General features: G+C 40.3%; 8 protein-coding genes across 11 annotated transcripts; 3 read left to right on the plus strand and 5 right to left on the minus strand.

Annotated features, from left to right (window-relative positions):
• Positions 1-3,391: 3,391 nt before the first annotated feature.
• On the minus strand, positions 3,392-16,673 carry mtmr7a (myotubularin related protein 7a). The gene is made up of 14 exons (XM_061725735.1): positions 16,641-16,673; positions 16,279-16,401; positions 16,005-16,167; positions 14,519-14,676; positions 14,306-14,434; positions 10,636-10,770; positions 9,794-9,926; positions 7,912-8,021; positions 6,437-6,562; positions 6,152-6,201; positions 5,869-6,069; positions 5,525-5,659; positions 5,308-5,434; positions 3,392-4,450 (listed from the first exon to the last, which is right to left on the minus strand). The coding sequence occupies exons 1-14, from the start codon at positions 16,662-16,664 to the stop codon at positions 4,112-4,114; spliced, it is 1,953 nt and encodes a 650-aa protein (XP_061581719.1). The 5' UTR covers positions 16,665-16,673; the 3' UTR covers positions 3,392-4,111.
• A 7,625-nt stretch (positions 16,674-24,298) lies between these two features.
• slc7a2 (solute carrier family 7 member 2) lies at positions 24,299-38,019 on the plus strand. Of its 3 annotated transcripts, none has more exons than XM_061725737.1 (12): positions 24,299-24,659; positions 25,826-26,203; positions 26,289-26,444; positions 28,365-28,530; positions 28,613-28,749; positions 28,839-29,061; positions 31,848-31,984; positions 34,448-34,550; positions 35,045-35,256; positions 35,344-35,510; positions 35,598-35,706; positions 36,272-38,019. In XM_061725737.1, the coding sequence occupies exons 2-12, from the start codon at positions 25,834-25,836 to the stop codon at positions 36,460-36,462; spliced, it is 1,971 nt and encodes a 656-aa protein (XP_061581721.1). In that variant the 5' UTR covers positions 24,299-24,659; positions 25,826-25,833; the 3' UTR covers positions 36,463-38,019. The 3 variants fall into 3 exon arrangements, with proteins under 3 accessions (XP_061581721.1, XP_061581720.1, XP_061581722.1); XM_061725736.1 differs by lacking the exon at positions 31,848-31,984 and adding an exon at positions 31,443-31,582 and having other exon boundaries at positions 24,301-24,659; positions 36,272-38,018; XM_061725738.1 differs by lacking the exons at positions 24,299-24,659; positions 31,848-31,984 and adding an exon at positions 31,443-31,582.
• Positions 38,020-38,541: 522 nt separating this feature from the next.
• pdgfrl (platelet-derived growth factor receptor-like) lies at positions 38,542-46,254 on the plus strand. The gene is made up of 6 exons (XM_061725742.1): positions 38,542-38,809; positions 39,445-39,721; positions 39,804-39,955; positions 42,237-42,530; positions 43,054-43,190; positions 45,896-46,254. The coding sequence occupies exons 1-6, from the start codon at positions 38,755-38,757 to the stop codon at positions 46,082-46,084; spliced, it is 1,104 nt and encodes a 367-aa protein (XP_061581726.1). The 5' UTR covers positions 38,542-38,754; the 3' UTR covers positions 46,085-46,254.
• A 780-nt stretch (positions 46,255-47,034) lies between these two features.
• mtus1a (microtubule associated tumor suppressor 1a) lies at positions 47,035-65,792 on the minus strand. 2 transcript variants are annotated; one of them, XM_061725739.1, is made up of 14 exons: positions 65,247-65,792; positions 64,855-65,068; positions 63,806-64,024; positions 62,489-62,581; positions 62,198-62,305; positions 57,523-57,713; positions 53,748-53,814; positions 51,961-52,175; positions 51,560-51,665; positions 51,282-51,355; positions 51,087-51,182; positions 49,127-49,243; positions 48,937-49,034; positions 47,035-48,121 (listed from the first exon to the last, which is right to left on the minus strand). In XM_061725739.1, the coding sequence occupies exons 1-14, from the start codon at positions 65,658-65,660 to the stop codon at positions 47,899-47,901; spliced, it is 2,235 nt and encodes a 744-aa protein (XP_061581723.1). In that variant the 5' UTR covers positions 65,661-65,792; the 3' UTR covers positions 47,035-47,898. The 2 variants fall into 2 exon arrangements, with proteins under 2 accessions (XP_061581723.1, XP_061581725.1); XM_061725741.1 differs by lacking the exons at positions 62,198-62,305; positions 62,489-62,581; positions 63,806-64,024; positions 64,855-65,068; positions 65,247-65,792 and adding an exon at positions 60,614-60,902.
• On the minus strand, positions 65,665-67,232 carry LOC133447390 (uncharacterized). Its single transcript, XM_061726062.1, has 2 exons — positions 65,812-67,232; positions 65,665-65,689 (listed from the first exon to the last, which is right to left on the minus strand). The coding sequence occupies exons 1-2, from the start codon at positions 67,206-67,208 to the stop codon at positions 65,665-65,667; spliced, it is 1,422 nt and encodes a 473-aa protein (XP_061582046.1). The 5' UTR covers positions 67,209-67,232.
• Positions 67,233-74,193: 6,961 nt separating this feature from the next.
• On the minus strand, positions 74,194-82,324 carry sybl1 (synaptobrevin-like 1). Its single transcript, XM_061725743.1, has 8 exons — positions 82,191-82,324; positions 81,667-81,840; positions 79,460-79,517; positions 78,960-79,097; positions 78,319-78,409; positions 75,830-75,897; positions 75,608-75,700; positions 74,194-75,445 (listed from the first exon to the last, which is right to left on the minus strand). The coding sequence occupies exons 2-8, from the start codon at positions 81,810-81,812 to the stop codon at positions 75,377-75,379; spliced, it is 663 nt and encodes a 220-aa protein (XP_061581727.1). The 5' UTR covers positions 81,813-81,840; positions 82,191-82,324; the 3' UTR covers positions 74,194-75,376.
• A 2,409-nt stretch (positions 82,325-84,733) lies between these two features.
• Positions 84,734-95,196, plus strand: polr1d (RNA polymerase I and III subunit D). The gene is made up of 5 exons (XM_061726365.1): positions 84,734-84,806; positions 88,692-88,789; positions 90,284-90,360; positions 92,121-92,203; positions 94,923-95,196. Exons 1-5 carry the CDS (start codon positions 84,768-84,770, stop codon positions 94,968-94,970), a joined length of 345 nt encoding a protein of 114 aa, XP_061582349.1. The 5' UTR covers positions 84,734-84,767; the 3' UTR covers positions 94,971-95,196.
• A 5,034-nt stretch (positions 95,197-100,230) lies between these two features.
• LOC133447203 (endothelin receptor type B-like) lies at positions 100,231-115,949 on the minus strand. The gene is made up of 8 exons (XM_061725744.1): positions 115,798-115,949; positions 109,757-110,257; positions 108,125-108,237; positions 107,824-108,028; positions 104,476-104,625; positions 103,519-103,652; positions 103,297-103,405; positions 100,231-102,281 (listed from the first exon to the last, which is right to left on the minus strand). Exons 2-8 carry the CDS (start codon positions 110,141-110,143, stop codon positions 102,141-102,143), a joined length of 1,239 nt encoding a protein of 412 aa, XP_061581728.1. The 5' UTR covers positions 110,144-110,257; positions 115,798-115,949; the 3' UTR covers positions 100,231-102,140.
• Positions 115,950-143,680: the final 27,731 nt, after the last annotated feature.

A 143,680-nucleotide genomic window follows, 5' to 3' on the forward strand; every position in this document is an offset into this window, starting at 1 on the left:
GTACTGGAGTTGTAAAAAGAATTCAGGGGCTATGGTGGATTTTATCATATGGGGATTGATAATTTGTGCTGATTACAAATAATATATTATATTACAAATAATAGCAGTGACCAAAACACCTGCAGAAATACTGCAGGAATGACATAGCAGCAGTTAAATGCAGCCTTCTGTAAGCTTTAAATATCCACTGGGTTTACATCAAATACATCAAAACACAACAATAAAAAACAGTTTTCTGAACTTATCAATATGACTCTGTCCTTCACAGGATAAGTAAAATGGATCACTGCAAAAACCTAAAATCTTAACAAGAATATTTGTTTTCTAGTTAAAATGTCTCATTTTAGTAAAAAAAAAAATCTTATTACACTTAAAACAAGACTCATCACTGGAAAAAACAACAATTTTCACCTGTTTCAAGTAGATTTTCCCTTGAAATAAGTAGAAAAATCTGCCATTGGAACAAGATTTTTTTGCCTGTAATAAGAAGATAAATATTGTCCCACTGGCAGATTTTCCTATTTATTTAAAGTGAAAATTTACTTGAAACAGGTGAAAATTGTCAAATAAGTTATTTTTCTGGTGATGAATCTAAATGTTGAAATAGCAGTAAAACCACATTCATTGATGAAATTACATAAGGGATGGAAAGGGGGGATGGCAGTTTGACAGGGGGGATCATTTTGACCGTTTTTATTTCAGGGGGGATGCCATCCCCCCTCATCCCCCCTCAACTCCAGTACTGACTATACCCATACAACTAAGGAACATCACATCTCTTCATTCATTCTCTAAAAACACAAAACAGTGGTTACTGGATAATCAAACATGCTGTCATAATCTGGTATTGGGGTCAGGTTATTGTTTTTACTACCTGTTTGTGCTTTTGTGTGAGCTAATGTGTTTGTGTGCTATAGTTCTTAATTTATGTTGTTTGTCATTATTCAGAGTTATGTCATGGTTTTACTAATTGTTTGTACTCTGTGCCCTAGTGTTTTAGTGTGTTCTCTTTCAATGTTTTTTATACCATCAACCTGCCAGGGACTGCAGATGTAAATTAGCCTGTATGGCTAAATCTGGCACATTTACATGATGGACCCAAGTGCCCATGTTAATTAATATGCGTTGTCCCTTTTAAATAAATAAATATATACATAAATAAATAAATAAATAAATAAATAGATAAATAAGATGTGCCAGAATTTTTTCCAGCTAAATGCAGAAAATACAGAGGTGATCATTTTTGGCCCTAAAAATGAAAGGGAAAAGATCAGCGCTCACCTTGGCTCCATGTCATTGACAGCTACAAATCAAGCCAGAAATCTTGGTATAATTATTGACTCGGACCTGAATTTCAACAGCCATCTAAAGTTTATCACTAAATCTGCCTATTACCACCTAAAAAACATTGCTAGGATTAAGGGGATTCTGTCTAAACAAGACATGGAAAAACTTATTCATGCATTCATTTTCACTAGGTTGGATTATTGCAATGGCATCTTTACAGGCCTTAACAAGAAATCTATCAGGCAGCTGCAGCTGATCCAGAACGCTGCCGCCAGAGTCCTTACAAACACCAGAAAACTGGACCACATTACACCGGTCATGAAATCACTACACTGGCTTCCAGTGAGTCAAAGGATAGAGTTTAAAATCTTACTGCTGATCTACAAAGACCTGAATGGTCTTGGACCAAAATACATGGTTGATCTGTTAGTTCCTATGAAGCTCCCAGACCCCTGAGGTTCATCTGGATCTGTTAGTTCCTATGAAGCTCCCAGACCCCTGAGGTTCATCTGGATCTGGTTTGTTGTGGTTCCCAAGAACCAGAACCAAGCAAGGTGAGGCAGCGTTCAGTTATTCTGCTCCTCACCGGTGGAACAAACTTCCTGTAGACCTGAGGTCTGCTCCAACTGTAGATCCTTTAAATCAGGATAAAAACATTACTGTTTACTGAAGTGTACTCTTAAATTAAATACTTACCTGCTGTACTCTACTGCCCTTATTTTTAACAACTTGTGCTTTTTATTATTTTAACTCTTTTCTTATCATTTCATTTCATTTATTTGCTATTTAAGTGTACTCTTAAATTAAATCATTTCGGAAAACCGCGAATGAGATGTACCTGTGGTACTCTACTGCCCTTAGTTTTCAGCAACTTGTGCTTTTTGTTATTTTACCTTCTTTTCTCATAATTTTATTTCATTTTATGTGTTATTTACTGTTTAATTGTGTGTTGCCGCTTTTAATGTTGATGTAAAACACTTTGAATTACCTTGTGTTGAATTGTGCTATATAAATAAACTTGCCTTGCCTCTCCACAGCTCATCTCTGGTGTAGTCACAGTAAATATGAAAAACAAACTCCAGGTGGCCTTTAATGATGCATTCAGAGTTGTGCTTGAGTTACTGAGATGAACGAGTGCTAGTGACATATCTGTATCTCTTAATGTCTCCACATTTCATGCTCTGCTGAGGACTGACGTGTGGATATTATCTCTGCTTCTGGAAGCCTTGGAAAAGATCTCCCTGTATATCTTCAATTCTTGTGGATTTATGACCTGTAATGTTGTCTTTTTGTTATTTGATATGGGCTGAACAGAATTACAGCTTTTCCATCCATCCATCCATCGACATAACATTTTCCAGACATTTTCAGCCGATGTGACTTAAGAAACACAATCAAATCACTGTATCATCAAACTTGTAGCTTAGTCCTGCAGTTTACTTTTTTTTTTTTTTAAAGCTCCCAGACACATTTCGTAGCAACAGCAATGTTCTTGGACTCAATGTTGTTCATCCTCCAAGTAAAGTCTCTTACAAATAATAGATGTAACCAGCACAAAATAGACCTGATTGCTAACAATCAGGTCTCCTAACAAGACATTTAGGAGAATAAGCAGGACTGACTCATAACCAAATCCAAATGCATACAGATATTTGTGGTTCTACAAAGAATGAGAAATGTTTCATTTTATCTCAAATCACCAGCAAGTGTAGGTTTCTGGCAACAGTACAAGAACAGAGTATGAACAGCTTTGATTTTACATTTGACAAGGAAATGAAACAACACAGTTATATTTGAAGAAGGATCATTTTAATGTGTTTTTATTGTGCAGAATTTCATGCATGAACACAAATGCATGTTGCAAATCTGTATTCACGAAGATGTCGACATCCCAATCTGTTACACTGAGATGATGCGTAAACACAACCAACGATCCTTTGAATAATAATGCAGACAATAATATATTTACGTCACAATAAACAGGCATATTTTTCCATATATATATATATATATATATATATATATATATATATATATATATATATATATATATATATATATATATATATATATATGTTTGATAGATTTGGCTTTTCTTCCATGTGAGGAAAGTTGAAATAATTATAAAGCTCTTTAAAAAAAAAAAAAAAACTAAAGAAAAAATCCTTACCGTCAGAAATAAAAAAAAACAACCAGAAACCACAGATCTGTAGAGAGAACCCGCCAGAAGGGTGAAGTAGGTACAGAGGACGGATGGATGGATGGATGGATGGATTAATTTGGAGCTGAACGTGGCATCTATTATTCATATGGCTGAAACGAAATCTCTAACTTAAACTTCATCTGCAGCATGACTCTACCATCTATATACACACATAGACATCATGTCTTTTCTGTCATTGTCCGAAGTGTTTGGTTTCGTTCTGGTCCCTTTTGATTTTAACCGCTTCACTCCTAATGTTCTGTAGTACACAAATGTTCAAGTTGAGATTAAAACAGCTTTGATCCACTATGTACCTGCAATAGCAGCTAAGAAAGGATTATGTGTAATCGTATAATATATAATAGTATAGTCCAAGTGCCTAATGCACTGGTCAACTGTGTGGAGAACAGACATAAACCGTGGTTTGCTCCAGTAAACAACCGTGTGCTTGTGACGACAAGAAGACTCCACCAAACGACATGCAAACAGAAGTACAAGTCAAATGTATAATGTGTAACAGGACTTAGCTGAAGCCGACATCTAACAAGTTACCCAGTGAGCACGAAAGCAGTTTTGTTAAGTGGGTTGCCGGGCAATGTTTCCAGCCAATGCTACATCTGCTCAGGCTGCAGAGTAGGCAGCCTCGTCTGAGTCGGGATCCCTGACGCTGTCCTCGCTGAGAGGGGAGCGGCAGCTCAGGTCTGCAATCCCCGACTCCTGGTCACTGCCGTTGGACAGGATGGAGGCAGCTTTTAGACCCGGGTCCTGCGACAGGAAGATCAGGCTGGTGTCTGCTGCTTTGGGCGTGTGGGGGCTGTTGGCGATGAAGCCGCCGGTGTAGTCCTGAGGAGTGTTGGCTGAGTCCAGGTCGGGGTGGGGAGCCCACAGGGTGGGGGTCTGGTCAAAGGGGGTGGCCTTCCAGGTCACACTGCACTGCTCCTGCTCCAGCTCACTAATTTTCTGTTGATAACGTAAAACACAGTAATCCTCTACAGTCAGAAAACAGATCAGTGTACATACAGTACATATATGTATATATATATATATATATATATATATTAGGGCTGGGCAAGTTAACGCGTTATTATCGCGTTAACTCATTCATTTATTAACGCCGACATTTATTTTATCGCGCATTAACGCATGTTGCTCACATGCTTTTGTTTTGAAAAGTCTTTTGCCGGCTGCTGCAGAACCGGAAGAGAGTTGGCGGAAAAACATGCGGAAAAGCTAAAACAGACATGGAGAGCGGTAAAATTACGGAACAGTTACATGGACATTTTCATTTTAAAGTTCTCCCAGAGGGCGGATTCGACCCCTGTTAAGGAAATTTCAATAGTGATTTTTTTTTTTGTGCTTCACACTTTCTAACATGGACATTTGGTACTGAATATGGACTGGTAATGCTGCTCCCCGTTAAAAGTTTCTGCTGTTACCTCAGAAATTGCCTGTTTTAATGTCATGATTGTGGATCAGGATTTTGTTGGTAGACTTTTTTTATTTTTCATAAAAAAACAGGATGACATTAATTCCCTGGCAGTGGCAATACACTAAATATGTGTTACTGACAAGTGCTGATGTTTGCTGAGATGTTTGCACAACAAATGTTATGGCACTTTCGTTCATACTTTTATAAATAAAAGTGCACTTTACACTACTTTTGAATTTATTATTTGATTTTGCATATACAATGTGATTAATCGTGATTAATCAGGGAAATCATTAATCGCAATAAAACATTTTAATCGTTACCCAGCACTAATATATATATATATATATATATATATATATATATATATATATAAGCGGCGTTATACCTGCTTGTGTGAAGCCAGCAGCTCCTCCAGCTGCTGAGTCTCCTCTTGGATGGCCCTCAGGTAATCGTCCACAGATTGTCGAGGATGCATCCCGTGGTCGAACCGATTGTAAAGGCCTCTCCAAAATCTATGCAACAAAACAAAATGACAGCAAGTGATTCAGTTGAATTTTGTGCAGCAAGTTTCCTCCAGGTGCTGCAGCTGCGGTGAGACCTACTTGAAGCAGTAGGGGGCGGTAGACGGCCGGAGCAGCCCTTGAGTCTGGCTGTGGTCCGGTCTGTACAGGGGGTTGATGTAATCTGCACGGTTCATCCACAGATAACTCCACAGAGAGTGAGTCCTCTCACGCAGGCTGCATAAAAGGAAGTTCATTAAAAGCAAAAGTAGGAAGACAATATCAGTTGTATTTTTTATTTAAAAAAAAAAAACAATTTGTTGAACAAGCCCCAGAGCTTTTAGATGCTGCTGACTTTCGCCTCTGCAACTTCTCTCAGACCAGATGTTGCAGGATGTGCATGAAAGGAAAACAAACTGACGGTGGCTGCAGGTTTTTAATCTCACCCCAGTTCTGTCCTCTCACACTGGTTGTTGCCAATAAAGTTTCCGTACTGGCAGGAGTAGATGTGGCTGTGAATGGTGATGAGGAACCTCTCATTGTATTCAAAGGCACAGGGGAACTGCTCCATCAGCTGCCAGACACACTCCAGGAACTGATCGATGACGGGAGACACCTCTTTAGGGTCTCCCACCAAGTGGTTGCATCTAGACAAGAGATGCATGCAATCAAATAAAACCACTGCATCTGGCAGAAGGAGGCTGAGAAAGTAATTGTTCAGCGTCAAACCTGTGGGAGAACTTGTGTCCAAATGAGACCCAGTCTTTCTCAATGAGGACCTAAATGCAGAGGAAAATGTCCATTTAAACACAAAGACGCTTCTAAGTTGTCGTAATTTAGGGGCTGCGGACACTTACAATTAGAGAAACAAATAGCGCAAGTAAAGTTTGGCACCAACCCAAGCCAGAATAACTCAGCATGCAGCACTGGCTCATATAACATTTATAGTTAACCTCAGAGATTTAATCCTTCAGTATGAATGAAATAGAAAAGGAAATGGTTCAGTATATCTACCATGAGCCCTTTGAGCGTCCTGTAGTACGGATCCAGCACCACACAGGCCACTGAACACACCTGGGCAGTCCGGTCCCAACCGTCTGAGCAGTGAACCAGGACACTGGCCCCCTCTTCTGCTACAGCCTACACACACACACACACACACACACACACACGCACGCACGCACGCACACACACACACACGCACACACACACACACACACACACACATGAGCTGCGAGTGCACACTGCGCACACTGCACACGTGCACACTAAGATGTGCTGGTTTTAGTTTTCATTTCTGTCCTTGCAGAGAAGGAACAGTTTAACAATGTTTCTGAGTTATCAAACTGACACACTTCAATTTCCTATTTTTCCCCCCTTGTTTGCATATATATATTAATGGTTATTACCAAGTTTGGTCAAACCCAAAAGCCACATATAGATGCATTTTAATCATTTTGTATGTGTGAATGGGTGCGCGTGTGAGTGTTTCCTTCACCACAACTCTTGACAGTCTACAATATTTTATTGGTCCATCGAGAAAAAGAAAAAAATAGAAAAATAATGAAATAATTTCTGTGTGTGGGGTGGGGTGGGGTGGGGGGGGGGGGTGATATATATATATATATATATATATAAATTAATTATACATAATATACATACACATATCTTTAACTGCTCGTAAATGTGTAAATATACCAATATGAAGTCATATACATGCAGTCAGCTAGTACATAAACATATTAATTAAACACACTTCAATTTCCAATGAAGTCCCCGTCCCCTTTTTAAAAGATTTGACAGTATAAAACAATCTGACAATAAATTTAAATACATTTTTTTAGTTCTCTAACTTTTCACTGTTTCAATTTTGGACTTATAAAGTATTTATCATCACCACAATTTTAATAATTGTATTATTTTTACCCGGGGGAGTTCGATAGCACTTGAGTATGACCAGTGACTGACACTAGTTAGAAAAACTCCCTGGCTGCGTTCGGTTGCTTTTAGATAGAAGAGCATATGATGTAAACTATCACAGCTGGTAGAGATGAACCTGCACCCTGCAACAACTGCAACACCAATACACAATCCTCCTGATGCTAATCCAGATAGTAAGTTCATGTAAATTAGTATTTACTGTAGCATCTTGTGAATCCTTTTTATTGAAGCGGTGTGAATTCTTGCAAAGTGTTGTAGATGGTTGGTAAAATTAAGTCTTGAAGAACTTCACCTCGGAGAAAGTTGAATTCAGTCATGCCATCTAATGTGCACTAATGCTGCAAATACTGTCCCCTACCCCAATTATAATCATGACTGGCAGACATGAACTTTGATTGCAGAACTGTATTTTCCCAGACATTCCCTTCCCAGACTAACAACATCTGCATCACACATACAGTACACACACAGTGTGCCGCACACAAACATCTAAACTAATATCCAATCCCAAGCAAAGGCAGACAGTGGGGATTAGCCTCCAGACTGACCTTGGCGATGAAAATGCCTGCATCCAAAACGGCTTTGATGTGCTTCAGCCATCCTGAATTCTCCAGACCCTCCAGGAAGTCCGACATGGAGGGGGACCGCAGCTCACACACTGTAAGCACAACACAGCTGGCTCACTGGCAGGAAACATGCAGCATACCTGATCACTGGACTTCATTAAACATCGAGTCGCTCTCGCAGCGCTGACAGAATCAGCGCATGGTGTCGTGTTTTAGCTTTTCTAATGTAAAACACACATCGGCATAAAAAACCAGAGACAGGAACGTGATCATTGATGGACATTTGATGATGAAATCTTACTAGATGTTCTGATCTATTGGTGCCACAAGTAAGTTGGGTTCAGCTTAGGGCTGGGCGATATATCGAGATTTTAATATATATCGATATATTTTCAAACACGATATGGTACGAGACAATATCGTTTATATCGATTAAAAAAAAAAAAAAATTACATTTTTTTTTTTTAATGATTTTGATATGGCTTATTTTGTGACAAATTGACTTGAATGTTTTATTTGAGATTTGCACAAATGTTTTGTTATTTGCACAACTGTCAACCTCAGTGGAAAAGTCTGCCTGTTACTGTCTACATTGTATTAATTGCACAGTGTATTTTCATTTAATTGTTATGCAGGAAAGGGATATTTGTTTTATTTTATTCAAGAAGCATTTTTATTCTATATATGCAGGCAGTTTATTTTTATTTCATTTGTTTTATACATTTTGATATTGTGCAGATCTCTGTTAATAAAGGTACCTGTGTGATATTTGGCACGAGGCTTTGTATTGTAAAACTGACAGTTTTTTTAAGGGTTTGCCTCAGAAAAAAATGAAGCTAACAGAGATGCTATGCTATAATGCTTTGGGGGAAACCCCAATTAAGGCACAGAAAAAATATCGAGATATATCGAGTATCGCCATTCAGCTAGAAAATATCGAGATATGACTTTTGGTCCATATCGCCCAGCCCTAGTTCAGCTCCTGCGACACTGACCTTACTGTCCAGTTCAGTTTTGATAAATATTTGCCAGTCCTTTCACAGACACGAGCGACATCAGCATTTCCTCGTGACAGTTTATCACGCAAGCACCTCACAATCCACTTAAAGATAACTGAAGACGTTCGCTCCCTCTTGTCTGAGACACAGTCTTTTTGCTGACTCAGCCTCCCGTACGAGCGCTCTGCGGTCTCCAATAGGGGGGGCAGCAGGTGAACGGGTTCATTCGGGCCCTGGTTTTATAACATCTAGGTGAGCGGACCTCCATTAAGAAAAAAATGTTTGAGTTAATGCTCCCAGGCAGGGGGTCCTCCAAATCTTATTGAAGTGTGTAATTGGGTAGAAGGAGGCCAGCAGACTCTGCAGGGCCGGCGCTGTCTCCTAGCATTTAAAGACTTCCCCTGTGCTGCCAGGGGGCAAAGAGTTATCACAACTAAGAGCAGTTATAACTTTTTAGACTGGACATCGCATCATTCTCACGCCCTTTGTTTCTCTTTGGGGGATAATGTCAGGGACCGTCCACTCCAGGAAACCAAAATAGCTCTGAAATCAAATCCAGATGGATTCAAAGTCTTCCTAGGAGCACCCCTGCCCAATACTTAGAAATTCTCCTGTGGGCTCATTTGAGGTCTGATTGCAGCACGGTTCAGTCTGCATGACTGCGTATGAAAAACCACGGGGTAACGAGGGGTCCCGCTCTGCTTTAGTACAGTGCTGTAAAAAATAAAAGGCAGATTTAGAAAGGTGCTGCCAGAAACTGAACATCTTTTTCCACTAACACTGTTGGAGGGAAGCCATCCTGACGGTAATGAAAACGCTCCTGTAGATCGGGGACATGAATCATCTCAGAATGACAAAATAATCACCTTCCAGCATTTTTTGTTGGCTGTTTCTCATGACGTGGATGTTCTCAATGCCCATGAACTGGAATTTGATGTTGGAGTAGTTGTCTTCTTTTTCATAGCCTTTCCCAGCAGCTCGGTTTGCAATGGCATTCAACTAGAGAGATAGAAGCTCGGTTAATCCCTTTATTCTCAGACTTGGTTTGACATGAATGTCTTTGTACGGAAGAGTATTAGGGCCACTTAAAAAAAAATAAAAATAATTCTGAGAAAAAAGTCAGAATTCTGACTTTAATCTCAGAATTCTGAGAAAAAAGTCAGAATTCTGAGAAAAAAGTCAAAATTCTGAGAAAAAAGTCAGAATTCTGACTTTAATCTCAGAATTCTGAGAAAAAAGTCAGAATTCTGAGAAAAAAGTCAGAATTCTGATAAAAAAAGTCAGAATTCTGACTTTAATCTCAGAATTCTGAGAAAAAAGTCAGAATTCTGAGAAAAAAGTCAGAATTCTGAGATTAAAGTCAGAATTCTGACTTTTTTCTCAGAATTCTGAGAAAAAAGTCAGAATTCTGAGAAAAAAGTCAGAATTCTGACTTTAATCTCAGAATTCTGAGAAAAAAGTCAGAATTCTGAGAAAAAAGTCAGAATTCTGACTTTAATCTCAGAATTCTGACTTTAATCTCAGAATGCTGGGAAAAAAGTCAGAATTCTGACTTTTTTTTAAGTGGCCCTAATACTCTTCCGTATCTTTGGACACGGTGCAGCGTGCAGAGTTGTTTTTATAGTTTCTGCAGTGGGAACATGCAGCTGGAAAAACGCAGGCCAGCTGAACATACAGCACACAGCACCGTCCACCGTACAGGGCTCACCTTAGGCCTGGTGTCCACCACATACATGAAGTCACTACGGGGATTGGACCTCAAGATGGCCTCCAGCATCTGCTCGTCCTCCAGGCAGCGAGCGCTGAACCCTGACAGCGGCTGGCTGCTGCGGCAGATGGCAGCCTGGGAGGAGGACACAGGGACCCGAGCTTTAAACAGGATGTTTAATTTACGATGAAGAAAAAAGAAAATTCAATATGTGAGAATCAGGATAAACACAAATTCACAGCATTTTTCTTCTCCCTGCATGCTGAATTTAAACGAATCAACCACACAGCTCTCTCATCTCCATTTATGATCCACAGGGGAAAGAGGCCAGAGGACTTTTTACGATTCTCTCTTTTGGCACATGAACCAGAGTGGAGGTCTTTGAATTGGTGAATCTTGAAATGCAGGAGGATCCTCAACCCTGGGAAGATGACCTCATGCTCATCCAAACTCTCAAATTAAGACTGAAGATGCATTGTGCTCTAGCTGATTCTTGCTTCAGATACACGTCTTTCCTGAATTTGAAGAACTGAAGTCCAGACTGAGACAGGAATCGTTAATATTGTCATTTGATGATAAACTGACATCTGTGTTGCTTTATCTCTTCGCAAACAGTATTGTATGACTCAGCTGTGTCATAACAACGTAAACAAATAGTGTAGCAACAGTTAACCTATATTACTGATGGACATCTGCTTAACAAGCACTGAAGTGCAGCCTGTCTACTATATTAACCCTGTACGACCCAGAAGTGCTGACACCCCTGACAAATGCCACTCAAACAGGATGGAAAGAATGAAAAAAACTGCTTTTTCTTAACTTGAAAACATGTATTTGGACATCTGATGGATCTACCAACAATAATAATATAATTATATATGAGCTCTGTGACTTTACAAGGGGTGACATGGGTCTGAAAGCAGAGCACTGAGCAATCACAGAGCCAAATCAGAGAGGCATCTCCATCTTTATCTCCACCCAACTTCACATCCTGCTCCCTTGGATGTACTTTAGAAGTGGGCGATACTACACTGCAAAAAATCAAAATCTTTTTGTCTTATTTCTAGTTAAAATCACTGACTCTACACTCATCACTGGAAAAAACAACAATTTTCACCTGTTTCAAGTAGATTTTCAATTAAAATAAGTAGAAAAATCTGCCAGTGGAACAAGATTTTTTTGCTTGTAATAAGAAGATAAATCTTGTCCCACTTGCAGATTTTTCTACTTATTTCAAGTGAAAATTTACTTTAAACAGGTGAAAATTGTCAAATAACAAGTTCTTTTTCTGGTTATGACTCTTGTTTTAAGTGTAATGAGATTTTTTGACTAAAAATGAGACATTTTAACTAGAAATAAGACAAATATTCCTGGTAAGATTTTGAGTTTTTGCAGTGTATCGTTTAATGGGAGGTGAGGTGACTGACTCTGACTCCTAGAATCACCCTGTGAGCAGAGCAGTAAAGACATGGTTGAAGAGGAAGCTGTTGTACTATATCTCTGTGGTATTATTACCAAAGTATGTCGCAAACATGAGGACTTAAATTACATTTCTTGCTATTTTAGAAATATAAACCCAACAGCAAAAACTATGCAAAACAAGGGTAGGTCATTACTGAGATTGACATCTTTTATTTTTCAGATAATTCCACCATTATTTTTAATAATTCAATACTTCTAAGGATTTTTCTATCAAAGCATCGTGCAAATCTTGGAAAGTTGTTCTATTATTCTACAGAGACTGTTTTTAGACACTTTTTGCATTTAACATTTTTGCAAAAGAAAATAGATTTAAATTGTTCTTTTTTAGAAACTCCAAACCAATGTGGAGGTTGTGATGAGTGGCAGAGCCAGGTCACCTCCAACCAGAAGGTTGCTGGGTCGATGCTGAGTCCTGTCGTACGCCAAAGCGCCCCTGAACCCCACACTGCCACCGTTACTCCAGCTACTAACTGGTCACGAGCAACTGATCTCATAAAGACCTCAGAACCAGTTCTTTGTGACCACTGACCGTAAAAAAAAAACAGTTCACGGCCAGGAAATCTGGTGCGATGCCGGCACCAAAACCTTGCTGGGCTAGATGCCAGAAACAGCAACATCAGGGATGAGAGACCGCCATTGTTAAATTGTGTTGGTGTTGAGATGGCAAAGTAGTAAGAAAGGTTTATTTAAATATCACTTTTCACAAGTTAAAAACCACAAAGTGCTTCAGGAGCCACACATAAAAAGATAAGATAAACATAAAACAAGAAAAACATAAACACATGGAAAAACATTCAACACATAGTACTAAGGCTAATAAAGATCCTGTCTGAATAAGAGGGTCAACGTGGGTCTGTAGCTGATTTTTAAAAGACTCCATAGAGTGAAGGCAACGTAAAGAAGCAGGTAACACATTTCACAAACTGTGGGCCGCTGCTCTAAAAACAGTCACCTCTCGTCTTGAAATGAGCGGGTGGCACCACCAGCACCATAGTGTATAAAATAATTCATAATACTGCTCCTCCCCCATTGAAAAACTTTGTTAAACTCTGAACACACTGTCAGAGCCTCAAGGTCTGTCTCAAGTGAAGACTGTAACATCCCGAAGCAGCTCTACCATTGCACAATCTGCTTTCTCCTTTAAAGCCATCAAATCATGGAACAATCTTTCAACCTACCTGAAACTCTGCACAGATTTCAACGCTTTTTCTTCTGCAGTCAAAAAGTGGATTTTAAGGAATCAGACATGTCAACATTAATTTTATATCTAAGCTGTTTTACAATTGTTTTATTTCCCCCTGTTATGTAATATGTTTTGTACATGAGTGTGTGAGTGATGTGTTGATGTGTGGATGCGTGTATGTACATGTGTATATATGATTGATTTGTTTTGTATTTGACGCTCTTACCTTTTATTATTCATAAACCTGCCCATGGACTACGGATGGAAAGTAGCTAGTAAGCTAAATCCGATACAAAGCATCTTTTCTCATCTGAGACTAATGTCATTTTGTACATTGTCCCTGACACAAATAAACTTAATAAATAAAAATAAATAAGCAGCCTTTGACCAGATGAGGTCAGCCTGGGAGAAGTGCTCTGAGATGTCTGCAGGTGTCATTGTAGGAGATTTTTGCTGTGGTTCTGATCAGTGAGATCGTGCTCACCTTCTGATTGCTATTCCACCTGTGTGTGCTTTTTAAGTTATTTTAGTCACTGATTTTTTTTCCGTCTTTGTGAGGACCTCCATATCCGATGTTTTCAGTTCCTCTGACAACTTTTCCATGTGGATCCAGATTTACAAAGCTTAATGGCAAAGGCAAAGGCAAAGGCAAAGGCAGAAGTCCCTGCATTTTCACATTGCACTTTTAGTCAAACATAAATATGTGACTGCTTGTGGAGGACGTTTGTCACCAACCAAAAGGTCTCATAAGTCACTTCTGCTGCAGAAAAATGTCCAAGCAAAGCACAAAAAATATTTATCCATCCATACATAATCTCTTATCTCAATTATGTGTGATAAAAAAATTGTGGTATTCCTGTTCTGGGAAACTGAGAGATTTATTGTCTGATTGTCACAACTTGTGCTGACAGACTGAGGCCCCACAGAAGAGACTAATATGGGTTGGTGGAGCCCAGGAAATAGAAAGAAACTATTACAAAGAAAAAAGTATGCAGTTTGACTCACATGGTTTTCTTTGGAGTAGTATGACAGAGCAGGAAACCGGCCTCTGCTTCTGAACTTGGAGCTGCCCGCCACCACGGGAGGGGTTGCAGACTCGGGTACAAACAGGTCGGCCGGGTAGGTGTTGCTCACCTTTCAGATTGACACAGCAAGACTCTGAGCAACTTTGATGTCTATATTAGTTAAAAACTGCTCTGACGAAGTCAGCTCACTGACCTTGTAGTGCCGGTTGACCAGGGAGAGTTTCCACTGAGCGTTCGGGAGTCCCATGCGGCTGTAATCAGCCCTGACGTCCAAGAAGGCCCACTCCTGCTGCCTCTCCTCCTCATCCACATTAGGCTTGAAGGAGAAGCAGTAAAGCTCCTCGTAACTCTCTGCAATGCACAACACTCACTTCAGTTTGACCAGAAAACCTTTAATTCATGTCTCTTTGAGGGGCCAATGGCAAGATAGAGGCAAGATTTGTATTACTGCTACTGCCATCAGGACGCAGGTTTAAAGTCCCCCAGAATTAGGACCACACGCTACAGAAACAGCTCCGTCCTTGATGCTGTCTCTCTTTTAAACAAATCTTAACATTTTTTATTTATTACTGAGGTCTATCCTGCTTGTAACTTACATGTATTTATTTCTATTTATTAGAAACCCTGACCCTTTCTTTATTCATTCATTGTTCTTTGCCTTGTGGGCGACATCTACTTTTATCCTGTCAGTGAGCATTGTGAATACCTGCCAGGTCTGTCTTGTGCTGTTGCAAACCTGTTCATTGTTTTTACTGTTTTTGTCTGGTGTCAAATTAAGGACAGTAGAGGTTGTGTGTGAGATGCCTTTTACTGCAAAACAAATCTACCTACAGGTATTAAATAAAGTTAACTTGAACTTGTACTGTGAAGATCTAAGAATAGGCCACTAGGCCTGTGTTGAAAAAATTGATTTTCCAATTCTAAATCGATTCTCATATTAATTTCTAAAAATCGATTTGTGTGTCTAAAGATCGATTTTTTTTTTTTTCAATCATTAAAACTTTTGGTGTTTTTTTGTTTTTGCCCTAAAAAGGAATTTCTTGTTGGACACAAGAATAACTAGTGCCATGTTTTTGCTTTTAAATATGTTTAACGGTATGAAAACATTAAAGTTCTCAGTTATAATTGCATAAATTGTCTATATTTCATTAGTTTATATACTGTTTTGGGGTTACATTTGCATAAAATGCTCAAAACCAAATTCTCAAAAATTAAAAACCAAAAAAGAACGAAAATGGAAAAAATAAAAACGGAATGTGGGGAAAAAATAAAACCAATTTCATAGGTCCACTGCTGCCCTGGATCTCTTTGGTAATTCTGACCCACACGATGTTTCTGAAAGCAGTTATATCAGCATTCTGGGAGCTGATTGGTCCTTACAGCATCATCAGCTGCCAATACTTGCTATTTAATCCCAATATAATACTAGTATTAATATGTTTCATAACTACACAGTCATATAATTCATGCAACAGCTCAAAAAACAGTTTTAATAACACTAACCCAAATCAATATCGGAATTGAATCCAATCTTGATAATCGATTCTGAATCTTAAGAATCGGAATCGAATCGATTCTTGACATTTGAATCGATCCCCAGCCCTATAGGTTACATAGATTATTCTTTTGTGCAACAAAGTGACAAGCCCAGCCATTGCAGACTCCGTGCCACGGCTCACCTGGCTGTGAGAGACGCTGCAGAGACAGGTGAACATCGTGGCAGTCCGACTCTCTGGGAACACTGAAATGCAGAACCTGGAAGTTTTTACAGCGGATGAGAAGAGGGCATCCCGTGGCTGTGGCTGTCTGTTTCTCCACACTGCACACCAAGCTGTGAAGCACCTGAGGGAAGAAGCAGCTCTCACACACCTTGCAGCTCTATGCACTGATCTCATTATTGGTGCAAAATTCAATTTGAATTTTGTCCCCTTGGTTCAATGGACTGATGCCTACCCATGTTTCCTTGCGCTCCTGAGCCTCGTTTTCCACAAAGATGCTGTGTGTGGCTGTCAGGTACAGGGTGCCCACCCTGGTCCTCTTGGGGGAGACTCTGTCCAGCAGCCTGACATTCTCCACCTGGATGGGGAGAGGGAGAGCTGCATGAACCGGCCTCTCCGTCACATGCACAAACACACCGGTACACCTGCACACTGCACTGGCACCAACACCCAGCGGGGTTTCAACTACGTGGCAGATATAAATGGATCACATCCCTCGATCATGTCTGTTTTTGTACGTGGGCACCAGGTTTTTCCTGTTAAGTTTCCCTGAAGGCGGAAATAAAAGCTATTCACTGCAGTCAGATCCTCAGTTACCTTTGGTAGAAGGATATGCTCCATCAGCAGCTGATTTACCCGCAGTACGACATGTGTACAACAGTATTATGATGTATTGTGGCCTAAAGCTGTTCGTCAATCGCCCCCATAGACTGTAAATATTATTATTATAATAAAAGTCGCTCTCACACAAAAACAAAACCAGCCATCGCTTTTTTACTGAGCTGTCCTCAGCCGTGCTGCTCCGCGCGGTCCTAAAGCCCGACAAGTACCACGACACATGCACTTCACTTGGATTTCAATTTAAAGGGGACCTATTATGGCATCTAATACCTATTTTAAACAGGCATTGAATGTGTTAAAAACAAACTTTTGATTGTTTTTGCCAAATAAATGAGAAATTCAGCCTCTGAGCCATGTCTTTATCTTCCCAGTCTCTAACCTCATTATCTATGTGGGATTCTGAGTGGGCTGGCGGCTATTATAATGAACCACTGTGCTGATTGGCTGCCTGAATGACGCGATACACCGCTACCAAAAAATGGCGGAAGCTCCGGCCGGCGGAGTTAGTTTTGGGCGTGGTTTCATGCATCGGAGGCCAACCGATGTAAATCTCATTTTGGTTACGTAACAAAAGGGAGCAGAATCTGAACGGCTCGTAGAAGCCACATGACACTGGATGGGTCATCCAGGCGGCTGTACAGACACTGCAGAATTTGGTTGCTTTCCTCCTTCTCTGAGTTGGCAGGCTGAGGGGAGACCACTTTATATATGTTAAAGCAAGAGAAAACGTGTTTTTCATAATAGGGTTATTTCCTTGTTCTTCTTTATTTTATTTTATTTGAAGTGGGGTTGAGTGGCACACATGTGAATATTTAATGTCAAATTGTTCTGATTTGGAAAATAAGGAGGGAATTGTGGAGGAGACTTCGACAAACAGCTACTTAAGGGTCTTGATGATGAATAGATGAGTGAACTTTCGCCGCCTAAAATAACTCAAAGCTCAGAAACGTAATAGTGGATTGAAGGAATTGACGCATTTATACCACACAATTATTTACTTTGTTATTACTGTACATTGTCTTCCGTGTAGGGTTTCATCAAAACAGTCCTGTACCTTTCTGATGGCAAAGTTCAGCAGGGTAAAAACTCACAATATATTTTTCATTCAAATTGCTATGAAATTATGTGGTCTGAGGGTTCTTTCCTTTTTAGATGTTGAGAATTTGCTGCTGTATGATCCTTGTTTAATAGCTGTTAGTTTACTTTCCAATTTGAATTTGACCCTGATTCTCCAAACTGAGACAGCAGTAATAACTGCTAATAACTAACTACTCTTAAGAAATACAACCCCGCAATATTTATCCATCAATCTATTCATCCATCCATCTTCCATCATACACATTTGTGTGACGGGGCCTGCTGGAGCATATCTTAGTTATTTTGGGGTAAAAGGTGCAGGTACCTGCTGGACAGGTTGCCAATCAGTCACAGGGCCACACATGAGCAAACCGCCACACGCGCTCTCAGTTCCCCAAACATGCATGTTTTTGGACTGTGAGAGGAAGCTGCAGTATCGAGAGAAAACCCACATGGAGAACATGCAGGGTTTGCAACCGTCTAGCTGTGAGGCAACACTGCTAACCACAAAACCACAGCAGTGCCCTGAGAGCATTTCAGGAAAGCCTGCTACAGTTCATATTGCTCTCTCTTAATGCCCCGCCCCTTCTTAAGATAATATGAGCATAATGACGGAGAACTTTAAATGTGATGAACAGAACGTGGTTAAAAAAATGCCTTTATTCTGGACAACTCCCCCATTTGCTCGGCTATCACTGGAGGATAAATAAACCAACATGTTAACAGTATTTCATGGGAAATATTCCATAGACTGAAGCCACATTTTTGTGAAGACTTTGTTTTGATCATTGTTGAAAAAACAGAAAGTATTTTTCTCAGTAACAGAAAAATAAACTGCAGATTCTTCATCCTGCAAATTTATATCAGTAATTACATTATCACTCAGTGAACTCCAGCTATATAGTCTAGTTATAGCTTAAAGTAAACAAAACAACACAAACAAACCCAGAAATGGTTCCCTGTTGCAGTGGCACGGTTGAATTTACAAACATTTATCTAAACGCTGCTGCAAGTTTTGTCAGCTCTGTTGAGAAGTAAATTAATGTTCAGTTTCTTTTTCAGTTTAGTGAAATGCAGCGATTAAAGATACTTACACTGAAATTGTGAACTAATATATATTTGATTTAAAGATAAAAGCAGTACATTTGTACAGACAGAACAATGGATTTTTTCCACAGCAGCCATTCTGTCATATACAATGTATTTATGACCTTCAGCCGTGCATGCTGTGTCGTAATGATAGTTTGCAGACACACTAAAGGGAACTGGGGCATCATTAATGCGTGCAAAATGTTACGTATGAAAGAAATCTATATGATCCTGAGTGCACAAAGGGATTCTAGCCATCAAATTAAAGAGTGACTGATGCTCAAGATATCATGTGGGTCCAGAAAGCACACCTGACTGTGGATCCTGACCCAGTAAACCTGTTCCTGGAGTTTCATGAGGAATTTGATTCACTGCATTCTGGCTGCTGTTTCCTGCAGCAAACATTGTGACATGTCAGAGCAGCAAAAACGTCAGCAAAAAGGTGGCGTCATTAAGGGTTAAAAACAAATGCATTCCACTAAACTGGCCCGGCGTGGGGCGGCACATTTTCAAACTCATTATAGGCCATCCCTCAAGTAAACCAGGAAAAAAGGGCAATACTTTTTCACTTTGGCTAAATTCCTGGAGGCTCGTAGGATCATTATAATCTGGTTTAATCACATACAGATTTAGCAATTGATTCAAGATAACCACAAATTACTAAATGTGGTTGGCTTTTATATACTTCATGTATGCTTAAATGGTCTGTTCTATTTATTTGTTTCTGACTTAAAGAAATCAAGTTTCTTTATAACTAATGTATACTAGCTCTTAAGCCACATCACAATGAAACAGATGCAAGTGTAGGAGTAGCAGTGCTTTAATATTTAATTGTTGTAGTTTCTTTAGGATTTTTTGGTTAACTTATTATTTGTAGTAATAAAAAAAACCCTGCAGGACAGCACCGTTTAATCCTGCAGATTTTTGACACTTGATGGGTCTCCTGTGGTTTAAAAACTGATGCATATGCATTTAGTTTACGTGCATTTAGTTTATGCGCATTTAGTTTACTATGCAAACTTTTTTAGTTGAGCAACTTCACAGTCATCAGACACAGACATCTTCACAGTTTTGGCAAGCAACATCAGCTTTTCTATTTATCTGTACTATACAAGTTTCTCATCTGCACGACCTTGGAGACTGCTGCGTGGGAAGCCATATGGTGCAGGACGGTAGCCAAAAAAAAGAAAAGAAAAGAAAAAAAATTAAAGTAGTTAGTTAAACTAAGCAGAAGTGAATTGCAACCCACTGACTCCAGGCAATGCTTCGGCACATCCTCTCTCACTGCAGCGCATTCATGCCTGCTGAACGCAAGAAACCTCTATTGCGCAATGATGTTAAAAAAATAAAGGTCCTGTTGTATCATGTGGAGCACATAGCTCACCCTTACATCAACAATCGCAGTATGTACATGTAATTACACAATCCAGTTTTGATAAGTAACCTCGTTTGTTTATGATCTGTTTTATCACGTCTAGTAAAGGTTATTGCTAAGAATATGCAAAGGTTGGAGAGCAAATGTTTATTTTTGGGTTGTAAACCAGTGAAATCCCCAGTGAATATCATCCGCTTTTACAGTAACGCTTGTTAGTGTGGAATTAATTTTCAGAGGTCAGCTTGTCCTGAGGGACTCGGGAATGAGTCAACCCGAGGCCAGAAGATACTTGAAAATGACAAGTTTTAAAGGAATCAGTTGCTGTTCCCAAACGTGTTTGAAGGGATAATTCATCTCATTCTATGTACTTTAAATTGTCTGGAGATTTAAGTTGTTGAACCACAACCCTTACCCTAAATGTCCAAGGGACAAAAAGTGGTTGCACTTTATTTAAATGTGACTACAAACTGCTGTTATTTAACTTTTTTTTTTTTTTTACTCAGAGCTCAACCCACTACACAAACATGTTCTGGTCGTGCACTGAATGGCCCGTTTATAGAAACAAAATCACTTAAAACAAAGCCTGTAGTGATTGTCATAGGTCTGCAAAGTTAACAAAAAAATCCAGACTGTTATTGAGATGCAATATGAAGAGGCTTTGAGCCTGTACGCTAGATTAAGCATCTAAACCAGGAGTAAGTCTGGTTTCCTAAACAAACTTCCATCATGCAGCCAAATGAGAAAGCAAATGCACCCCTTTTCATTTTTAAGGTTTTACAAATGAGGACATAATAACAAATCATCATGTCTTTACTAATTATGAATATTAACTAGTCATTCATGTGATGACTAGACATTACACACTCATTATTCATTAAAGAAAAAAAACAACAGACCAAAATACAGAAACTAAGTACACTCCAGGATTCAGAACTTTAGCAGTTTGTTGCAGGGCCACATATATAGATGGACAACAATATAAGATTCAGAAGTACTACTAGGAGACAACCGAACATACATATTTTTGGATTGTGGGAGGAAGTCGGAGAAAACCCAGGAAAACAAGCACACGCCACACTGCGCGGCCCGGGAGTCGAGGCAGGAGCCTTGTTGCTGTGAGGCAACAGTGATAACCACTAAGACACCACCCTATGTCCAACTTTACAGCAGAAATAGACATATTTACAGCCTGGTTCAAGGGAACATTTCTGTCTCTATTGTTTCATTTGACATCAATGACAAAGCTGAAGAGGGGGTGCATTTTTCTGTACCATGTTAGGTGAATTTATAAAAAGCAATACATTTATTTCTAAAATGAGGTCTAGCCTGTTGAGTAACGGTTAGAGAAACGAGATATGCCACCTCAAACGTCTGCAGGCAGTTCTGCAGCTCCAGCGTGGATCAGCTGAAGGAGCTGGTAGCCAGAGCTAACTTTGATTGACATACTCAGTGGTGGACAGTAACGGAGTAAATTTACTTGAGTACTGTACTTAAGTACATATCCAGAGGATTTGTACTTTACTTGAGTATTAGATTTCTTTGGTACTTATTACTCTTACTTGAATACATTTCCAAGACAAATATTTTTACTTTTACTCGAGTAAATTTCTAGGAAGGCTGAAAAGTACTCGTTACTTTCAGGTCTGCTCTTTTTTCTTCTTCCCTAAAATCCTATTGGACACAAGCTGTTTTTGTCAAAGGAGGAGACCTATCACAGTGCACGCTCTCCACTGGGATGTACGTAAAGCGGAAATACGTCAAGCCTGCTCAAAACGATACCGCCAAAGTAGCCTGCGTTTGTCAAGACAGAGCCGCAACAAGTCAAGACAGAGCTGCAACAACGGCTACGCCTGCGTCAGGAGAAGAAAGACAATCCGCTGAGTCGTCTGAGTCTGATAATGAGCCGGACTCGGAGCAGGGACTTTCACAAAATCCTTGGCCGTATCTTCACTCAATGTTTGAGTTCGACAGAGTAAAAAACGACTACACAGAAAAACCACAGACATTTATTTTCAAATGTTTATTGTGTCTGCAGAAGCAGAACTACCTCTCTGCTTTCAACAACTCAACATCAAATTCTCAGAAACAAGAGTTAAAAGATCCTTAAATTAATTTAGAAAAAATATAGTAATTTACTCATGTGGAAAATAAGAAATTTACTCTTACTCTTACTTTTACTTAAAGTAAATTTAAAAGCATTTACTTTTGGATACTTAAGTACCTTTAAAAGCAAGTACTTTTCTACTCTTACGCGAGTAATATTTTGACTGAGCTACTTTTACTTGTAACGGAGTAAATTTTGACCAGTAGTATTTGTACTCTTTCTCAAATACTGGGGTCGAGTACTCTGTCCACCTCTGGACATACTGTAGTTATGTTCTCGTTGGTTTCCGGGGCAACGTGGCATCCTGCAGTACTCGGAGACAGAGGCTTCAAGACTGCTCTTCAGATAACCTATAGATCACTTACCATTCTTGTCTACACTCTCTGCTCCAAACCAGCAATGTGCTAAAACATCCCAGTAAAATATGTTATATAACGTTGTTTCTCAGGTATTGTTTTTGTTAATTGCTAGGACCCACTATGATCAGATGACTTTTATTATGTTTACACACACACACACACAAGGATTAAAAAGGAGCATTAAACTGTTTCATTTCTCTCATGGGTCAAAAGGTTTTCCCTTCCACTGTACAGTATGTCACCGTTTCCAGTTAACTTTTGCTTGTATTTTATTCAACTTAGGACTTCAGCGTTTTCTTGGTTCTGACACTGCACAGGTTTGAAATCTGGACGCCACTCTCGCTGTTCTTCATCTTATCAGTTATTGTTCACTCTAACATTTCCTGGTGACAACAGTGTTAACTGGAGCAAGCAGGCTCGCTGTCTGCAAGGCAAACACCACTCAATCTGTTGACCATGTCCACGTTTTCGAGGCTAGGTCACTCAGCCATTGGAGGCCAAATGCATTCAATTGGCTTCACACTATTAGCGCATGTCAACAATGAAATACTGTGAGCTAGTTGACTCCTGTCCATCCTTTCCATGGTTACAGTGTGGACTGTAACCGGTGCAGGCTGTGGAGAATGCCCATTCAAATAAGTAGGCAATTCACTCCCAGTATTACGCCAGACTGAAGTTTAATCTCAAAAAAGTACCAGTAACAGAGATTCAATCGTGAAAATGCTTTTAATTACAATGAATACAACTGGAAAGGGACAACGTAAAACATGGCTTGATCCTTGAAGTAACTTAGCTGGAGGGATCATTTAGGTGCGTTGCCTGTGTGTCCTCCAGCGAGGGGAAGCTTCTGGGTTCCCATCAGCATGCAGGTCAGATAATCGGCAGCCAAGGGTTGGTGGGCAATCATCCATGATATTTGGCTGCTTGGCTGGATGGACAGACTCAGAGAGAGCTGGCTGTCGTCACGCTGGTGAGTCTCTGGTCAGTCGGGTGGATGGCGTTTCCAGAGGACAGCTGCCACATTCCCACTGAGGTCTTGGGCTGGTTTGAGCGGGTCTTGGCAAAAGTAATCTCCCCTGCAAACCTCAGGCTCAAACTGTGTTTGATAGGAGAAAAAAAAGAAAGATATTTCCCCCGCTTTGAAGGGTTCAGGCTAAACCGAAGTTGCTGTAGAGATGGCAGTCTTTTTTTTACAGTTCAGAGTGCTGTGGCATTGATTTTATTATGTTCATGGGTCCAACAGCTTAGGGTACATTGGGCAATACCTGTTTTCCATTAGGAGGACTTATCCCGCAACCCCTCCACTCCAGCACTATCCACCCTTCATTGACCAATCAGCAGTCATGCTTTTAGCAGCACTCCTGCGGCCTGCGCTGGGTAAACACTGTCTGTCTCACTGTTTGTCAGTGAAAGTTGCCTAACAATTTATCAGCCGTCAGTAAGCATCTGGACAGCTGGGAGCTGGCTAAGCATTACACGTCAAAAAAAAAAAAATCCCTGCCCTTTTTTTCCCTCTCTTTCTTGCTATGTGTTCACAGGAGGAGTGGTTATGATTTAATATTAGCTCCACAGATTTTCACTCCCCCAAAAGGACCAGCAAGGAGTTAAAACGCACCCCCTGCCCGGTTTCTTTGGGTCCCTGCCTCCTTTCTTGCCTCTCTTTTTTTTTCCAAGGATGTCACTCCCCTGGCTGAGGCGCACTGTAGACTGATTCTAGAGGCTGATCCCATGAAGAAATACTGGGGACAGAGGGGAGGAGTAACACTACTGCTGCACACAGTTAACATGCTTGCACATTGAGTTCAGCACACTGGAGAGACCTGAAGCTGCAGTTCATCACAGCAGTACATGCTGACTGACCTGTACCTGCGCTGTATCTGCTGCTGATCCACCGGAGGAACTTCCTGAGGAAGAGGCGTGCTGAGATTTCTCAAAGACTTTTATTTGTTTGTCTGAACTTGGATCTGTTATTTCCATCCAGCTGATTCCAGGTAGGTGGATGTCTTTAAATAATATTAGATGATAATTGAATGTGCATATATCTAGAATGACTTAGGCATTAAACTCCCACTTAATTAGTATTCGTAAGTTGATATTTTTTGAAGCTGAAATAAAAAATAATGGCTTAGTAACATTTTTGCAAAAATAAAAAGATAGAGGTGCAGGACAGAATAAAGTTCTGCCTTTTTTACATACCCTTTGCAAAGTGTATTTCTTATTTTCCCAGACTTGACGACCCCCCCCCCACTGTTAACTGTAGTTTCAATGCTTTATATCTATGGACAAGCTGTAATGCAGCCCACATTATGATGTTAATGAGGTGTCACATCCAAGACTCATTTCTCTGAGTGTAAAATGGGGATCAGTGCATATTTAGCCGGTAGTCAGTGCTGATTTGAGGTCAAGATAGTTCGAGTCGAGGTTCAAAGTAAACGGCTTAACTTCAAAGCTTATTACTAACTATTCAACAGAGAACTGGAATATTTTATCCTCTTTTATTATATTGTATAAATGCAAGTATTTTGCAGCTTTCACATCAATTATATCAATACAAATATACTTTTTTGTTATAATACACTGACAACCAAGAAGGTTTGCAGTTTTACATGTAATTAGTCCAGACAGCTACTTGAATGTTTTACTCTGCACTTTGTCCATTTTCTTCATGAATGCAGCTCTTTGAGTTCTTAGAACTGGACCATAACCCCAAACAATAGTTTTACTGGGACCCACAGTGCATGGACTTGGCAGCACTCCTGAAATGCACGTCACCGTTTGTAAGGGTTAACATCCCTTTCATTTCACATGTTACATAACTGAGTTTTTTTTTTCTTTTTCCCCCCCAGTCGAACAAGCTGCACAAGCTTAAAATGCAAAGTAGCAGGAGTTAAACCCGACAGCACTGACTGAGCTGATCTTTGGTTTCACAATTCTACACCTTATAATACATTGTTTTTGGCTGCAAAGACTGAGAATGATCTGCAGGCTTATTTTGTTTTCTCTAGTTCACACTGGGACCCCAGTGATCCAAAATGCATGAATATTTCCTCATGCATTCTCCAAATACTGCGTGCCGCATACTACTTTTTCTTGCTCTGGAGCATTAGATCAGGTATTGGTAATCTTTCCTCCTCTCTCTCTCTCCCATTGCCAACAGTTGAGAACATGATGGAGCAGGTTCTGTCATTCAGCCGCTCTTTGGTGCGCAGAAAAGTGGTCAACATGAACGATCTGGAGGACTCCAAACTCTGCCGCTGCCTGGGAACCGTGGACCTGATCGCCCTGGGCGTGGGCAGCACCCTGGGTGCTGGCGTCTACGTCCTGGCTGGAGAGGTGGCCAAAGGAAACTCCGGCCCAAGTATTGTCATCTCCTTTCTGATCGCTGCCCTAGCCTCGGTCATGGCCGGGCTGTGCTACGCTGAGTTTGGTGCTCGCGTCCCCAAGACTGGCTCGGCCTACCTGTACAGTTACGTGACGGTAGGAGAGATCTGGGCCTTCATCACTGGCTGGAATCTCATCCTCTCCTACGTGATTGGTGAGTCAATCATAACGGTTGCATTGCATTCATTTACTGATGTACTATTTATTTTTCATGAAGTATGCATCTTGTTTTGTGACAGGTACGTCTTCAGTTGCCAGGGCGTGGAGCGGCACGTTCGATGAAATGATCGGAGGACACATAGAGGTGTTCTGTAAAGCCCACTTCAGCATGAACGCCCCCGGTTTGGCTCAGTACCCCGACTTCTTTGCCGTATGCCTGATTCTGCTGCTTTCTGGTAAGGCGGCAAACGAAGGCTGACAATTATTAAAAACTCCAGTGAATATGACAGTTAATGGTTGAGCAACAGTTAATGAATGGAAATTAGAATCGGCACAACTCAACTCATGATCCACAGCTGGTATAATCCAATAATAAACTGGCAGGACATTGTGTGAGATGTAGCCAGACGGTGGAGCCGTGTGCACACTGGAGGTTAGTGTGAGTCTTCTGGGTGTACTGGCCACATAGACCCCCTCTGTTTTTCTCAAGTGCCCATGGGCTTTATGACAACTAAAGGTGATACTCTCCAGTTCAGCTTCACTAGAGCATTAAGTAACAAGTAGAATATCAATCTATTGATCTCTTGTGGACATATTCATGATAGTGCAGCAATCAAAACCAGAGATATTTCTTATTACCTTCTCCCTTAGGAAAAATTCAATATTTCATCATGGGTTTTAGCTGCTAATGAAATGATTACATTAGTCCAGTTTAGTTGTTTTTGGGTGGATGGCAGATGCAGCTCTGCAAAGTAAATACATTTAAAAAACTTTGGAATAAACTTTAGTTCCTGTTTTTCTGTGCAGAAATGTAGAAGTTTGTAAATGCCCCATATCAATTGTCTGTAAAGATACATTTGACATTTTCTTTCATGAATATCTTAATTGCACTCATTTCTATTTATTTATTGGTGGTCTGTTATTTCTTATGTTTTTATAATACGTTTAAATACAGTTAACTATTGAGGGGAGGACAGTAAATGCATTAGTGTTCAAAGAAACTGGATGATCAAGATAGTTCCAGGTTTCTGCGTCTCATTCTGTTGGATTGATGATGAGCGTCACAAAAGAAAAACCATCGTAATATTTCGAACATTCGCCTTTGCAGCTTTTATTTATTATTTAATTTATTGTATATGCTACTGCTGGTTTGAAATGGTTTTGAAAGCCCTTAAGTTACTTTAGTCTTTGTTTAAACAAAAGTAAGAGTAGGTCAGCTGGCTGATGTAGCTAAAACTAATAGTTGATGCAATACTGCATCATTACAGCAAAGGGAAGGACATTTGTTCACGTTAAAAGTTCACATCTATGGACTATTTGCTTACATTTTCAAAGGTTTATCTAAGTGCAGTAACCTGTGCCTTCTATCAGCAAAAAACCCAGCCAAAGTAAGCAGGACAACTGTGTATGGCTTATGGAATGATGTCACACATCAATAATGACGAAACTGGTTCACTGTGCTACAGCAGACATCAGATAACTAAGGCGTTCAAGAAAAAGATTCAATGAGAGCGTGACCCAGGAAGAAACTATAAATGAATATCTGAAGAGTGCTTGTTAAGAGTCTCTTCCTGTAGTTTTTCAGCCTGGAAGCTGCTGTAACACGCTCAGCTACTGCACATGAGCTGTTTCAGCTTGCTGGTGTAGATGATGATAAACGTATGAAAGGTTGCAAGGTTACGCTGGTCTCAGCTCTCGCAACACTCTGAACTAACTGGAGTACTAAACAGAAAGGTCCTCAAATGATCCACTGAAAAAGTGAATAGTTAAATAGTTAAACCCACATAAGAATTCACAGTCTGTACAGTTTGTCCTGGACGTCAAATTTAACTTTTTTTTTTAACCAGGCTGTAAGATTCTGTGTATGCTATGTATATCTAAATGACAGATGAGAGTTTAAAGATGCCAGATTCTGGCTCTCAGCCGGGTTCAGGTTCACTAACTGGCACATCAAGGAACACTTAGTCCGCAGTAAAACCTTTCATTTGGAGAGGATGAAGGCCTAATACCAGATTTAGTGTGTGAGATGATAAATGTTTTACCTGGTTCAGGTTATTATAAAACATTGTGTAACGCAGTTTGAAACACGTTAACTTGTATTTTAGTCGAACTACAGTGGTTTTGTGTTGAACTCTGCTGTGTTTGCCTCAATCCAGGACTCCTGTCATTCGGAGTGAAAGAATCAGCTTGGATCAATAAGGTCTTCACTTCAGTCAACGTCCTCGTGCTCTTGTTCGTCATCGTCTCCGGCTTCGTCAAGGGTGATGCGGATAACTGGAGGATAAGCGAAGAATCCCTTATAAACGTCACCATAGTTAAAAGGTAAGGTATCTGTTTGGATAACGGTTTCTCAGTCCAGACCGACACACGTGGATCAGTGCTTCTGCATAAATACGTGTTTCAGGAACTTGTCAGTGGCAGCCAACGTTAGCAGCGATTACGGTGCTGGAGGTTTCATGCCATTTGGCTTCAGCGGGACCTTAGCTGGAGCGGCCACCTGCTTCTACGCCTTTGTTGGATTTGACTGCATTGCAACCACAGGTGAGTCCTTGCTCACGTAGCTTCTGATCTGGTGTGGCGAATGTTTACCAGCAAAGCGCTAATGATGCATATGTTTCTGTGCGTAACAGGTGAGGAGGTGAAAAACCCTCAGAGGGCCATCCCCATCGGCATCGTGGTGTCGCTCACCGTGTGTTTCCTGGCGTACTTTGGCGTGTCGGCCGCACTCACCCTGATGATGCCGTACTACCTGCTGGACGAGAAGAGCCCGCTGCCCATGGCCTTTCAGTATGTGGGCTGGAGTCCTGCTAAATATGTGGTCGCTGTGGGGTCGCTGTGTGCCCTGTCCACCAGGTAACCCTGGATCTGTTCTTCAGCGGAGAACATCCTCATATTATTATTATTATTATTATTATTATTATTATTATTATTATTATTATTATTATTATTATTATTATTATTATCATTATCATTATCATTATTATTTATTATTATTATTATCATTATTATTATTATTATGATTATTATTATGATTATTATCATTTATTATTATTATCATTATTATTATTATTATTATGATTATTATTATGATTATTATTATGATTATTATGATTATTATTATCATTATTATTATCATTATTATTATCATTATTATTATTATTATTGTTATTATTATTATTATTATTATTATTATTGTTATTATTATTATTATTATTATTATTATTATTATCATTATTATTATCATTATTATTATCATTATTATTATTATTATTATTATTATTATTATTATTATTATTATTATTATTATTATTAAGCATTTAGAAAAGGATTCATGAGACTTTGATCAGAATGACGTCCTTGTCTTGTAATTGGATTGATTCCTGTTGCTTCGTGGGCTCAGTGCTTAATCGTCTGTTTCAGAGCATCATCTCACGTCTGTGCTGTAATGTTTGTGATTGAAATTTGTCAGAGAAGTGCGGATGTGTCTCTGAGCAACATGTTGGTGTCAATCAATTCTGTCTTTCTTTCCTCTTGGTGTTATTTACTCTCCGGTCTTCTGGCAGCAGATCAGTAACGATGGCTTTAATCTACTCATCTCATGATCTGCATTGACAAAGCTGTCAGAGCTGCCTTGAATCAATTACATTTGGCCCAAGTCAATGGCTGTACTTGGAACCAATGCCGTCACCGTGGACTATCTGCCCTGTTTTGCAAGATAATCCTCTGTGAAACTGCTTTAACGTACATTTTTTTTTAACTTGAAGTCATTATTTAAACATTTGAGACGGAACTCAAGCTTTTACAGCCATTTGATAACACGCTAAAGATATCGGTTATCTTTTGTTTTCCAGAAACAACTCGAGTCCATGTTCCACGTCAAATATTTAGAAACCTTGTGAGGTGTTATGAAATGCAACAAAAACTCAGTTCTGTCATTTCTCACTTTGTTTGAAGGTTTATTTAACTGACACAAGCGAACGAGACATTATTTTCTTTTTCTCCCCTGACCCATCTTATTTTACTAAGCTGAGGAAAAACAACAACAACAAAAAAAAAAAGGTTTCTGGAAAAGCTATATAATATTTCTTTTTGGAAAATCTTACAATAAGCAGATTGATGTGCAGCAGGTGAGAGTGACAGGATCACATATAACAGCAGCATCCACAAAAGTCTTTCCAAGCCGGTGCACTGCAGCTCTGACCGCCAAATGCTGCACTGCATAAGATATCACCATCATTACAATATAACCCTACGAGCTCAGGAGTATTTTGAATATCTATTATCACCCAACACAATCTGCCGCTTCCAGAAACGTGACATTTTGATAAGTCCCCTTCATCAAGAAGTAGGTAGGAATATTATTTAACTATTTAATTATTATTTCAGTCATTGATAGAACAGATAGGGTAGTACTATCTGGTATTCTCAATTAGTGCATTGAGTAGAATTTTTGGTTAGTATATTTGGCATGATTATAGCACTATGAAATATGTTTTGGTATGTATGGACTTTGACTTTTTTTTTTAAATTTTTTTTAATTATTGGAAATTGAGTTGTGGGGGTTTGTTCTATGTATCTAAGGTATACCCCTCTTTTTGTGTCTGAAAATATAAAAATACAATAAAAAAAAAAAAAAAAAAGAAACGTGACGTGTAATTGTATAAAACAAGGAGTAAGCCATACTTGACATGTGCACAGAAGGTTTCCCACACCAAAGATGTTCCATCTACTTTATGTATGTTACATCAGAAGAGGAGATTCAGAGCTACTAAAATCCTACATTTAATATAAGCTGCAAAACTGCAGTTAGTGAGCTCATCTCCCAAATGATAGGACATTGAATCAAAGTGAAGGGTAATGTGAGGTGACGGTACACATGGTTCTTCCAACTTTTTAAAAGCATGTTTTCCTTTTTATAAAATATTTTCTAAATCCCGTGGATGTGGTCAGAGTAGACAAAGAAAATAATCCTTTTATTCTTCTGACTGAGAGATTCTAACATATTAAGTCATAGATTCAACATTTTGTTGCATTTGATAACATTTCCCAACTTTTCTAGTAAATAAAAGACTAGCATGATGAGGATGATGTCATCAACTGGAAAGAAAGACACTTGCTGTCTTTAATTATTCAACAAAGCTTTGACAATGCTGCTCTCTTTCTGTGATTGTGGATCTGGGTTTGGGGCTCATGACTAACGTGTTGGTCTTGCATGTCTCTGCTGTCTCATGCAGTCTGCTGGGCTCCATTTTCCCCATGCCTCGTGTAATCTATGCTATGGCAGACGATGGGGTGCTTTTCAAAGTCTTAGCGCGAATCAATCCTAAGACGAAGACCCCAGTTATTGCCACTATGAGCTCCGGTGTAGTTGCAGGTGAGCGCCAGGGAGCATCCAAGTGATATTGCATAGCTGATGTTTCTCCACCAGTCAATTGTGAAAGACACAAAAGAGTCAATGAAAATGAATCAACCTCCTTGTTTTAATTGAAAATGGCCCATTGCACTTCCAGCCTCCAGCTATGCAGGCTGCAGGAGTTTTCATCTGTGTATAAACCTCGCTGTTCTTTCACAGTTGTGCAGGTGTGACCTTTTCTTTTCCAGAATGCCCTCAACTTAACCCTGAACCCTCTTCTCCCTAGCCTGTTGGGCGCCATGTTCCCTCTGCCACGCATTCTCTTTGCCATGGCACGAGATGGCGTTCTGTTCAAATTTATGTCCAAAGTGAGTAAGCGGCAGTCGCCTGTGGCTGCCACCATGGCAGCGGGTACCACTGCGGGTAAGCTCCTGGACCAGGACTCCTATCACTGCCTTGTATTGTGGTGTTTATGGGCTCTTTTTGTTGTGAACGTGATCATCTGGTGGTGGTGACTGCATGAACCTGGAAATGTGTTTTATTTCCCCCAAAAGCATGTGGAAAACTCCATAATGAGGAATGATCAAAGTTGCTGCTTTATTTTAAAGATTTATGTGTTGCCTACAGGAATCCATGAGTCCAATTGACACCTTTAATAAAAATATTTCAATCAAAACTTTCCCCCAGAATTCTGCATGTAGTAACTTTTACTTGGCGTCATATCATAAAAAAAACAAAATTTTTATTAATCTTATTTCCTTTTTAGATAAGACAAAACATGCATGAGAAATGTACAGTTTTGCAAAACTTAAAACAAACAAAAACATAAAATGAATGAAACTGTCATAAACCTACAGGACCAGATGGTATAAAGTTATTGATCTAGGATCAGAAGAGCCTGGAGCAGACTGCTAAACCAGGGGAAAACTAAAATTCAAGGTTTAACCGCTTGAAATGTAACAAAACACGATGAAATTATGAGATGTAACAAGTTTGGACGCGTCGCTGAACTGAATTGTTGGTTCTGGGAGCGCTGCCTCCATCCACGCTGGGGGATTTTCAGCTTTCAGGCCGGTATGAGCGAATCCTTGACCTCAAATGGGAAATCACCTTTGTGATGAAATACACACTTCTAAAAGCCACTGGCTCTTTTCTGTGAAGGATTTTGCCTTTTACCTGTCTTGTGTTTCATCTGCACATCCACACAACACATGCGGGCTACAACAGGCCACTCTTTGGTCAAATCGGTGCGTAGTTTGTACAGTAAATCATTTCAAATGCATCTTTAATCTTGTTTTCATTCCAATTTTATTTTGGAGTTGTAAAAATTACAATGTAGGCTTTCACGCACCCATTTGTTGTACTCTTTATACTCTTAAAGGAGCTTGAGGCTCCTTTTAAGAAATGAGACTCTCTAGCGCCACCCTTCACCACGACGGCCGTTGGGGGTACTGCAGCCAACAGTGAAGCCGGTGTGCCAAAAAGTGATTGCCTGCCAGAATCTGATTTATCCCCTGAAAATGGGTCTTTTTTACCTGCCAAAAATTGATTGAAGGCTAAATACAATTAATTAAAGGTAATTTCTACCTAAATATGATTTTATCTCATTCTTGAGCTTCATAATATAAACACTAGAGCTCACATGATTGCTTTTAACTCTTTTAAAGGACCATTACAACACAAAATAGGCATTTTCACCTGCCAAAAATTGATTGAAGGCCAAATACAGTTAATGAAAAGTTGTTTCTGCCTAAATATGACTTGATCTCATTCTTGAGCTTCATAATCTGAAAATCTGACGTTTTAGCGCTGTCGTTCAACGGGCTGCTGTGCGCGCTCCCACGGTCAGAAATCAGAAGAAATCAGATTCTGGCAGGCAATCACTTTTTGGTACAACACCGGCACGGGAGAACGGGGAGAACGCACATGCAGCGTCATGTGACGTCACATCCGCAGCCCAGCGCGGGAAATTCGGGACCGAATTGCAGCACATTTTGCAGCACACAGCCTGTTCAAGGCAAAGGAGAGATACACTAGAGGGCTCATTCTTTTGGGTTTGGAACGCTTCATCTGACATTATTACTAGAAAACTTAAAATGTATACGGATTTTTTTCATAAATCTTGCCACAATCCGGCCTCAAGCTCCTTTAAATACATAAAACACACACATACTAGTACTCCCCATCTTATGTAATACTTGAGTAAAGTTCAGTGTAAGCAGCCTGGCCTTAGTGGGTAGGTGGGGTGCTCGTACGGTGCCGAGCAGAACTGCTCCTAAGGTCTTCAGCTCACCAGACTACAGGTGTTGCACCATTTGTTCAAACGTCAAGGCAAAGGTTTGCAGGGTGACTGACCCGCTGGAGTGGCTGGCAGATGTGAACCCCGGGAGGCTCCCAGCACACCACCACCACAGGCCATGTCGCTACCGAGGGGAGCCTCTTTTCTGTTGTTTTTGTTTAACACAATGTTGTGAGGAGTGTCGGACGTACCACTGCTCTGTGTTTGAACTGGTGCTGAGATACAGGACGGAGAACGGAGCGCAACACCGCGGCGTATCTCACATCAAATGACTCCTGCTATGGAGATTATTGCAGCTGTCATGTCAGAGCAGGGAAATATTTCACTCCTCTGCTTCATTATGAAAACATGTTTGCATGAAACTTAATTTGCATCTGTTTGTTTTTCCTGTGCATGTATTGGTTGGTGCATTTGAAGCAGACAGCTTTTCTATTTATGACTGCGAGAATATTATAGCAGATGTGTTTGTAATGTGTTAATGTGGGTGTAAACTAACATGTTTTGTAATTGCTCCTAATCGTTAAGCACGCTCTCTTCAGTGTGGAAGCATCTGAATTGATCTTTATGTATTTATCTGCTTTCCTCAGCGATCATGGCTTTCCTGTTTGACCTGAAAGCCCTCGTTGACATGATGTCCATCGGAACCCTGCTGGCCTACTCGCTGGTTGCAGTTTGTGTACTGATTCTAAGGTGGTCACATTTATATTTAAAATACGTATCACCAAGAATATAACTTCAGGAAAATATTATTTGGGCAGCATTATGAAAGAGTTCCCTTGATAGGTTTCCACAAATGTGCACAGGCATGATTACACCGGTTGTTATTGCATCATGGTGGTGATGTAAGAGCTGTGAATACCTCCATTGTATGAGCGTTAAGTAGCTATTTGAGTTTCTTTACTTACTGAACTCTGGACCTGAACCACTTCTGTTGCTAACACAGCACAGACCCGTCTCAACAGCTGCAGAAACACACAACACTGTGCTCATTCTCTGCTCTCAATTGGATTCAGACCTAACTCGTTTTGACCTGTAAAAACCAGATGATTTCAGCTATTTTCCCAATTCGAGTGGCTTTTTGTGTCTACTTTAATACAACAGTGTCTAGAATATGGTTTCAGAGCACAACACGTGGGTTTTGATGGTTTAACTTGCAATAAACTAGATTTTTTTACGTCCTAAAGGTACCAACCAGATGGAGTTTTGCAGCGGCCGGCTGTTAAAGGGGAAAGAGACTACCTATCCTCTGAAGAAGGCGAGTCAGAGTTGACAGAGTCTGAGTCCCACCTCAATATGCTGAAGGGGGGCGGCTCCGCCCTGCAGACCGTCTTGCACCCTCCTGTCAGCCCCTCTGAGCAATCGTCCGGGGTGGTGAACATGTCTGTAGGCGTGCTAGGTATGCAGCACACGTCTCACAATTTAGCTCTCGTCCTTCTTTCGGCTGATATTTGCTCACCTGTGCACGTGTGTTCCCAAACCACAGTGATGGCAGTGTGTGTCATCAGCTACCTGACCACGTACCACTTTGAGTCCATCGTATGTCTGGAGGTGTGGATCCTGGCAGTGCTGTCGGTGTGTCTCCTCATCTTCGGCAGCTGCATCCTCATGATCTGCAGGCAGCCCCAGACCACCAAGAAGGTCTCCTTCATGGTACGGAGCAGTGGATTTAACACCTGAGTCCTGCATAGAGGAGAGAGCCAGTGCATCAACACCTCTGTGTGATTTGTATCATTGCAGGTACCCCTTCTGCCTTTTCTGCCTGTTCTCAGCATATTTGTCAATATTTACCTCATGGTTCAGCTGAGTGGAGACACCTGGATACGCTTCTCAGTGTGGATGGCTGTAGGTGAGTGCACGTCAGGGCCTGATCCAAGATTAACGACCAATGAGGGCCCAAGGCAAGTTTTCAAACACTGCTGTCAATATATATGTACTGCATATATATCAAGATATGCATATATATATGTCAGACCAGAAGATTGATGATTTTCTGCATGCACCTGAGGCTGAAGGCAGAGGAATGCAGTTTGTTACTTCTTACATAATTTTACCATTAAAATTAAGATTTTCTTGATTGGAAACATTTAAAGGTAATGGAAGATTAATTTTCCTACCTTGAAGGGTCAAACTATTGTTTGTCTTTATGCTGAAGTAATTTAATAAACTAATTGGAGAAATGGAAACAAAAGCAAGTCTTTTTTTTAAGGAACTACACAATATTTCCAGTCCCAGCATTTAATGAGAAAAATGTATCTTTAAATTAAAAAAAAAAATAGAAATGTCAGCTTTGTTCTCTTTGATTTTCAAACCATTTTACTTTTTTTCTTTTCATTTACATGTTGAGATTTAAGTCTATTGGAGATGGTGTTAGGATTGAAACCTGCAGTAACTCCCCCCTCAACGCTTTGCAGGCTTCCTGATCTACTTCGGTTACGGCGTGTGGCACAGCGCAGAGCGGCAGCGCCAACGTCAGGGTGCACAGAGCAACGGCACCGGCCCCCAGGAAAACACCAAGACCAGCCGGGAGAAGGGGACTGACGCCAACGCCGAGGGAAAGGAGCAGGAGCGTTTCATCTGCCCGGAGAAGACCAGCCAGTGTTAAAGTTTACCAGCTAATTCACAGACTCCGAGAGGCGACAGATGCATAAAAAGCACAGTCAAGCCTGGATGCACCTGCACTCACAGCTTCATCACGGGTGCATCCTCAACGTTCATCCTGCAAAAGCAGCATCAGTATTCAACTACAAGATAAAGAGTCGCTCCATCTCTGAGATTGGACCAAATCCTGTTGGTCCCATTGTTGCTCATGGGCAGCATGGAGGAGCAATGAAGCAGTCTGGAAACAGACTGGAAAATGAGGTCTATTTCACTTAACACTGAAGCAGCTGCAAAGCTAAAGCAGCTCTTTCTGGTTCCCTTAGAAACCAGAGTTTATACTTCATGGTGCACATTTTGTCATATCTGTTCACATTTGAACTTTAGGCCAGTTTATGCAGGCGAGGCCTTGAATTTAAAGTCTTTTAAATCAAGTTTCAGATACACCAATGAATGTCTAGGAAAGAGCAACATTAGGATAAATTTCTCTTGCCAATAATCCAAGTGTAAGGACATCGTTGAAACTATTTTGTGCATTATAGTTAACGATCAGCTCTGTATAAACAATCAGAAGGACATCTTGACCATCATATGATGAGTTACATCATTTCGAAGGCAAACGTCCAGACCGAAGCTGAAGTTTGAAATGTCCCACTTTGTGAAGCATTACTTAACAAACCTTTACGGTAGCGAGTTAAATATCTGTAGCTGTGGTATTTTAGTTTGTTTTCAACACAGGTTTGTTTTTTTTTGTTTTTTTTTTACCATTCCTTGAGCTTGTGTAACTATAAACTGTTACAGTCAGAATATGAAGATTGTTTTTGGTACAGATCTCCTCTCAGAAGAAGGATTTGAGGTTTCTGTTGTTCACATTCACTTGATGACAAGTTTTTCACCCTGCCTGTCTGATATTTTTGTTTTTTGATACAGTTGCTGTTAATGTCACATTCATAAACTTCTCTTTACATCACGAGACTCAACGGTTGCAAGTTGAAGTTTTGGTCTGTGCATATATGTAAACATACATAAATATGTTTTGTAGGTTTGAGGGCCATCGGGTGTTTGATGAAACCTTTCAGATACCTGATGGCTCGTCATCAGTGTTTTACACCATGGTGTCTGATGTGGAGAGGTTTTCCAAAGGGTGGGACATGCTGATGCTGTAGGAGTATGAGTTACTGGTAGATCGGGTTGAACAATGTGATTAGTGAACTTCTACATCAAAGGTGAGGAGTCTTCCAGGAAGGTTACAGGATGAAGTGCATTTCATGAAAGCAACCATGTTGTACTGATGTGTCACTTGTTACCAGCTGCACAAATGAAATAAAGTCAAATGTATTTTCCTGCATTAGATTTTGATCTTTTCATTTCCTCAGAGATCAAATGTGAGGTTATTTATATTTGCTAATTGGAGGGATATCTCAAAACCGATGCAGATGTTCCAGTAACCAAATATTGACCTGAACCCTGCACGGTAGATAAAAGTGCCCTTTTTTCTTTAAATGCTGGCGTTGTCACCATGTGGCTACTCAGAAATCATCATATACTTTTTTCACCATTTATTTTTTTAACAAAAGTGAAGCCAGAAAAAAAAAAGCACTCTCATCGTTCAAGAAGTTAAGCAGCAATTACTTCTAGTAGTTATTTCTTGGATGACTTCAGTCTTTCATACCATTTTGGAGGGGATTTCTGACCCTCTTCCCGTATCACAACCTTCATTTTGCTGCTGTCAGTCACCCAGGTCATGATGATCATCTTGAAACAAAACAACTGGACTTCCTGGAAGACGTTGAAGACGTTCCACCTACAGTTCAAATTGACAGGCCGGACCCTCATATGGAGATCAATGGCCCTTCATCACACGTGTATCATTTGTCTTTTGTCTCCACTCACTTGTTACCTGTCTAGTCTCAGAGGTCAGTGTGGGTGTGCTGAATGGAAGGACACAAACCAGGAAACGATGTCACAGTGGCTGCATTCATCTCTCACTGAGAGCACGCTTTTGAAATGTGAAAAAGATCCTTCAAATGAGATATAATTCATCCTCAGGTCCAGCAGAGGGCTTCTGACTCCACATTTCCACTCCCCAGGCCTGAGGAGAGGGAGGAAACACAAGAGCTCTGAAGTTATTTTCCCTCTTCACTCCAGTTTGTGAGGAGGATGGAGCTGGAAATCTAAACAGGGCAGCTGGAGCTGGAGCCTGCGCCGGTCCAGCGAAGCTCCAAGCCTGATCTCCTTTTCCTCTGAGCCCCTCACCGACAGTCGTCTTCCATCTCGGTAGCCCTGCTCCTCTCTGACCATGAAACTCTGGGTTGCGCTCTGCCTGGCATTGCTCTGCATAGAGCTCCAAAATGGTGAGTAGAGTCGTCATTTCCACATCTGCCTGGTAGATTTGTTGAGTGGAGCAACGCTCCTGTTAAAATGATCATGACAGCTTGAGCTGCTACTCTGAAGCAAGGGTTGGATTCGTAAATGTGAGGCTGTATATATACTGGCTGGAGGAGCCATGCGGAGTGAATGGGAGGTGCAAACTGCAAATACGATGCATTTATTTGAATACTGCATTATTTCATCCCGCTGTTAAGTTATACTGCTTTTGTCATTTGCATCTTATGCATCTAAGATGTCAAAAACAGCTATAAAAGTTTACTTGTCCCAGTGTTTTCAGAGCTTTTCTGCAGCCCTGCTCAAAGCAGCTGAATCTGAAGGAATGCAACAGACGTTTCTAATTATCTGGCCTTTACTGCTGACCTTTTCTTTGAGTTCTGATTTATTGTGCACTGCAGGATAAAACATCAAACTCTGCAAGTTGACTCTACGGACTGATTATTTTAATATTCTGTGCCCGCCAAAGGAAAAGCCGAGCAGAAGGAGAAGCTGGATTAGGGACATTTTGTGCCAGTAGGGAAGGATTTTGCACTTCCTGTTCAACTGTTGTCACAGCTGGGGGACTTGCTCCCCTCCCTCCTCTGTGCCTCTGTGAATGCAGGTGCCTGCCAAGCAGTCAAGCGGAGGAAAGAAAGAGGAGAGATCCCCACCCGGCCAGGTGGGAACAAACGGGTGAAGGTTCGGCACCCTAATGTCATTGACAAGAAGGGCAAAGGCCAGTCCCTGCTGACGCAGGTGCTGGACAAAGGCCGCTTCCTGCGCCTGAGCCAGACCACCACTCTGACCCCTGGGAAGGACTTGGAGCTGCGGTGCAAAGGAAGCAACATCGGCTGGTCCTACCCGGCCTACCTGGACACCTTCAACGACTCGCGCCTCAGGTGCTGCAAGGAAGCATCCGCTGTTTCCCTCAGAGAGTAGATGGGTGTGTGAGTGTCTTATCGTTTGGTTTCCTGCCTGCAGCATCAAGCAGAGCGACAAGTACAGCCAGCTGATGGTGACGTCGCCCTCTGCTGCAGATACGGGGCCCTACAGCTGCTGGGTGATCGTGTGTGACGGGGCAGAGTGTCAGAAGGACTACGATCGAATTTACTCCTCGTACATCTACTTCACAGGTGACCTTTATGAAAAGTACATTTTCAATTCAAAAACAATTAAACTATCTGTTGATGAAGCTTTGTAACAAGAGTTAAGACACATCTATGCAAGTGGATTTGGAGCTGCCAGATAGTGAGACTGTAGTTAAATCTGAATCATGTATCTTTACATCAACAATGCTAGCCACAAAACTCAGGTCTACAGGACTGCACCTCCTAGTTGTGGTGCCGGCTCAGAGCTGCCGTTCAGTCTCCCCCAGGATGAAACAAGCAAGGACTTCCAGCATGGATCAGATATTTAGTTGTTGGTACAAAAGAGGTGTCAAAAGTATTGACATTCATTACTCAGGTAGAAGTATAGATACTAGAGTTTAAAAATACTCCTGTAGAAGTTGAAGTATCAACTCAAGTTTTTTACTCAAGTATAAAAGTACTGGTTTCAAAACTACTTAAAGTATAAAAGTAAAAGTAATGTAAGGGGGAAAAAAGCCATTAAGGACAAAAGCCATTGAAAATGAATGCATCTTAGTATAATGCAAATATATGAAAGAACCATATATGTGTACTATTGAGCATTAACATGTGTTTCAGAGAGCAGAAGATATGATGACTAGTTGCCTATAAGTATTGTAATGGTGCAAAAAGTCAAACTTCAGAGGCATGTTATCATTTATCCTAACCTTTATTGGAATGTACATCCAAGTTTAGTTGCAGGAATCTGAGGGAACGGATGTAAGAACAAAACTGGACAAGAACATCTGAAACAACCACAACCAAATTCACTCTATCCGGATGGAGCAATTTAACTGGATAGTTTTTTTTAAAGGCCGAAATGAAATAGAGTAACGAGGCTGTTTTTAAAATGTAAGGAGTAAAAAGTACAGATAATTGCGTGAAAATGTAAGGAGTAAAAGTAAAAAGTCATATGAAAAATAATTACTCCAGTGAAGTATAGATAACCAAAATTTCTACTTAAGTAAGGTAACGAAGTATTTGTACTTCGTTACTTGACACCTCTGGGTACAAACCAGACAAAGCACAGCTAAAACAGAGAATGGGTGTCTGCTAAATTCAGATATACCATGATATGACATGAGATAACAGCACTACGCGTCTAGGAAATGTTTACAGTGTTGTTTTACAGCTCAGGTAACGTTGCTTAAGTAGATAAGAACAGGGCAGTTGTCATAACTAAATAAAAAAACATCATACAAATATTAACACTGACTCTGTCCACAGTAACAAGAAGATTTAATGAGATGATGAATGAACTGCAATTATTTCTTATTGAGCCATCAAAGTATATTTGCACTAAAAGTCACTTTCACACAACCTTCTGAGTGGTAAATGACTGCACAGGTGGAACTAGACTGAGTACACAGGTGTCCTCTGCTTGAAACACCGTTTACAGTCCAGTCTTGGCATTTAAAACTCCTGCGTTTGGAGCCGAGGCTGGAATGAGTCATAAAATGAAAACGGCCAGTCCTGCTCCATGTGGAGCTGGTTCAGTAATGACTAACAGCAGGTAAACAGAATAGCAGCTCCCAACAAGAGTCATCTCAGGGCTCCTCAGAGGGAAAGAAAACAGTCCAAGTCAATCCGCTTATTTTCCAATGAAACACTATTAATAATAATATCTATTCAAATTCAGCCAGTTTATTGTAATTATTCTCACATCATACAAGTTCTTGAAAGTAACCTTGTTTAGGAAAGGTTATTGCATAACATTTTCACTTCAGTTGTCAGGCATCTGCAGGCAGCAGAGCCAGAGCCAGAAGGAGCCGCTGCCCTGAACGGTTTCAGGGTGAGAGGACAGGACAGGAAACACCCGTAAATCCACATAAGACCAGGGGAAGGCCACGAGAAATGAAAAATAGAGAGAAACACAAATTTAAAGGCAGCATTAGTGGCATATACAGGGTAAAGACATCTGAGCCGGGAAAAGTGCCCAGTGCATCATGGGGGATCTCTCTCAGCCTGCCAGTTTGCGTCATAGCATATCAGATATTAGAAAACTAGCAGGGTATCTCCCTCCTGAACCCAAACGTGGAGCCGGTTCTCCAGGAGAGCCGATCGCTGAAGGCTCCCTCTGCAATCAGGAATGAAAATGATAAAATGCCAACTTCAAGGTGAATGTTATAAAAGCAGCAGCTTAAAAGCATTACTGAGTCATGTTGGGCTGCCAGGTGGTGCAGTGATTTATAACGCACCGCAGAGGCAGGAGGGAGTGTTTACCCGAATACTGATACTGATGATTATGTAAGACGCATTAACTCTTTGATGCCACGTCTCTACACAGATAAAGAGAACCTCTTCGTGCCATCCGCCATCCACTTTGAGATCGTGTTCCTGCGGCCGGACAGGCCCGCCGTCGTGCCCTGCCGGGTCACCGAGCCACAGGCCGAGGCGTCCCTGCACAGAGAGGTGCCGGCGGAGGAAATCGCAGCCAACGAGACCCTGGTGACGTACGACCCCACCAGGGGGTTTGTGCTGAAACAGCCCAGTCCAGAGCTCCAGGGAGTCTTCTACTGTAAGGCTGTGTCCAGGGGCGTCCCGCAGATCTCCACTAAATACCACCTGCTCTATGTAGAAGGTGAGCACACAGGCCAGGCTCCTATGCCTAGAACAATGAATACAAAAATAAGAAACCATCAATCAACTTACTGGCTCAGAGAGCCAAGAGCCGCCACAAGAGGCTTTTAACAGAGTCATGAATCAAGAGGCTGTCATTTCGCCTCGTCAGCTTCCAGGAGAGGGCTGTATTTCACACATGTTAAAGGTCTTTCCACTCCTCACTGCTGAGCGGCGCTCACGTGGACGCCTGCCAGGTGGGATGGAATCACTACTTGGGTTTTACAAATGAAAGGAGGCAAATTATTGCTGGATTTAAGTTATGGAAACTGTGTGTTTTAGGCAACGTTAAGCTGCAGCGGCATGTTGAACTGGGAGGTGGAGGTGATAAGGTTGCTCAACTGTTGAAATAATTTATACACGCTGTCCTTATATTCACTGGAAATATGAGTCTGAATTATGTGAACATGATGAGTTGGGCTTCAGTATTTGAAGGGGAGGCTTTTGGAAGGTGATTTTGAGAGTTCTCTCTCACTTGTTGACAGTTCCCAGCGGACCCCCGTTTGTGAGTCTTGAAACGTCTCCAGAGCGTGTGAGGGGAGGCGATGATGTCAACGTAAGCTGCAGCGTGCTAGGAGAACCAGAGATGGATGTGGATTTCACCTGGACGTATCCTGGCCAGGTAAGATGAATAATGGAGGCAGGGCCGCCACAAGGGGTGTGCGAACCGTGCCACCGCACAGGGCCTCGCGCTATGGACCGTTTTTTTTTTTTGTTTTTGTTTTTTCCCTTAAATATCAACAGTCACGTTCCATTACAGACCTAAATGTGTACTAGTCTGTGCAATAACAATAAATATGTGCAATGATGCGCGTGTCTGTTGTTCAATACAACTGCGTCAGACCAAGCGCAGACACAAGCTGCTCTGATCCAGACGGGTGGAGTTGGAACAAACTGTCACACAATGTCGAGAGAACGAGACAGAATCCGGAAATTTCCATCAGGGGATGAAAAAAGAAAAAAAACTAAAGAAAATGGAAGAGTTTAATGCCTCTCTGAAAGGCTCGTTTGATAAATTTGTTACAAAAATCACCGATCCGACCGGGTCTCAAGCAGCCGCGGGGCCCCGCGTCGAGGCAAGAGATGATGATGAGGCAGGGGAAGGTATCCAGTATTTTGCTAATTGGAGAGTTAAAATTGCGCATATAGACACCCGACCCGACCCCCCGGCCATTTCGCACAGGTCCTCGCAAATCTCCCAGGCGGCTCTGACGGGAGGTATATACATATATATCTTGATAAGGGAGGATCGTCAGAAGGGTGTGATGTTGTCTGCCTCCCATCAGCCATCACAGCGACCGTGGTCACGTGGCACACGGGTCCACGCATGAGCAAGGCCCGAAAGGGAATTGTAAGTAACACCAGAGCAGCCTAGCAGCAGCTACTGGTAGACAGGACAGATGAATCTGTACACTGACTGGATCAAGGCCAAGAATGCCTAAGACACGATGTCTCGCACAAGTGTACTTGACTGTTTGGAGCTGAATGACATCAGCGCGGCATTAAAAGCCTTCTCAGAGAACTCAGTATGACTGTTGAAGACAACTGTCGAGGCCACTTCAAAACCAACTGCACAAGTTGTCCGGTGTGATATATTTACTGAGGACAAGCTCTGTGGCTGCTGTTAGATCTGAGGGACAACACAGCAGATGTTCAGGAGAGCTTTTAACTTGAGATCCCACAAGTAAACCGACCTGGAGGAGTGAGGTCGATCCTAAAGAGATGGCTGAATGGAACGAACAAAGGTGGAACCGACAACGTTTATACGTTTATACACCAAGCTGAGAGGAAGCACGGAGCCACCGTTCAGGATGAAACAACAGAGATCCAGCATCCCGAAGGCCCCCTGAGATGAACTTCTGCAACAAACACTGCAGTCAACAATGACAGCGCCTGAAGCGGCTGGAATAGATGCCTGAAGCATCAGCTATGCAGGACCGGGAGAGAGGGAACACACAGCCCGGTCCATGTGCACGCACTGGAATTACTGAATTCCTAGTCAGAGGTTTCACCTGGACCCGTTCCTGAGGTCAGAATTATCAATAATAAAAGTTGGAGAAACCTTACCTGCCTCCATTCTATTGATTGTCGATTGGTGACGCTCAAATGGAAACCGTTGCAGTTGCTCCGTAAAAATTTGTCTATTTTCAATCTTTTGAGGTTTTCTATTTTGGGGACTTTTTCTCACCTTTAAAACCCCCGTTTGTTTTTGTCTTTAAAATACAACTTATTCCATGCTGCTTTGGATGCTGTTCTTCCTGGAGGATTTCTATTGAGCGATTTCCCTGCGAGGTGGGATGGGTGAGCTGGTAGAGCTGACAAAAAGATAGGAGTATTGTGTTTTGTGAGATATGGCTGCAGGAGCGTGTTCTGAACTTCAGCAGCTCGCTAGATGGATTTCAGATGATACACGTGGACAAAGGACTTCAAACAGGCCGGCAGAAGTCTGGCGGGAGTACCTACAGCACTTGTTATCAATAGGTAGCGTAATCTGGGCACGTGACTGAAGGAGCAGCTCTGCACCCCAGCTGCTCCACTGTAGACTGTTCATACCTGCTGAGACTGCATGTGCGCACCAGACGGCCAATAACACACCAGTGCATTCCTGATGACGTCTGGAGATCTCAATCCCACCTACTATCCAAGTTTCTGATGTTTATTTACTTTTAGTTATGCCCAAGTATTTTTACTCTGCAACTATCATTTTTTTGTCTTGTTAAGTTGCTGTTACAGCCCTGCGGTACTCACCTCAGCTGTTAAAGCCAGACATTGATAGAGGATGAAAAACAGATGGCCCATTTTATCATCCAGTTCAGTTCACTTTCATTTGAATGGGTTTCACATCCCAAAGCTCTTTACGCAGAAAACAATACAGTCCTATCAGAGTTCACAAAATGAGTCCCATGCAACTGATGATTCCCCAGAAATTGCAACTTTGACTTTCTTTTAATTAAGCTCAGCACAGCGCTGAGAGGTGGGGATGCCTCGGCTTGTGTCGCAGTTGTCAGTTCAGCTTTAGGGGCGTGCAGACAGTGACATTTTTCTGTTGGCGAGGCTCCATATGACATTGACAAAAAGGAAATTACTCAGAGCTGGAGCGTCTGCCGTCAGCAGCCAACTGAACAACCAATCACGGCACAGCAAACCGTCCACTGTTCCTATGGAGCTTCGACACTTGCAAGTGCAGGGTGGGGAGGAGTAAGAGTTAGTTGCAATGACCTCACCATAAAAATACAGCTGCAAATTATAAAGCATTTCCTCTTCCTTTGGTTCTGATTACCAGCAAAAAGTTTCACAAAAATCATACATGCTGTGTTGTATTTACAGGATCGCCGGCCTGTCCACATCCAAACCTCCTGGAGGTTGGTGAACAGGGGTGTGGGCCACACCACGCGGCTCTCACAGAGCATCATGACAGTGGTGGACATGGAGACCATCGACTTTGGAAAGTACGGCTGTAAAGCCAAGAACCAGCACGGAGAGACGACGGTGACGACCACCGTCAACTCCTCGTAGCCCAAACAATAACGGCCTCCAATACTGTTATTTGTTACGTGTTGTTGAGCTTTAACAGTGATACTCCCACACCCACAAAACCAGATAAAAACAAAACAATCTACATGTAAACATATCAAATGGATTATTTCTAAACTGCAGTTTGTCAACATTAAAGAAATTCACTTCTTTGTTGGGAGTTTCATTTTATCATTGAAACAAATCAATTTGAAGCCATGTTTGCAGGGATCTCCACCAACATCAAGAGCAAAGCAATAGTTATCTTAGATATTCCAGCAGTGAAAACCCTGAAAGGCTCATTCGATAAAAGACCCAGTTTACAGCAAAATTCAAAATACTTCAAATAGGAACTAAAGCTACTGATCAGCCAGAGCTCCAGCCAGGAGACTAGTCTACTCAACATCTCTGGGGGTACCTTTATTTTGAAAGTCTAATTTAAAATAATTACATTTTAGATACTGGATCAGTGATTTGGGCCAGTTGCTTCAGCAGCAACAGTAAATCCCTGAACCTGGAGCTCCATCGCGCCGCTACCTCGTCCACGCGAGCAGCAGTCAGTCTTTCCAGCCGTACGTCTGAATCGGGTTTGAAGCGGCGCTGCATGCCAAGCCCATGTCCTAATGCAGTCCGTATGTGGAATGTGTTCTGCAGGCCGAGAGCTTATTTTGATCCAAAGCAGCACTTGTTAAGTTTCAGCTTTACTGATGGTTGCTGGTTGTTATTTTTGAGATATTCCCCCTAAATTAGATTTGAGAACAAAAGCAAAACAAAAAAAAACATTCCTTTGTGAAATACCTGTTCCACTTGTGGCAATAACTCTACTAAAGTAAAGCCTGATGAGTGGACATTTTATTTCATGCAACCTTTTAGGAGCCATCCATCCAGCTTCTTCTACAAAAAGAAACCAGAGTAAATGCATCAGTTACACATTTTTACAGAACGCCCCAGTGTGAGGTTTTATACAAGACTTTATTATTGCATATTTAAAAACAGGGTCAACCCATCAGAAATATCAGTTCCACACAAAAACACTTAATTTCAAAGATGCAGTGTCTGACGTGTACAAGCAAAGCTGCTTCTTGTAAACTCTGAAAAGACCCTGACTTTAAAGCTGCATCTGGAGCCTTTGGTAAGTGGTGACTGACAAGATTCAAACAAAGACTCGGATTGGTCCTTTGGTCAAACAAACAAGAGAACAGAAATATTAAGGGCCCTAAATTATCCCCATGTTGGCTAAAAAAAAACCCCTATAAATACAATAACAGTCAGGAAATTCAACATATCCAAGGGTGCTGCGAGGAGGCCTGCATATCAAAGCAAAGTCCATCACTTACTCGTGTGAGAAATGGGGCAGAAACTCAAATTGTGAAATTCCAGGTATTTATATTTAAACAAATAAAACTAAAACCAACCACCCTGCTTATTACTGAAGCCAGACATCCAGAGCTGTGGTCTCCAGAGACAAAACCCTTCAACACACCGCAAAGCTAAATCTGCACGCGAGTCCATGTGCCAAGTTCCAGGAAAGACAACAGTTGACATCTACAAACAAAATACATACAAGTCCTGAGATTCCCCCCTTCCCCTTGTATCATATGGTGATGGCAAAAAAAACAAGGTAGCCTTCTCCAATAAGTGCTTCTGTGCAATTTGTTTTTTTAAAACGGTACATAGATCTTTGTATACAAAGCGCCAGGTTTATTAGATCCTCAAGATCAGGCCGTGTTGCTGAATGAACGGGGAACGGTCACGGCTCTTCTTCCAGAGGGACAAATGAACATGAAGCTCTGCTTGCTAGAAGCAAAGTCCCTTCGTTATCTGGGGGAGAGAGGAGGGCTGGAGAAGAGGCCAGAGCTGGGAGGGGACTGGAAGTTAAAAGAGTTGGAGGTGGAGGAGGGGGACAGCCTACGAGGGCTAGTCAAGTCTCCGTTATGAAGCTTCCAGAGCAGCTCCTCGTTCTCCATGGACAAGCGTTTGTTCACCGTAGACTCCTTGTGAAGGGACTCCTGCAGCATGGCCTGCTCCGTGGACAGCCGTCTGTGGACCAGCAACAACACAATTGTTAGAAACCACCTGCAGGTCAAAGCGTTACCAACGTGGAGAGATCCTTCATCCAGAAGTTATATTATACATTAGATGGCTTATAGAAAACCAGTCAAAATAACCTGCCAGCAAGAAAATACAATTTTTTTTTATGTTTAGGTAAAAAAAAAAACATCCCAAACACATTCCCCATACGACTAAAATTAAACAACTGAAAAGGGAGTGCACCTCCCCTTCTCCCTGTCCTCTTCCGTTTGTAAATACCAGGTTGTCCCACATCTCCTTTTATTCCTACACCACATCACACACTCATTCACGTGCATTACAACAGTCACCAAACTGCACCAATCAACACCTTGTCTTTTACATCTCACCGTTTGTGATCTTAGTCCTCTTTAGCTGAAATATTTGTTTAATTATTTTTCTAAGGGATCAATAAAATATGGCTAGACTATCAAGAAGGCTGGTGAAGGAAACACACCCACCCTCTGTTGCAAGATTAAAATGGATATACATGTGGCTTTTATGTTTTGCCAAACTTGGTATTAACTATTGACATTTATACAGACGGGGTGTGTGTTTCAAATCAAGAATCAGCTGTAAATTAAAGATTCACACCTCTAGTGTTTAAAACGCAAACACTGCAAAATAAAACGATAACTCAATTTTTGTCCCTTTTATGTTTCATGTTTTCAGTATGTAAAGAACCTTGAATTGCTGAAATGTGCTGTACAAATAAACTTGCTTTGCCTAAAAATCTTACCACACACTTAAAGACAAAAGAAATCGAGTTCATGGTGGACTCTTACCTCGACAAAGCCGCATGTCTTTCCATACGAGCTTTCAGGTCTTCATTTTCCTGCTGGACCTTTTTAAGACTCTCATCTAGCTTCACGTTTTTCTCTGTCTGCCAAAAATAAATAAAGTGATTTAATGACATGTTTTTCCCCTCTTCTTTTCTTTTGTCGACATTCTTTTTCCATCTATCCCAGTTCTCACCAGTTTGCGGATCTCCATCAGCTTTTTCTCCTGTTGGTGGAGCTGTTCGTTTTTCATATCCAGCACTACTTTGAGACTGTCTAGCTCCTGCTCCAGATACAGTGTATGAGAATCCTTCTGCGGGACAAATATGTAGCAGCAAGGAGTTCAGGGTCTCTTAAGCATTGCACAAAGGACTGCTCTTATGCAGCAAACATCTGTATTTTCTATCATCAATAGGAATTAGGACCAACCAACAGAGGGCATCATTGATCTCTGACAAAAAGAATTAGGCTTTGGGCTCTCATGCAGCAGCAGATTCTTTTAGGGAGAAAATAAAAGTTAGAAGAAAAAAAAAAGCACTAGTTGCAGAGTTGTTGGCATGACTGCTCTTTTAAAAACATTGATTTACTGCATAAATCAATCATGCTGCTCTTAAAATGAAAGATAGATGGCCTGCAAACTGAGTACATTACAGTTTGGGTCAATTTTGAACCTTTGAAAGTCATTAAAAGCATAATATGGGACTTTTGAGACTCATGTTCAGCTCCTGCGTGATGTCAGTGATGGGATATATTGAACCCCACTGCACCATTTGTGGCTGTGCTTTAAGCTGCAGATGAGGTTTAACTGGAACTCTATTGTAGCGTCCTCAAGTGTCACAACAATCACAGGTATTTTTTCCTACACATTTGCTTTAAGCCCATACAGCTAAGTTTTAATACAACTAAGCCATTTTTTTTTTTAAACAAACAGATCTGTATCTCACTATAGAGTAATTTGTTAATATTCAATTCATAGACCTTGCGCTATATTTATCTTCATTTAATCCAACGCAGCCTACCGTGTCTATACGAATGACCAACAGAAACGTGCACATTTGTAGTGGATCAGTGTGGAAACTCCCACATTTGCACAGAATAATACTATTAGCAATGATGACACCTGCATGGATTTGACCTGCTGAAGGAAGATGGCCACCGTCTTTAGCATCTTCTGTCTCAGAAGCTTCAGCAGAGGCAGTGACATTTCCTGGCTGACCGTTTCAAGGTTCAGCACAGTGAACATTTAGTAACAGGGCACTTTTGGCACATCAACCTTCATGCGGTTCTTCTTGCTCCAGTTCAGCAGCTCATACAACTGCAGACTTTAATTACAGACAACCACTTTGTAGACTGATATTTGATCTTGTGCAGGTTTTGCTGATCTAAATATATGCCTATAAATTACAGTCTAATGACTTTTTATTGTAATATCATGCAACAGAGTTTAGTGTCTGAGACGACTAGGATGTCCTTTCCCGTCTGTCAGTCTATGCAAGTCAAAGTACTCGCTAAAGTCTCAGTTCACATCAGCAATGATGATCCAAGCACAATCCAGATGTGCTTGAGATGACAGAGATAAAAATCAGCTGACAGTTGCCTTACAAACTAATGACAGGATTTAATAGATTTTTTTTCCCCCCCAATTCTTTTTTGAATACATTTTTATGTGGTAATGTAATTTAATATCAGCTTTTTACATAAATCTATTTCATGTAGGCTGTGTGTTTTAGTTTCAAAGTGGCTGACCCTGTCTTTGTTCGAACACTGTAATCAGGTAACTGAGTTTAGCTCCAGATTGAAACTGAATTGTTGTGGTTTAGGTGGTACCATGTTAAATCAGAGCTAACTTAACCACACGTTAACCGACGGTGCAAATGTCCCCACATGTTTTTGGCTGTTGTAGCAAACCCACACAGAATAGTTGGATCATATCCAGCTCATTCCCTGTTATACTATAAAGGAATTTATAATTCAACTACCAAAAAAGAGGTTTGGTAAAGTATTTCAGCAAAACGTGTATGCTTCTGTTACTATTCATCTTCCAAGCCATCTTAGTTTTTTTTTCCTGTTTTTTCCACCCTTCATGCTCAGGGGCAAACACTGCAAGTCATAAGGCCTTCCTAAAGTGGAGCATGCACATCACACACAAAGGGCACCTGAGTATTTTCAGCCAGTTCTTTCCTCCTCTTCTCCTTTGCAGCCAGCTTCTCCATTAGGACATCATTCTCTGCCGTTAGCTTTTGAATTTGTTCCTGTGAATAAACAGCAACAAAAGCCACTTTATAAAAACTGTAGCCTACGGTCTCCTGTCCTAAGATGTTATTTTTATTTATAAATGAGCATAAACTTACAGACAGAACAGCTTCCGCATCCTTTAAGGTTTTGTCCCAAGACTCCAGCTCCTGGTTGTGGACTTTCCTGAGCTCTGAAATGTGTACAGGTTTCTGAAAATCCAACTGTGTATCAAAGATCGAAGCTGATCAAGTTTTTACTATCTCCTCCCCCCCACTATGATGCATTGCTAAAATAAGCAATTAAAAAAAATAAATGAATCCAATGGAAGTGATCAAAAAGGTAAATATCTCTAAAGTGAAGCTCTGAACATTTCTGTCCAGTACCGTTTACTCACCTTCAAGTGACGTTTCATACTGCTGTTTCGTACACTGCAGCTGTTCTGTGTGGCTGTCCTCTAGCTCCAGCTTCATGGCTTTATGATTGGCTTGCAGTTCTTCCATCTAAAGAAAAGAAGAAGAAAGACAGGAAAGATGTGACTATTCATTTTCAAAAACCACTGGTGTCGATCACATCTGGAGGCGTTAGAAGATATTTCATTCAAATTAATCATTAACACAGAATTCCAACAAAAACACAAGCTCTAAAATAAAAAAATGCACTCTTATTTATTAAAACACAACATTTGAAAATACACATTATTGAAAAAAGGGATTATACACATTGTAATGTTTTTGACTTCAGACTTTGTCTTCAATAATAAGATAATTTACAGATAAAAGTGCTATAGGGAGCGACCTGCTGCTGCATGATAGTCTTGCACTTGTCGGTCTCGGTCTGGTAGGTGAGATGAACATTGTCCCACTCAGCCTGGTAGAAGGCCTGCAGCCTCTGCTCCAGCTCCATCAGGTCCTTCCGGTGCTGCTCCTGCATTTTGTGCAGTGCATCCTCCAGAGCAGCACGCAACGCGTCCTTCTCCTTCTCCAAGCGGTCGGACGAGTGGATGGAGCAAACTGCATTGAAAAACACAAGGCAGTATTTTATCGGTGGTGAAAGAATAACCATTTGCATCTTGTTGAGTTATTGTATGCAGCTGTGCGCATTGGTGATAAATATGAAAAAAGTTACAGGAAAAACTAAAATTAAGAACCAATTGTGTAAGAAACCCAATATGTCCACAAGGGAATCTTGTTTTAATAATATCCTCCTTTCATGTCGTAGCGCGATGCCAAATGGTCTCGAATAATGGAAAAGCTGGCTTTCAATGCAGAGGTTCCCCTTGCACCTGCCTGTGTAGGCCAACTATATAGAAGTTATTTATAGGTAGATTACAACACTGAAGCAAGTCTCAGTTATTCCACTGTATCCTGACATTGGCAACAGGTAAACGCTGTCAATGTGCCTTTTTTTTTTTTTTTTTTAGATACAGTATTTACAGTTTGTGGTTTTTGTTCCGTAAACCGTATCACACCATATCCTAACCAACATGCGTTTCAAGACAGATTACTTTCAGTCTGGTGTAGGTAACATTGATCATCTCCTCACATAATCCATCACCAGTTAAAGTAGTTGCCAACATTGCTGATATGATATCCACTGGTGCTAAATTCAGATGTCGTACATCTATTGTATGACAGGTGTAGCAGCTACATTCTCATTCGGTGCTCACAGAAACATTGAAGGCACATGGGGGGCATATCTTAACCCGTACAAGTTTTATCACAATAACCACAAAAGAGTGAAAGGCAAGAGAAGGAATTGCACTGCAGTGCCTGGTTTTGAGAATTCACCTTATCCAGAGTGGAATAATGGCAGCAAATCCAGGAACAGATGCCAAGTTAACATGGGGAGGATCTATCAGGTTCTGGCTTGTGCAACCCAACAACAGGAGCCAAGCATTCTGCATTCAGGTACCTTGCTAGTCCACAAAAAGACCAAATGGCTCACAGGGTACATCAAAATAAAACCCAATGAAGCTAAAATTATCTGCATTTCGGCCCACAGCCAAAGAGAGAATTTTTAAAAGCGTCACAGATGATGAAGCAGTTAATATTTTTTACGAGTCTGAAGAATTCTAGAGAGGTTTAATTTTAAATACTTTAAGCTATGACTGTTTGTGGTAGAGAAAATAAAATGGACAGAGCAGTTGGGGACACTTAAGGATAAAATAAATGTGTGTGATTAAAGTGAAAAAACAAACAGCAACACCTCCAGATGTCCGTCTGAGGTCACAGTTCATCTCTCAGCCTCACTGAAGTGGAGACTGTGTTAGGGTGCAAATACAACAGAGAGAATATAAGAGCAGTCATGTGGGAGTCGCGAGGCTGTGGTAAAGAGGAGGAGCCATGTCACTACAGCTGCCTCCAGCCAGAGAGATGAAAGCTGGTGTGTGAACATGAGTTAAAGAATACAAGTGTGTTCAAGGCTAATCAGTACGACGGCATCTTTACAACAGACAAAAGGGAAACAATGTGATACCCCTTTGATAAATAAGCAGTAACAATACACACACACTATAGATTATGGGCAGGTCTTTGGTGATACCCAGTAAGCACTCAGTGTGAGACCAAGGTGACCTGACTCACCCAGCTCTTCTCGAAGTCTGACCAGCTCCTGGGACAGCTCCCTGCACTGCCTTGTGGTTTCATCACGCTGCAGAGAAACATATTTTTGTTTATTAATGAGAAAGAAAAAAAACTTCACATAAAATTACCAGTGAGCAATACCAGGAAAACTCCACTGATGTACAGGCTTCTGATGAACCCACATTATTTCAGTTTTCCCAGTTTAAACTATCGTTACAATGCCAACTTAAAACATTAAGACAGTGGCCGCAGGCACAAGAAAATGTCCTTAACAATGACAGCAGGAAGAGAAATGGAAAACTTAACATTTTACCCTTCCTTTCAGTTTCACTCATGTCACCCTAATTTCCTCAGTCTCTGAGTCGGTGTTTAAGCTGAAGTCTGTGCTGCAGTGTTAATGATCCACCCCAAACTGATGTATAAATCATCCCAAAACACCTCATCTCCCAAATATTCACTTTTCTCCAACTATGCTGAATCACAGCCACAGCCTGACACTACACAATGCATTACATAGCACATTTGCAAGAAAAAAAGAAAAAGCACAATAAGAAAATTAAAAAAAGAACAAACATTTTCCCAGTTATTAGTTTAGATTAGCAAATCTGTTTCCACCCTTTTCTGCGGTTCTCCAGATCTGCATCTGTTTCTCACTGCAGAGTAGCACAATGTCGGAGCCAGTTACCCTCTCTGCAGCGCAGGGATCACTAAAGCATGTTTTGCTGCCAGAACAGCCCATGGTCCAGCCTCAGCCCGAGGCTTGGTTGCTGAAGTCCCCTCCAGTAGCTATGGAGACCCCAGTACTTCAGGACAAACAGGGGTCCATGTGGCCACACCACCTCCACACACTTCTCTCTAGACTGCTCTGACTGCATCTGAGACAGGACTGAAAAAGCCGCTACACAGGCTGTGGTGAGTGACCGCAGAGTGCATTACCGTATTCTACCTAAAACAAGAGGGGCTGGATACAGCATGCCTGAAAAACAGACGCAACATCACTGAGGAGAGGCCACTTTAAGACGGCACTAAAGGCAGGCGGAGTGAAGCAAGCAGATAAATTGCACAGAGCTGCCTGACATCAGGCTGATGAAGACAGGCGTCTGCTGTGCAGTGACCCACCCAAGGGATATATGGAGAGTTTCCAGTATCACTAACCCACATGAAATCATCCCCTTTCCCCTTCATACCATTGCCCTAGACTCTGCTTAAGCTCAGCCTCTCCATTAGAGGATGATACAATGTTATGCTCACAGAGAATTGTGAAATTTGAGCTGTCACAAGTATTACCCTTAATAGAGAGACAATTTAAGAAAAATTGCTTAAGTTGTTTCAATTAGCACCTGCCCCTTAACAGGTTAACTGAGCTACTTGTTTCCTCAGCGATGTTTGACTGTGTTTCACTCATTCAAGCTTTTATTCTTACATTTTCAGTTTTTATTAACAACAACAATTCAGTTTTTTTTTTAAGTACTTCTTTTAGGTAAATTCTGTGCAAACACATTTTCACAGCATGGTAATTACTTGCCATTAAAATAAAACCAGAGATAATCAACCCATTTACAGCTCAGAAAAGCAAACTTTTGAACTGATCTGTCTGGATATTTGCATATTTCAGTGACGGTCGAAATAGGAAAATGTCCCCAGTGTGCAAGAAGATGGTAGTCTGGATATACAGTAACAGTGTAATTACTGCAGATCAAGGTCAAATTTCCAAGCACTATTCTAAACAACGCTAGGCAAGCTGGGCCAGTTAACATCAGCCTGGAGTGTGACTGCATTCATGCAGTAAAATCAAACTAATGCAACATCGTCTTGGTTTTAAGAAAGCATGGTAAACCAGGGCCTGCACTTACACACTACATGAAAAAGATAAGAAACTGTGCACATTCCTGTCTTAGTGTTTGCTGGTGCTCATAACCATATCAAGTCAACAGCTGGTACATTCTCACACCATGATGGCAAGGTCCAGAGTTTTAATCTCACAGTCCTGAGTGGTCACCACATTCCAGTCTGCACTTTAGGAACACAGATGTGCCCATTAAAACACAATACTTTACAATGGTAAACTTGTATATTACGTAAATCTTATGAGATCCCATGCAGCTTACGGGACAGTGTCTCATATTTGGCACGTTTTTATATTTACGAGAGCCTAGATTGACAGTTGAAGGGTTAAAAATAAAGCAGGACATGCAATAGTTAATGTTTAGTGAGTGGGAGGAGGCTGTAACAGCTGCTTTTCTGCCAGAGGAACAAGTATGTTTTTAGTATTTGGTGATGCATTCAGTTTCACAACCCAGTTGCCCAAACAGAAGAGTATGAGTCAAGCGTCTGACTGAAGATCACACCCTGCGGCTTGTGTGCTGTAACACTTGTATTACATATGCTGGAATGGCTATTCTTTAATCCGATTCTGCTCCAAATGTGAGTCCATACCTCTGCATACAATAAGGTCCAAAGGTCTGACAACACAAATGGGAGGGGGGTCATTTTACCACACACAAGCCTGGACATAAAGTTTTAAATCAAATGTAAAAAGTATAATTTAAAAAAAGGCTTGAAAATGTAAAATTATAAAGATTCTGTTCTTCTACATCAGCAATTATGAAATAAATACAGGGGATGGATCATAGCAAATCTTTTTTTTTTTTTTTTAAACAAAGTTTTAAACAAATTTCCTCGTACACCTCCACTGAAGGACATATTCAGTCAGGTGGATCTGATCTACTCAGACTTGCTGAGGTTTCCAACAAAACAGCAGAGTTAAGTAATAGTATTTACAGCAAAAAATGTATACGCATAATTAAAGGCATCGTCACTTTTCTAACTTTCTTTTCGGAGGGGGGGGGGGGGTTACTAAAAAAATCAAAACAGTAATCAACATGACAGCGTATGCAAGTGCAGCGTCTATTGGCTCTGCAGTCTGGCTTTTTTTCTGGCTGCTCTTCCATTTGATAAAAGCATTGCTGGAGGGGCTCTTGGAATGTCATAATCCTTATTTACTTGCGTCTAAAGTACAACTAATGTACTAATAACTGCAGCTATACAAGACGGTGCTGCAAGAGCTAACGTTTACAACAACATGTGGGCCAAAGGACTTACAACACAAAGGTGACTCTTACAGCTGACTCGAGTAGTGTTTTTATTTTCCTTCTGCTTTTTCCCCTGGCAGAGGGCTCAATCGCATATCAGCTGGTTAAACTATGCCATGGTATTTACGTCATGAAACACTAGCCACACTTGGCAGCAAAATGCTCAACAGCACATCAATCAACTGTCTGTACAGGTGCATTTAACAGCAAGCAGTTATTAACCGAAGCTGCTATAGGGATGAAAGGCAGCATGAAACTTCTTTGTTTTTAAATCTGTACAACTCTGGCCATATAAAGACGACAACTTCAATTCATACATATTTTCCTAGATTCTCCTTCACAAACTGATTATAAAACTCAAAACAGAACAAGTAGGTGCTTTCTTTATCTTGATAAAATAAATGTCTCATGTATAGTCTCCAAGCTGTTGCTGGAAATGGAAACACTTTTTGGTACCAACTGTGTCAGTATACAGGTTTTGATGTTGCAACACTTCCAGTTGTAATCCATCAAAACAAAAATGCAACTACTTTGATGTTGAAGAGCTGCCTACATTTACAAGCAGTAACATACTTAATTATTCTCCATTTTTGGATCTTTGGTCAAGAAAAGTCTAGCCCGTTTACAGATAAAATATTTGTAAATTAAATTAAAACTGCCAAAGTTAAGAAAATTCTTCTTACCTCAGCCAAAGTATGCTGCAAGACGATGGCAACTGCCTGAAATCTACAGTTGCTGGCTGTCAGGAGTTGTTTAAGCTGCTGGATGTTCTGTCCTTTCGTCTCGTCCGTCACAACGCTTGCTTGTGTTTCATTCTGAGGTCCAGCAGCTGGGTTCGGCTGCCTGGAGCTGGCCTTTGATTTGTTCCTGTCCACTGCAAGAGCACATGAGTTGAGTGTTGTGACAACATTGATCATTAGCATACTTCCTTCCATGTCCACTGCAGAAGACCTGAAAATCAGATCCTCCAACCCATAAACGTCTGCTTGGTTTACATACAGTGTACAATAAATGCCACGGTTCCGGGATTTCTGCACTCCAAGTGTACTGCCCAGTCAACTACTATGACAATTCACGGTGCTGCTCTTCAAAACACAATTAGTTTTCCATATCCTAATTAAATCTAGTACTCCAAAGTCACCGGTCAGCAAGGACAACTTATTTTAGCGAGGCCATGCAACTTCAGTTTTGATTTACATCAGCTTTATAAATACATCAGTGACACATGATAGGTACTATAAATCCTTCCAATACAGAGCATATTGTTTACTCCACTACAATGATGAGACATCAGTACAGAGAAACCTTTACTAGACCGATTTCTTTTGTCTTCCTTTACTTAGTCTTTGGAAAAGTCACTGATAATGTTCAAATATCTCTCAGATGAGAAATTTTTACTTCAGCATGTGAAATGTATGCAACTCAGCAGTAAGATTGATGAGAGACAATATTGCACTGAGAAGACTGCGGGGACACATTAAGACTTGACTGCTATTTCACATTATTCAATTCAAAAACAGCTTTAAAAAAAAAACAAAAAAAAAACTTTAAGTTACAAATGCCAGGTCAGTTCCATCTTTTTTTTTTTTTTTATATATATATATATATATATATATATATAAAAAAGTAGGTGAATTGCTAAAACCTATTTATTTAAACTACATATATCCACAACTCATGGAGCATTTATCATCATGTCCTTCATGAAGCACTAAACTTGGGCCACGGTCGAGTTAAATTTAGATGCACTAAGCAGTGTATCGTCTGACAACGTCACACCATCCAAGGATAGCAACAGCATGTTTACAGTAGACCATAACCATCTCTCAGCAGAGACTCCTATTGGCTGTCAAGTTGAGATTTTTCAATCTAACATAATTAAGTGTTTTCCCTGACTTCTCTTAATAGTGAGATGTCTCTGAACACAGGCCTGAGTGAGGGGGTGGGAGCAGAGAAGATAGTCCTGGCTAGGTGACTCAACAATGTAAACGCTGCTAAATATACATCATGAGCAGTTTTGCACCTGGATGTTAAGTTCATTATATGATTTACAATTTCTTTCCTAGACTCACTGTGTTCAGCATAAAGACAGTTTAAAGGCAAAGAGACCATTGATACTGTCACTCAACTGTGTGATGTCATCTCTCAGAGTACACCTTTGACATTCAAGAAATGTACAGAATTTTAGGACTTCAAAACAGAACAGTTTTGGATATTGTGTAGTATGATTATTTTTAATCATTTATCTTTTTTTGTTCAGATTAGAAAAATTAAAAGGAGGAGTGTTTACCAGCATACAGAACACTGGTAGTGACTAAATGAATGACCAGCAGCTGTGAGTTTGACTGGCAGTGTAATTCATATATATTTATATTTTAAATATGTACTACGATAGTTTAGAGGGAAAAAAAAAACAAAAAAAAAAAAACAACCCAACAACATAATACAAACAGCTGACCTGTACAGCACTGTTCTTACATCACTTGAATGATGATGAGGTTCATTAAATCTAGAAGGGTTAGTTTTCAGTTTTACAATCTAATTTACAACGCCCTCTTCTGGTTATTCAAAGTGCAGCAACATGCTTTACAAACGCGCCCGCATACAGAATAACCTGCAGCTCGTTTGCAGGACACTCAGTGAGCTGAAGGAGAAAATGGTCGGACAAGTATCTAGTAAAAGCGGTGGACATTATAGAACAATGCTGAAAACTGAACACTGCCTTTTTTAAAAATAATTTATAAGATTATCTAGAGGGAACAGAGTTGAAAAAAAATTAAAATAAATAGACAAACACACACATACAGCATTTCAAAGCAGATTTCTTCTGATCAATGTGGTTTAAAAAAAAAACAAAAACAACCCCCACACAGTTATATAACTAAACAAGCCTTCGTCTGACTACTGCTTCATGGCAACAGAAGACCCCCAGCTATTTTTGTCAAAATGTCCATATGATGACACATGGTGTCTTTGGAAATGCTCCCACACTCAAAATCATTTTCTACAACTGACTTTTACACATAATATCCAATACTGAGTGAGCTAGAGACTCAAGCATTGTGCTCTGTGGCTCTGGGGAGATATCACATCATAGCACAAAGCATGGTGGGTAATGAGACCCTTCACAATCAGATGCTTGTTATAGTGCCTGGTTGCCACAATTGCAGGCAGTAACTTTCAGTGTAGACTGAAAATGTAAGATATCCATCTAAAATAATTGTATAAAAACAACACTGTTTAACTGAGGCATGGAAATAGATCATGAAAACTGGTCAGAATGCGCAGCTGAGTACCATGTTTTACACATTTTTGAAAGAAAAATGTACATTTACATACAAGATTTACTTGGTATTGTATTCCAACAATACTACCACACACACACTTAGAGAGCAGGAAACAAAATAACCCTGTTGCATTTGAGAGAAACCGTAGCAATTGGAGCGGTCCCGTTTCTCTGGATTATGAAATAGATGCTTTAAAAATATAGGCATCCAATAATGTCAACTGTCAGTCTGTTTGCCTAAATTTGTAATCATAACCTGAAAATACTTCAGAGTTACAAGTTAATGTGACGGAGAGAAGTAAATGAAAGCTGAAACTCCTGCTTTCCCATCTCTTAAAAGCTGCACTAAAAATAACTTTCAGAAACAGATCTGCTTCAAGAGGGACAGTAATGGTTTGGCTCCATCACTGTAGTATAGTAGCCCAGTAATATACTAATTTAGAACAACATGAATGTCACCAACAACACTTCACACTGAACTGACCAACCTGCTTGGAAAACCACAGTGTTCTTCCTGCATCCCGACAGCAGCTGAATGTTTCGGAGTAAACCTTTGGCTGTGAGACGCACATGGATATTTGACAAGGAGAGCTTTGGAGCCCATAACATCTCAAAAACAATGTGAAAAGACCCCTGTTTACTTTAGAAAAAACAAACAAAAAACCTGATGTCCTAGAGGAGGGTGAAACTCTGTGCTACAGTTAAAATACTAGTCTAATAGAAAGAAATTCTAAACTGAAAAAAAAAAAAGATATATTACACAACAGTATTAACAGTGATTCCGATGAGACGTCCTTAAAATAAATTGATTAAAAAAAAATAAAAATAAAATAAAAGTACCCAGTTCAGAATGACAGGTCTCCCATCTTAAATCTAATTCCCAGCTTTGGAAACCAGAATATGCAAAGAAGGTCAAAGGCTGGCCAGTGTCTTATGGCACAGTCAGAGCAATCGGCAAAGACACACGGATAAAGAGAGAGAGAAAAATAAATAAATAAAAAATATAAAATCTGTTAATCCTCTCAGTAAAGCCAGAATTCAGTAACTTGCCAAACACGAGTCTTTCCTAGCAGACTAAAGCAGCATCTCTGAGTTTGATGATGGCGGTGTTGTAGCAGAGCCAGGATGCAAACGGAGAAAACAGAGTTGGTGGGGGCAGAAGAGCAGGAGTAAACAGCATCACTGCAGCCAATGGGAATTTAATGTAGTCTCCTGACTCCTCCTCTCATTTATCCTGTGTCCTTGTGTCACCAGCAGAGGGATGGCAGAATGCTCAGTGCAACATTTGGTCCAGAAATTAAAATGAAAAACAGCATGGCAAGCAAATGTGTCTATAGAAATGTGCTCCAAACTATAAACTTGAAAATCCTACTTAATTAAACAAAAAAAAAAAAAAAAAAAACACAGCCCCTTAAATACCCATTCAGAGATGATCTTATTAAACTACAAACGGTAAAGTTGACAAGACTAATGAAATAATGCAAGAATGACAGAGCAGAAACCTACAACACTTCTTAAAGAGCCTATGGGAGGTGGCTCATGGAGAGTACACGTTATAGCTTTAGTGTAATCATGGTAGCAATTGTATAAGAGAGGGATGTCTGACATGAAGAGTATATTATGAATAGGCCCAAATTACAAATGGTTTACTGAAATATGAAACAGTAATGAAAAATAAATTGTGAATCACTATGGGCTAAAAATAAATAAATACAAATGCATCATAAAGCATGAGGTCTCCATTCAAAATAAATGCAAACCATTTATACAAATGTAATAATGCTTTTTTGTCTCCTATAAATCAAGCCTCACCCATAAGATGATATTTAAACTTAGCTGAAACTCAGATATGAAATATAATACTGGGAAAAACATATGTTGCCTTTTTTTTTTTTTTTCCTTTACACCTTTGTCTGCACACATATTAATGGTTAATACCATGCTGGTAAAAACCTAAGGCATATGTGCATTGTGCGTGTATGTATATAAACAGTGTTTTTTTTTTTTTTGGGGGGGGGGGGGGGGGTGAATATATGTTGGCTTAATAGGCAAAAGAATGAGAAAACTCTTACCTGGTCCAATTGAAGCTGCTCGAGGAAATCGCGAAACTGGAGCATAAAGTGCAGAATTTGATGCTCCTTTACTTGTGGGACCAGCAGGCTTGCTCGCTGTGATTGAAGCTGTAGACGGCAAAAAATTACCAGGTGAAAGACAGGCTGAAGATAACCTGACTGAGCTCCTTCATCAAGTTTAAAAATGTGGTTAAAAAAAAAAAAAAAAAAAAAAAAGCAATCACGATGTAACAGCATCATTTCCTGCAGAGAGAACTGGAGGGTTTGCATCTGTTAAGAGGCGTTTCTTACTTGGTCCATTGTTTTTTGCATGTGTTGGGGTGAGTCTTGTTTTCAGTGCAACAGATTTAAGAGGGGTTGTTTTATGGGTAGTCCCTCCTGAAACTGTAGGACAGAGATGTGCAGGTTGAATTCTCTAAAGTACACAATGAAGTTATGGATAAAAGCATTTGAAATTCAGTACACCGAGCACTGAATGCAATACAGCACTCCTGTAATCTACACAGGCTTCTCTCACATACTAAATGAAATAATGAAAACGTGTTTTTACCATGATGAAAGTGTAACAGGGAAAGACAAAGCAAATCTATAGAAATGAAATAAAAATGATATACCTTGAAAAGCTTACAGCTTATTTTTCTACCAACTTGAAATATTTAATTACCAAAAATTAATAATTCACTGTAGATTAGTCATTTTCCAGTCCCACTTACTTCTCCAAAGCTTTCTACTGTTCCTTTTAAATGCAGTTACCAAAGGCAGTATACAAAAGCGATAGGATCCGATAAGCAGGCATGTGAACAGTGTGAGGTCACAGTGGGATGCCTCACTGTCTTCTACACGCAAAAAAAAGTAATTGAAAATTTGAGCTGGTAGCTCAGTCCAAGTGCAGCTTCGAAGTCCACAGTAGCCAGCCATTGATTTTCATTTACAGTAACTATACACACACACTCTCAGGTAAAGACTGCTCCAATTAAATGTACCTAAGCTCACATCGTTTGTAGTGCTTTCTTCTCTTACTCCTTCAGGCAATATGTGTTAAGTAGAGTGGAACAGAACCCATTGCCATGACAACAAGAGATGGGGGGGGGGGGCGGGGGGAGGAGTTCCCAGTTTGGAAAAACGGTCCTCTCCACCAATCACAGGCATCTGTGCTGTTGATTGTGGGAGGAGATGCTACTGTACAACAGAACTCCTCCTTTTCATTAAACACACCAGTAAGTACCAAAGTCTTATCAGAGCCATTTAAAGCTCACCTGCAATACAGATGAGTGCTAGCACAGCGCTGGAGTTGAGCTCACTCATTCAGATTAACAAATACGAAAAAAATATATTTGAAAATGCAAGACTCCTATGTTGATAAATATGAAGGTTTTAAATTCAACAAAGATTTGCCCATGAAAGATTTCTATCTGAGCCCAGGTCTGAAGTGGGTCAACCGTTAAAAAGCTACACCTCCAATACTAAATTAGATGAGCCTTTAAAAAGCCAGTATGAAAATCCTGACCTTCAATACAGTTAGCACATAGATTAGTCTACACACGTATGCAACAGCAAACAGACTAAATGTGATTTTTTTTAAACTATGCAAATTCCTTTGAGGCTCACCTGATGTGCTCCGATTAGCAGCTCGAGCAAACTCATTGTAAACAGTATGTTCATTAGAGCCCTTGAACAATCCTGTAGTTCTGCGTGGTAGTCTACTGGCAGGAGTAAGGGGGGGTCCCATTACAGAGGGCAGTTTGGGAGTGTGAGGGGTCTGGGATCCACTTGGCTGGGACCTGCTGCCATGGGATGGCTCCTCCGTTCCTTGTGCTCTCTGACCGCCTGGGATGCAGAACAATACATTCAGCAGCATAAATCTCCATAATTTTCTGGACAAGTTCACTGACAGGATTAAAATGGATCAGTTAAAATGTATATTTTTGACATGAAAGATAAAAACCAAGTTAAAAAATCAATGAAGAAGCTGCATATGTTTAATAACACAGAAAAATGTATAAAGCTTAATTACATCTCAGATTTTATTCCAGTCATGACTGGAATATAAAATGTACAACATCTCAATGATTATCACCGTCAAACAAAAATGTTAGATATCTAGGACACCATATTGTGCAATATGACAGCATAATAGCACATCTAATGATCAAACTAATAAACCGTCACCGAGCTCAAACAATCTTTTTTACTCTTCTCTCCTCATTTGCACAGTGATCAATATTCACCAGTATTATTGTGAAACCTTGCTGATTTCATCAAGAAGAACAGAGCGGATGAATTGACCAACTGCTCACTGCCACCCTCTGATGGGAATGTTGCACATTACAGCAACATATTTAATTAACCAGTTAGAGCAGCACATCCACAGATAAGACAGCTATTACAAATCATAAGATTGTCTTCATAGATTTCAAGTGACCAAAAACAGTTCTAATACTGAATAAGTGAAAGCCCTTTGCCATTCAAAATGAATTGCGTCAACACACTAAGGTGATACAGGAATCTAAAATAGATCTCAAATGGTTAGATGACATTGGACCTCTGTTGCATCTAGAATGTCAGAACTAATGCCGACTATGACCTCATTACTACAAAACACATTGCTGTGCAACATTTCTCTGAAAACTATGCATCTAGTCAAAGATGCGTCCTACCTGTGTTCTTCTGTTGGATACTGGAGATCCTGGCCTCGACCATCCCTTGTGTTCCCTGTCTCTGCCTGGCTGGCAGAGGGCTTTGTCGTGGAGCGTAAGGTGAAGGTTGAGCTAGTAATGGTCCTCTTTTACATTTGGGTGATTGTTGAACCTGAGACCTAGTCTTACTTTTATCCAGCTGTGTTCCTGCTGTTGTTGATTTGCTGGTCTCTGCCTGAAAATAGAGCAATTTGTGACTGATTTATTTGGGGCCTGACAACTCAGAACACAACATGTTCTCCTCTTGTAAATGTATCATTGTGGCTCTGCATCAACATATACAGGATTTTTTTTGTATGAACAGTGATTAAAACAATTTTTTTTTCCAGATTCAAGCTCATGGATATACTCACCACAAGGCTGATCTTTTTAAACTCTCTTGGGGAGTCGGTAGGACTTTTGGTTTCCTCGGCCCTCTTGTTTTGAGAGAGACTGTTCAGTTTCACGGGCTTGGTTGGGCTCTGCTCTGTGCCAGTTTGAGGAACAGTGAAACTAGTAGCAACCCTTGGAGTCGCTCCTTTTTCCTTGAGTGGCCTAGATGTCAAACTCTCAGACAAGCACCGAGGCCGTGTCTTACTGAGAGGAGTCCTCTCATGACTTAAATCTGAGCCTGACCTGACCTCAATTTTGTGCAACATATCCTTCTGTGCTGCTGGCTGTGGATTTGTTTTGCCACTTGCAGCTGGGGATTTGTTAAAACATGAACCAGAGGCCTGGCAGCCACCATGTGTTGAAACATCTAATACTTGGTTTGAGTTCACCTGCATCTTTTCAGAGCTGGGCTTCCTGCACAGTACTGGTGAGGCATGGAGATCTCCAGCTGGTTTGCAGTCAGATGGAAGTCCTCTGGTCTTGCCATGTCCATCTTTGACAGTATGCCCACATGTCTGTCGAGTTGTTCCTCCCAAATGCAGTGACCTTGTATTAGTTTGTCTGTCATTTAACATTTTAGAAGTTACAGACACATGTGCAGAGCTACTCATTACTTTGGAAGGAGTCATCTTGGCAGTTTTTCTACTTGATTCATAAAGTTTGGATGCACCATCTCGCACTTGTTTGTGCACTAAAGCAGGGGCTGGCACTGCCACCTGGCGTGGAGCTTTAGTTGCAACTTTACATTTTACATTACTAAAGTCTGTTTTGGGGAACTTATGAAGTTCCATTTTCCTGCTTTTGGTGATTAAAGGTGAGAGTCCTGGGACTGGAAGCTGTTTAGGAGTGTCGAAAATGTTCTTCCTTTCTAACTGCTGGATTCCTGGACTGCATGCATTTTCAGTACAGGGGGATAAGGAGGGGGGGCTTGGCATCTTGTTCCCAATGTTTTGTACTGGAGTGGAAGTATGAATGTCATCGTTGTCTTGCATAGCTGGCTTAGTGGACACACAGGTCATGAATTGTTCTGGTGTATATGCTGCAAAAAAATGTGGCAACTGTTCTGCATCAACACTAGCAGACTTTATCAGATCTGAAGGGGTTTCACAGATAAAAGTTGTGAAAAGACCTTCATTTTCATTTGGTAGAGCCACAGAAGTGCTGGGTGTTGCTGGATCATTTTCTTCAGTGAGATGTTCCATTTTGTCAGCCTGAGTGAAAGTGATACCAAGCAAAGGATGGCCCACTTTCTCCCCAGTCACGCTTTCTGTGGATACATCACAAACTTCTTTAATGATGGTTGTCGTCAGAAAGTTGGATTCAGCAGGCAATGATAGGTGACTTGGAGATGAAGCGATGGATGATTCCTCTAGCGAAGACATAACTATGACCGACTTTTCTTCCAGACAGAAACTGTTACTCCTCATTACCATTTCCTCAGAGCTCAGGGAAGAGCTGTCGCTCTCAATGGATTCTCTACTGGAAGCCCCAGATGCACTCAATTGGCCATCCTTCTCAGCTAACTCTGGAGACGTCGTTTCACTTTTATATTTAGAAACCGTTTGGCTATTATATGTCTGATACATATTTGATTTAGTCTTTTCATCACTGATGCTAGTCTTGCCTTCATTCCAGAGATCATTGCTGCCATTTATAGGTGTGGAAATGAAAGCTTGGTTCATGTTTGAGGTTACAGCATGAAACAGATCACTCTTAGCTAAAGAGGTATTGTTGGTGTTAAACGTAGAGGAACATTGATCAAGGCACCGCTTCTTGTCATCGTGTGAGCTGCTGGCTCCTCTGTCCATCAGGTTTGCATTTCTTCTGTAGGAGTCAGGTGATACTGACGCATAACTCTCGGGGGAAAGCACAAAATTCCTGCAGAGCGAAGGAATTGAATTCTCAAAATTTTCAGTGGACAAGTTAAATGTCTTGTTAGACATTTTAGAGAGCTGGGGGGATTTTCACTGAATGATCCGGCTCCTGCGAAATGTGTTGGTCAGGCCAGGACATCTGTGAAGAGGAGGAAAGGTAATTTTATGCAGTGAACAATGCAAGCATCTATAATTTACAGAATATAACAAGAAAAAAAAAAAAAAAAAACTTGAGTTAAAGGTTAATTTTTGACAGTGTAGGAGGGTAATAATACCACCTCTGCTCAATTCCACAAGTCCATGAAAACAAAGTGCAAGTAGGAATCAACAGTTATAAGCAGGTTATGAATCACCCCTCAAATGAAAACGGTAGCTATTCAGCTTGTCCTTCTCTTTGCTGTGGTATTGTTGCGTTTGTTCAAACAACCTTGACTGTGAAGCTTGTAAACCACCTGACAAAAAAAGTCACCACTGGGGTACGACAAACAAAAGACTACGGTATTAACTCGCTGTCTGTTTGAAAGTGTTCCAGCATACATACCCAAAACATCTCCTGCACTGAGGAAAATTAAAAACAGTCCTAAAAGCTAATACCTATGGAAAAAAAAGTGCAGTGACCACGTACAATTCTGTAGTTTAGACTTACAGACGGACATAAACACACACTTGTCAAACTGCAGTGTACTCTCAGGAACTCAGCCCCTGCAATATAATCATCCCATCCTTGCTTATTTGTATTAAAACAAAAAGTCAAGGGCTTTGCATTATATTTCAATGTAAAATACAGATAAAGACAGTGATTCTCCTAGTTAGAAATGCAAGCATGTTGTGCTACATAAAATAGGCACAAATGCACCTGAATCACACTATAACCAGACTATGTTTATGGAAAAATAAAACCATGGAAACTCTAGTTGAAACATGAAACACTGAAGCAAAAAAAACAAAAAACATCTCACTTAAAGTCCAAGAAAAGTGTTTAACTATGGCATCAACTAACCTTGAGAACTGTCCTTTCCCTTTTGTCCAATGAATTACATTGATGAGAATACCTCCACAGTCAGATGAATTGTATGTCATTTCAGTCCTCCACACATTTTATTCCAGAGCACTAAATCCAGCCAACTGGAACGACAGCGGCGAGTTGGCGGTCATCCCACTACTCCTCCCTTCTCGTGTTCAGAATCAGCCGTGCATCAGTAACAACACAGACTGAATGAACGCGCCCCCCGTGTCGTTGCCTGCTTCGTTTTTTCCCCCTCCCCTTTCTGAAGTAACGTGAATTTGTCCATACAGGACTTTAGTAGCAGCAGGTCCATCTCTGCAGCTGGCCTCGTTCAAGCAACAGTAACAACTTTTCTGCTCAGTTATCAGACAAGCGTGTCGAGCTCCAGCTAGGAACTCTGCTCACTGTGAAGTTACATTTTCAAGTTTACAAAATGATAAATCCAAGAAAAAAGCAATGTGTGATCTTATCTGACCAAAGAAAAGGAGGAGTGGCCATGGACAGATAGACAGTCAGCATTCACCGTTGCTAAGCAGCCCCAATGCCTCCCGTTTGAGGGAATGAATTGACCAGTAAAAGGATGCATTAAAACAGGATCAGAATAACAGAAGCCCTATGTACAGGAGTAAGATTGGCAAGGGGTCCCATATTGAATTGTTAATGCCAAGTCATTTGTATTTAGAACACACACAGAGTTGTGTTTTGAAACACATAAGCAACCTGCTTAACAAACCTGTCCACTGAAAACAATATTCTGACAGGGCTTCATGTTGTGCAAAGAGCTCAACATTTGACACCCCTAAGACCAAAGCTATTTCTGTTTAATCTATACAAGGCCAGGGACCCTGAGGACTACAGTCCAATCTTGACTCAAGAAGTGACGTAAATCATTGTACAGTAGTATCCCCTGTGAGCAATAAGTGTGAGTCTTAATCTTCTGAAATAATATCAAATACAAATACCTTGTTGTGCAATTGAACCAGCAGTATATAATTTCAGCAGTATATATTTCAGCAGTATTTATCCCCTACCATCTGGTGTGTGCTTATTGAGATTGGTGTTCAGAGTTACAGTTCAATTTAAACATGGGGAACAGACATACCCTTAATCAATACTAATCAATGTGTGACTACTGACAAAGATGCAGATGTGTGTATTGTGAGGTGCTTTTTTAAAACCTAGATATGGTTTAAAAAAAAAGTGCAAAGCATTCCTTTTTTGAGTTCAATAAACCTTTAAAACATGTTATGTTGCCTTCAGAGAGCATGTACCTTGCCCAAGAGCTCAGACTATCACACATGAACAACTTTACTCAAGTATTAACAAAATCCCAAAATCCCTCAACTTCAGCCACAGACGATCCCTCCTGCAAGCATAATCTCGTCACGTCTCTCACACTGAAATGGCCCCTCACTGCAGGAACGCTCATGTGGTCAGCTGGTAGTCAAGTACAAATCATAACTTGATTCCTCAGTTGTACATATATGCTCAATATAACCTGAGTTTCACCATAGGCCTACATCCATTATTCAATGTTTTAATACCAAATTAAAGAAATGGTACTATGAGCAATATTTTAAAAGATTATCAGTGTCAGAAAAAACAAAAAAAATTTGACGACAAAGTATTTGACAAAATATTGTTAAAATAGTCAATTTCTTCCTTAAATTGAGTAAACACAACTGATGACAATTTGATCTTAACAGCAAAAGGTAAGAAGAGTTTTGTCCGAGGGTGCGACATGACAGTTTCCTGTAAATGTGTCTCAGTGAATGAGACATTTTTAGGCCGAGGCATCACCAAACAGAGTTGTAGTTTATACATTAAAGCCAAAAACGTTATTTATGAACAAAAACAATATTAAAAAAAAAAAAACATACAACTTTTAAAAACATCATGAGAGCATGCAGTCATGTAAATCTGCGCTATACATTTAAATTATTTAGGATGCGTGGCAAAAATACCTCTGATGTGTGACATCAAACCCTGGCGGCTAGTGTTTGATTAACTTGCAGTTTAACATGGTGTAAAATGAAATACTTTGTGTTGAAAGTGCTTGGAAAACAGAACTTTAAAAAAAGAGCCTAAATAAAAGAATTCCGTTAGTTTCTTTCATTTAAAATTTGATATATTGTAAAAAAAAACAAAAAAAAAAAACAACCGTACACAACAAAAACAAGCACCTACCATAAAAAATATGCATTCACTGTAACAAAAGGACGTCTATTGAATCCTGTCGTCATGAATTTACCAGGAAGGTCATGATTATTACATGTCAAGCATCTGGAATCAGTTAAACATGAATTGACACTGAAGGCCACAGCAAGTTACAAAGTGAGAAGACATGGGAGGATATTACAATTTATTAATACATTTTTTTAAGCCAGGAAACAGCACAACATAATAGGCTACAATTAAAGCTACATATTGTGTCATGTCCACGCCATATATTGAAAATAAATAATAATTGCACCTGATATGCCAGGAAGTCACTTCTCTGGGCAAATCTTCTGACGGATAAAGAAAACAGTAAAGCTAGTGACAGTCATACATGTGTACTTCAATCTCAGCAAGTTATTACTGTTACTGCTATCTTTTTTGTGCAAACATTGTCGCAGTGTGGAATTTTTATAAATTGCGCGCTATAAATATGAATTTTTCTTTTGGCTTTTAATTTAGAGCTGTGCATGAGTGGCCGGATAGATCAGACACACATCTAAAAAGATGTAGCCTCTGAAAAATGGTACACAGGGTCCGCTGGGGCAAGATGGTTGGCATGCAGTTGGTTAGCGCGTTGACCAATCAGGGCAAGCGACTAACAGAAGAAAAAAAAAAAAAAAAAAGTTATAATTCCTGTTCTTCAGCTACTGCCATCTACACAAATGAAAGTTAGTGTCTTAAATGAATTACTTGCAAGTAATGAGGGCCACGACAGAAGATCTATTAAGCCCCTAGGCAAATCAGAAAGCCTTGAATGGCCTTTCCCTGGCTCTTCATGGATGAGTGGATACATCAGTATCACAGAGTGAGCAGTTATGAGTAGCTGGACCAGCCATCAAAGAGTCCAGACACAGTGTTAGCCGACATTACAAAGGGGCAGCGGGTCAAACTGAAGGATTCCAGGCAGCATAGTGCAGGACAAAGCCACCCTTATGGATAGTCACACCAATAAACCCATTTTCAAAAATCAGTAGGCTACATTGTGTTGAGAATCGTTTTGTTTTTCCTCAAGTTACCAACAGACTGGAAAGAGCACAGAGCAGGCTAAACAACGGCCTTTCAATGGATGGAGCCCTTTGTCTTGTCTTAGAAACCGTCTCATCTGCCAGAATTACATGCAAAAGGGACTATTTAAAATAAAAAACACAAACCACAGATAGAAATGCAAACACAATAAGATTAAATCAAAGTCTGTATAAATTTACAGCCAATGCTCACAGAAATACCAAAACCTAAAAGCAACAGAAGAACCAAATTTAAAAAGTTAAAATGTGCCAGTGGATGGAGGCGGCTAATATACACAACGTCTCTACATGTTTAAGATTATTTTACAGGTATTATTATAATCCTGAGGGTCTAATTGCACTACAGTAACACTTCTGTTGTTAACTGAAGATAACAGGATATTTACTTCATCTAAACAGAACCTCTCAACTGTCATCGGTGTATACAAACCTGCACTAAAAAACAAACTCTACAATCTTTTATTATGTTTATTTTAACATAAGCAGGCTGCACTGGAGTAGATGGCACAGAAGAGGTCAGTGAAAAGTACTGACATGATGATTTGAAGCTTCAAGGGCAGTTCAAACCCTTACATGAGTTTTGTCTCCTTATCTGGTTCAGATACCCAGGAAAATTTGACTAACACGTTATTTACAACAGATCATTTATGATCCGTTAGAGCTCCTAATTTGCTTTAGAGGTTGCATCTCTATACAACCTCTAAACACTAATACGAGCATCCAAGAGTGGGCTCAGTATAGATTCTCTTCCTCCACATAGCTTCTGCGCATGAACACAAACCTGTAATCTGCCATTTTTCCCAATACATCTGATCAGATATAGGGTTTTATTGGGCTATGACATCATTGGTTTGGTTGTCTACACAAAAGACGCAAAGGTGGAGTTTTGGGATCTTAAAAAAAAAAAAAAAATTAAACATTTCAGCTCTAAAAGTCCTTATAAAAAGCTGGGGACAAAAAAGTTCTTATTTTGATGTAGATTAAGTGTCTCGATGCATTTTCATCATGTTTTGATTGTGCCTCACATCCACACTCCTCCACCCCATAAACCAGATAGTGAGATTACAAAGTTTCCCCAGGAGGTGGTGTAGTCTTACAGAAACCTGATGGTTAGCATTAATTATTCTTTCTAAATTAAGGTTAATAAAGTTTATCTGGCATCCCAGCGTGTACTGAGACCAGCTCCAGCAGAGCCCCAGATGGCTGAAAGTACAGTTTCTGTGTTGTAAACATAACCCTAAACATGTAACTTCCAGGATGATGGCATCTTGCTAGTACAGTAATATGGCCTGTGACTTGTGATCTGTTCTCTTCTTTAAATCAAAATAGTGTGTTTTTATTTCTATCCTCAGAAGAAAAAAACACAAAAAAACAATTTATATTCAACAACATTTTTGCAAAGTTGGAAAATAAGGAACAGACTCATGAGCTGTACATTGAAAATGCAGCAATGAAAAGTGCAACATGTCATGCAAATGTCAGTGGGATATTTATTTTACTTGAGATGATATTCAAAATAGTTTTGTTTATATAGTAATGATACATATGCCTGCGGTTATCTTTCTTGTTCTATCTGTGTCACAGCAATGACAAAACAAACACTGCAGACAAATTTTCTGCAATATTAAAGTTCATTCAACTGATGAAGTCACCATGCAAGTCTCTACAGAGCAACCTTGGACCAGTGGACTAGATAGCAGATGGTGGGTGGGGGGGCTCCAACACTGCTCCAGTCACACCAAGTAAAAGTCATTCAGACATGGCATTTGATGTGCTTAGTTGCAAATTAAACAATGCAAAGCCAAGCATATCTGAAAGGGGCTTTGATCACATCTAGATGGGGGCTTTTATGCAACTGTGCCAAGGGCCCCGTTGCTCCTGCAACAGTCCATGCTCAGGCCTGCAGCTTCTTTCAAACTGCAACAGTTACCGCAATTCCACCTGTTTCTATCAGGTAAATCAAGTTTGAACGACAAAATATTTTAAACAAAAGGGGATCAAATTAAAAACAAGTTCGTGCTAGGCACCTGAAAGATTATCCAGGAGTAAACACGTGGCTGCAAATAGGAAGAAACTACTCTTAAGGCTGATTTATGGTTCTGCGTTACACCAACGCAGAGCCTACGGCGTACGGTGCGCGTAGCCGCGTACCCAACGGCATAGGCTCTGCGTCGATTTAACGCAGAACCACAATTCAGGCTTTAGAAGACCTTGTGGGCTTTCTGGTCTGGTAACTGTTTTTCCCCCCCCAAGATTCTCCAAATATGGTGCAAAAAATCCACGCTAGCTTGAAAAAACAAGAACGAGCTCTAATCAAAAGGTCAATTTCAACAGTGGAAAAAGAAATGTTGCCAACGACATGCTGATATACCAGTTTTCGAGCAAACAATGACAACGCAGTGACATGTAAATGTTTAAAGCAACAACAAAAAAAAAAACTTACTTACCAACTATCCACCACTTGGGTCCCGCAGCAGCCAGCAGAGTTCATCAATCTCCAAGTTTATAGGAAAATTAGCGTTTGAAAAGTGTCAGGACGAGCTGCAACTGATCATTAGTGCCAGCTGGTGCCTCACGGCGTCGTCATGGAAACGGAGAGGTCTTTAAAACAATACTAGTTATCGAGCCATCGATGATGAAAGGAGTCCACGTGACGGCAGAACCGTTTAAACTAGATTTAATCATTTAAATGAGTAAGTGGGATTTTTATTTTTTTATTTTTGTTACCCCCTCAGTGCCCCCCGCAAAAAAAGAGAAATTAAATTAAAAACAAACAAAAACTGGCTAAAATTTTAAGGAAAATTTATGATGGATAATAGTGCAAAGTTGGAGCCTTCTCTTTATTTAGGTATATGAAGATAGTTTATTATATTAGATTTTCTATGACAGTTTTTAACATTTATTTGTGCCTTTGATCCAAAGTAGTATGAAACTAACATACAATCTCGTGTTACATAAATTTCAAAATAACTTCCCAAAACACCCATTTTTGTGTTGTTGGTTTGAAGCTCATCATCATGATGCAATCAGATTTTATTCATTTAAATATGATGTACAGTAGTTAAATTATTACAATGATCATAAGCGATATGATACCAGGAAGGAAATCTATGTACAATTAAAAAATAAAAGTGCTTTGTGGTAACAGAAAGAGAAAACTGTCAAACTGAACATCCTAAAAAAAATAAAGGGTAAAAATGAAGCCTCCATTCAGGTCCACAGGCAGGAAGAATTAAAATCCTCACATAAATTAGACCTGCTTTTAAAAGAACCATTAAATATCAATAAAATCAAGCAAATGTACAATATGTATTGTATCATCATATCTGGCATTTTACAACATCTATTTTTGAAGTCACTACTGTGCTCTGAAAACTCAGAAAATAACTCAGAAAATATGTACACTGCATCAGTTTAGTCAAAAAGAAAATTAGCTTTCAATTACGTAACTTAGGACCTGGCACTACATTACGCCCCGCAGCACAACATGGATGCTACCAACACTTTCAGGTCCCATGTTGTTGCTGACATCAAAAGTAAAGCATAACAAAGCAAATCAAACAAAATCAAACAAAATCTACTTTTTTTGTGTCTGTGGCTCATCTCTTTGAACGGATTAATTATATGGACATGTGCAGGACAGTATCACAAAATGATACAATCAGGCCAACAAGTGCCTGAAAGTACCACAGGGATGAATGCACCACACAAACACAAAACAGGATTTATTGTTCCACATCTTAGTCCAGGAGGCAGCTGTCCATTAGTGTGGGTACGAGGTGGGACTCCCGGTCCTGAAGGCAAATAAATGTGCAGACTCGGGGGCAAGGAAGGAGGCTGGAGGAGGAGAAGAGGAAGCATGTGTCTCCCAGCAGTTTTGAAGATGAACGTTGCATTTTCTTTTGTCCATTGGCAAGCAAAGCTGAACAGGCACTTCTCCTTCTTGCCCCTGTTCCATTATCTCCTCTTTTACACTCACTCCATTCTCATTTTTTGACACATGAAGGCCAACTGAGGCCTCCACAGGCAGCAGACACAATGATGTAAATAACCACCTGAAAAGATCACACAAAGTTTACACAGTCACAAAGTGATACCACTCAAATAAAGCACATCTCTTCATCAGAACTTTGGAGACATTTAAAATGCAAGATGAGTCTGTTTAAATGGAAAAAAGTGTGATAATATTAACAAGAATCATTACTCTAAATACTTACCAGGCACACCAGTACAATGACAACCATCAGCTTCAAATTCTTCATACACATGGCCCGTGCGAGGTTCCGACTCGTGGTCTTAAACGTGACCGACTGGTGGAGCAGCAAGTGAATACAACATCAGTGCCGATGTGTGAATAAGTGGTTCACTAACTCATGGTCATATCATTAACTATTCAATGTGCATTAGAAAACAAGGAAGTTGAAAACAGCAAAACTCACTGAGTCAACCAGATTTTCTGTCTTGTCAATCAGCAACTCCAGCTTTTCACCTCTCTGAGCTACCAAGTCTGAAAAAGAAAAGAAATATGAAACCACATAAGGATCAAGCAAAAGAATCTGCTATATTCTGAAGATGAAGGGTGAACACACCAGAAAACATCTTAGAGAGGCAGAACTTTCCCTCTCAGCACTGCAGGGGGGACATTCCCAAGAGTGTCCAAAATAAATTGGGTTCATTGGAGCTGTACCCCTATAAATAAAGTTTGTTTTGAGGTAGCTCTTCTTTTTTTTTTTTTTCATTTTAATTGACTTTTCATTTTAGGGGTCCAGACTAACTATATGGTTCAAATTTCAGATTTCCTACAATGTTTCACTTGTGGGAAAAAAAATAAAAATAAATTCTCTTAGGCCGCGTTCAGACTGCAGGCAAATCTGATATATATCTGATTCCTTCTCATATCCGATTTTCAGGGCTGACTGTCCACACTGTTTTTAGCAAGTGTCCATATCGGATCTGGCTCTGTTCAGACTGGGCCACATCATTGACTGATCTGACGGGTTGCCGTAGCAATGACGTCGGAGCGGAGGCGTCACCCAGCGCGTGTATTGTGTGAAGTCATGTATTTCTTTTATATATATAAAAATATCCCAAAATATCTGTACCGTTTCTGATTGGGTCGGCACTGCGCATCATTTTTAGACATAAAAATGAACGCATACAGCAAAAGTTGTGTGATCGGCGGAGGGACCCGGCGTCCCAGCAGAAACAGAGAAAGGTGTTCAGAACAAAACCACCAGCAAACTAACAAACCAACCAACAAAGCTCAGAGTTAACAAAACGAACCAGCAATTAATAACTGGCAGCCCCGCTCCATAACCTCTCCTCCTAGGAGGAGAGGGGCTGACGGGCTGCAGGTTCAGGCTCACAGCGCGACTGAAGGCTGATTTATGGTTCCGCGTTACACCAACGCAGAGCCTACGGCGTAGGGTACGCGGCGACCCGCACCTACGTGGAAATGCGGTCTTTTTTTCTGCTATTAAAACATGATTTGTAATGTGAATTTGCAACACTCAAACTACAAATAATAGTTTTTGACGTGACATCAGAGATTGTACATGCTCTCTGTGAAAGGATGAGTAGCTCCACAACTGGAAATGGGCGGGTGGTTTGGAGCGTCTGGGACAGTCATATCCGATCTGAGTGTTTGGAGCTGTTCAGACTGACACGCATCTGCCCAAATGAGATATGGATCGGATATGAAACTACCTCCTGGAGGTGGTTTCCATCTGGTTTGCAAAAATAGGATATCATGCGGTTTGGGACTGTTCAGACTTCAAAAGAGTCATCCAGTTTCAATCTGGATGGGCTAAAAATCGGATATTTGCCTGCAGTCTGAACGCGGCCTTAAATGTACATGACATCACAGAACAGTAGTCGGAGTTCAGGACTCATGAGTTAAGTTGGTCTGTAAACAACCTCAGATCAAGTTGCTCCAGTGCATGATCTGATTTGATACAATTAGCCGTTATGGTCCTTATTCAGAAGCTCTTTGAACTCCTAGTGCCAGCAAGAACAGAAATCTTGTTGTAATCTGTTGTAAAAATCAACTACCCAGTCATCGTTCATCAACATAATAGATTTATGTTCAGAACAGTCACTGCTGGAACAAGATCAAATGGACATAGTTACATTTTCCTCAAGTTCTGAAACATAAATCAATGCTGTAATTGCTAAAACTAAAATGATATCTGACATTTTTTCTCTTTTTGGCTATATCAATCCATCCATCCATCCATTTTCTATACAGGCTATATCCTTTGCAGGGTTGCTCAGGCTCTCCATAAACAGGCTTTACATAAAGAGGAATTCACTACTAGATTCACTGAAGATAAAATTCCCCTCTAAACCAAATATTCACATTTTTTTCTGACCTGCATGACTTCAGCAACTCCAACAATGTTGTGCATCTACTGAGTGCACATTTGGGAACTATGTGGTTTATACTTATTTGATTATTGTGCTATTGTGAAATGTAATATTTATCAGTAAATTCACAGGATTTTTCCATCCGTGCTTACTAAATATTTTGTACATCCATTCATTAGCTTGAGCCTGATATGCTTTCTGTCTGGACAGTAATACACCTAATGGAGTTGATGCAATAGAAAAAAAAAATTCCTACGTGGAATTAGTCAACAAGGTTTACCAGTCTTCTTTGGAAAACACAGCACGATTTCTAGACAGAGACTTTGCTGTTGCATTTTTCCAAAAGTAATTCTTTAACTGCTTTACCCAACACAAGTTGCATGCATTCGGTTCATTTATACTCGAGAGAAGACAGACATTTCTAAAGCCAAAATCTCCAGAACTTGGAAACTACTGCCAAATGAATCTGGGTAAATAGAAAGCACAACAAGCCAGAGCAAAAGCACATGTGTTATGTGAACCATGAAGCATCTTTTTATGAGAGAAATATAGAGAAGCTCACCTATGTTGCGGACCATAATACCCTTCAAGTCATCCACTTGCATCTGAGCCTCAGCAGCACGATCTGAACCCCGAGGGTCTGAGTGGTGTTTCTACACAGAAAGAGAAGACATGGCAACATTTAGAGCTGTGGTAATGTTTAAAATGATTCAATGAACTTTTGATGATTTTTTGATTTTACCATTCCCAAATGCTCCCAGTAGAAGTGGCACAAGTACCCCATGGTATGATTGTTCCTCCTGCATGTTTTACTCCTATTCTATTCCCCTCTAGCTTCATTCAGTCGCTTATAAACACACTGATGCACTCCATACCCCCTTTAAAAAAATCTCCTTTAGTTTTCCTCTGGTCATAGAACATTTTCCTAAAAAGACTAAAACTTATTTTACTGAACTTATGTATTTGATTAAATAAGAGAGGGGGATTTATATTCATCAGAAGGATGCATATTTTTTTAAATTATTGCTCTTGGTAACTAAGAACAGTCAACATTTAATTAGACTATTCTGGATATAAGTCCTGGTGCATTCATGTTAATTTCTGATTATTTTTAAACACAGAACAGAAATAAAAACAAAAAAGGACTAAAACAGGCCTCACAAGAAAATGTAAAAAATGTTAAGTATTTGTTTTTGTACTCACCATCTGTGCCGCCAGTGTGGAGGAGAACTCACTGTTCATGGCGTAGGGTAAGGCTGTTTGTGCTCGGGACCCGTATGTTGTCTGGAAGCGCTTTTTGATTTCACCGAGGAAGGTGAATGCACGAGACCTCTCAAAGTCCTTCCACCAGAGGTTTGCATAGACAGAAAGATACAATTGACGGTCATGTAAAGATAAAGGAGCAATACATTTGTGACTAAACTACACAAATATGAGAAATAAGATTTAATATTAAAAAAAAGGTCTGATTCCATGCATCCAGCTGGTCCTAAGTCTAGCCCATCAGCAAACTAATGCTGACAGCCTAAACATCCATGTCCATTTCTCAAAGTGGCGTAATTTTAGGTTAATTTTCTTATTAGATTTTAATTTAAAAAATGAAATCTGATTTAAACGGACACTTATCTTTTCAAAGCTATTTCAGAACATCCCTTGCAAGAAATCAACAGTTTATCTCATTGCTAAACCAATTATATACTTACATCATCAGTGATGCACAGGTATATGATTCTGTCGTGGCAGATGTAATGAAAGAGATAGCTAAAAGAGAAAAACGGTTGGTCATTAGATAAGAGATGTGCCACTCAAAAAAGTGTATATCAGTAGTACAGTAAAGTACAATCACATGACCACTGACGCACAGAAACACGCGAGTGAGAAAGACGTATGTAGTATGTAGTAGTATGTATGTGTGTGTGTACCGTTACGTAGGTATGCAGGTATGTGAGGACGTAAGTATGTTTTATATGTACAGTATATGTGTATGCATGTGTATATGTGTGCTTATTATGTACATGTGTATGTATGTGTGTACTTATATGTGTGTGTATATATATATATATATATATATATATATATATATATATATATATATATATATATATATATATATATATATATATATATATATATATATATATATATATATATATATATATATATATATATATATATATATATATGCTATTGTATATACAATACATTTATGCACAGAAGGATGAGTGATATTATAATAAAAATGTAGAATATATTTATTTACATAAGAATGAATACTGGAAGTACAGCAATAGCTAAATATTTACATTAATGTTAAAATACAATATTTTCTCTTTTCGTTAAAGTTATTCCACATTGGGATAAGATTTTGTAAGTGCTGACGATGATAATCTAAATAAGGGTTAGGATTACATAAATCTACGACTTCCTCCTAATCATTTTGAACATGTTTTGGCTGCCTGTGAGGCTTGTTGATTTGCTTTTGTTTTTTATTTATGAATATTGCAATGTTTTCATTTGTTTTTACTTGTCTGTCATATATATATATATAGGCTATAAGAGACTATAAGCTGCTACTTTTTTTTATAGGTTTTGAACCATGCAGCTTATACAAAGGTGCAGCTATTCTGTGGATTTTTTTTCCACCGCTCGGGGCGCTCTAACCGGAATTAGAATCAAAACTAAGGGTGCTTTATCACCTGTACCGTTTCAAGCAGTTGTACCGGAAAAGGGAACGTTTCCCCCTAAAGATCGGAACGTTTTGGTATATGTGAACACAGCAATCGCGCTCTGAAACGGTACAAAACAAGCGATCCGAGATCACCTAGGAGAGGTGGTCTCGGCCCGATTCCATTCGAGACCTGAAACAGTTCATTTTTTTTATTAAGACAAAATAAATGCAAAGAAGAATACGCTACTTCTTCTTTAGCAGATAGAAGTAGGTAGAAGCAGATTTCAAACAGATAAATAGATAAATAAATACTGGTTATTTTCTCTTTGTTCTGTCCCGTTTTAATCAGCAAAGTTGCTGCCGTGTTAAAAGACACTGTTAGGAAAGGATCTATTTAGGTTCATACATGTACATCATTTACAGTTCAAAATCATTCTGTACATGTAGTAAATATCTAATCTAACAACATAAATATCTCCGGCTTGCATATCTCCGGCTTGCATATCTTTTTTTTTTTTTTTTTTTTTTTAAATAGAGAGGATGCAGCTTATATGTAGGTGCGGCGGCTTATAGTCCAGAACATACGGTGTGTGTGTATATATATATATATATGTCCTGGCATCCGAGGAACACGATGCCATTGACAGGAAGCAAAAACCGTGGTGATTTTACACACTCCACTTGTTGCGACTTTTTCCTTTTTTAAATATTTATTTCCAACAAAAGGGCTTACAAACATAAATCAATGCGGCTCCACAATTAGGGAAAAAATCCAACGAAACGAAAACTATTTAGAAAAGTAACTAAAAACAGCGTGAAATGGTCAAAATTGGCATTTAACCACAGCTGCCTCCTGTCTGACATTTCCGCGTGACTGACTCACACACACCCACACACCACACCGGTCCCAATCATGAGGGGTGTGTCCCGGCCCCACCCATCCAACAATTATTGTTATTAAATAAAATAAATAAAATAAACTCAGGTACTGTTTAACATAAACTAATTACCAAGCCAAGATAATTCAAAGTAACAGATCAACTTCATAAACATCCTGAACTAAACTTTTTCTAAACTAAGGATAAGAAATGAAGAAATGGCTACAACAATATATATATATATATATATATATATATATATATATATATATATATATATATATATATATATATTTTTTTTTTTTTTTTAAACCATGTTCAAATAAAGGATTCAGAAAGCAGTAAAGACATGATTCCTCCTCACCTGCCATGGCTGTAGGTCAGCTTGTTGTTCTCTGAGGGGATCTTGGCCAGAATCTGCTCCGTGACTTCCAGGAAGTTCCCCCCGCACCAGGCGTGCTTGGCCAGGATAGTAGTTCCACGAGCCACCACAGCAAACAGGATTGCCATGGTAACAGCTGGGCTTCAACTGTGTATGCTGTCAGCAAAAAAAACCAAACAAAAACCAAGGAGAATAGTTAAGTTCCCACTGATGTAGATGAGCATAAATAATGTGCTGGACAAAGAGCAGACCTATTAAGGGAGAGCTACGTGTATAAATGTGTTAAAATCGAAACCATGTTTAGGCATTGAACCCACCGTAACCTCTGTGTACCAACAATAATCACTATAATTAAAAGGTCGCATGAACTATTGTTGATAGATTTAAACATCTCGCTAGTAATGTTGTTGACATTAATGTTGTACATAGCGGCGTTGAGGAGACAACAAAACACCAGCCGTGGTTTCTAGCTGCAGAGCGAAGGCAGTCATGTAAACACAAATTACCTCAATATGCCGGCAATGCTCCAAGTAGCTAATTTAATTCCCACATCTAAAAATATTTCAGCTGCTAGCAAGCTAGCTAATCCCTTTCGAGTGACTTCTGCTTTGCGAATCCTCCGGACCGGAAACAGAGCCTCGCTCCCGCTGGGTAGTGTAGTTTTTACTGCACTCCTTACTAGTGTTATACAAGGCAGCTGTTGTGCTCTTAGAACTACATTTCTGCCTCCCCGACTATGACGTAGTTGCATCGTCACAGGTTTTCATACGTCTGTCTGATAACAGACGCTCTGATATGCAGACTGTGCTGGGGTTTGTATTCCCCCCATCAAGTCTTACAGGCGACGGCCCTGCTGCCCGAGTAAACCAGCTGAAGACAACACATAAATACTGTCACTATTCACATTACATTTTTATACACTAAATCTTTAAATGCAGCAGTGAATATATATATATATATATATATATATATATATATATATATATATATATATATATATATATATATATACTCACACACACACACACACACACACACACACACACACACACACACGCATATGTGTGTGTGTGTATATATATATATATATATATATATATATACTCACACACATATGCGTGTGTGTGTGTGTGTGTGTGTATATACACAGTTGTATAAAAAAGTGTTTGCCCCCTTCCTGATTTCTTATTTTTTTGCAAATTTAAATATTAGTCAAAGATAACACAAGTAAACACAAAATGCAGTTTTTAAAAGGTTTTTATTATTAAGGGGAAAAAAAATCCAAACCTACATGGCCCTGTGTGAAAAAGTGATTGTCCCCTAAACCTAATAACTGGTTGGGCCCTCAGCAGCAACAACTGCAATCAAGCGTTAGCGATAACTGGCAATGAGTCTTTTACAGGATCAAGGAGGAAATTTGGCCCACTCTTCTTTGCAGAATTGTTGTCATTCAGCCACATTGGAGGGTTTTCGAGCATGAACCACCTTTTTAAGGTCATGCCTCAGCATCTCAATGGGATTCAGGTCGGGACTTTGACTAGGCCACTCCAAAGTCTTCATTTAGTTTATCTTAAGCCATTCAGAGGTGGACTTGCTGGTGTGTTTTGGATCATTGTCCTGCTGCAGAACCCAAGTGGCTTCAGCTTGAGGTCACGAACAGATGGCCGGACATTCTCCTTCAGGATTATTTGGTAGACAGCGGAATTCATGGTTCCAATTACCCCAGCAAGTCTTCCAGGTCCTGAAGCAGCAGAACAGCCCCAGGCCATCACACTACCACCACCATGTTTTACTCTTGCTATGATGTTCCTTTTCTGAAATGCTGTGTTACTTTTACACCAGATGTAATGGGACATACACCTTCCAAAAAGTTCAACTTTTGTCTTTTCAGTCCACAGAGTATTTCCCCCAAAGTCTTGGGGATCATCAAGATGTTTTCTGGCAAAAACTGAGACGAGTCTTTATGTTCTTTTTGCTCAGCAGTGGTTTTGGTCTTGGAACTCTGCCATTCAGGCATTTTTGCCCGTCTCTTTCTTATGGTGGAGACGTGAACAATGACCTTAATTGAGGCAAGTGAGGCCTGCAGGTCTCTGGATGTTGTTCTGGGGTCTTTTCTGACCCTTGGATGAGTCGTCGCTGCTCTTGGGGTCATTTTGGTCGGCCGGCCTCCTGGGAAAGTTCACCACTGTTCCATGTTTTCTCCATTTGTAGATAATGGCTCTCACTGTGGTTCGCTGGAGTCCTAAAGCTTTAGAAATGGCTTTGTAACCTTTTCCAGACTCATAGAGCTCAATTACTTTGTTTTCTCATTTGTTCCTGAATTTATTTGGATGGCAGCATGATGTCTAGCTTTTGAGGATCTTTTGGTTTACTTCACTTTGTCAGGCAGGTCCTATTTAAGTGATTTCTTGATTGAGAACCAGTGTGACAGTAACCAGGTCTGGGTGTGGCTAGAGAAATTGAAATCCGCTTTCCAAAGATGTGACAAACCACAGATAATTTATGTTTTAACAGGGGAGGGCAATCACTTTTTTACACAGGGCTATGTAGGTTTGGATTTTTTTTTACCCTTAATAATAAAATCCTTCATTTCAAAACTGAATTTTGTGTTTACTTACAGTATGTTATCTTTGTCTTATATTTAAATTTGTTTGATGATCTGAAACGTTTAAGTGCGACAAACATGCAAAAGAATAAGAAATATATATATATATATATATATATATATATATATATATATATGTGTGTGTGTGTGTGTGTGTGTGTGTGTATATATATACTGAGTTAATATGCATAATATATACAAGTTTATATAGTTAATATATATTCATATTCTTCCCATGATTGTAGGGGTTTTTCTACAGGCACTCCCTCCTCCAGAAGATCCAGCAGACCCCTCTGATCCTCATAGATAGGTACAGATAACAGCAGGATGGACATTTATACAGGGCCCATATTTGGTCCAAATGTACATTAAAACAGACACCGTTTGGCAGACCAGAGCTCGGTTGTCTGATTCCCTGCCTGTCAGACCCTCGTGAGGGTGAAAAGCCCAGGGCGACACACACGGACCGAGAGGAAGCATGGCCGGGGAAACAGAAAAGAAACCCATTCTGGAAATGGTAAGAGCTGGGTACATTATCGTTTGATATTGTATTCAATTACACGATTTTGATGATATGAATACAGTTGCGAGGCGATATAATACTGGAGAAGCCACGTCCACATGTCCCCCGCTAGTTGAGTCCTCACGTGGGCAGGAGAGCTATCAACAAGGAAACACTGCTCTCCTACAAAGTTGAAATAAACCATGCTTTTACTGCAGCCTTGTCTTTCAGCGTATGTCAACTTTGTTACATTTGATGCATTGTGTTTCCCTCTTAGTCGTTTCCTGGGTGCAATGAAAGTGGAGACGTTCAGTTTTAATTTTAAACGAGGTTTCACAAAAACATGGGTATAGTTATCATCTAGGAGTTGTAGTTAAACAAAGAACCTCAAATCTCAGGGGCATAAAAGTATTTGGACAAAATGATGTAATTATAAATATAACCATCATTTTTGATACTTGGATGAAGATCCTTTGCAGTCATCAGTTACCTGAGGTCTGGAGTCCAGAGTTCTCCTTGCAGATGTTTAGTCAGCTGCACTGCAGCTCCCCCAGATGCTGCTTGTCTGCAGGTCCTTCTGCCTTCAGTTTTGTCTCCAGTAACTGAAAATCCTCTTCTACTGAATGAAGACCAGACGTCTGACTTGGCCGGTGAAGGATATTCACTTCCTCTGTCTTCAAAACATCTTTAGTTTGTTTTGCATTTTGTCTATCTCCACATCCGGCCTTTTCATGTTGTTCAGCTCATTAATGCCTTTCCTATTTCTAAGAATATACCTGATGGTTGAATTGATCACATCTGATTTTTGTTGTCATCCATCCTAAAGATTTAAGTTGTTTCAGCCCACAATTGATGGCCTCCTTCACTAATATTGAGATATCCTTGGACTTCATGCTATGGAGCTCTAGTCAAACAGTTACCACATGCTAACTTAGTACCTGTGATCATCTCCAGACCTTTATCTGCTTCTTATATCTTGAGGTATGCAGGGACCGGACCAAACCTGGCCACTTAACTTAGTTGTCCAAATAGTTTTTGATTCCTTGAAAACTTAGCTACTTTGCTTGAAATGGCTGTAATTATTATTATTTTTTTAAAGACATTTTTGTTTCTAGTGGCCCTGTATTCAAGTTGTAGACAGGAAGGGGGTAGAGAGTCAGTGTATCTGTAAGAATTCTTTTCCTTTCTCTTTTTTTAATTTTTCAGACGAAATGAGGGCCTTTTTGCCCCCCTAAACGTGCCCCAAAAGTCACCAAATTCTGCACGCAAGACAGGCCTGGCGAAAAATTTGATATTTAATGGTTTGCATTAATGGGCGTTGCCTAATGGCTCAACAGCGCCCCCTAGAAAACTTTGTGCCTAAAGCCCCACAATAGGGTTTGACGTACATGCACCAAAATCAGTACACACCTGTATCATGTCGCAACTTAAAGAAAAGTCTCGTGGTGCCATGGCCGAAACTGAACAGGAAGTCGGCCATTTTGAATTAATCGTGTAATTTTGGCAAAATTTGTGCCATTCCTTCAGCAGTTAATGCAGGCCGAACCGTAACGTGCACCCAGGTGTGTTATACATCAAAATGTGCGTCTTGATCTTGCGACGACGTGCATTACTTTTCTCAGTCAAAAGCGTAACCGTGGCGACGCTAGATGCCAAAAAGCGTGCCCCCCCTTCATCTGATTGGTCCGTATTTGATAGTTCCTACTTTCTGCCATAACGTGATTGGTTTGATATAGAGAGTCGTGGCTGGTGTCATCCACTAAAAGTCCAGGCCTGAAGAATCTACATGCAAGTCATACCAGCGTTTCCACTGCAGCACACCTGAACGTGCACAAGGGTGCGAGGGCCCGTTCATCGCTGCTTGCAGCTTTAATTATTATTATTTTTTTAAAGATATTTTTGTGTCTAGTGGCCCTGTATTCAAGTTGCAGACAGGAAGGGGGTAGAGAGAGAGAATGGGGATGACATGCAGCAAAGGTGCACAGGCCGGGATTCAAACCTGCAACCACTGCAGGAGGACTGTAGTCTCAGTACATGAGCCGCTTGCTTAACCCACTAATATAAACTAAACTAATAATAAAATTTATAGGTGCCTTTCAGAGTGTGCAAGGACACATTACGGGAAAAAAATATAAAATATAAATAAATAAAGCAATAGATTAAAATATTAGCAAAATGACAAGAAATTGAATAAGATACTGAACCATCAAATTATGACAGGTTGAAAAGGTCTGAATGTGAGATTTGCCTCAAATAAATTGCAGCAAAATCATGATCTTGAAATACTTTGGAAATGCTATTTCATGCCGATTTGGGATTATTTCCTTAATTATTTAATTTAAAGACTTGTCAATATAATAATATATTGGTTTTAAAATGTCACAGCAGCCATAATAAATTACAGATACACATAGGCTCATACATATAAGTATACAGATATAAAAACTTGAGAAGTAAAGTGACTAGTGAAAGTTATAACGTTGCAATAAACTAACCTGAGAGTATTAGAGAAATCAGGTTACTAATTACCTACAACTATATTAAGTGACTTATATTGCCTTACTCAAGCAGCAAATCTGGAAAGCCACTACACATTTAGATGAAAATGTAAAGTTTTGCATATTTATTTTACTAATAAGTAGGGCTGGGCGATATGGACCAAAAGTCATATCTCGATATTTTCTAGCTGAATGGCGATACTCGATATATATCTCGATATTTTTTCTGTGCCTTAATTGGGGTTTCCCCCCAAAGCATTATAGCATAGCATCTCTGTTAGCTTCATTTTTTTCTGAGGCAAACCCTTAAAAAAACAGTCAGTTTTTACAAAGCCTCGTGCCAAATGTCACACAGGTGACATTTGGTGACATTTATTAACAGAGGTCTGCACAATATAAAAATGTATAAAACAAATGAAATAAAAATAAACTGCCTGCATATATAGAATAAAAATGCTTCTTGAATAAAATAAAACAAATATCCCTTTCCTGCATAACAATTAAATTAAAATACACTGTGCAATTAATACAATGTAGACAGTAACAGGCAGACTTTTCCACTGAGGTTGACAGTTGTGCAAATAACAAAACATTTGTGCAAATAAAACATTCAAGTCAATTTGTCACAAAATAAGCTATATCAAAATCGTAAAAGAAAAAAAAAAAATTTTTAATAATCGATATAAACGATATTGTCTCGTACCATATCGCGATTGAAAATATATCGATATATATTAAAATCTCGATATATCGCCCAGCCCTACTAATAAGTAATCTTCGGGAGTCAGTCTCAGTGATACAAAATCACTGGTGGTGTCATAACTGCACACTTAACATTTATATGGAATATACCTGTTTTTTCGCAGCATTAAAGACGGGGCGAGTAAATGCCAAGCAGCGGCTCATTACAGTGCGATGTTCTGCTGGGAAATTTGGGTTTTGTTTCTCACCATCTTGCAAAAACCAATTAGGAGCAGAGCTCAGGAAATGTTAGAAGAGTTCAAGAAGGCGTTGACCCGGCCTCCAAACTCCCCAGATCCCACTCTGATCAGGCATGTGTGAGATGCGCTGGATCAAGAGTGATCCATCACAGCCTAAAACACTCAGAGTGTGCATAACACACCCCGAGGTCCTAACGGGTCCCAGCTGTGTGGGAGGATAAAGGGAGACCGCATGATATCAAGCAGGTGGTTTTCATGTCATGTCCGATTGGTATCTCCAAGTGAAACCTTCACTGCCTCGGTTATTTAGACCAAAACGGCCAATCTGATCTAACTCGCTGCAGTTTAAAGTCTTCATTGCTGTAATGTTTGGCATTTTTCCATCTTATTTACTGGTGTCCTGTGAAAAAAACGCCCAGATCTTTTGGATTTTCGTTTCAGTCTTTCCTTTTGCATTCAAGGTCCACGCCGAGGGAGGGGATGAAGGCTGTGTGACATTTGTGCTGCATCAAGAAGACCACACGCTGGGCAACTCCCTCAGATATATGATCATGAAGAAGTCAGTGTTTCGCATTTTCACATTCCCACACACACACACAACCCACGCCAGCTAAAGCTTTGACCAAAGGGAGACATGAGATGCGTGTATCAACTCACTCAGGTGGACAGATTTGGTGGTGCCCCTCAGTTAAAGGGTTTCCTCTCCACACTGCATGATTCAGATTTTTCGACAGATGTTTAACATGATTTAAATCAGCACTTGTACATTTTTGCAAGAGCTGATGGGATTTTTTTAATTTTAAATTTTTTTTATTCTTTTTCCAAAAAGGTCCAATTTTGTCTCATGTGTCCAAAGGACATTCTCCCAGAAGCTTTGTGTCCCGTCAATTTGAATTTTGACAGAAATTTCAGGCCAGTTTTTTATGATTTCTTCTTTTTTATTTGCACATAAAAAAAGTATACAACCGCCAAAAATTCAGACAACAGTATGTAGAAAAAAAGGAAACAACAACAAAAAAAAGAAATACAATGTAACAGAAAAAAATGTGCAGGAGGAACCAAAAAAACCCATAAGGGCTTGTCGAGTGGTCCTCCTATAAGGAAACAAACAATATCTACAGAGATATGTAAAACATAGGACAACTAAGGAGAATAAGCTAAATTCAGAGAAAAACAGGAATCTGATAAGGATGTGCAGAGAAGTTCTGGAAATTAGTTGTTAAGTTTTGCTAAGCTGGGTTAGCAAAAAAGTTGTGATTTGTTTTTTGAAATTATTTGTGCTCGAGCATTCTCTTTGCGTCCTCCTCGTTCGTCCACTGTAGCTCGAACAATAATGGATGATCTGAGATCTAACGCTGATGTATCTTGACCTTGGGATTCACCTTGAATCTCTTTTGGAGGTTGTTCAGGCTCCTAAGTTACCATCTATATCATCCATCTCTTTAGTTTGTCATCAGTTCTCCTCATGTGTCCAATTATCCAGGGAAGTTGGCCACGGTCCCGCGGACACTTAACTTGTAAATTGCTTTTCCCTCTGTAGCTACAGGAACATCAAGCTGCTTGGAGATTGTGTCCTTGCCGCCTTTACCTTTTAGCATGCGTGTTTATGATCTTATTTCTTATCTTAGTGTAGTGAACACCATGATGGTAAACAGCAGAGAGACCACTTTTCATGCTTAAGTCAGACTGCCTGACTGCCAAGCTGAACACGCATGTGGCGCTAATTACAGGACACACTTTAGCTTAATGTGGTCAAAGAGGGTGAACGACATTTGAACTACATGCTCAAATTATTTTCAGTGTTTCAGGGTAACTCATTTGTCCACACCTGTTTCATTAGTTTGTCAGTAAATAATGATGTCTTATTACTTATGTGAGATCCAAGCTATTACAGGGACCATTGTGGGTTTTGTTGTATTTTCCTTCTTCTCCATGTCCAGCTTGCCCGAATGAGTTGAGATTGATGAGCATTTTTACTCTAACACACCTTTTTAAACAAAACATGGATAATAATCTGATTTCTCACGTTGAGTTTCCTGTTTTCTTTCAACAGCGTGGATGTGGATTTCTGTGGATACACCATCACCCATCCGTCTGAGAGCAAGATCAACTTCCGCATTCAGACTCGAGGTCAGAGTGGAGCCTTTGCTGCACATCACACCGTCTCTCTCTAACAATCAAAGTTTGTTTATATGCACACATGTGCATTACGGCTCCGGGATAATTGTTTACAGGCTGCGTTGGGAAGTAAACATGCTGATTAGAGGCAGGTACGTTCACTCGGATCATTCAGTTGCATAAGAGAGGCCAGTTTTGGATCCAAGTCCACATACGTGCTCATGTACACCCTCTTGGAGAGAGCCTTAATCATTTGTTCTAAAAAATAAAATATTTTCTAGCAGGCACTTTGCCAGTGAGCTGAGGCCCCCCCATCACGTGAGAGGAAACAGCTTTTGGTTGTTGTTGAGCTACGTTTCTGGATGCAGGGGCGATCTTCCCCCATGGCTTCATTATGGCACAACACAATTACCTTCAGGGCATCAGGAAAAACCCTGTTTCCCCTCTGCCTTCAGACGTTAGACCGGGTTTCAGACAGCTTCTATATTCATTTCTGTTATTGTTCCCAGCCATAACCACAGTGAAAATGTGAGATGAAATCTATCTAACATCATTGATAAAGCAGGCCATGAGGACTGAAGTCAAGAACTCTGTTCATTCATTTATTGGTTAGTCATTTAAGATGTCCATGACAAGATACTCCTACTAAATATAACATGAAATACTGCTTTCTATAAACAAATAACAAACAGAAAAGCTCAGAAGCTGTACTTTTTTGTTCCTGTTTTGCAGTTTGAATATTTTTCAATCAGTTCTTTCTCGAATTGAAGTTTGCATCTTCCATAATCTTGTACTATTATTAACAGCTCCATTTAAAATTGGTTTCATGTATGAAATGTTTTTATGATGTTTGAACTATTCTTTAATGTAATATTTTATGTATTTATTGTGGTAAAGAGCATATGTTTGTGTATCACATTTCAGGTACAAAACAATTCAAATTGGAGGCAGGGGCCTCCCTCACAAACCTCAGCTTCACCTCACGTTTGTCTCGGCCCAGCTTCATCTACTGTACACTACGCACTTAATTCATATCCTGTTTTCTGTTTTTCTGACTATTCAGTGTCCTGTGCTCAAATGAGTGAACCAGCTATAGAAGGAAAACAAAATCTGTGAACAAAAAAATGTATTATGAAAAAAAAATTCAAGAAATCAGCTATTTTTTAAAATGCTTAAGTCTTAAATGCTTTACTATGTATTGAAATTCAAATTTAGATAAACGCGTAATACAACGCTTCCTATGCAATTAAGATGCCACACATATCCCTATGGGATACTGATTAGGAAGCTTTGATTAATGTGTTGGTGTCGCAGGTGTGTTTCCTGTGTAAGTGACAGTGTAGCTTGTTTAAGCGAAAGGGAGACTGGGTGAAAATATTGAATCTCTTTGCTCTCCTCTCCCATGAAAGTACCCCCATCGAGACGTAAGTAGTCCAACAAACAGGAGCAAAGGAGCACTAATCCACCAGATTACCTCTTAATGGGTTGGTGGTTGCAGCTCTCGACATGCTTAGAAAGTTTGTCAAAACCTGAACCCGAGTTCAAGTTATCCCAAGAGCTTCCTGTCAGGTGAGGAATGCTGGGCTTTTCTGTCTTCAGGTGACCCTTGTCCAGGTCAGGGGACTGTCAGCGCTCCTTTGTCTTCTGTGCTCATCACCTGCTGCAGTATGAACCCATCTCCACCAAGAATCAAATCCCCGGCTCTGACATCTCACACAAGAACACATTCCTATATTTTTTTTTTTTCACCGGTCGTCTGTTTTCCGTTTCAGGGGCACTTCCAGCCGTAGAGCCGCTGCGGAAAGGCCTGAATGAGCTGAACGATGTTTGTCAACATGTTCTCAACACTTTCCAGGTACACCTTCATCTGTTTTGTGTGGTTATCCTCAGTTCCTTTTAGAGAAATGAGGAAAAACAACAACTTCCCCTGCTGTGGGCTGAGATTGATTTCTGGTTTACCTGTTTTCTGAATTTATTTACAACAAAATATGGTTCAAAAAGTTGTTTTATATTTTTCTGCAAAATGTTAAAGTACAAGTGTTTCTTGCACTCGGCTTTGGGTTGCATGAGCAGCAGTTAAGTAATTGTTTTGCATCATAACAGGAAGAAAAAAACACACGAAACAGTAGAAGTTACCGCAGTTTCAAAAGTGATGGTAATCATTTGTGCATGCATATTGTGAAACGGTCAATGTATCGTGACTAATAGCTATGTGGCCTTTAGAAAATCCCTTCCAAGTGAGGCTAATCAAATGAAAAGCCTTTGTTTTTCTTGGACGCATAAAGATTTGACTGTGGAGCAGTGGAAAGAGTTCATGTGGTCTGATGCGTCCAGACTCACATCTGTGCATCTGGGGAAAAATAACAACAGATGAACTGATGCCTTGTGTTGCCCTACAAACCTGCAGGGGGAGTCTGGCCATCTGAGGAAACTTCTGCTTGTCAGGAAAACAAAAAGCAGAGGCTGGTTGATCCTTGTCTCGACATCGACAGAAAACAGCCCTGAATCCATCGAACATTGTCACAACATCTCACCACAACTGTTACGATGCTACTATAAATCTGCTGACAAACTCCTACAGTCACGTAGCATTGTTGCTTCACAGCCACCAACAGGAACTGTGGTGAGATTATATCCAACAAAACGACTTTCAGCCGCTGTGGATGCCTCTAAAGTCTCAGCGGTCGGCCCGAATAGCAAGCCACCATGGATTATTTGCAGTCTTCTGCTCACATGAGCCATGTCTTCTCAGATTCCCCCCCCCCCCTCACATGTTGTTTGCACTTGTGGAGCAGAAATGTTCTCCTGAGTGATAATCATCTGCATGTGATTTATTATCCTATGTGACTGCATCATTCCAGTCTTGGTAAATGGGTGTTAATGGAGAGGCCTTTGGCTGCTGCTGTAACGCCTCGTATCTGACCCGTACGGTGCATGTGGGGAGTTTACAGGAGGGCAAAGCCGCGTGGCCAGGCCTGACGGTAACCTGTGTCCAGACAAGGGATTTAAGCCTTGATATCTGTATAATTTATTTAACGTAACCTGTACTAGGCAGCATGTGGTTGGGTGTCTGACTGGAGAAAGGTTTACATCCCAGAGATAACCATCTGGATCAAAACTTACAGTACAAAACATGTAAATCAAACACACACTTTAATAATTCAAAATTACGCTTGGAAAATCCCAGAAATGCATATCTGAGTCTTCCTGGTTTCTTAAAGTGAGGTCATTGACAGTACCAAGACAATTACCTCAGTTACGTTTTAAATCATTGGAAATAACTTGTCTAGACACAACTCCCTAACCAGTCCAGATGGACTAATGAATGGATGAATGAGTGACTGTGGGCACGGTCGCCGACTACCGTAAGCAACATTTGCAGGATGGTGAATGGCGTCTGCACTGCTGGGTTTTAAGTCTCCACGCTGGTTCACTTCTGGTGTATTCCCATCAGCATCTACTTTGGAGAGCTCACCTGGTCTTGGTTTGAAATAAAAGGTCAACACTTGTGAAAGCAGTGCTTCCCAGTCAGTCAGTATTAATACATAAACGGGAGATAAAGGTGTTTTTGATGATCTTGAAATTCTATATTGTTTTGCAAATGCTGCAAAAAAAAAACAAAAACAAAACAGGTATACGGTACATATTAAGGTCTTAAATATGTTTTGATGACCAGTGTTGGGTTACCGAAGCCAGACCATAAATATACGTTTGAACCTGCTTTATAGTATACACCACAGGTTATTTCCCATTTGGTGCTAACTGCTGATTGGTTCCTCTTACTGCACACTCCTCGTAGTATGTAGAAGTTTTATATTATGTTATATTATTGTAAGATTACTATTAACCAAATATTCATATTTATTAAATCCGTATGGTGTAATATTGGTGTATTGGTCCTCTGTTCACAAGTCAACCAAAGAAAAAAAAAATCTCTCCACTGTGTCCTGTACGCCCTTGGGTCCTAAACATCTATAAACCTCTATAAACATCATACCAGGGAGCCATGCAGGTGCTTCCTGTTATTGGGACCCAGAGGACCTTTTTTAAATAACATTATTGCCCATATTTCTGTCACAGACAAAGATATCACCCAGTCCCAATAAACTGCTTTTTACAAACATTTTGTCATGACTTGCTACCAACATCGGGGCATTCCTCGTGTAGACGGTGGTGTTGAGTGTTTTGTGGAGGATTATCAATCAACCTGTCCCCTCTGGGTTGCACCTCCACTTCTCCTTCATTTCCAGACAGGACAGAACTCCCCAGTCACTCTTTTCATTGACCCCATTAAAAAAAGAGAGTGGTTGGGTGATGTTCCCCAAACACTGAGCTTTTTGTATATAAGAAATATCCAGATTACAGTTTGGTTGACATGAATTGCAATGAGTTACTTTGGTTCATCCTTTACTCCACTGTCCATGAATCGGATTGAAGTGATATTTATATATTTATATATATATATATATATATATTTATTTATTTTGTGTTTCAAAGTAATCAGGTTGATATGCTGTTGATGTAGATTTACTTGATTGATCTCCAGTTCTGATATGTTCTTTCATTTGTTCCAGGCGAGAGTTAACGAGTTCAAAGAGCGACAGGACCAGCCCATGGACTGAACACCATCACAGCATGGGAAAGCAGAGCTGTCAGATTCAATACCTGCAAAAATCTGTCATAATTTGCTTCTCAAAAGTGTTTTTGTGGACTTATTAGGTATCGAGGAGCGAAAAGACCCTCCAGAATATTCTGTGACATTAAAATATTATTGTAGAGTTATGTTTCTTTTGATATTCAAATTGATTTATGATGTATAATAAATGTAAATCATACCCGTGTTTATAATTCTTGTGCTTCTGGATTGATTAGTGAATCAAAATTCAAACACGTAACTTGCCAACAAAGACTTTTTTTCTTTTTCTTTTTCTAATTTCAGGGATTTTTTTTTTTTGTGGCAAAGGTTTGGTAACATAATTGTTTTTACAGCAACTCGTGTAACACAATTTTGAAGCAAATCCAAACCATAAATGATCAGTCTGTCAAGCAGCAGATTGCTCTCATCAGTCCTTTGAAGACGGATTTGAGGAGTGATGAAGAAATGAAAGCCAAAATATCCTTATTAGCAAAGGAATGTGTTGTGAGGGACTCCATGCAGTTCCAGGAAGATGGAGGGCAGAGTGAGGGGAGAGAGGGATGAATAATAACGCTGAGGTCAGTCGCATCCCCGTGTCACATGTTCACGCATGGAAGTGTGCAGGAATGAAATACAGTGGCAAGAAAGTATGTGAACCCCTGAAGTCGGGTGGTTTCCTCCATTTATTGACCATGAAATGTGATCAGATCTTTTTATAAACCACGGAAATAGACAAACACAATGAGCGATAACGATAACACTTATAATTTCTTCAATTTATTGAACACACCAATTAGACATTTCCATGAAGCACCTTCAGTAGTTCTGGATCAGACTTCCTAAACATTCAGGAGGAATTTGGACCGTTCCTCTTCTCAGACCTGCTGCAGCTCAGTCACATTTGTACAATGTCTGTTCTGAAGATCTTACGGGTTTAAGCCAGTCCGGACTGGGTCAGCCCTCCAAAGTGCAGATTTTGTCTTGATGATGAAGCTGTTCTGCTATGGATTGGCTATGGATTCTGCTATGGACAGCCAGCCTGACATTATGCTGAAGGATATTTTGGTAAATTCAGTGAGATGGTGAGGTCCAATATGTAAAGCAGCAAAGCAAGTCCAAATTTTGCTGCTCCCTTCACTCTTTTTTGCTTTCAGTTTGAGATCAGCACTACCATATTTGGCAAAAACCATCTTTGTTGTCTTTCAGAGAATTACACAGTGTTCAGTTCACTTATCCATAGATTTGACTCAACAATTGTAGACATTTGGGTCAAATAAAAGCCTTGGAAAGAGCTTTTTGGATAAAAAACCATGATTGGTAAAACCGTTATTGATGAGATATATATGTAATCCTGCAGCAGATATTAGTTTCTTAAGGTGTGTGGGTGTGTGTGAAAGTGAGTGTATCTTTCACCAGGCCAAGATATTTTATTAAAATTTAAATTCTTTTCTCTGACAGGGGGGAATAAAATCCTCGATGTGAAACATGAAAGAACAAGACAGTGATGGGTGTGTGTAGTGTGGTGATTAGGGGTGGGTATTGGGAAGGACCTCACGATACGATACGCATCACGATACTTGAGCCACGATACGATACACATTGCGATATCCCGATTATGCGATATCCCGATTATTATATTCTACATAGTTCACCGAAAAATTTAAAAATGCATTACACATCTTAAAATCCAAGTTGTATATATGTACATCAGATGATAGTGATGGATCTTAAAATCCGAGTTGCACGTTCATCAGATTATAGTGACAATTCATGGGACAAACTGAGTCAAAACAATGTTTTATTATAACTATACAAGCTAAAGTTACAACATATTTGTATATGTTTTTCATATTATTTACATCATATGAAATTAACATTAAATTTAGTATGAGGTTGCTTTAATTATGTGGCAAATGATAATAAACACAAGAAAGATGGTACTAAAACCAAGGACAGGCACAGTGATCAGTCAGTATAGATATAAATCCATAAATAAATAAACCTCTGTCCATTATTTTTCATTTTTTAAGGACAGGCAATTGTGTTATATAAAAAATAAATAATAAAATGAAATAAAATGTGAAATAAAACCGGAGCTCAGTGCAGGGCCCTCCCAGGGTTGGTAGAGAGTGGCAATGCCCAGGACTGTCACTTAGGTAGGAGCACTGGGTGATAGAATGGGAAAAAAATCGGGGATAAAAAATATTTAAAAAAAAAAAAAAAAAAATAATCGATATTCAAATTTTGAATATCGATATTGAATCAGCTGGAAAAGTATCGCGATATATTGCCATATCGATATTTTTGCCCACCCCTAGTGGTGATAGGCTAGCTGTAATGTTTGTGTGGTGTCTCCTAGTCTATGTAAATTAACGTGTGTTAAATTGTGTTGCAATAAAAAGAAAAAGCAAAAAGAAAAGAGGGTGTGTGTGAGAGAGAGATGCATGCAGGCCTGTAACTCCTCTGTCAATAAAACCTTGTGAACTTGTCAAAAACTTGGGTGTTATGTTAGATGCTGATCTTAACTTCCAGAAACACATAGCTAATGTCTCCAGGACTGCCTTCTATCATCTCAGAAATATATCTAAAGTAAGATGCTTTCTGTCACAATCAGACTCTGAAAAGCTGGTTCATGCTTTTATCTCCAGTAGATTAGATTATTGCAATGCACTTTTTGCAGGACTAACAAAGCAAGTGTTACATAAACTCCAGCTTATTCAAAATGCTGCAGCCAGAATTCTAACAAAAACCAAGAGGTATGAACACATCACTCCTGTTTTATCCTCTCTTCACTGGCTCCCTGTTAAACAAGAGTAGATTTTAAAGTACTTCTTATTGTCTTTAAATCTATAAATGGCTTAGCTCCCTCCTACATGGTTGACATGCTCACTGAATACATACCGGACAGATCCCTTAAATCATCAAATAAGTCTTCTCGTCTCTTGACATATTTTTGTCTGTTTCTGTTATTGTAAACCTGTAATTTTGTTTGTTTGTTTATGTATCTGAGCACATTGAGTCCATGCTCGTCGTGTGAAATGTGCTTTATAAATACATTTGCCTAGCCTTGTAAGTATTTTTGAATGTCTGTTACATGCATACATGTATCAACCTCCAATTATAAACATGTACTCATATACATGTACTTGTACTGTATTTACAGGTACGCATAACTGTAAATACAGGTGCTTATAATGATAATAATAGTGACAAAAGAGACATCTAAAGCAACAACAACCATAAGGCCAATAATGATATGAACAATTGTATCATTATTATTGCTGTTATTTTAATTATTAGTTGTACTGCAGAAAATAACAAGGGTAGATATCATCATCACCGCCAGCAACGCCACCATCTTCCCCAGTTGCCCCAGTTAACAGCACCAGCGCCGCTGTCAGCAGTTCATTAACCCATGCAGCCCGGCAGCAGCCGCTAACCAATGAAGGGAGAGGAAGAGGGCGTAAAAGGAGAGGAGGAAGGGAGGGAGAACAGGGTGAACACCACCAACACCAGCAGGGCCAAGACGGCCACTGCTAGCCCCGCTAAGGTCCCCACCGCAGCCTCACCGCAGCCTCCCATCAACCACCCAGGCCCCCCGGGACCCCCCCGGCAGAATAGTTTGTGTATATTTTGGAAAGTGTCTGAGTACATCAAAAAAAGAAAGATATGGCGTGCAGGGTGGAAGTTCCCAGCACTTCCAGCTTCCCCACGTAGCTGAAATGTTTGTTTTGAAGAAACCGAGGCCTTACCTCGTGGCATGGGATTGCTCTGGGTTCCTCTTCTTGCATGTCCAGTTGATTTCTGCAGTGATGTGAGTGTATGAACTTATGAAGTTTATGAGCTGCCTCTTTTCCCATGACAGCTGGACTAGTCTAGAGTAAAAAAAACAGACTTAATTATGTCTGTCTAACCTTGGAGCCGTTGGTAATGAAGGGGCTGGGTAGAGTGTCAACACTAAGTGGTTAACGTAATTATCCTGTTTAGCCACTAAACCTGTAAGTCAGTGTTGTAACACCATTTCAAAGTCTTTTTGGAAGTGGATGGAGGCAAGACTTAAAAAAGAAACCGTTTTTTTTTCTTCCTACTGTTAAGATATATATATAAGATCTTGTTATACCAGAACAAGCATATAGCATATGAAGCATATAGCTGCAACTACCAATGAGGGAAACAGGGGTTTCAACTGTTTAAGGGTTCAGTTTTCATTGGTTTACCAGATGTTAATATGGATGAACTGAGAAAGTTATGCATTTGAAGCACATTGCATGTGAAATATATGTCCCAAAGTGAACTGAATCTTGGTATTTGATCATTGCTCCATTACAGCCCTCAACAAAGAGAAAAAAATGGTAATTGTAGATTTGCTTGCTTGGATTTTGTTGGATGTTTTTAACCTGAACCTTTGGCTGCAAGGTTCAATAAAGTATCAGAGAATGCCTGTGACCACAAACCACCAGGGCCAGTTCTCTGTTGTTTCACAGATATCAACAACATTCCTTTTCTGGGCTTGCTAAATATTTATCACTGACACCGAACCTCAAAAGCCAATCTTTGGAGATGACTTTAAAGAAAGAGAAGAAAAGTAAGTAACAAGTGATGAATAAATGTGCCTCTCTGGCGGAAGTTCCAGTTGTTTCCAAGAAAGAAAGCAGAGCCCTGTGAAACTGTAGCGTGAGATGATTTCAAAGAGCATTTCTTCTTTTTCCCCCCTGAGATGTGATCAGCAATGTTTAAGCAAAAAGCTGCTTCCTGGAAAATGACCCCTTGGAGACCAGTGACCACACATCCTATATAATCATCTTAAACCATGCATAGAAAGTTATTTGACATTCTTTGCTTTTTTTTTTTTTTTTTTTTGTGGAGATGGTTTTAGGATGTTAATGAAAACCAAATGCAATCTCCCTTCAAAAGCAAAAAAATATGGAGCCCATTAGATAATATTCAACCTTTACCCGGCTGTTAATAATAAAGATGACTTTGTCCACTCTGAACAAGAGCTCATCCTTCTTTTGTTGGAAAAGTTACTTCATTGATCTCTTGTGAAAGGAATGATACGAACACAAAGGTGAATGTTATAGATTTGCACTTCGATTGTTTATCCTTTCAAACACTTGCTCAATGTACTGTTTAAACCTAATATAGACATAATAATTGTGAATTGTGCGACTTCATCATACTAGGAATCACCCTCAATCAATGAAATGCACTTTAACTGGTCTGTAAATAACTCACAACACACATGCTATAAAATACTGTTTATTGTTGTATAGTTTGCACAAATAAGTACTGCATAAATGTATTTAAGTCAACAGGCCCAATATAGTAAAACACATATCATTTCATGTCCAATCTCTGCTGATTGTTACATCTCATAACTTCATTGTTCATCCCCAGAAACGCCCGTACATGGTCACATTCAGACGTGCCTACAAGCAGGGCAAATGTGCCGTAAATGGACATGATGGATTACTTTATTTATTTCAGTGCTTTTGCAATGTGCCAGACATGTAAGACATGAAGGATATATCATAACCTGCAGGGTATAGTTGTGTCACCTCGCAGCTGAAAGGTTGCTGGAGTCTGTCCAGGAGAAGCTGGCGTGCCTTCACAGCGCCTGTGTGGGTTTTCTCCAGGCGCTCCACCTTGCATGTTTCTTTTCAGGACTTAAATCCTTTTCCTGAAGTACATATGTGACTAATATACGCGTGCCCTTCCCTCTTGAAAGCACGAGGAACACCTTTCTCTTATTAGTCTGCAGTCTCCCCCTCTCATTAAGAAATCCTTTCTTAGCTGGGGTAATTCACACCTTTATTAGATAAATGGGTTAATTCACCAAGTTTGACCTGGATTCAGTGGGACTTGTATTTACAGGAAATAATAGCAACACATCGGGATCCATCTCTACACATCTATACTGGGTTATACTGCAGAGTCATGAGACGGGGGTTAAAGGCGGGGTTCATCAATTAACTGTGTTCCTGGAAAGAAGCCTCCACGCCCGCTGGACGTTCTGGCCGCGTGGCAACAAAGCTAACAAAACCGCCGCCAGGCCTGCCCCATGTTGTTATAGAAATGTGATCTCATTTAAAAACATTCATCCAGCTGTACACAGTCTCTTTTTCTTTCAAAAGCTTTCAAATGGCTCATAAAAAAAACGATTCCTCAATTATTACAAGTAAAGTCCAATGTTTTTTGGGGTTTTTTGTTTTCCCGGCGATACTAACATCTTTGTAACATTACCTGTCTGATTGAGGTGAAGTATTTGAAAGTAAATGGTTTGAAAGCTTACACAGGCTCTGCCTGTGCTTGGTGCTGGGTCCTTACAAAAATAAAAGCTACATTGTTAGGGCGTTTATACATGATGCATGATGTGGATCATCTGGTGTTTTTGTCGACGTGTTCTGGAAAAACCGATGGCACCACATGACTTAAAGCAATGATAAAAAAAAAAAACCAGGAGAAAGATTTACAATGTGCAACTATCCACATGACTGTAAGGTACACAGCGGTGCCTGTTTTACTCGAATATGAAGTAACATATGCACATGGGTGTACAAGGCACACTTACCTCATCGTCAAATGATCAGCTAGTGTTCTCAGATTATTTCAGTAAAAAGACGAGCGGCCTTGAGGCACTGGCTCTCAAAGGACTCAGTGTCAGAGTTTCCCTCAAGCTTTTCCTGTGAGGTATTAAAGCTTCAACAGGTGGTACTGATCAGCGCTTATTCATACTTTGAAAAACCTTGGCAAGATAAGTATAAGTCGGATATCTGCTAGTAAATAATACTGTACATGAATTTACAAGTGCTTTTTGACGTAGTGTTATCTACAAATGTATTTACCTTTGTGGTCCGCTGAGAGCCCTTCAGTCCTCAGTGTGATCACATTTATGCAGCGTTGGTTTCATCATAGCGTTTGCATTTAGTATTACAGCCTCAGCAGGTACATTCCTGTCATTTTATTCATCAGTTTGGGTGGACTTCTGAGTTCTTTCAGTCTGAGGCGAGTCCCGTCGAAAAAAATGACCTCCACCTTCCTTCTCTTGACTCAGATGTGATTGTCAGCGTGATGCCAGCGACGGCACTGTTTCTCCGTGATGGGAGCTGATGGGAGCGTTGGTTTAGTGGTCGAGCTGTGTAACGTACGTGTGTGTTTATGAGGAGCTTGTGTATTTCTGACTGGAGCGGGAGCTGGAGCGGTCGAGTCCATTCCCGTGGCACGAGCCCTTCCACCGACCCCCCGAGCCTCGTTCGTCCAGAGGAAGCGTCCGGTAGCACCAGCAGCACAGGCAGGACTGCAACACAGCAGCACACTGTTGTCAGGTGTGTTTCTTTCTCTCTATATCACTCTTAGGGGTGTAACGATACACTAATCTCACGATACGGTACGATACACGGTATTGAGGTCACGATAACGATATTATAGCAGTATTTTTTTAACAACCTTGAATGAGGAACATATGACTGGAAAAAATTGTCTTTTATTTGAAAGAATCAAAATACAAAACAATACTGTACGTTTGCCCTATTGTTACAGTTTGTAATGCTTTATAACTGTTTAAGTTTTAAAGAGAAAGCCAGGCCAACCATTTTCCACAAACTGAACTAAAAGTAAATGTTAGGTTTGCATTATACATCTTCAGTTTCATACAAGTACAAATATTTAGCCACAAACTGAATAGTTTCTCTCATGTATGATCTGACTTTTTTCTTTTCCAGAAATTTAACAACTAAAATTAAATAAATAAATAAAAGTAAATAAATACATACAATTTTACATCATAAAAAAGATTGATTCATGCTCACCTTATAAGTGTAAGAGGAGATTTATTTTTGTTAAGAAGGTTATTTTGGTAATTCAGGGTTCATTATTTTATAAATATATTCTTTATATTCTGATGTTAATTAGGGACTATAATTAAACTAGTCAGTTTATCTGTAGTGTTTAGTATGTTTTAGATTGGGCGGAGTGATACAGCACTAGGTGCTGTGTTGATTTAATAAGGTAAGGCTTAACTCTACACCAGACTTACATAAGTAAAGGTTCAGAGCTCAAAACGGGACCACAAAACGGTACTAGTTTCTTCTGAGCGGAGTAAGATTTTGGTCCGCGGGTCGAGGCGCGGTCGGCACGCTCGGTCGGATGCGTGTTTCTAGTCAACACAATGGATTAATATTGATAACCCAATATCGCGATACACTTTGTCACCTCCACGACACGTTTCGTGACGTTTTTGTATCGCGAAATTTCGTGGCACGATATATTGTTACACCCCTAATCACTCTTATTGTCAAAGTGAGCCTTCTTACCTGGAAACAGTTTTTAAACTTCTGGCTGACGAAGTAGAGGGCAATTGGGTTAATGCAGGAGTTGAGCGAGGCCATGTTGATGCCGATGTAATCCATCACTAAGAGGAAACTGGACGGGGAAAGGGCAGAGTTGACTGTGGAGACTACAGGAAGTCGAAGGGTGGAGAACAATGGGCTCTCAAGAAGCCTTCACTAGGGATTGCGTCAGATATCTGGACCTACCTGAGCAGCTCACAGCGGTTGGGGTCATTCTGGTCGTAGACTGTTTTCTTCAGAATACGGCTGAGATGAAGGGGCAGCCAGCAGAAGGCAAAAATCAGCACGAGACAGAACACCGTCTTCGCCACTTCCCTCCGCTGAAGCAGACACACAGAGAGGAGATTACAGATAAGCCTGTGTTGAAAAAAAATCGATTTTCTGATTCTAAATCGATTCTCATATTAATTCCTAAAAATCGATTTGTATGTCTAAAGATCGATTTAAAAAAAAAGAATTTTTGATTAAAAAAAAAAAAAATAATAATAATAATAATCTTTTTTTTTTTTTCATCATTACATTTTTGCCTTGTGAACTTTAATCCCAGTAGTCCCAGTAGTTTTGAAAACTCCTGAACTAAATTAACTTTTCTTTAGAGAAAATGTTGGACATTTCAGCTTAAATTTCTAAATGTTATATTAGTTCAATGAAGTTCATATTATCTATATTTACTATAGCTTGTTTGGTTTCTCTGTTATCGGACACGTTTTGTCATGAAATACCTGAAAAATGGCGGGTGCTTCATGTCCAGCTGTGTGTCTGGTGACAGAATAAATCAGACAAGCTAAAATTATTTGTTTACTGCTTGAGCTGTTGCAATTTCTTTCTTTTTTTGCACTTTAAATGGATATTGAAATGCCTATTTGAGTTATTTATTTCTTAGTTATTTCACAAAAATTATTGTGAAATTATTATTTCAATAGTTATTTTACAGTCATATAATCCAGGCAACACTAACCCAAATCAATATCGAATCGAATCGGATCAGATCAAATCAAATGGTGATAATCGATTCTGAATCTTAAGAATCGGAATGGAATCGATTCTTGACATTTGAACCGATACCCAGCTCTAATTACAGAGTCTCGTAAACACCTCCGTCAGAGAATGTGGCCGCGCTGCGCTGCAGACGTGCAGGTGTACCTGTTTCATGTGGTCGTTGAGCGCGATGCGCATGCCTTTTTTGCGGCTGAGCATCTCGCAGGACATGAGCGTGTAGAAGATTGCCGTGCAGACCAGCGGGAAGCAGAAGTAGAAGCCAAACAGCCACCAGTCTTTAACCTCCTGGTAGAACTGTAAAGCGGAAAAGACACAGTCTGAGTAAAATGAGAAGTTAATTAAATTAACACAAACGGTCGCACTGCTTCAAATTCTTCACATTGAAGATACCTGCTGCAAATGGGCTCACTTTTATTTATCTTCGATTTAGACATTTTGGGTTTAAATTCGTCTTGACAGAAATGAAAACATTTCCTCCACAGTGTCACTCCCGGTTCAATGTGAACTATGTTTCTTTGATGATGACGAACCACTGAAATAACATCTGGGTGTCCTCCTTTCTTACAAAGCCAAATATTGAACAGGCCTCTGGGATTTCTGTCTGCCTGTGCAGCCTCATGAATGTGCCGCGATGATTACGAAGAACATGAAGATGGATCCTGTGCAGTGTACTGTATGTTGTGCTTTTGAATTGAATAATGACTATTTGGCAGAGGGAAATAGAGTCTGTGATTAAACGAGCACCAACTGCACCGTTGCTCTCCAGCTTCTCTGCTTTGATGTGGATCATTCAGCTGATATCCGAACATGAAAGCAACATCAGGTGCACTACGAACTTAATCCAAAGCTTTTTCTTCCCCAACTTAGTCCTGAGAGTTAGATCTAAGTGAACATGCAGGATAATTTTGAACACATGTCTATAACAGCCGGCCATGCAATAGCCGGACGCAAGTATGCAGCTGCTCTGGTATATGTTGTTGTTAAAGTCATTCATCCATCTTTTATCAGTGCACATATTTCCTTCAGCATTTCTTCCTCTTTATCTCATATGCTGATAAAGGGGGCGCTTTTTTCACAGAATCTATCAGGTATGAGCAGTAATTCATCTCTGAGTGTTATTCCAGCGTACACTTTTGGACCAGACTGAAATATTCATAAAATGCTTTACAGCAAAACTTTACATTTTTCATATCTGATGAGGTGAAAACGGACATGAAAATAACACGAGTGATTGGTGTCTCTCTCTCTGGCATGTGTTTACGTCAAATGGGCGGATTGTTTGATGAGAAAACTGAGAATTTGACCCATTTCTTAAAATCTGTTCTTGTATAGTTGTGAAGTTTCTCCTAAAATGCTAAATTAATTTAGCATTAACAAGCGTTAGGAGAAAGCTTAAAGAAGTGGTAAAGGAGAAAGTTGTGTATGGATATTAAGTTATCATGATTGAGGTTTTTTTCTTGTCCTCCACAGCAACATACAACAATAACATACATGATACAAAAGTGAAGGCCATAAACACTTTTGAGTTTAAGGTCCATTTTGAGTCTTATTAATGTTTAGTGTGTTTTTTTTCATCTTTATTTAAACTATAGCTGATTTTGAATAGATGTTGGCCTGCTAGATGTGAACCGATCAAGCAGCACCGCTCCAACACCTGCCAGGTATGACGCTTCAAGTACCAAGTGTATTTGTGATACTAGTGGCAAACATTGGCTGAATGCAGACTTCAGAGGTTAACTTGGAGCTCACAGACATGATCGTGGTTAAAGAATCTTGTTTTGAAGCGTATGTGCAGCAAGTAAATTTGTAGCGGTCGTCTGCTATAAAAATGAACCACTAGACCAAAAACAAACCAACACACAAAAAATCAAGCCAAATGCATAAAAATATAAAAACAAGATAAACACTAAAAAGTGTCCACTTGAGTTTAACAAGGTAAACAAGGAAGAAGCCTCCCGTTGTAAAAGTGTTGCTATAGTTGATAAAGTGATTTAACCCTAACTGATGCACTGAGTTGTTTGTTATTCCTTAAACAATCGTGCTGGAAGACATGTGGAAGTGGTAAAGATGCCGCCTTGACTAGGAATGCTCAAAACATAAGTCTGCATCCAGAAAAAGAAAAACAACCCGCCCCCCAAAAAACTGCTGATAGCACTAAATGTACGGACATGAGTCCAACACGCTTAGAAAACGTGGAAGGGTTGAAACATTATCTCTGAGGAAAGCGATGCGGTCGAATGAAAACCTTGAACCGCCGTGATTAGAGATCCTTTAAATGTTTGGGAAAAACAAACATGACAGTGATTAACAGAGAACGTGAGAGCGTTGCAACACGCAGCGCAAAGAAAACTATGATAACTGGGACTAAATAGCTAAGTCTGAAGAAAAAGATAGTCATTTGGTCTGAAGAGTCCAGATTCACCTTTTTCCACAGTCCCGTGTGCTTCAGATGAAATAGTGCACCAATCATACCTAAAGCCTACTGTGAAAGCATGTGGGGGCCGTTTTATGATCGGTGTCCTCAAAAAACAAGGTCAGGGACATTAACCCCATTCATTCTTTGGGATGTGCAGCAGACGACTTCACACGGCATCTCAAATCTTCCTTTTCATTAGAAGATCTTGGTGAAACATTGAGGAAACCAATATAAACTGTCTGAAACAACATCCTCATGAATGTGCAACACAGTTACTAGCTAAAGGTGAGTAGAGCGTGGCCTTTTGGACAAACAGTGAATTTTGTTAATTTCTTTCAACAATTGATCAATTTTATTATTTAAATAAATGAGGGTCCTCGATGGCGTGGAGTAGGGCTGGGCGATATATCGAGATTTTAATATATTTCGATATATTTTCAAACGCGATATGGTACGAGACAATATCGTTTATATCGATTTAAAAAAAATGTATGATTTTGATATAGCTTATTTTGTGACAAATTGACTTGAATGTTTAATTTGAGATTTGCACAAATGTTTTGTTATTTGCACAACTGTCAACCTCAGTGGAAAAGTCTGCCTGTTACTGTCTACATTGTAATAATAATGCTTTGGGGGAAACCCCAATTATAGCACAGAAAAAATATCGATATATATCGAGTATCGCCATTCAGCTAGAAAATATCGAGATATGACTTTTGGTCCATATCGCCCAGCCCTAGCGTGGAGGTTAAATCGCTTTTACAATGCTGTCTAAGATTTACTTCTGTTTGGTCTCCAGCTCAGTCCCTCTCTTTTGTAATTACTCTCTCACTCTTTGCCATTTATTATTAGTTTGATTATTGCTGATATTTAAAACTACATGCGGTCGTCCCATTCGGGTGGGACTTCCAAACGAGTTGGGCTCGATACAGGTGGGACACAGCCATGGCTAGACAATGCTTCCTTCAAATGAAAAACTGAAAACTGAAAGCTGCTTTAATGCCTTTCATCATATAATTCAGCAAAAGTTGTTTCTTTCACCGCCTCAGCTGCCTCATTCATGAAGCACAAACCTTCATGAAGCTGGTGGCCTGCTCTGGATGTAAGAGACAGATCCTGAGTTTGTTGCCTCGGTACGGCATCTCCATCATGTCAAACGCCAGCGCCTCGGGGACCGCCAGCACCACAGCAACCAGCCAGATCAGAGTCACCTCCACTGCTTTCCAGAGCGGGATCCCCATCCCCTTCACCCTGCTCCACGATGTCACGGCATGGTAGCTGGAAGAAACCAGGATGCAAGCACACACATGCTATGACTGCTCTCACAACTAACGCGTGAGTATTTGTCAAGAGCAGGTGTGTGTGTGTGCTCACCGGTCGATGCTGAGGGCACACAGGCTGAGGACGGTGATTCCCACTGAAGCTTTCTGGATGAACGGCATCAGCTTACAAACGTACACGCCGAACGGCCAGTCCTCCGCTATTAGCTGCAGAAAAATAAACAAGAGAGAGAAAGAAATGGAAAAGAGAATTGTACTTGAAATTTAAGTGTCACCTGTGCAAACACACGGCCAAATCCCAGCAAGGTTCATTTAGGGGTTGTTTCTTCCTCGTGTCTCTCAGAGCTAATCCTGCTAATGCCAAAACCTACAAGAGAGGAATCCTCCTCCCGAGGGGGGATAAGTTCTGTTTAGGGTCACGAAAAGCATGCGGTACCACTAAAATACCAAATAACACTAAAACCAGGACATTTGCATGTAAAGAGAGCATGTTGTGTGTGTGTGTGTGTGTGGTTGTTTTTTTTAACAATGTTTAAGATTACAGTAGGGTTATTCCAACAGCACAGAAACATTATTATTAAGCATTAGAGTATAGTTCACCAAATATGCCTGGTTTAAAGAAGAAGAAGAAGAAAGTGATCCGTCATACATTAGAATTCATGAAATCAGAGCAAACCGTATCATTTTTCAAACTAAAGCTCGTTTCAGTTACAGTTTTCTGCTTTGGCCAAACCTCTGATTTGCCTTCAACCTCTCATCGTGTCCCAGTTGCGGTTACATTATGGTCAACTGCTTATGCCGACACACAAGTCAGTGGATATTTCCACACGCACAAGGAAAGTTTTCTCCTTAAATCGCAACATGTTGTCTCCGCCTGTCGTCTACGTTTATATATTCTTCATTTTTCTTTTCATTTGACTGTTTGGTTGGGTCATATATTTTCTTGGTGGCCTATACAGTCTGACTTGAAAGTGACTTTAGAGACATCCTATTCGTCATCGTGGAGCTTTTCAAGTGGCTCTAATGCAGCTGAAAGGGTAAGTAACTTTCATTGTTTGAGGTAAAGTTACGTAAAAGGGAACATATTTACAAAATGTGCATTAGAACATATAATTGGGTGTCTGACATGTACGCCAAATAAAAAACACCATCGTAACAGAAGCCTGACACTTTGTTCGAGGTCACCTAGGTGTGAAAATACTGTCATTCAGGAGACTATTCAGATTTGCACTCTGATCAGAGCAGGATTATCCATCCTCCTCATTTGTATCTCCACCTTTACAACAGACCTCATAAAAGAGTTGGAGCTAAATAAACTGGCTGGCTCCACCCACTAAAATCAGCGGCTGTGAACAGAGCTGTACGCTCATGGTTGAAAAGGGGGCTAATACCCCCTTGGTATAATTTATCAAAGCAGGACACAGAGATTTCATTCAGAAAAAGCTGAACATTTTAAAAGCTTGTTAAACAAAAAGGCATATGTCTCCTTTACAATGGACATAACTGTAAGTCTGTGTAATAAAGGTATTTTTTCAAAGCGTAAAATGCCCAAATCCATCAGTTAGGTTTGTATGTCATTGGAAAACCAACATATGTCACAAAAAATGAAATATGATTTGATCTAATGAGCTCCAGAGAGCCGAGTTTTCTTTTTGATAACACCGCAGACAGACATTAGTCATTATACACACACGTACAGATAGACTGAGGTTGTAAAGGTTCTTACCTTGTACACATTGATGGGGATGGCAATGATAATATAAAGCAGGTCTCCCAGCGCCAGGCTTCCAATCAACACGTTGGGTCCATTTCTCATGCACTTGTTCCTGTATATGATCCTCAGCAGCGTGGAGTTGCCGATGATCCCCACCACGAAGATCAGGCAGGATATGATGGTGTTCACGTATTTGAAGGCATGCTTGATCTCTGTGGGTTTTATGCACATGGGGGGCAAGGGGCTGCGAGCGCGCCCCGGCTTGGGGAGGGGAAGCTGCACCGAGCTGCTGTTCTTGGGGGGCTCTAAAGCTTCAGGTCCACCCTGGGAATCTCGCACTAATCTGGTGGCTCCGACCTCGGTGACCACGAAGAGGCACAGCAGCACGACGGCCCTCATTCTCACGCAACCAGACGTCCAACACGCACCGATTCTGAAAGCACTCAATCACAAGTGCGCCGACATACGCCCACACGCTGGCCGTCGCTCCGGGCCTGGCAGAGCTGGTTTGTCCTGCGGAGAAAATACATCATCCATCACTTTTGAGACAAAGGGCAGAAAACCTGTTGCGTGTGTGGAAGGACATGAGCTCTGTGAGATGGATGCTGATGGGAACGCTAGCAACAGCGTGGCTTCACAGTAAGGCTGGACTAAAAAATGTATCACGATAATTTTCCTGCATTTACCCGATAACAATAAAAATGACGATAAAAAAATACCAATTCCATCCACCTTTGTAACTATAAATCTATCTCCACATTCAGTCTTTGGAGCCCCCAAAACACTGCTCTAAAAGAATACTGAATACTACTAAACTACACCAATTAAATTGAATTAATAAAAAACAATTAAATGAGTTAAACCTGTACTGCAAAACTGGAATGACTCAGATCCGCCATGTTTGTTACACAAACACGTATCAACGGGAATTTATCTTTCTTTCTTTCTTTCTTTCTTTCTTTCTTTCTTTCTTTCTTTCTTTCTTTCTTTCTTTCTTTCTTTCTTTCTTTCTTTCTTTCTTTCTTTCTTTCTTTCTTTCTTTCTTTCTTTCTTTCTTTCTTTCTTTCTTTCTTTCTTCCTTCCTTCCTTCCTTCCTTCCTTCCTTCCTTCCTTCCTTCCTTCCTTCCTTCCTTCCTTCCTTTCCTTCCTTCCTTCCTTCCTTCCTTCCTTCCTTCCTTCCTTCCTTCCTTCCTTCCTTCCTTCCTTCCTTCCTTCCTTCCTTCCTTCCTTCCTACCTTCCTTCCTTCCTTCCTTCCTTCACGTACCTTGTGCGTCGATTTAACACAGAACCATAAATCAGCTTTACACAAAAACGTCATCAACGGGAATTTATCCTTTTTATCGCGAGATGACGAATTCTTACCGTGGGGATTTTTTTTGACGGTATATCGTGAACGGTAAAATATCGCCCATTCCTACTTCACAGATAACAATTATATGTTATCATTACATTAAAGTGCCTAATGACTTGATTGGTCTCCAGTGGGTCAGAGTTTTTAATCTTTTGAAAAATAAGTAGAAAATCACATTTATTCATAGGGTTGATAATGAACTGAGAAGACGTCCAAGGTTGTACATTTGTTAACAACAACAAACTGAAGTTGAAACCAGTCCCTCTCTCTGAGCCCACACTTAGCTGCTGTTGACACCTGGAATTAGTGTGTTCTGGCTGCTCCGCTCACAGCTGGCATGTCACTCTGCGTCTTTAGTAACCACTTGTGATCAGCTCTCACCTCCTCCACTTCACATGCAAATAAACAACAGGCTCCTTTTTACTAACACAACATCTTGGCTATTACTAGCCTTCAGTTATGCTTCCACTTTTGAGAGATGAGCTTAGTTTATCGACGCTCAAACAAACAAAAGACGCTGTTGTTAATCCAAAGTGATGTCATTTGAAAATAAATAAAACAAGAAAGACTTTTACAGCTGCATGATTCCCCCCACCTCCCCTTTTTGGAAATCTTTTGACTCTTTTGATCTCTCCAGCTGTGAAGCCTGAGCAGGGCTCCTGTATTGGAGTCTCAGACTTATTCGAACTGATGCTGCAGGAAAATTACATCATGTGTCCATCTGAACATCCAGAAATTCATATTTACGCCTTGAACTTTTGTCACACTTTAGTGTGAGGGACACAGGATGAGTATGCACTTCCTGTTCTGTTGCACCTGGACTTGGGACAACCTCCGAATGTGCTCCGTACGTCTCTGTATCCTTCAACGCTTTCCAACATGTACTCAGCGCTGCCAACCTCAGATTAGATCACATGTGGTGCATGTTAACGCCAGGTGTGAGCCTTCGTCAGACAACGTACACATCTGTGTTTGTTAAGCTTACATTGTTTAAATACGGATAATATCAGTGGATTCATTCAAAAAGATCAAACTTATCAGTTTCTAAGCGTGTATTTATTCCGCCTAACCCTAACAAACTACATCTGATAGCAAAGCGGAAAGGTCTTATCAGGCAGACATAAGACTGCATCAATTTTACAGCCTGAAATTATGAATCATATCATTTTCTAGCTTTATGTCTTCCAACTGTGGAAGCATGTAGCTATCACATGTTCTGGGGTGAGGTTACATTGTTAGAAAACACATATGCATGTTCAAAAACCATTAAAGAAAAAGCACATGCATACAAAATGGGTCGGCAGTGAGATTCTTCTATGATGGAAAAACTGCTGTGACAGCGCTGCGGTGTGGTGGTTAGCATTGTCGTCTCACAACTGTTCCTGGTTTGAATCTTGCTGTGTGGAGTCTGGACGTTCCTCCCATGCCCGTGTGGGTTTTCCCCGCGTACCGCGGCTTCCTCAGACCGCTCAGAAACATGCGCGTTAGATTGATTGTTGGTTCTCAATTGAGCGAGTGTGAGCGTGCATAGCCGTTTGTCTCGTCTTTCCTTTGTTTGGTGCATTCTCAGGGTGTACCCCGCCTCTAGCAGCGATGACAGCTGGGTTTGGCTCCAGACTCCGCGTGACCCTGACCAGGATGAAGTGGGTATAAAAGAATGGATGGATGGTTGAAAAGCTAAAAAATAAGTAGTGGGAGGTCGCAAAACAAAACTAAGAAGGACAAATGGAGCAGTGATAACTGAGGTAAAATGAAGAACAGTGTTTCTGTGTGTCCAGTGTGTGCGAAAGAGATCCTTTCTCTTTTGGACAGAACTTGGCTCTGAGCTTCTTAAGTATCATGTGTATCCTCAAGAAAAGCCTGGGGCATCTCGAGATAAATGGCTTGATTGACGATGATGGCAATATCTCTCCAGAGCAGAGACAGAGGTCACATTCAAACTCATACACACTCACCCACTCACAGATACTATCTCCCAACGCATGTGCAAACCAGAACGCACTGGGCTTCACAAAGTTCACGCAGAATTGCACAGTGATGGCCAACAAATAGAGCACCATGAACACACTCATAAACATTCCCCAAAGGGGAACGTGTCATAATAAAAACAAGCTCAAACAATTAACGATACATTTTCATAAGTATTTCAAGTAAAAAAAGAGATTTAAAAAAAGAAAAGAAGCTCTGCCAGTACTTTGTTTTGGGTTTCACTCGGAAATTGTGATTAAGTGCAACATCACCACCAGCACCAGAACCCATAATTACAACCAGAACAACTTGTAACCGCTGGTGAACCGTTGTCTACATACGTAACAGTTTTTAACGCTGCCCAAAGTCTTAAAACACATAATAGATGGCCTGAAAGGAATCCAGGATTTTAAAGTGTGAAAATATGATGGCGGGATTATGATGTGCTGTTTGACTCGTCTCAGACGCCACGGCTGGCTGTTACATCAGTCGTGTGCTCCTGTCTTTTGTAATTGTCCATCAACCTGGATTTGGGACAAGATTGGGCCTAAATGAGGGATCAATCCCACCTGCAAATACTGGTTCTGTCTTGTATATGTCATATATAGTGTACATAGTGTACAAATATAGTGCACATAGTTTTTGATTGCTGTGGCGTTTTAAAATTCTTTCTTATTTATTTGTTTTATTGAACATGAGAGGTAAAGTCTACGGAATCAAATTCCTCGTTCGTTTGCACAAACTGCATTGCAACAGCATTGAAGCATCGTTGTAGGAGCGACTTCAAATGGGGAGTTGTCAAATGTTCTCAAACTGAATTGTGGGTTCAGTCCGACACCGTTGCTTCCGTCAAAAGTTGAGGAAAGTTAAAATGTTCATACTTGAGTATCATCCAATCAAATTGGAGGTGCACAGCTAGCCAATAACATAATACTGCTGCTGTTTCAAAGCATGCAGCTTACTTGTGGACCAAGTGGAAAGAAATGTAATTGTAATTGGCACATCAGATTCACGGCACTAGCTGCTTCAATGATTATTGGATTGTATTTGTGTTCAAATCTAAGTCCACATGGTCAGACAGAGCGACTGATCTCTGAAAAGGTCTCTGTTACTACTACGCTGCTATGAACACGTCAGTAAAAATGGAGAGAAGAACCGTGGAGCTATAACTATGTGATACTTTGTGAACTTTATCACTTCAAGGGAAAAAAACAAACATACATAGTCTTCTTTTGTTAAAAACTGCTATTCATGATGCATTCAGCTCAAATAACTGGCTATTCAACCTTTTCCATAAAAAGAGAGAAAATCACATGAATGAACTCACACACATGTCACAAGAAATCAGTTTTGAAGAATTTGGCCATTTTCCATCTATATCATCCTCATCATGTGAAAGCTGCCTTTGTGTTGTATAACATGGCCTCTCATTAGGCTCTGTTAGAGCAGGATTGTCTGATTTAATTTGAAAGCTTCATTTTAATTGGGTTGATCTTCTTAATCTAATAAATTGTGTTGCTCTGCTGACTCCATTGCTCAGAAAGAGCAGGGAAGTTGGCAAGCTCACAGAACGAAAGGGGAGGCAAATGTATGCTTGTCTTTTTCAAAATGAGGGTAGGAAGAGGAGAAGGAGATGAAAGTGATGGAAATGTGTAAAAAAAAATTAAAAAAAACACAGAAAGGAAGCAAGACTGAAACAAAAGTGACCTGTTGCACTGTTTGGAAGAACAATAGAAGGTGAAGGAGTGCTCAGGAAGGCAGAGGCAGGAGGAAGGGGTGAGAACGGAGGGTGACCTGCACCAGGAGGTGCTGGGAGGTGTTGGGAGGAAGGATCCAGCAGATAAAGAAGGAAACTGGTACAAACTTGTGCTGAAATATCAGCCCAATTTACGTCATCAATTCTACTTCAAACTGAAAAATAAACATGCACGGCTCATTTCCAAACTGCTGACTTTAGTTATCCATTTATTATTTATGAATTCAACAGATTGAACTGTGTGAGCTGCAGTGGGCTGGCATTCAAGTGTGTAAACAAAACAACAACCCCAAAAACAAAACAACAACAAGCAAACAACAACAAAATAATTCTGTAGAATTATCCTGGCAATTGTATCTATAAGATATCTATTGACTATAAATATTGTCTTTTTTCTGGCCAGCTTGTGCACAGGAGTTGTTCTTCTGTGTGGGCGATCATCCCCTTTGAAGAGGTTTGTCTTTTTAAAGTGCAATAAACGTGTATCACTATGATGATTCACTACTGCAGGCTGTATAAGAAATGCTTTGCAAATGTTTTAGCCTGTAGACTATTAAATAAACAACCAGACCAGAAAAGCTGCGCAGATAAATCCGAGATGCTCAACGCTACAAGCATCTCCAGCTTAAAATCCTGTAGTTGATGTGATTCCCTTATTATTCCCTCATCTGCTATGAATATATTATGATATCATTTCAAACCATTTGATATCCCTGTGTGTTTAAAAGACGAGTGGGGTAAATAATGCAGAACTCCATAGTATAAACTTGACTGCGTTCAAAAACTCAGAAATGAAGTGGAGGACATAACTTTAAATTCATTATAAAAGTGTCAAATGTATTTTTTCAGTCCCAGAAGTTATAAAAAAAAAAAACAAGATCCAATTACAGTAAGTTTGTCAATGTCGGACAAAAGATGGACAGATACATAAACTGCATGGAGACAATATCAGTCTTAACTTTGTTGAGCGGACTTACCGGAGCTGGGACGAGCTGGAGGTCAACGTTTTCTGAAAAAATATTCCAGCAGAGCTCCTTTAATCAAACAGGTGTTCTGGGGTTAGATGTGCACCTTTTCCCACCGCCTTGCTGTAGTTAAAGTTCACGCCGCGTCCAGCGACGCCCGCAGATCCTCCGCCAGACTGAGCCAGCAGAGTCGGCCGGACGGCGCTTTTATAGCTGCCAGCGGAGGCTGCGCGTCAGCCAATCACGGCCCGGAGAACCATCCTCTCTCTGCTCTGCCTGCAGCCGGGATGCGCTGCAAACACACGCACGATATCCACCTTTACGGCCACTTTAAAATACTTTATTCAATGATTGATTATGTGGCAACAACCAAAACAATCTTTGATCACTTACTTTGCAAAGAAAAGTATACTTTCATTTTGGAAGAACGATTCCCCTCCATCAACTCACAGCATTTCTACCCTTAGAAAAACTAACCTTGGAAAAATACAATCGCATCTTTTTCAAGAATTTTGGTTCCCATTATTCTCTGGTTTAGAGAACATCATTGTACGCTGAATGCTGTTTTTTTTGCTGTCATTTATTTTATGTATCTGTAGGTATTTGAGTTTTGATGCCCCTATTGTTATTTACTGATGTTATTTTCCATTTGTATTCACTTACTTATTATTATTATTTTTTTCTTTCCAGTTTATTTATTTTATTTATTTATTACTTATTTATAGGCGGGAGTAGGCACGCGTGCACAAAAGAAAATTGTAAGACCTACCGTCATTAAGAATGTATCTGATTGTCTTTCTTTTGTGAAATAAAAAGATATAAAAAAACAACCAAAGTAATACAATTTTTCCTTCAAAACACGACAAAATCGATGGTAAATGCTACTCCAGTGTAAAAGCACTGCATTTTCTCTGCATAGTAATTGTGGCAAATTTCTTGATATATATTTACTTATTTAGCAGAATATACAAAATTGTTGTATTACAGTGCACTGATATAGAAAAGTATAAACTCATTTAACCAAGAATCCAGGTCAATAAACAATTCACTTTGGATGTAGCCTACACATTTCCATAACAACCCATGCAAAAAAAACAAAACAAAAAAACACTCTCCAGAATATGTCTTTCATAAGATTGCGTAAATTATTGCAACTTTGTAACATCTTTAATGTTCTGAGCTTTTCAAAGTTGCAACATGCACATTAATTTTTGAGACAGACGCTCATATTAATTTACATTAACAGAACACAGAAGACGTATAACAGACACCAGTGTGACGCACATGTGCAAGCAGCTCCTCCAGCACAAGTACTGTGCATGCCAAACGCTACAGAAACGAGGAGTTGCTGCATCTCCCACAGGACAGTTAAAGTAGTGGTGCGCACACTCAAACATGCACACACCAAACATGCACTCCAAACAAAGAAGCTTTCTCTGGACTCGCTTTAATGGCACCCATCCCCTGCTCTATTTTAGGAGGTTACTATTCCTGGACCTGGTGCACCATTACTCTCATTAGGACTGTCTCATATTATTATACCATTAACAGACATTATCACCATTATGCAAGGCACTCAACATTGCATTTGTCTGCACCTGTGTGCATGTGTGGGGTGTGTATGTGGGTGTGAGACGCAGCAGAAAGGATGTGCTTCTGTCCCATATGCAGTAAATGGCCTTGGTCAGGAGAAGTTTATTGTTTAATGGACATTTATTGTTGGACCGGTGCTGTGAACGTCCTCCTTCTCCTCCTTTATGGGACAAAGCCAAACTTTGAACTTGTAGCCCTTCAGTAACATTTCTGGCATTTTTTCATTACATCTCAGCCGCTGAGAATTACTTCTCAAGGTTATTTTTGCCAGAAGCCACACAGGCGCACAATTCTTTGTAGTTGTAATGTGACAAATCCAATTTCAGCGTAAGATGGCTTGCTTTCAAAAACAAGAAAAAGAAAACAAGAAATGCCCTCATTTCTGCTATTTTCGTTAGATTGACTGTTTACATTTTTGTGTTTCTTTAAATTTAGGAAAAAAAACTAACATATTTTCTCTAAACTTCATTCTTAGATCACAGCTAAACCTGCACTTTTCATGGAAAAAAACAAATTCTCAAGAAATACAGATATTTGTCATCTTGATCCAGGGACTTCATCAATCTGAATATTTCTGGTTTTGAACGATGCAAGGTCACTCAGTGTTGGAAAAATCTGTTTCTGCACTCCAACTATGCAGCAGCAAGAATGTAGACACAAGAGAGTGAGAGGTGAGATTCAACCATCTAAAAGGAGTAGATAGAAGTTAATACAGACTTAAAACACATATATATACCCCATAGTTACCAATCAATCATATTGATGGCATTCAGTCAATCTGATCTAATCACATTGTTGAACAGTCCTATAGTTCAACTCATTAGGTGAAAAGTTGCCTCTTCCACTTCTAATGCTGTGAGAATAATGATAGTTACAGACATTAGAAAACATAGATAATTTTGCAAACAACACACAGCTTTAGCTTCTAACTTTTGATCTATTTTGAAATCAAAGATGTGATAAAGTTATAAGGCACTTTTTCTATCAGACACAATGAAGCAGTTTTCTATCATAATAATTATGATATATGACCACTTTCATGTAGAAACCATATGACTCCAGGACTTTTCTCAGCGAGTTTATCTTCTCATCCGATCACAGCTGTTCACACCGTCCATAATATTGGAAGATAAGTGTACGCATAGAGACCGGCAAGTCTTGTAAAAGCCAAACTGATGATAAGGACTACAGGAGAAAGATGACTGGAAATCACGGGCCGACGGACACTCCACACAGGACGTGTCTGCTGATGTCAGACGCAGTGTAGCGTCCAGCAGAGGCTCCACAGCTGTTAGTGTTTCCTAACTCTAACAAAAAAGTGTTCAGTATTTGTTTCTGCTGGCTGGAAATCTGAAATCTACATGTTTCTGCACCCTGCTGAAAACAGGATGGTGCAATGTGAAGTTTATTCAGGGGACACAAGCGGCGGTTCCCACTCCCACGCACACGCATATGCACATATACACACTCAGAAAACAGAAAAATTAAATGTTAATTATTGAGAAACACATTCGGCAATTTAAATAAATAAATCAAACAGTGCAGCGACTCCCCAAGCCAACTCCTCCCGCGTGCAGCTGTATGTGTTTTCTCTGCGCCTCTGATCTGCAGTTGGGCCGAGGCTTTGAGGTCATAATGGGGCTTTATGCCTGTGTGATTTTTTTTTGCCTCTGGCTCTAAATGTCAAACGTGGCAGTTCGTTATATCTGCGCTTAATAAACGGTTCACAGGGAGCAGAATTCAGAGTTACCCCTAAATATTAATGCAGCACATATCTGGGGGAGAAGACGTGCTGGGATATCAAAACACACCCTTCAGACCCTTTATTTTTTTTCTCAGCCTCGTTTTGTCTCTGCGGTTTTCCAGACTATGACAGCCAGATGTCCAAGGACAGCCTCGCCAGAAGGCCCTGCCTTGTTCTGCTGCTGCTCTTTCAGCTGTTGCCACCACACCAGCCTCTCTCACTGGCACAAACGGGCATGCACACTGCCAGCTTTGAGAATCTGGCTCTGCGCTCTTAAACCAACAGTGGATTTTCCTCAAATGGTAACACAATTAAAAGAAAAAATGGTGAGGTAGAGAGCACAGCATCATTTAAACTCATCCCTCAGGACACGACTTCAAATCTCTTGACTGAGGGTGGAATGCAGCGCTCCGTCCGGGAGAGACAGATGTTTCTGATTGGTAACCGAGGAGGTATTAAAAGTTCTAATAACCCTACCAATCATCTTTGAGTAGGCAAAGGCTTGTTTTTCTTGCTGATTGCCCACTGAAAGGGGATAAAGTAAGAAGAGTTGCGGTGTGACACCACAGCTAACCCTGTGGAGTGCTACAGCTGCCACTCAAAAATCCCTAAAGCCAGAAGGTTGATGTTCTTCTTGCCTTTATTCTCTGTTTGTAAAATGACGCATCGGAGTATCAAGTGACCTTAGAGAGCACATACAAAAAAGCTCCTGGGCTCAACAGGGTTATCAAGATTAAAAAAAAATGTTAATGCAATTGGGAACAATTTGTGAGTAAAGATATAAACTAGAACCACCGAGCGTAGTTCCAGGAGGCGTGATTAGAGAGGATATTGTAGCTACAACATACAGAATTGAGCCACAACTCTCAAACAGCAACAGGTGAAATTTCCATTGGTGACGATTAGGTCATGAATATATGTTTGTAGATGCAGGACTTTCTTACAAACTGGCTACATTTGTTCAAGTCTGTAAGTGAAGGAGCTCCACAAGGGTGTGTGCTAAGCCCTTTTACTTTATGCTCTTCACGTAATTGAATATACCTGAAGGTGGTGGGGATAATAATGGAGGGAGACAAGCATCCCTACAGGGAGGAGCTGCAGGGAGGCTGACAGGCTGGTTGTACTGAAAAGCTACAAAAAACATAAATCTGATCATCAGTATCAGAAGGAAGCAGATGAACAAGGCTGACTCGCTGTCAACAAAGAGCGGAGTGGATCTCCAGTTACCCTAATAAACGTATAGTTCCCCAAAGAAGACATAAGTCACCCTACTCTAGCATTTTTACTGTTCACGTGTCCAGCGGTCAGTTGCACGTATGAAACTGTATGTTGGGCAAGTGAATGTATGTTTATCCTGAGGTTCTTTTTCAGGTAGTATATCAAAATTTTGTTATCTTATTATCAAATGAAAATAAAAAGAATCTTAACGTATTATGCTATTTTATGTAAAGATGCATTTATACCCCAAGGTATTAATGTAATGTCTATGATATGCTTCGATTTTAACTGGGAAGCACTTTGGTCAACACTGGTTGTTTTAAAGTTGCTATAAAAATAAAGATTGATTGTTTGATTGATTAAAATCACATAGACACAACGTAAAGTCATCCATTCCCTCCATGTTTTTACACCTCTGGTGTAGCAGCCCACTTGATTTAACGCCATGCCTCCTATTTAATCCTATATCTTATTCTAAATGGAAACAAAAAGAAATAGTGCTTTACGCATTTATGCAGCGATGGCTAAATGGATCAAACTGATGATGCTCAAATCCCAATATAAGTGAAATTCCCAGAAGGAGTCATCCCAAAGAGATCAATCCAGTTGAGTCTAAGTCTAAGTCTGAGTCTAAGTGTAAGTGGGTCACAAGAGCATCACATCACTGGTCAAGCATCCAAAGGGTAGTCCTTTCCATGAGCTGCTCCTACAAAATGTGTAAATTGTTTACAGATGATGTTTTACAAGTGTACAAGGTGATAAATTTACCACAGTAAACCAGAGTAATTTCCATGTCTTAGTCACCACAAGCTTCCATTAAAAGACAGTTTCAGAGGAATATGAATGTCAGTTTATATCGAGTAACATATCAAACCCTTACAAACTGCACACACAGATGCCTAAAACATGTCTCAAATCTCTCTTCTGCTCTCTTATCCTTTAAGCATGGGATAGATTGTTAATTTGACTTAACGCTTCAGTCAGCGTTGGCTTTGGTTGGGGATGCAGAAGGCAGCGGGAGTTTATCAAGCTTTCATTGGCTGGGCAGGCCCTCCACTCTGGGGAGGAGGTTTTGTAAAACTGGAAGAGCTGACATGATGAATGAAGTCAAAAAGGTGGAGTCCAGACTCCATGGAGGCATTTCTACCTCGGGCAAGTTGAAATGAAAGCAGCATGGTAAAAATGAACACCAAGTTGTGTGTGAGATGGAACTAAAAAATAAGAATAATTCTGTTGGGTTGTCAACAAGCAAGTCGGGGTTGAACCCTCACTCACGTCACTGGTCACGGACAGATCTGATGCTTCAGGTTCTCTGTAGTGTGTGAGCATTAGCCCTTAACTACATGTGGGCTGAAGTTACATGCCCACACATGTTCAGCATAAAAGTTTTTACTGGACGGAGTCACTCAGGTCAGTCATGTGGTCCTAGGCTAGCGCTCTCCTGAACTGCAGCAGAACTTTTACCGCCTATAAACGCTGGGGGAGAGGATGGCATTAAGGGTATGGGGCTCCGTAAAAAGCAGGCTCTTTCTGTTAAATTCCTGAGCGGTAAGGCGAGAGCAACCACCCTTTTTACTCCCTTTCTACTGCTTCTAAGAGTGGCTCATACTTATTTCCAAATTCATCGTATCTAAATGAAAATTCTTCACTAGTGTGGTGTTCAGGGACGATTTTGTCGTTTTTTTGCAAACATCAATCACTTCAACTCATTATGAGGATAAGTCATGTTTTGGCCATTCATTGTTTTGATAAGTTTCAAAGATGTGACACGGCTAGTGTTTTAATGCTCTCTGCAGTGTAATTTTTAGCCACTGATTCCAATTTCAGGCTCATTGAATTTCATGCTCCGTGGTTTTATAATTCTTGCCATCATATCCCTGCACATTCAGTGCATGTGACCTTCTTGGGAAACATTTCTTAATCGTTTTGATTGATGGTTTTAGTGAAAGACATATGTTGATCTGAACTGTGCAAGTTCTCCAACTGTAAGGCACGTAACATTGCCTGTGGGGAAAATGATTGGGATATTTATCCCCAATTCAAATCTTTCGCTGTAAAAATGTAGAGTGCAGATGTTCCCCCCTCAGCAGCCATCCCAGTCCCATGTTTATATGACGCCATAGTGAGCGAGACTTTTACTCTTCTCTCTTTTGAAGCCAACAGAGCTACCAGAGCGAGCTTTTCTGTCTAAGGGCTGTCATCAAAGTCATATAAAATGACGGGACATAATGTCATCTCAGGGCCGTTTATGGTTAAGGCCTTGCAAGATTATAAAGTGAAACACAAGAACTCCCACAAACACTGAAGAACAAAGAGAAAAAGGGGCGACTTCAAGGACGGAACCAATACAAGTTTATGAAGTACAATACTCAAGTACTCAAGTACTAAAATACAATCTTTACTAGTAAGGATGAGGAGGAGAGAAGCAAAGGCAGGTATGGTAAGTGAGCTTATTTTTCCCTGTCCACTAGTAGCCGTATCCTTTCCACAGAGTATCCAGTGTATGGTTAAAGATGGAGTCAAATGCCTAACCTTGACCAATTCATATATTTTCAAAATAAATACACAATATCTTTTAATATTATGACTTGTCAAATAAAGCTGTGACAATACGATGACATTTCCTCTCTGCATGCCCGCTGTTTGTGTAGTATTATACCCTCTTACATAAGGTAAAGACACAGTGGGGAATATTGTTAAGGAAATCCTCCACATAAAACCTGGAATGTATCGGTTGATGTCCAGTTGTGTAAGTGAGATGATTCAAGGCTTTGTTTTCCCTCGTGCTTGTTAAAGGATTTCAGCTGCACAACAGTCGGGGGCTTCCTGTGTTGGATTTTTCTTTCATAATATGCCAAATGTTTTCAGAGGGTGACATGTCCGATCCGGTTTAACACTTTCCACTAGACTGCCATGCTGTTGGACCGAGAGAAAAACAATAAAATAAAAAAGGAACACGAGCAGAATGTGTCTCACTGAGATAAAGATGGCCTCGTCTGAGGAAGCAGAGGGTTCAGTTGTCAGTCTGAAGCATTGAGATGTATGTTGACACAATGCCAAGGAGGAAAAACATCAGCAATGATCTTAGAAAAGAAGTGGTTGTTGATATGAGTATGAAGAGTATATCATTTTAAAATAGGGCTGGGCGATATGGCCTTTTATTAATATCTCGATATTTTTAGGCCATGTCACGACATCTCGATATTTTGCCTTAGCCTTGAATTAACACTTTGATGCCTACAATCACACCAGTATGATGATTCTATATGTCTACATTAAAACATTCTTGTTCATACTGCATTAATATATGCTAATTTTTATTAATTTATGCTAAACTTTCATGCAAAAAGGGGGAAATCACAACTTAGTCAAACGCACGTGACTGACGTATGTAAGTGGGTGTGCTTGTTTTATGTCTCTGAGAAGGAGAGACGAGACGAGAAAGAGTGAGAAAAGCCTGCAATTTAATGCCCGCGGCTAAAAGCTAATGCGTGACAATGTATACTTGAATATTCACGATATAGTCATTTTGTACATCGCACAGAGTAGAAGCTGCGATACATCGAGTATATTCGATATATCGCCCAGCCCTATTTTAAAATAAAAAAAGGTGGTAGTCATTTAAGACAAGTGCCATTTTTCCATTCCCTACACATTTACCTCAAAGTCAGAAAACAAATAACTACGTCTCAGACTCTACAGGTGTCAGCTAGCATGTTAAATGCTCAAGTTCATCACAGAGCAACTAGAATCCAGAGTGGAAAGCCTTTTTTCCTCTAAAAGGGAGGTAAAAAAGAGAAAGGAACAGGACATGCCAGTTCGCTGTTTTGCAAAGATACATCTGAACAAACCACAAGACTTTTGGAGTAATCACACTAGTTTGGTTAGAGAAAGCCACAGTGGATGTGTTTATAGTCACAAGGTGGGCACCGAGCAGTAACGAGCCAACCATGAACCTCTCTGAACACCAAATCAATGGCACAGTGTAATATGTGTGTTGTTGCTCATATCATGCTTTAGGACCAGTTGATGACCAGAGTTCATTCATAATCTTCCAATATCTGCAATCAAATTTCATTTATTTTTTCGTATGCCTGTAAGAAACACATACAAACAATTAAATCAATGTACCTTGTTCCACTGTTTTTGAAACAGGGACTTCATTTGGTGCGTAGCAAAGCCACATCTGGTAATGATCAGTGTGCTGGTTCTGCATGGTTTTACTGTAAAGGTGTCCTCAACTGTGATGAAGTCTTGAAAAGGTTCTGTTTTTATTAGATACACCGTGCTCCGATGAGAGGGCAATTATGAAAAACAGAACTTCAGAAAACGTCAAACCCCACTTCCTGCTCTGTCCACACTGAGTGATTTAAACATCTGTTTGAGTTTGCCTTACGCTGAAGAGGTGGGCGGGGTGGAAGCTTTGACATGCTAAGAAGTGCTGTCCGGGGAGAGCGATCTCTGGAGATTCTCATTTTTCAGGGCGTTTGACAGTTTTTCCTCATGGTGGTACACTGATAACCTCAAAGTCACACGCAGATGCACACACTTCACTGTCCATCCAGCCTGCAACAACCCCCACCCGCCCTGACCGGCTGTACCCTGGGAACAGGAACACCGACTTTCAACATTAACAAATGGGAAACCTGCTGCACGCATCCGGTTTATTATTGGCTCCAGCAAAGTTTGCAACGTTTGTTAGTGTCGAGGCAAAGCTCTAATTTCCACGTTTAGCAACAACATAACAGTAGAAGACAGGCAGTGTCAGGATAGGTGGGTACTTCCTCTATGCTAAGGCCCTGTGCAGGAAACCGAATGCTGATACGAGAAGAAAACAGCATGGATGCAGGAAGATAAGTTCATGTGCTTGAAAGAGTTTGTTCAGCACTTTGTGGTTTTGACTGTGTAGAAGTACCGCCCAAAGCCATTTCTACCATTTTATACATGTATTTGTTGTAGTTGTATATTTATCATCATAAGCTGCCATCAATTTATAATTAATCAAACCTAAAAATAAGAATATTGAATTTACTCACAATGTGATCTTCCTTAGGCGCTGCAGTGTGTTTTTTCTATTTAATGCGGTTTACAGAAAGAAACTTCTTATTCACCACTAAGTCCTTAAATGTGTGAGCCCTTAAATAGAGTCAAGAGGCTGTTGTTGCTGACAAAAAGAAACAAACGAGCATCAACCAGAGCACGGAAAGTGGAAAACTCAACAGGACAACATCGCTTTCATCCTGTTTTCTGGTGAGCGGCGAGCTGGCTGCGCCGCCGATGCTGTGAGCACTTCTGTCTGCTGCAATCCCCATCGGACAATTTCATGCTCATTCACAGATGTACTCATGGTGAACGAGCACAAGATCCCGACTAAACATTCTCATGTGCTACACTTACTGCTCTTTCGCTAACGGCCCAGTGAAACAGTGAAATATACTGCTAAAGTTAAGATTTTAAGATTTAGCACATACCAGCATACCAACATTTATACAATGATGCTAATCATACTATTGGTGTTATTACTGACCCCTGCCTTTGGCCTGAAGAGAGCTGGGATAGGCTGTTATTGCTAAACCTTAAGCTTGAATTATGGTTTTGCGTCAAATCGACGCCGTGCACACGCCGTCGCCGTGACACCGTCGTGAACCCTTCGGGCTTCTCCGTCACTCCATTTCGCTGCGGTGCAGTACCCCCCGTGACCGCTAATTCGCGATCTTTTCCTGAATGGTTTATCCGACTTTTTCCGGTCACAGTGAATCAAAGAGATAAGAACAACTATTGTGCAAAAAAACAAAACAAAAAAAATCACACATACACGAAGAAAAGAGCGCTGAAAGTTCACGACTGCTTCAAACCGGAAACCGGAAACCGGAAATGCGTTGCTACCAAGCGAACCAATCACAGCCCTCTCCGTCTGCGTTTGGTCTGCGTCGCCTCGACACGTAGTCACAATTTTCGGGAGGTGCAGGTCAGTGACGGCGTCAGTGACGAGGTGTGGTCTGTGTCAACGCGTACCACACGCCGTAGCCACGGTGTCGTTTTGACGCAGAACCATAACTCAAGCTTTAGTCCTTGCTGATGATACTGTTTATGTTTCAAAATGCCTGATGTGCTACTGAATGTACCAAATTAATTTATTCAGTGGGTTGCAAACATGGTTACTGGAATTAAAAGCTATTATGTAGTTTTAGAAATCAGGCTTAAGTAGATTATTAGACGGGCAATGTGATACATTCCTAAAGAGCAGTTGATTTCAAGGTATCAAGGTATCTTACTATTTTTTTGTGCAAAAATTAACAACAGATGTATCCTGTAACAGACTGGTTGCAATGCTTAGACAGCAGGCACCTTTTATGGCTTATCTGCAATAATAATTTGATCAGCTAGTGAAACATCAACACCAGTTTCTTGATATTGATCTGACATGAATATGGCATTCAAAATAAGTATTACGCTTCATTCTCTGATGCTAAGTTTTCCACCTCAGGTGGAAAAAGGGAGTAGGAGCTGAACAAAGCTGCCTTTCCCTTCCTTCTTTGTTTCATCTTCACTAAAACTTTAATCTTGCTCCAATCGCTGCAGAAGTCTTGCTACCGACTGTAGAGATGTGTCCAGGCTCCTACATACAGAAACGGCTGCTATGTTATTTTCTATTAACCTTATTATAAAGAAGTTTAATAATATTAGTAGCCTTTAGTGTCATCAAGGCTGTTCCATTCACATTCCTGCGTACATGCTCCATAATCTGATTTATGACTTGGAGAATAGACAAATAAGATAATAGCAGCTTGTGGCCTCTTTACTAGCTGCGCTGATGACCTCCATCTGAGAAAGCTTGTCATCTCATGCAACCGCTGACATTCTCATCCATGCAATCCAGTTAGGCACGTATGAGGCTGCAGAAAGCGCTCAGTTTAACGCGTGTTTGCACTGGAAAAGTGGGCGTGACCAAAATAAATCAGAGCAGCTGGTTTCTGGATTTTAAGAAAAATATGGATAGATTCAAACCATCCAGTTTTGTTCATCATTATCCAAAAGACGAGAGACTGAAGCAGTTGGAGCAGTAAGTCCTTGTTTTCTCTTTAGAGAAAAAACAGTTTTTTATTACAGTTGCAAATTCATCGGTAGTAGTTCCTCTGCAGGCGTCACACTGGGTGGTGACACTTCACGATGAGGGTGAAAATATGTGCTCAGTTCAATCAGAGCTCACGAGGAATGAATCAGGAAATAATTGATAACTAACCAACAACTGAGGATAAATTCATGGAGAACATTTAATGACTTGTTATTGGAGAGTCAGATACAAAATACTGAATGAAGTAGATACTCTGTTATGATAAACTATTAACCAAAGAATAACAAACTGGTAACAATAAAGTAACAACTCAGTAAGGTGTCCTTCTTTACTTGTGATAGCATGAAAAGTAAAGAAAATAAATGCTCAATAGTTAACAAGAGTACCGGTATGTATCGTAAGCAAGTGCTCACAAATGTGCTGTTTTAAGTAAGAAGAAAAATGTGCAGCATTGTTGATTCACAAATACTCATCTGCCAATGATTACCTGATAATCAACATGTAAATGGCAGCTGTTCTCTCGTGGCTTATCATTATTACATGGTTCTGTGTTAAGAGTCACTGGTAAAGGACATAATAACTCCTATTATTTTCTTCTGTCACGCTCTCGTTGAATCCTAATTTGTTACATATGTAACTGACCTTTGTTGGCCTTTTCAGGAGTTCATCATTGTACACTATCGCCCATGAAGTTGGAAGAGTTTTGTTTTCACAATCATTCTTTTTACTTGCAATTATTTGATGATAAAATGTTTAATTCCAACTTCACAGACAACAATGCATGGTGTTTAATCAGAAATGTACCTTTGATTTGTTCCTTTTCAATGTAAATAAGCAATTTGTTGTAAAGAACCACCTCCCTGAATGATGTTGCATGTTTTGATTTGAAGTTCCCCACTTCCAGCAGCAGATGTGACTGCTAGCGATGGGAAGTGATAAGATTTTTATGATTCCAATTCCATTTTCGATTCTGCTTATCGATTTCATTCTTTATCGATTCCCTTGGCAATTGTCACTTGGAAAAAAAGGACAACAATGAGGTAAATGGTGCTAATATGATAGGCAGTGTTCGTTAGTTAATTAGATACCTGCAGTATAGCCAAGGACATGCTAACGTTGCTGCTGCTGGGTTGAGAATTACTGATGTTGAAAACGTGACATTCATTGATTGGTATTGCTGTGTGTGCAAATGTTCTTGTGTGTTGGTTTAGTATGTCCTCCCTTTGATGAAATATTCACTTGGCAAGTATTGCCTTGTTGTCGTCTTTTTTACTGAAATGTAACCAGACTTTCAGCGTTTGTATTTCTTGGCCGCCATGTTTACTATTGACTGCTGGCTTACGCATGTTACGCAACGTGTGTGGCGACGTCATTTGTGCCCGCTGAAATCGAAAAGGGAATTGTTTGTTCCAAGGAATTCAAACACTGGGAACTGGTTCTGAACAATAACCGGTTCTTGATTCCCATCCATCCTAGTGACTGCAGGGAACAACAGCAGTTTTATGTTGCAGGTTTCACCTTCGGCGCCCAGTATCCGTCATCCCTGTCCAGGCTCATTGATTTCACTTCTCATCATTGAGCTCCTCTCTAATCTTTGACAAACTTGGGCCGACCATCAAACCAACTTTGGTTTGATGGTCGGCCCAAGTTTGTCGGCTTAAGTATTTGGGTTAATCCATCTGGCGTTCAAGTGTTGACCTTCCTCCAGAAATCAGTTACGTAGCAGAGACAGTCAGTCCTACATCTGAGCCAACCAGAGACGTCATGGTAACAGGTAGCGGGACATCATTTATTTCTTAGTTACCTTTTTAAATCAGTAATATATTCTTTTTAAACTCCTGTCTGTTCAACAAAACAAAAATAATTAAAAAAAAGTAGACATAATAGAATGTTTTCTCCTACACGTTGGCAGATATTTGTGTGCTGGTCCTCCCGTTGACAGTTCTTGCACGGTGGCAGAGAGCACGCTCAGAAAAGGTTTGGAAACATTTGAAATTTCTTTGAAGGCAATAAAGCCAGCAACACGGCTCCAAAACAGAAATACGAAACTTTTATTTTGGCTGAAATGTCACAGTCAGGGAGAAGCAACATGCTTGTTGCAGTTCATGTGAAGAGAGGTTGAATGCAAAGACAGATGTACAGGCAGTTGCGCAACATCTGGATAATAACACCAGCATGTCCGAGGAACTGCAGTGGGGCTTGTGTCTCTTACTGTGAAACTCAAAGTGTATAAAATATTTCTTTTGAAACTGTGCTTGTTTGTCTACCTAACCTAGCAAGACCAGAGTATGCACCCAATTTAAGTGAGCTGGATCTCCTCAACCCAACTCCAGCAGGGCGACAGGACACTGGCTGAAAGCTACCAGATTTCATTCCACAGAGTTTGCATGTGTCTGTGTGAGATATTTTTTTCTTACGTTTGCAAGCGCCCGCCCTTCCAGAGAGAAGCCGGAGCGTGTGACCGTCTATCGGATTGCACACAGGCTTCTTGCAAGGACAGATGTGTTGCTCAAGGGCATTTTCGGCAGAAGATTGGAAACAAAGATCCCTGGAAACGCTTTCAGCCGCAGGTTAAAAGATGGTCCCTCCCTGTGGCAGGCCACCCTGCTCTCCCTGCATGTATGTGTGTGGCCGCTACAGAGGAATGCTGGGTGTCTTGTCCACCATTTGTCTGCCGTGGCTTCCAGAGGATTTACGTTGTGCTTGTGCACACATGTAAATCTCCAGGTCATTTTCTTGCAAGAGAGGGACTCACCGTCTAATAAAGGTCTCATGCATCCCATTACTGTCTGGCAGACAGCATAATTAGGAGCACGTAGTCGCCGGTTATTTTTCAAACAGATAAGTATACATCGAGGCTCATCATTTCATAGTGGTTGACCATTTTACACTTTAACTGCTTAAGACGATAAGAGGAGGAGGGAAGATCGCTGAATAAAAGAATGCATCTGTACACAATTGTGCAGGATTTAAACTCTTCCTTCACATTTACACAGAAAACACATAAAAATTAGTTTGACACTGATTTAGCTGCAGAGTTTTAGTGCTTTGACAAACAGATGTTGGCCGTGTGAAATGTCTGCGGTAATTGCAGTCTTTTCTTTAACATCTGCATTGCCTGTATGTGCAGGTATCCTTCTCTCACAGCAGATCAGTGGGGACTCAGGTTGACAATGCAAGTAAAACAGCAAAAAGAAAAGACACACTATCTGTTTTGAAATTTCTTATTTCTTTGGCTGCCTTGAAATGTGCTGTCAGAATTTATGTTCTCACTTTTCAACACGAGTACTGTGGCGAAGCTTTGACAGTCATAACCGAGCCAGCTGTGCATCTGCTTTACGTTTGTTCTCCCGCTCTTCCACAGACAAGTTCTCTGAAAACAACAAGGAGCGTCCCCACCAGCGGCATCACGGCCAGAATCAGAGAAGCATTTGGTTCTACATCAGTGCAGGAATGGCCAAAAAAACATTTGTCAATTACAATCCTTCGTGTCAATGATGTGAGAGAAGATGTCGTTTCACAAGATGCAGTATAATGTGTCAATATACCGTAATGCTTAATCCCCATATGAATGTTGAAATGGCAGCAAAGCAGAACTAACTTCAAAAGTACATCATTGCTGGACGGCTTTTCTGGAACAAGAGCGAAAAGTCGTCAAACCTTCAGATTTCCAGTTTGCAGGTTTCAAAAAAGGCTGAACATGAAAAAAAGAAGAAAAAAAAAGGTTTTGCCATGTTGTATGAACCCGCATCTGAGCTCCATTAAATATGATAAAAAGTGTGAAATGATGGAGGAGAATAAATCTTTTTGTTCTGACAAACAGTACTGAGACTCTAACTATCAGTTTAAAGGTAAGTGCCTCGTCGTGCTGATTTATGGTCTGTTGTAGGTCAGAACGGTGGTGTGATGGGAGTCTTCTTGTCAGGAGTTTGCATGTTCTCCTCATGCGTTTCCACCAGGGTAAATAAACACGCAACACGTCAGGCTAATAGCCCGTAGGAAGGAGTGTGAGGGTGCATCCCTGTTCATCTCGTTCTTCTCACTTGGCCCTGTGATGGGTGACTGGTTCAGGTCATACTCCTCTTCTTCCGCCAGTTGAAGATGGGATAGACCAGCCAGACCGGCCAGTCCAGCGCCTGAACCCTCTTGGTCCAGGGACAGGCCTTAGTAACGTGTGCAGAGAGCGGTCTGATCATCTAGCCGACTAATGCACAAACATAGTAACATCTCAGTGTTCATATCCGGATTAAAGGGATTCTCCAGCATTTTAATGAATTTACTTTTGTCTTGGTCAACCCAAGAGTTTGATGATAGGGTAAATAACTTTACTTCTCTGTGATACACCGAGCTTAAGTGACCAAATAGACTTTCTAAAAACTTCAAAATGGTCTGATTTACACATTGTGACTTGTATCTTTTGCATCAGTAACTTTGTAAAATGAGACACAGCTGTCTTATGCACAGTTACATGCATTATAGTGTCCATTATGATCACCTACTTGATTAAGTTTACCTGGCGTTGCAGTGACACAGATCATTTGTTGCCCATCTTTATCTCCAGACACACTAACCCCTGCCACTGATGGCAGCGCCTGGTTGCAACCCCGACCTGTTTGAGCTCAGAGATGTTAACACGACCTCTGGACAAGTATAACACTTTTGCACAGTCAAGTTTTTAGCAGCAATTGTGAATATTGTGGTGCTTGACACCGGTTTCCCAGAGTAATCACTTGCCACTGTGATCAACTATTGATGAGTGACAGCTCTTGATGCACTGCAGAAAGATTGGATATTGCAGGTGTCCAACATTGGCTTACAACCTATTCTTTTATGCACTCAAATTCCTTCAGATTCCTTGTTCAATGACATCTCATCCAGCCTTTCTTTGCAAAAACATCGTTTTTAAAGATTTCATAGATAACAGCTTGGGCATTGGTTGGGAAGGGGAAGATGGCGACCAGTTTGTCCCTTTGATCAGACCAATGAAGTGGGCGGTGTTTTTGGTCTGATCTATATAGAGGGTGTACACGAATGCATTAAAGTGTAAACTGTTACGTGAGCGGGCCATCTGAACTAACGGGAAAAGACTTGTTGGGTATGCTTCCTGCTGTGTACCTATGACAAATGATAGAATGTCCTATTTTATGTATTTTTCTAAGGCTTTTAAAGTTTCTCCTGCAGCAGTCGTTGTTCATCATCTAAAGCGTGCTTTCTGGTATTCAGATTTTCCCGCTCCAGGCGTTGCAGAAAGAGCCATATCCAATTAACCATGTAACCATATCATTTGTACATTTTCCATTTTGAAATTTATTGAAGTCAACCAAATACAAATCATCTTACGCTAATGATTGATCTTTCTGATAGTCACGCATAAAGTCAAATTAAGGGATTCACCATGTTTCAGTGCTGACCTCAGTATTGATGATTAATAATGGCAGTGAGACAAGAGGAACTGTTGTCAGCTAATTGGAGGAAATGAGAGCTCTCTCAATAGACGAATCCGGCGACCGGTTTGTGTGCGCCGCCATCTTGCGGCGGCGCCATTGCTGCGGTGGCAGGTGTCAATCTGCCACCGCAGCGCTGTTATTGTAACCTGACGCTCTACAGCATCATTATAGCTGGATTGATGATGTTAGACAGTGGCCTTCCATAAATAATGAAGGTATCTTAAATTAATGCTGATGTTAATTTATAAATAATGATTTGTTTGAGCGATAAGCAGGAAAGAATAGAGGAATAGGGAGATAAGGGAGTGTATGATTAAACACTGTAATATAGCTCTCTCCACCTCCTCTCCTTACGAGGCACGTCTGCACAATTAAATATTACCTGTTTATGTTTTGTTTAATTTTAGGTATCCAAGAATATTTTATTGATCGCCTGGCGTCCGATGACGAAAAAAAACGCAATTACAGGTCTCTAATTGAAGGGCAGAACTATCTCAGCTCCGGATGATACAGAATACATACATACATAACCCCAATCTGCAGATAAAACTAGTTTGTTGAGGAAAAAATATTAACTCTATTTGTAGCTGCAGAAGAAAAAAATAATCTCACGAGGAAAACAAAAATATTGCTCATGTCTCGGAGCCTCTTCAGCATAAAAAAAAGAAAAGAGAAGTAAGAGTAATAAAAAAGATGTACTGTATGTTTTACTATTATACTAATTTATTGAAACACATGGCGAGTCAAACATCTACCAAAGCAGCTGTCAAACACTAAACAAGGTAGTAAGACGTGGGTTGTGCAGAACTGCGGCAGTAAATCCTCATCGGAGCTCCACTAGTAGTGATTTCATATGGATCAAACTGTTAATAATCATTATTTTCTCCATATACCGCTCCCTGGCTTCCTTGTTTAAGGTATCCAGGTAAATTCCAGTTCCTTTCCAGCAGTTTAACATCTTTTTTTTGCGTTCCGTCTGTTCACTTGGTGAAACAGAAAAGTGGTTTTGACAGTCCGTCCCGTCTTCATTCACTATCAAAACAAATGCACGTGACGGGACAGGAGTTTTCCGATGATACAAATACATTAAGAGAGCCTGGCAGGGAGCGGAGTAATAGATCCATACGTATATATGTCTATGGGCTGGAGCGGAGGAGCGGAGCCGCCACCGCAGTAATGGCGGCCCGCTCGACTTCCGGGTTTCGCCGGATTCGTCTATAGGCTGCATTGATGACGTCTCAGGGTGAGTGGGGGGCACATGTGGGACCATGCCAATATAATCATTTGAGACCTCAAATATGCCGGAGAGGCTTCCTGTACACTTTTGGGGCTAACAAGTGATCCATTGTGTGTGTCTGAGTGCATGACTCTGTGTGTTTGTGTGCAAGTGTGTGTGTGTGTCGGTCTTTTTGTGACGGTGTAAGCGGAGGGTCGAGGACGGGCCTGATGAGCAGGCTGTGACCAGGTGTCATGTGATGCTGAATGAAGTACAATAGCCACTTGACAAGAAAGTAAACAACCTTTACTTTGGTTAGTTTCTTCTCGCACATCTCTACAGGAGCTCACGGTTCATCTCTTCTTGATATCTGAAACGTTTTCACTTCATTTCATCATACAGGGCATGTAGGTCTTCTCAAAATGGTCATTAACCATATTGTGCAAGGCTCTTAACCTGACGGACAGATAAAACCTCATGTTATCGCGGCAGATATTTCAGTGCAGCTGTTGATGTATGTTTATCCTCTATTTCCCTTTTCCGATGGATAAATGGAACTACATGAATGATGATTCTGTTCTTTTCATGACTTTTGTTAAACACACTGTCTGTTTTCACCACAATGCCTGCAGGAAAACAGCTTTTGAAAATCATTTTCTCTTTCTTTTCCACAGGCCATGAATTCTGTCACTCGTGCTCGGCCCTTTTATGGTGTTGTAACTCTTCCGTCTGTGTTTTCTGGCAGTTGGTGATGATCTATTGTGAAGTGCATCAAAGTCAACTTATCTTTACTTTCTTTATTCAATAATTAGATGTGTTATTTGATGCATACGTTGAGTTTTTTTCTGCTCTGAATCCATTCAGTTAAATTCCACGAGCTGCTACCTTACAGTGTTCAGTTTTTTAAAACTTTGTACTGCTGTATGCTTCTGGCATTATAAAATGTAATAAATAAATAAACACATAAATAAATAAAATCTGATTTACTTAGGAATCTCCCTTTTTGTTTCAGAGAGAGAGCTATTTTTATGATAATGAGTGTTAGCATAAGATGTGACGTAGCTCTAAACTGAACACTGACAAACACGGTTGTGACATTTATATATGCGTATGTCTGCTGTTGGAGGGCAAATGTTGTTTTAGTTTGGCTCTTCCTGCTGTTTTCGCATCAGCAGTTGACAGAACTGGTCCTGAAGAGTTTGTGATCCCCGCAGAGTTTTATTATTTTCAGATGAAGATGAACTTTATCTGAATTTTCACACAAATCATGAATGCAGAGTTTAGTCACACTAATAGAAGAATACTGCATGCTATTATTTATTTACTGGGGAAGATTACTCATTATTACATACAGATGCCGTTTCCCAAAAAGTTTTCTCGAGTGTAACTAAAAGTTAAATCTGCATCTTGTTAATTCGTTTGAACTTTAATTTTTTACAGACACGTTCATATAGAAAAGGATTTCCAGTGTCTTTATTCACCAAGTTTATTCAATTCAAAAAATATATAAATAAATCTACAATTTGATCCCATCAACAGGAACTCTACAGACTGAACCGAATCGACAAATATTGTCTTGATATTGCAGTTATACGCAGCCCTTTCAAATTCAACGGTGTTAAGTTTCAGAATGTGAATGTCATTAAATCTTAAAATAAGGTAAACACTTATTCTATTATTTCTTTAATGCAGTGCAAGCCAAATATCTGAACCTCTACAGCCTCCTCAATGAAAGCAGATATTGTTATTTTAATGGTCTGGAGCATTTAAATGTATGTTGACCCAATGCCAAGGAGGAAAGACACCAGCACTGACCTTGAAGAAGCAATTGTTATCGATCCTCAATTTAATAGGGGTTTAAAGGCAATTTTCAAACAATGTGGATTCATTCCAGTTCCAGTAAGTTCCCAGATGAGTGAAAACACTCAAGACATTTGCAGGGCTTCTCAGGAAAAGGCATCCCAACAAGTTCATCCCAAGGTCAGAGTGTGGAACGCTCAGAGAAATCCAGGCCCATCGTCTCAGACATTACAGGGTTCATTTAGCACGTTGAAGGTTAAAGGTCATGACAGTGTAAGTATAAGAAAGGCTGAACAAGTATGGCTTGTTTGGAAAGGTCGAGAGGAGAAAGTTTCTTTCTGGACAAACCACAAGACTTCTGGAACAATATATCCTTCGGACACATGAAACCAAAGCGGAGATGTTCGGCCACAATGCCCAACCTTAAAATGTAGTGAAGACCAAATACAACAATCAACATAGACAGTTCCGACTATCTGTCACGAACAGAAGTGAAGGGTTCTTAATTTGGACTTGTTTTGCAGCCGGAGAACCTGGGCACCTCGCAGTCATGGAGTTGACCACGAATACCTCAGTACACCAAAGAATTTTGCAATCAAATTTGGAGCCATCCGTCTGACTGCTGGAGACAAGGGGGAAACTGGGTCATGCAACAGGGTAACGGTCCAAGCACACCAGTAAATCTACAGCAGAATGACTGAAAAATAAAACACTGATGGTGTTGCAATGGCCCAGTTGGAGTTCTTGCTCTTAACATGAAAACGAAGGCATGCCATAAGAAACAAACTTTTTCCAGGAATTTCTCATAGAAACAAGGTTTCTGAGCCAGACATGATTTTTTAGTAGGGGTCTAGTTAGGTCTAGATGGACTGTGACAGCCTGCTGAGACCCTTTGCTAACCAGTTTAATGTGGGACAAAGAAAGCATTTCAAACAGTCCAATACATTTCAGTCAGTGAAGGATGTCTGGGAGAGCAGGACAGAGTAAGTCTAACATTTACGTATGTCACTGCGCTGACCCACTTTCACTGCATGCCACTTGTTACTGTGCATTAGTGGATGGTCTATCAGCACCGTCCGCTCTTTAATTTCTGTGCTCACTGCTTCAGTGAACCTTCAAATCCTCTTTTATTTTTCCACCTCTTTGGTTTACAAAGACGTTTTCCTTCCCAGTGTCTTCAACTGAAAGCTTTTCAGCAATCGCCTCTTTAAGACCCCAAACAAAGAGCTTTCTGTTTGAATCATCGTTCCCCAAATGATGTTGATGTCAAACATGCATTTGCAGGTTTGGCCATTAAACTCCTTACGTGCAGTAGATTTGAGAATCTGGAGAGGTGAACGCCACAGCTGTGGACTAAAATTACACCACTTTACATTTCTGGATGAAAAGGGAATGAGTGAAATGTGAACGAAAGACTTTTCTAACCTCGTAAAACTTATTCAAGTCAATGAAAAAACAGACTTTTGTAATTACTTTTATTTTTTATTGTTTAGACATACTGCACTAGATTTAACCTTTTTTAGCGTTTTCGACCCTTTATGCAAATTTTCATGAAATTTATGTTCAACTAATTTGTTCAGAGGAGCGGAAAAGCTTTTGATAATCAGCGCCCTTGGCATGAGAGTCAGGATGAGAAACAACTTTGGCTTCCGCTACGAGCAGCTGCGCAGTAAACCACAGGGGACTTATTTGCTTTAATTAATTTATAATATTTCACAAAGTTATACTAAAAAAAAAGGTATGGCAAATAAAATACAGCAAGATAAAAAGGAAAAAGAAGCAGATGTTCAAAACCTTGATTTTTGTATTTTGTTCGGAAAAGTGTATTCTCTTTGAAGGTACAAACGGGAAAAACATACAATCCCACATGTTTTCTTTATTTGTGTAGTATGAGGCACCTATTTCCTTTTTGTTCTGTGCAAGAAAAAAACATACCAGAAGGCTTTATATGATTTTGGGAAGTGATGTGGTGATAACATGTTAAAAGTTAAGCAAACTGAAGGCCCTTTCTCTCTACGTGCGTCACGGCTCGGACAAAAATACACCACCAGCCCAAAATACTTCCACTAGGATACACAGTTGCTGCCATGGACACTCTTGCTGTTCACACGCTTCCTGTTAGAGCAACAACAAACTCTATGAGCAGGAGGTGGTGCCTCGTCGGGAGGGCGAGTAAGTTCAAGAGGAATGGGGGGAGTTATTGTGTTTAGTGGCACATGATGTGGTGAAGAGGGCCGTCTGAGAAGCATTAGCATCTAATTCAGACTGACAGATCTCTGCGTGTCTGCCCGACTCCAGTGGCTCTTGGGGCTCCAGACAGAGAGGGCTTTAGTTTCTACCTGAAACTGCCTTCGTGCACAGAGGCGTCTTAGAAGTGGAGCGATTTGAAACACAACTTGAAGTTCAGCATCCTTCATGCATTTAGACAAACAACAATAGTCCACGATGAAAGACATTACTGAGATACCACCTTGTCAACAGTGACATTGATTGAAATGAGGTCATATTTGAAAGAATGGCTTTAAAACAAGTAAACCCTCGACCTGTTAATGAACCTTTAATTCTAATATAACTTATAGATCATTGATGTTCCTATAAATGTAATCACTGTTCATCTAAAGAACATAAAGACAGATGTGGAAACTCACCAAAAACAACAAAACATTAACTAATCTGAAGCAGTTAAATGCTTTGCAACAACACTCCTGCTATTTAAATCAATACTTCTTCACTTTGTCTATAAATCAAACTTTGGAGGTTACGCTTAAGAAACCTTTTATGCTGTCAGTTTATTTTCATAAAACAAATACAACATGACACAAGCTTTTTGCCTCAACATGCAAACATGGCCTAAAGCTTGGACAGGTTGCTTGAGTCTTGGAGATCATGTTTTTCGTGTGTTCCTATACACTGTGGGATTTTTCTGAGCACTTTATGGGCAAATACTTCAGTTAAGATTTACAGTCCTGGCCCCTTTTCTTTAAATACTTGTGCAATTTGCTCTGGCATTCTGGAAATCCATTTCTGGACCAAACTGTGACTGCTGGAGAGCCGTTCTGGCCCCCGAGTCAATCACCGTTTGTGATTTTCTGCTTCTACACCGGCCGTCTCAGGACCTGTCACAGGTTCTTGATGGGATTAAGATCTGGCGAGTTTCCTCGCAAATCCTGGAACATGTATGGATCCCCTGCAGATTGCTCCTGGATTTCTTTTGCAAGAAGTGTATACTTTGAAGGACAATTTGATAGCATTCACTTCATAAACCAGTGCTTCTGTGACAAACCCTCTCTCTTAGATGGGAAGCAACAACAAACATGGAAGGCATGTGGATGACTCACTGTTGCCTGTTCTTTCTAAGGATGATCCATTGTTCTTGATTTCCAAAACACCTGGCAGGAGGGTTTCATGGTAAGTTTTGTGCTGCCCCAACTTTGAGCTGCACAACTGGTGCTGATTTATAGTCTGTTGTCAGGAGACTCTCCAGGTCTTAATTCCTTGGAGAACCTAAAGTCCATCCTCAAGAAGCGGATGGACAAGCAGAAAGTTGCGATCAACTTCGGGCACCAATACAGCAGGAATGAATGCCCATCTGTCAGGATTTGGCCCAGAATAGGTATCAGGCAAGCTGGAGCAAATTGAAGATGAAGGATTAACACTGGAAACATTAAGTCATTGAATAAATCTGATTCTTTTGCCAATAAAAGCCTTTGAAACGTTTCAAAACGCTTGAAACTTCTTTTCAGTTTAGACACAAATAGACAGAAATGACATGGACATTATCCGTTAATGTGTGGAAAAGCATCGACAGTCAGTGAGATCATTGAGCCGGTGGGGGTCCGTGCTGCTGCTTGACAAGCTGAACCAGCAGCATATGAGGGGGCTGCAATATTTAAGTGCTAGACTCCCAAACTGGGAGCAAAATGATATACAAGAGCAAAAAAAAAAAATAGCAGACAACTATCGGCTAAAGAAAGAAGCACAAATTGAACTGTCCGACAGAGAAGTAGAACTACGGTAAGAAGTGTAGAGGAACATGTTGTACGGGAATGTTTTATAAATCAGTGTGTCTCTGCTGTTTGTTTTAGTCACAAGTTCTTCCCCGCTTCTCTTTCCGCTCTTTCGTCACAACATGTGGCTAAGGGTCTCAGGCACCAGAATCTGAAGACGAGGCGGAGACCGAGCATCCGTCTGATTGGCTGCAAACATCACTGCCAGTCAGAATCAGAATCAGAATCAGAATCAGAATCAGAATCAGAATCAGAATCATGTTTATTTGGCCAAGTCAGGTCAAACAAGACAGGGAATTTGACTCTGTTATTTTCGCTCACTGTACAGAGTGCGAATGTACCCCCCCGCCCCCTCCTCCCCTCCATATGGATATTGTGGTATTAAATCACAATATATCTTAAATTAATTGTGCAGATGAAAATAAAAGGCATCATCAACAACATCAGCTTTTTTTTTTTTTTTATTATTTATATATTTTTTTTTTCAAAATGAAGACAAGGACAACAAATAAAAAAAGGTTAACAACAGCACATTTCTATGACGGAGTATTAGGGCCAAACTAAGACAAAAAAAATTGGAAATTACGAGAATAAAGTCATAATATAATGAGAATAAAGTCGTAAAATTACGAGAATAAAGTCGTAATGTTGCGAGAATAAAGTCGTAATAGGATAAAGTCGTAATATTACGAGAATAAAGTCGTAAAATTACGAGAATAAAGTCGTAACATTACGAGAATAAAGTCGTAATATTATGAGAATATAATTTATGAGAACTCTAACAGGAAGAGCATCTTCTCCCTGTGTTAAAATGAGGAATATTGAGCATCTTGTGAAGTTATATTTATATATTTATAATATATTACAACTTTATTCTCGTAATATTATGACTTTATTCTCGTAATTTTACGACTTTATTCTCGTAATATTATGACTTTATTCTCGTAATTTTACGACTTTATTCTCATTACATTATGACTTTATTCTCGTAATTTCCTTTTTTTGTTTTTTTGTTTGGCCCTAATACTCCGTCGTACATTTCACATAATCAAAAAAAAGAAACATTACAATAACACCAAAAAAAAAGACAAGGGGGTGGGGGGAAGGGTTGGTACAGATAAACTTTAAGAATGATGGTGCCTCTAGCGTCAGTTCAGCTCCAGCTCTAAAAGAAGAATAAGTAAAATAAAATAAGCATGTGACCAACACAACAGGTCATATTATAATTACATTATTCTCAACTGTTGTCTAATGACAACATTAAACAACAGCAGCTTAACTCTGAGCCCCCACCAGTCCGTCAGCACTAATGAAGCACTAATGAAGTCTTTCAGATGAAATCTGAAAAATCTTCCAAGATTCAGGAGAAAAAGTCCAGCTGCTTTTTGTCCGTGACCTGCATGACCAGGGATCTGCACCATCGCTGACCCAGACCTTTAATCAGCAGCGTAAATCAAGGCATCAGGCCACTACAAGTGAATGAGAAGTGGAACGGCTGTAGCCTGAGTCGTGCACGTGCAGATCCGGCCGCGAGAACAGGAACGCTATTTTGCTGTTGTTGTTTGCCGGATTTGCATGTAATTTTGTGTTTTGGAGGAAAGGTCAGCGCTCTCTAAAACTCCTTGGAAATCATGAGCTCCTGTGTCATGTGATGTGGGAGAACTGAACAAGACATTGTTATGGCTGCTGACCCAACTAACCTCTGTCGGCTCTACACCCGAGGCAGCAGCGAGGACCAGAGACAGATGATATAACGTGGGTTCTGCCCGCTCCGTGACGAGCAGACGGTTTGGATTTATCCTGTGTGAGTCGTTCACCGACTGCTCCAACAATCACACTTGACTAAGCGGCTCCCTGCAGCTCAATCAACCTTTTCATTAATGTTTCATAGGCCGCTAATGTAACATTTAATGTCTTATTCATTAACTGGTGAACGAAGTGGATCAGGGACACATGTTTTTCCGGAGACACTGATGGCTATCGTGGATAACGGGTTAAAAAAAGAAAACAAAAAGTACCCGAAAGCACCTTCCTTATCAATTTCCAAGTGTTGCATCAGAGCTCAGGGGAGTTGTGAGAGTGGTCAGATGACACCGCGCTTGTTGTGCTGAAGGCCTGGAGGCTTTGGCTCTTTTTTTAGGAACGTTCATAAACAGAGTCCCTTGAGACCTCTTCACGTGAAAACCTCTAGAGACTGAGACACATGCACCAGAGGGAATTAGCAAACACATTCCTCCATTTTCTTGGTTTCGTGTTGAAATATCTGATTTATTTGATCGCTTTTAGGGAGTGTTGTCAGAGCTGGTCAAGGCTGGTCCTGCTGTTGCCCAAAAGTAGCCAGAGTGAATCTGGACGCCCATCCCGGTCATCTCTTTACGGCACTCTCTCACACATAAATACAACAAAATAAGTTTGTTGAGCAACGGTGGCCATCTTGGTAGAGGCAATTAAGCCTCAAGAGAAGGATGACTCAAGAGTAAATGAGAGAATGAAACTGTAAATACTGAACAATGTCGTGAAAGAGACTTAACCTGCACATCTATACGTGGACGAGAGATAAAAACTGTCAAAGCTCCTTTGTGCTGCTTTAGTGTCTTTAAAAGGAACCCTGCATATTAAGACATGTAGGTCTTAAAAGATAAATGTTGGTATCAATTATAACAATGTGATATAAAAAACCTTGTTGATGTCTTCGTTTTTATAAAATTTGAAAATATAATTTAACATGTAGGTCGCCATTGTTTTTTACGTTCTGGGTAGTACGTCACACGGTGGCTCCTGCTAGCCCCCGTCCACTGTTCTGACACCCAGAAACAGATGAAAACACAGCTAAACAGGTGACGGCGCACCAGAAACACAGATGAAAACACAGCTGAACATTAAGGTGACGGCGCACCTACAAAAAAGTAAAATAAAATAAAAAAAAAGTGCAGCCCCATACAGCATGAACTATAAAAACACCATAAAACTCAGATAGACTAACAGACCACACGTTTCAACTAGCAGATAACCGATGCTACAATAAAAACCCCAGCCAGATCTGGCGTCATTAAATTAAATAAAGATGTTCTTGCCTATTTGAAGCGATTCTGCGCCTCCCGTTTCGTCAAAGTCCCGGGCCAGTCCCCTCAGCCTCGGGGAGGGGGGAGAGGGGTGGGCTATGCCCACTCAAACGTGCATATTGCCCACCGGCGTCTCCATCCCGGCGGCGGTAGCGAGAGCGGAGAGCGGAGAGCGGAGAGCGGGTGGCGGAGCGCTGTGGGCTGTAGAGCCCCGGCTACGCAGGCTACGGCGTAGCCTACGCAGGCTACGGCGTAGCCTACGCCGTCTACGCCGTAGGCTACGCCGTCTACGCAGGAGCCTAATGCACTGGTAAGATGCGCACAACATTGATCATTTTTGCAGATCTCCCGTGCATCACAGAACTTTGATCCAGTTTGCCTGAACCGAGACGTCTTATGGGCTCCCTCGTCAGCCTCCACGGCCGGGAGAGAGCTGCTCATCTATGTTTTGGATACCTGTCCCAGTTAAACTAATGGGGCTTATCTTCCCAGAGCCACCGTCGTACGTCATCGCCCCCAGAATACATTGCGCAGGTAAAACATGGCGCCTCCCGCAGGTCAAAATATGTAATAAACATTGTAGATTTTTAAAGCAATTAGATTATTTTATGTGTTTCTAACAACATATTTTAGTATAAGAGAACAATTGTGGCTAATTAGGGACTACATGTCTTAATATGCAGGGTTCCCTTTAAACCTCTGATTTAATCTGCAGTGAGGCTCTTTTGTTCCA

Source organism: Cololabis saira, chromosome 7 (assembly GCF_033807715.1).
Source record: "Cololabis saira isolate AMF1-May2022 chromosome 7, fColSai1.1, whole genome shotgun sequence".
NCBI lineage: Eukaryota > Metazoa > Chordata > Actinopteri > Beloniformes > Belonidae > Cololabis > Cololabis saira.

Excerpts from the sequence above, each read along its gene's own strand:
- sybl1 (XM_061725743.1), bottom strand. The coding sequence starts at position 81,812 with ATGGCAATCCTGTTTGCTGTGGTGGCTCGTGGAACTACTATCCTGGCC. Across the intron at positions 79,098-79,459 it reads ACCTGTGCATCACTGATGAT|GACTTTGAGAGGTCTCGTGC; the intron begins GTAAGTATATAA and ends CTCTGGTGGAAG. Across the intron at positions 75,446-75,607 it reads TCATTGTACTGGTGTGCCTG|GTGGTTATTTACATCATTGT; the intron begins GTAAGTATTTAG and ends TGATCTTTTCAG.
- pdgfrl (XM_061725742.1), top strand. The coding sequence starts at position 38,755 with ATGAAACTCTGGGTTGCGCTCTGCCTGGCATTGCTCTGCATAGAGCTC. Across the intron at positions 38,810-39,444 it reads CTGCATAGAGCTCCAAAATG|GTGCCTGCCAAGCAGTCAAG; the intron begins GTGAGTAGAGTC and ends CTGTGAATGCAG. Across the intron at positions 39,956-42,236 it reads CTCGTACATCTACTTCACAG|ATAAAGAGAACCTCTTCGTG; the intron begins GTGACCTTTATG and ends GTCTCTACACAG.
- polr1d (XM_061726365.1), top strand. The coding sequence starts at position 84,768 with ATGGCCGGGGAAACAGAAAAGAAACCCATTCTGGAAATG. Across the intron at positions 84,807-88,691 it reads AGAAACCCATTCTGGAAATG|GTCCACGCCGAGGGAGGGGA; the intron begins GTAAGAGCTGGG and ends TTTGCATTCAAG. Across the intron at positions 88,790-90,283 it reads AGATATATGATCATGAAGAA|CGTGGATGTGGATTTCTGTG; the intron begins GTCAGTGTTTCG and ends TTCTTTCAACAG.
- LOC133447203 (XM_061725744.1), bottom strand. The coding sequence starts at position 110,143 with ATGAGGGCCGTCGTGCTGCTGTGCCTCTTCGTGGTCACCGAGGTCGGA. Across the intron at positions 108,238-109,756 it reads TCCCCATCAATGTGTACAAG|CTAATAGCGGAGGACTGGCC; the intron begins GTAAGAACCTTT and ends ATTTTTCTGCAG. Across the intron at positions 103,653-104,475 it reads TCAACGACCACATGAAACAG|CGGAGGGAAGTGGCGAAGAC; the intron begins GTACACCTGCAC and ends TGTCTGCTTCAG.
- slc7a2 (XM_061725736.1), top strand. The coding sequence starts at position 25,834 with ATGATGGAGCAGGTTCTGTCATTCAGCCGCTCTTTGGTGCGCAGAAAA. Across the intron at positions 26,445-28,364 it reads CCTGATTCTGCTGCTTTCTG|GACTCCTGTCATTCGGAGTG; the intron begins GTAAGGCGGCAA and ends GCCTCAATCCAG. Across the intron at positions 35,257-35,343 it reads CATGTCTGTAGGCGTGCTAG|TGATGGCAGTGTGTGTCATC; the intron begins GTATGCAGCACA and ends CCCAAACCACAG.
- mtus1a (XM_061725739.1), bottom strand. The coding sequence starts at position 65,660 with ATGCAGGTGAACTCAAACCAAGTATTAGATGTTTCAACACATGGTGGC. Across the intron at positions 64,025-64,854 it reads TATCCAACAGAAGAACACAG|GCGGTCAGAGAGCACAAGGA; the intron begins GTAGGACGCATC and ends TCTGCATCCCAG. Across the intron at positions 62,582-63,805 it reads TGCTAATCGGAGCACATCAG|TTTCAGGAGGGACTACCCAT; the intron begins GTGAGCCTCAAA and ends TCTGTCCTACAG.
- LOC133447390 (XM_061726062.1), bottom strand. The coding sequence starts at position 67,208 with ATGTCTAACAAGACATTTAACTTGTCCACTGAAAATTTTGAGAATTCA. Across the intron at positions 65,690-65,811 it reads GACAGACAAACTAATACAAG|TACTGTGCAGGAAGCCCAGC; the intron begins GTCACTGCATTT and ends ATGCCTCACCAG.
- mtmr7a (XM_061725735.1), bottom strand. The coding sequence starts at position 16,664 with ATGGAGCATATCCTTCTACCAAAG. Across the intron at positions 8,022-9,793 it reads CCAACAAAAAATGCTGGAAG|TGTGTGAGCTGCGGTCCCCC; the intron begins GTGATTATTTTG and ends TTGTGCTTACAG. Across the intron at positions 6,070-6,151 it reads GGACACAAGTTCTCCCACAG|ATGCAACCACTTGGTGGGAG; the intron begins GTTTGACGCTGA and ends TCTCTTGTCTAG.